Source organism: Amblyomma maculatum, chromosome 6 (genome assembly GCF_055883805.1).
Source record: "Amblyomma maculatum isolate TAMU_Amacu chromosome 6, ASM5588380v1, whole genome shotgun sequence".
NCBI classification, from domain to species: Eukaryota; Metazoa; Arthropoda; class Arachnida; order Ixodida; family Ixodidae; genus Amblyomma; species Amblyomma maculatum.
The window spans coordinates 154,466,114-154,610,292 of NC_139349.1; the positions used below are offsets into that span (position 1 = coordinate 154,466,114).

Genomic DNA, 144,179 nt, shown 5'->3' on the forward strand with positions numbered 1-144,179 from the left:
AAGAAACCCGGGAAGCTGACGAAAACGGTACAGGAGACGTCGCCTTCGCGCGCAGCGGCAAGCTGGTTCTCGCCCGACGCCAAGCAAACCACAACTATAATTGCGATAGGCAAAGTGCGGATGACGGGTTGTGTGACGTAACCCAAACGGCGGCGAATGAGCACACCATATCGCTGCGTGTATTTTGTTTTTTTTTTAGGACTCCAGGTCTGTTCTCCCTATCCTGCTACTTAACACCGCGGCTCCATTTATTCTGTTCGCGTCGGCACTCCATCAAAACTGAGCAGAGGGTCGCCGTTAAAGTGACGAATATTTTTTACAGATCGCACTCACAGTCACTCAGCTCAGTTCAACCACACTCAGCACCACTGATGTTTATTCACTCTAACTACACCTACACTCATAACTATTAATTGAAATTCATGTCCACTCACGCACAACCACTCCCTCAAACTCGCTCAGTCTACTCCCCCATACACAACGATACTAACTCATTTTCACGGACGATCATCCACTTGCATTAATGTACACTCCACTCACAACCACTCAGGCTCAGTCCACTCACATTCGCGTCCGCTCACTTGTACTCACACTAAATCCCCCTACACTTATGGCCACTAATTAAAACTCATGTTCATTCACACACACCACTCACTCGCACTCGCTCAGTCTACACCCCCAACATGCACAATCTTATGAACTCATTTCCACTCACGCTCATCCATTTGCACTCATGTACACACGCACTCACAACCACTCATTTTTACTCATGGGAACTAATCTACACTAGTAGCTGCTAAATAACATTCATGTCCATTCATGCCTAACCCCTCACTTGCACTCTCTCAGTATACGCCCCCAACATGCACAACCATACTAACTCATTTCCACTGACACTAATCCACTTGCACTCATGTACTCTCCACTCACAACCATTCAGTCTCAGTCCACCCACACCCACAACCAAGCATTTCTGCTCGCACTAACTCCATCTACTCTAATGGCCCCTAATAAAGCTCATGTCAATACAAACACACAATCACTCACTCGCCCTCGCTCAGTCTACACCCCCAACATACACAAGCATACGAACTCATGTCCGCTCACACTCATCCACTTGCACTCATGTACGCTCTCACTCACAACCATTCAGTCTCAGGCCACCCGCACTCAGAACCACTCATTTGTACTCACGCTAACTACACCTTCACTCATAAACACTAATAAAAATTCATGTTCATTTACGCACAACCACTCACTCGCACTCGCTCAGTCTACTCTCTTATGCACAACCATAAGAACTTATTTCCGCTTACTCTCACCCGCTTTGCCTCATGTATACGCTCCACTCACAGCCACTCAGGCTCAGTCCACCCACTCACAGCCAGTCAGTTGTACTCACACTAACACCACCTACATTATTAGCCACTAATAAAACTAATGCCATTAACACACAGCATCGCACTCGCTCAGCCTATCCCCCTTGCACAGCCTTATACGAACTCATTTCCGCTCACACTCATCCACTTGCATTCATGTACACTCCACTCACAACCACTCCGGCTCAGTTCACCCACACTCATGTCCGCTCACTTGTACTCGCACTAAATCCCCCTACACTCATGGCCACTAAATAAGACTCATGTTCATTCACAGACACCACTCACTCGCGCTCGCTCGGTCTACACACCCAACAGCACATGCATATGAATTCATTTCCGCTCACACCCATCCAGTTGCACTCATGTACGCTCGCACTTACAACCACTCAGGCTCAGTCCACTCACACTCACAACCACGCATATTTACTCATGGGAACTAATCTGCACCAGTAGCTACTAAATAAAATTCATGTCCATTCATGCCTAACCACTCACTCGCACTCTCTCAGTACACGCCCCCAACATGCACCACCATACTAACTCACTTCCACTGACACTCATCCACTTGCGCTCATGTACGCTCCACTAACAACCACTCAGGCTCAGTCCATCCGCACTCACAACCACTCACTTGCACTCGCACTAACTCCCATTCACTCATGGCCACTAATTAAAGCTCATATCCATACACACACAATCCCTCACTCGTCTTCGCTCAGTCTATAAACCACCCACATATACAAGTATACGAACTCATGTCTGCTCACACTCATCCACTTGCACTCATGTATGCTCTCACTCACAACCATTCAGTCTCAGTCCACCCACACCCACAACCAAGCATTTGTACTCGCACTAACTTCATCTACACTAATGGCCACTAATTAAATCTCATGTCCATACACACACAATCCCTCACTCACCCTCGCTCAGTCTACACACCCAACATACACAAGCATACGAACTCATGTCCGCTCACACTCATTCACTCGCACTCAGGTATGCTCTCACTCACAACCATTCAGTCTCAGACCCTCACACCCACAACCAAGAATATGTACTCGCACTAACTCCATCTACACTAATGGCCACTAATTAAAGCTCATGTCCATAACACACAATCACTCACTCGCCCTCGCTCAGTGTACACCCCCAACATACACAAGCATACCACCTCATGTCCGCTCACACTCATCCACATGCACTCTCTCACACAGAACCATTCAGTCTCAGTCCACCCACACTCACAGCCACTCATTTTTACTCATGCTAACTACACCTACACTCATACACACTAATAAAAATTCATGTTCATTTACGCACAACCAATCACTCTCATTCACTTAGTCTACTACCCCATACACAACCATAAGAACTCATTTCCGCTTACTATCACCCACTTTCTCTCATGTATGCGCTCCACTCACAGCCACTCTGACTCAGTCCACCCACTCACAACCAGTCAGTTGTGCTCACTCTAACACCACCTATATTCTTAGCCAGTAATAAAACGAATGCCATTAACACACAGCCTCGCATTCGCTCAGCCTATCCCCCTTACACAGCCTTACGAACTCATTTCCGCTCCCACTCATCCACTTGAACTCGTGTAGGCTCGCACTCACAACCACTCGGCTCAGTTCAACTACACTCAGAACCACTCATTTTTGCTCACTCTAACTACACCTACACTCATAGCTACTAATTAAAATTCATGTCCATTCACGCACAACCACTCACTCGAACTCGCTAAGTCTATTCCCCCATACACAACCATACTCATTTCTACTGACACTCATCCACTTGCACTCATGCACGCTCCACTCACAACCACTAAGGCTCAGTCCACCCACACTCACATCCAATCACTTGTACTCGCACTGACTCGCCCTACACACATGGACACTAATTAAAACTCATGTCCATTCACACACAACCACTCACTTACACTCGCTCAGTCTACACCCCCAACACGCACAACCATATATGAACTCATTTCCGCGCACACTTATCCACTTGGACATGCTTCAACTCAAAACCATTCAGTCTTAGTCCACCCACACTCACAACCACTCATTTGTACTCACGCTAACTACACCTACACATATAGACACTAATAAAAATTCATGTCCAAGTTACGCACAACCACTCACTCGCACTCGCTCCGACTACTCCTCCATACACAACCACGCACTCATTTCCGCTTGCTCCCATCCACTTTCCCTCATGTGCGCTCCACTCAGGCTAATAAAACTCATGCCAATAACACACAGCTTCGCACTCGCTCAGCCACACCCCCATACACAACCTTACGAACTCATTTCCGTTCACACTCATCCACTTGCACTCACGTACGCTCGCACTCACTTTTGAGTGTGGGTGGAGTATGGTTTTGAATGCGAGCTTACAAGTGGATGAGTGTGAGCGGAGATGAGTTGGCGAGTGAGTGGCTGTGTGTGAATGTACATTAGGTTTAAATAGTGGCTATGAGTGTCGGCGAAGTTAGTGTGAGTACAAATGAGTGGTTTTGAGTGTAGGTCTACTGAGCCTGAGTGGTTGTGGGTGCGAGCGTACATGACTGCAAGTGGACGAGTGTGGGTGGAAATGCATTCGTATGGTTTTGTATGTTAGAACTTGTGTCATTGATGAATAAAGCTAGTTGAGTGTCACATGACAGTCCTTTACGAAACCCATGTTGATTAGGATGAAAAAAGGCGATAGAAATTAACGCCACACAGCGAAGGAAGGCAAAGGTGAACTGCAGCGCAGTGCAGCCTCTCCAACGCACTGTTACATTGAAGGCAGCGGTGGCGTCCCACGTGGAGGTGCGCAGAACTAGAACCTGTTGACATAGGCAGCGTCATCACAATGTATGGCGCCGACTGAGGAGTGAGCCCACTACGCTCACTTTATCCGTGTGCATGCGCTACTGTCATCTGATATTGCAGGTCGCCAGGAAATTTTACCATGTGAGAGTAAAGCACATGCTCCATTAGTTTTGAAGAGACGCTTGTTAGTGAAATAGGACGATAACTAGAACATAAAGGTGGAGGACCTTTTTTCGGAATTGGAACAACCTTGCCTATTTTCCAGTCTTCCGGCACCACTCCTGGAGTCCTGATGACAACGATTGCTGAAAAATATGACATAAAATGACGCTGACAACCTTTTTGGTGTGTTTTAGTACTTTTGAGTTGATACCATCGACACCTGATGAAGATGTAAGTTTTAGCGAGTCTATAATTTTCGCGATACCGGAAGGATTGAAAATGATATCAGGCATGACTGCGTGATCATAGCTAGAGAAATCTGGTGAAGTGTTGGCGGGTTCTTGCGTAAATACGGATGTGAATGTGTGGTTAAGTTCTTCAGCTATTTTATTGCCAGGGATTGGACGGTTCTGCTGATCACAGAGTTGTAACGGTTGCGAGTGTTTGGGACAAATCGTATTCCAAAACTTTTTAGGGTTATTTTTTATCATTGTTGGCAAGACTGATGAATAAAAAGAGCGTTTAGTTTTGCTAACAAGTGATTCAAACTCCTTTTCCGCTGCGTAATATTTTTGCCATGAACATTGGTTGTTAGTTTTTTTAGCTGAGCGGAATAGCCTTTTCTTTTTGTTGTTAAGACGTTTCAACGTGATGTTAAATCATGGTGATGACTGTTTTTCTCTTATAGTAGTAGTTATAGTAGTAGTATGTGCGTTAGTATCAACTCATGTATTTTGTACTTAAAAAGTAACCAGTTAGTTTCTACAGAGCGTTTTGAAAAATCGTGAAGAAGCCAGATGCAAAATTCTTCTAGTGCTGCATTAATTTTCGATTAATTCCCTCAGTCGTATAGTGTTATTGTTTTCATTATTTTAGGCGTATGCGGAAGATGACAATGACAGGAACCGTGCAAAATTGAATGGTCACTAAGCCCTGGCAAATATGTGAGCGGAGATATATCATATCGGGCTCGGAAGCTAAAATCAGATCGAGTGTGTTTGATGAATTGCTACCGCGACGCGTCGGCTCTTTGACTGTTCGCGTTAGTCGAAACGTTAGGCAAGTGTTTACGAAGTCACTTTCGCTGCTGTTTTGTGATAGAACTGAGGCAAGATTTGACCAAGTTATCGCAGGGAAATTGAAGTCTCCGAAAAGCAGGATAGGCGATAGACGGTATGCGCTGGCTACTGAGAAGAGGACCTCGTGGAACTCGGCAACGAAAGAAATATCAGCATCAGGAGGGCGATAACAACCGCCAATTACTATAGGTGGATAAGAGGCGTTGCTAATAACAAATGTAATTTCTAAGGGGGAGGATGGTCCTAAATTCAGTGCACTGAAGGCTGCAGTGGGCGGCTATCAGTACACCACCACCACGTTTATTATATCGATCACGCCGGAAAACATTGAAATCTGAAGAAAGCGAAAGTACTTCGGAGTCTGAGATTGATGAATTGAGCCACGTTTCGGTAATAATGACCAGGTTAGATTCTGTTGTGTGAATTAAATTACGGAGAGCATCAAGCGTTGGCAAAAGGCTTCGAATATTAGTATATAAAAAAGAGATGTGTTAGGACGCGAATGATTTCCTTCTAAGAGTTTAAAGGGTGGGGAATAACCTGCTGAATGCTGTGGTCACATATGTAGGTTTTGTTTCTGATGATTAGTTTGTTGTGTCTAAGTTTATATTTTCCTTTCTGTGCTTTACCGAATTCCAGGAGGTGCTTTCTAGCGGAAAGCGTGTGCGGACAGTAATCTTCAGAAATACTATAACCTACAACTTTTAGTTTCTTGGCACATGAAAGTAGCTTTTCTTTTACCTTAAAGTGGACGAATTTAGCGATGATTGGTCGGTCACGGTCCGTTCTGAACTTTCGCAGCCTTTGAGCTCTTTCAGTATCAAGAGGAACTAGCGTAGTATCTAATAGCGTACTACAATGGCGCAACACACACAAAGAAACCCGGGAAGCCGACGAAAACGGTACAGGAGACGCCGCCTTCGCACGCAGCGGCAAGCTGGTTCTCGCCCGACGCCAAGCAAACCACAACTATAATTGCGATAGGCCAAGTGCGGATGACGGGTTGTGTGACGTAACCCAAACGGCGGCGAATGATCACACCATATCGCTGCGTGTATTTTGTTTTTTTTTAGGACTCCAGGTCTGTTCTCCCTATCCTGCTACTTAACACCGCGGCTCCATTTATTCTGTTGGCGTCGGCACTCCATCAAAACTGAGCAGAGGGTCGCCGTTAAAGTGAGGAATATTTTTTACAGTTCGCACTCACAATCACTCAGCTCAGTTCAACCACACTCAGAACCACTCATGTTTAATCACTCTAACTACACCTACACTCATAACTATATACTAATTAAAATTCATGTCCACTCACACACAACCACTCACTCAAACTCGCTCAGCCTATTCTCCCATATATACACAACGATACTAACTCATTTCCACTGACGATCATCCACTTGCATTCATGTACACTCCACTCACAACCACTCAGGCTCAGTCCACCCACATTCATGTCCGCTCACTTGTACTCGCACTAAATCCACTAAACTTATGACCACTAATTAAAATTCATGTTCATTCACACAGTCACTCGCACTCGCTCAGTCTACACCTCCAACATGCACAACCATATGAACTCATTTCCACTCATACTCATCCAGTTGCACTAATGTACACTCGCACTCACAACCACTCATTTTTACTCATGGGAACTAATCTACACTAGTAGCTACTAAGTAAAATTCATGTCCATTCATGCCTAACCACTCACTTGCACTCTTTCAGTCTACGCCCCCAACATGCACAACCATATGAACTCCTTTCCACTCATACTCATCCAGTTGCACACATGTACACTCGCACTCACAACCACTCATTTTTACTCATGGGAACTAATCTAAACTAGTAGCTACTAAGTAAAATTCATGTCCATTCATGCCTAACCACTCACTTGCACTCTTTCAGTCTACGTCCCCAGCATGCACAACCATACTAACTCATTTCCACTGACACTCATACACTTGCACTCATGTACGCTCCACTCACAACTACTCAGGCTCAGTCCACACACACTCACAACCACTCACTTGTATTCGCACTAACTCCCCTTACACTCATGGCCACAAATTAAAGCTCATATCCGTACACACACAATCCCTCACTCGCCCTCGCTCAGTCTATACAACCCCCACATACACAGGCATACGAACTCATGTCTGCTCACTCATCCACTTGCACTCATGTATGCTCTCACTCACAACCATTCAGTCTCAGTCCACCCACACCCCCAACCAAGCATTTCTCCTCATCTACACTAATGGCCCCTAATAAAGCTTATGTCAATACAAACACAATCACTCACTCGCCCTCGCTCAGTCTACACCCCCAACATACACAAGCATACGCACTCATGTCCGCTCACACTCATCCACTTGCACTCATGTACGATCTCACTCACAACCATTCAGTCTCAGGCCACCCACACTCACAACCACTCATTTGTACTCACGCTAACTACACCTGCACTCATAGGCACTAATAAAAATTCATGTCCGTTTACGCACAACCACTCACTCGCACTCGCTCAGTCTACTCTCCTATGCACAACCATAAGAACTGATTTTCGCTTACTCTCACCTGCTTTCCCTCATGTATACTCTCCACTCACAGCCACTCAGGCTCAGTCCACCCACTCACAATCAGTCAGTTGTACTGACACTAACACCACCTACATTCTTAGCCACAAATAAAACTAATGCCATTAACACACAGCATCGCACTCGGTCAGCCTATCCCTCTTGCACAGCCTTACGAACTCATTTCCGCTCACAATCATCCACTTGCATTCATGTAGGCTCGCACTCCCAACCACTCGGCTCAGTTCAACTACACTCAGAACCACTCATTTTAGCTCACTCTAAGTACACCTACACTCATAGCTACTAATTAAAATTCATGTCCATTCACGCACAACCACTCACTCGAACTCGCTCAGTCTATTCCCCATACACAACGATACTAACTCATTTCCACTGACGATCATCCGCTTGCATTCATGTACACTCTACTCCCAACCACTCCAGCTCAGTTCACCCACACTCATGTCCGCTCACTTGTACTCGCACTAAATCCCCCTACACTCATGGCCACTAATTAAAACTCATGTTCATTCACACACACCACTCACTCGCACTCGCTCAGTCTACACCCCCAACAGTACAAGCATATGAACTCATTTCCGCTCACACTCATCCAGTTTCACTCATGTACGCTCGCACTTACAACCACTCAGGCTCAGTCCACCCACACTCACAACCACGCATTTTTACTCATGGGAACTAATCTGCACCAGTAGCTACTAAATAAAATTCATGTCCATTCATGCATCACCACTCACTCGCACTCTCTCAGTACACGACCCCAACATGCACAACCATACTAACTGATTTCCTCTGACACTCATCCACTTGCACTCATGTACAATCCACTAACAACCACTCAGGCTGCAGTCGACCCACACACACAACCACTCACTTGCACTCGCACTAACTCCCATTATACTCATGGCCACTAATTAAAGCTCATATCCATACACACAATCTCTCACTCACCCTCGCTCAGTCTATACACCACCCACATATACAAGCATACGAACTCATGTCTGCTCACACTCATCCACTTGCACTCATGTATGCTCTCACTCACAACCATTCAGTCTCAGTCCACCCACACCCACAACCAAGCATTTGTACTCGCACTAACTTCATCTACACTAATGGCCACTAATTAAATCTCATGTCCATACACACACAATCCCTCACTCACCCTCGCTCAGTCTACACCCCCCACATACACAAGCATACAAACTCATGTCCGCTTACAATCATCCACTTGCACTCAGGTATGCTCTCACTCACAACCATTCAGTCTCAGTCCACCCACACCCACAACCAAGCATTTGTACTCGCACTAACTTCATCTACACTAATGGCCACTAATTAAATCTCATGTCCATACACACACAATCCCTCACTCACCCTCGCTCAGTCTACACCCCCCACATACACAAGCATACAAACTCATGTCCGCTTACAATCATCCACTTGCACTCAGGTATGCTCTCACTCACAACCATTCAGTCTCAGTCCACCCACACCCACAACCAAGCATTTGTACTCGCACTAACTTCATCTACACTAATGGCCACTAATTAAATCTCATGTCCATACACACACAATCCCTCACTCACCCTCGCTCAGTCTACACCCCCCACATACACAAGCATACAAACTCATGTCCGCTTACAATCATCCACTTGCACTCAGGTATGCTCTCACTCACAACCATTCAGTCTCAGTCCACCCACACCCACAACCAAGCATTTGTACTCGCACTAACTTCATCTACACTAATGGCCACTAATTAAATCTCATGTCCATACACACACAATCCCTCACTCACCCTCGCTCAGTCTACACACCCAACATACACAAGCATACGAACTCATGTCCGCTCACACTCATTCACTTGCACTCAGGTATGCTCTCACTCACAACCATTCAGTCTCAGACCCTCACTCCCACAACCAAGAATATGTACTCGCACTAACTCAATCTACACTAATGACCACTAATTAAAGCTCATGTCCATAACACACAATCACTCACTCGTCCTCGCTCAGTCTACACCCCCCACATACACAAGCATACAAACTCATGTCCGCTTACAATCATCCACTTGCACTCATATACGCTCTCACTCACAACCATTAAGTCTCAGTCCACCCACACTCACAACCACTCATTTGTACTCATGCTAACTACACCTACACTCTTAGACACTAATAAAAATTTATGTTCATTTACGCACAACCACTCACTCGCATTCGCTCCGACTACTCCCCCATACACCACCATAAGAACTAATTTCCGCTTACTATCACCCACTTTCCCTCATGTATGCGCTCCACTCACAGCCACTCTGACTCAGTCCACCCACTCACAACCAGTCAGTTGTGCTCACCCTAACACTATCTACATTCTTAGCCAGTAATAAAACGAATGCCATTAACACACAGCCTCCCACTCGCTCAGCCTATCCCCCTTGCACAGCCTTACGAACTCATTTCCGCTCACACTCATCCACTTGCATTCGTGTAGGCTCGCACTCACAACCACTCGGCTCAGTTCAACTACACTCAGAAACACTCATTTTTGCTCACTCTAACTCGCTAAGTCTATTCCCCCATACACAACCACACTAACTAATTTCCAATGACACTCATCCACGCACTCATGTACGCTCCACTCACAACCACTCAGGCTCAGTCCACCCATACTCACATCCAATCACTTGTACTCGCACTAACTCCCCCTACACACATGGACACTAATTAAAACTCATGTCCATTCACACACAACCACCCACTCACACTCGCTCAGTCTACACCCCCAACACGCACAACCATATGAACTCATTTCCGCGCACTTATCCACTTGCACATGCTTCAACTCAAAACCATTCAGTCTTAGTCCACCCACATTCACAACCACTCATTTGTACTCACGCTAACTACACCTACACTCATAGACACTAATAAAAATTCATGTCCATTTACGCACAACCACTCACTCGCACTCGCTCCGACTGCTCCCCCATACACAACCACGCACTCATTTCCGCTTGCTCTCATCCACTTTCCCTCATGTGCGCTCCACTCAGGCTCAGTTTACCCACACTCACAACCAGTCATTTGTACTCAAACTAACGCCACGCATATACTCATAGCCACTAATAAAACTCATGCCAATAACACACAGCCTCGCACTCGCTCAGCCACACCCCCATACACAACCTTACGAACTCATTTCCGTTCACACTCATCCACTTGCACTCACGTACGCTCGCACTCACTTTTGAGTGTGGGTTGAGTATGGTTTTGAATGCGAGCTTACAAGTGGATGAGTGTGAGCGGAGATGAGTTGGCGAGTGAGTGGCTGTGTGTGAATGTACATTAGGTTTAAATAGTGGCTATGAGTGTCGGCGAAGTTAGTGTGAGTACAAATGAGTGGTTTTGAGTGTAGGTCTACTGAGCCTGAGTGGTTGTGGGTGCGAGCGTACATGAGTGCAAGTGGACGAGTGTGTGTGGAAATGCGTAAGTATGGTTTTGTATGTGGGGTTGTAGACTGAGCTAGCGCGAGTGAGTGGTTGTGTTAATGGACAGGAGGTTGAATTAGTGGCTATGAATTTAGGTGGAGTTATAGGGAGTAGAAATGAGTGGTTGTGAGTGTGAGTGGACTGAGCCTGAGTGGTTATGAGTGCGAGTGTGCATGAGAGCAAGTGGATGATTGTGAGCGGAAATGAGTTCGTATGGTTGTGTATGTGGAAGTATAGACTGAGCGAGTGCGATTGACTGGGTGTGTCTGAATTGACAGGAGGTTGAATTAGTGGCTATGAGTGTAGGTGGAGTAGTACAAATGAGTGTTGTGAGTGTGGTGGACTGAACCTGATGGTTGTTAGTGCGAGCGCGCATGAGTGCAAGTAGATGAGTGTAGGGGCAAATGAGTTGGTATGGCTGTGTATGGGGAGAGCGTGGGGAGTGTGTATGGGGATGAGTGTGGTGGAAATGTGTTTGTATGGTTTTGTATGTGGGGGTGTAGATTGAGGGAGTGCGAGCGAGTGTAATGTACTGAATCACTTTTATAGTCTGGTAATTTAGTAATGCAATGAATTACATTTTGAGAATAATTTCGCAGCAAAGGTAATTAATTCTTTTCTCAAATTCTTTTGATAGATTCACCCCTGCTCTTTCGACAGACAACGTTGAGAGTGCCGCGAAAGCAGGAACGACGTGCGGTGAGCCTGGGCCAGCGTAACGAATCGGCAAAAGGAGAAATATTTTGAGAATTGTGTACTGTGTACTCATACTATCTGCACCTACACTCATACCCACTAATTAAAACTCATGTCCATTCACGCACAACCACTCACTCGCACCTGCCCGGAGTTCTGCCCCATACACAGCCATTTACAAACTCATTTGAGCTCAAACTCATGGACTTGAACTGCACTGCACTGTGAGTGCACGAATGAGTGGTTGTGTATAAATGGACCTGAGTTTTAATTAGTGGCTATGAGTAGGTGGAGTTAGTGCGAGTACAAATCAGTGGTTATGGGTGGACTGAACCAGAGCCGTTGTGAGTGTGAACGTACATGAGTGCAAGTGGATGAGTGTGACCGGAAATGAGTGCGTATGGTCGTATATGTATATGGGGTGTATTGAATGAGCGAGTGAGTGGTTATGTTTGGGTGAGTGGTTTTGTGTGCAGTTGAACTGAGCGCGATGTCATTAATGATTGTGAGTGAGTGGCACTGAGTGTGAGCCGACGAGAGTGCGTGTTTTTGAGGGTGAATCTTAGTAGCCATGGGTGAGAAGGGAGTCATTTTATAAGCTTATTCATACTCACACACATACACGATCTTACTTTTATGATATATGAATGTGAGCGGCTGTGTTTATCAGTAGCCACTTCTCATGGTTCCAAAATATGTTTTAGCAAATTTCGAGACTGTTTTTCTGTCATATTATGGATTGAAGTAATCCCCTACATAATTTCATTTCTAAACCAGTAAAGTATTTCATTACGTATGCCAATTATCAGAAGTGATTAAATTAATGTAATCGAACTACTGCTGTTTAGTTAGGTTCATGATTCAGTTATGCGTCTCAGTTAAGTGAATGGCACTCCTGAATTAATTCCGTCGCCATAAATGCGAAGATTGCCTTACGAAGACCGCTTTGCACATTTAATTCTTAATTTATGTTTCTTTAGTTCATTTCGCACAATGAATTCGTAATCAGGACCGGGTTAATTGGAGGAATATGGAAAATGCTTTCGATCTGGGGTAGGCATCGTCCGGCTGATACGGGAAAACCACTGGTGCGTTCGGCCAGTCGGAGCAACTTTTTATTTAAATAAAAATTTTTTTTATTTGAGTAGGTTGCTGTCCACCCAACACATAGGTGCCAAGCTCAAAGCAGCCCAGTTAGAATAATCATTTGTTGGAAGGTAGGAAGTTTCAGTCTGAGGCTATCGGCAGAGAAAGTACTTACGAAATTTGCCAAGGCGACCAATAAGCTTAATCTTACCAGTTTTATATTGCTGTTAGTCATTTCCGTCAGGAGTATCCCTGAACTACGGCAAAGTCCATACCGAGAGTTCCATAGCAGCGGTCCACGCCAAACGCCTGTAGCATCAAAAAGAGGCGGCAGGTGAAATGCGAACGCAGTTAAACCTGATTCTCAATAGAAAAGTACTATTGAAAGTGATGGAGACGAGCGAAAAGAAATACAGACGAATGGTGGCACACTTCTCCATGGCGGAACCCAAGGTAGGAGTACCCCTCCGGGTATCGGTGGAACGGTGTACAATACAATAGCATTTCCTTCAGAAAATCCGCGCAGTGTCCGCATGTTGCGACAACGGAAAATCGGCGGTGCCCGTGAAATTCCGGCTTGATTCGGCACGCGGCAACAAGCGCAAGGCACCCCGCGACGTGGCGCTTTCGGTAGATGGCGCATTTCTGCGTGCACCTCCGCTTTCGGCCGCAGCACGCAGATGAGCTTAAAGCGCAGTGAGAACGGTCCCTGGCTGCTGAGTTTGAAGCGCAGTGAAACGGTCCCTGGCTGCACGGCGTATCAGCGGTACCCGAGCGGCCTGGCTGCGTGCTCTCTCCCTCTCTTCTTGCGAGCCTCCGGGATGAGCGGCTCACCGATGGGTGCTAGAAACGTGGCGCAAAATTCGCGCGCTGGCGGGGGTCAGAAGTAGTCTGGAGAGGGAGGAGGGGGCGGTGCTCGCGTGCTGTACCGGAAGCGAGCACCTACGTCACGTGACGCAAAAGGCGGGGTAAGAGTGAGCCAATCGGAGCGCGTGTTGCGGAGAGGGCGTCCGCCGCAAGGAACGCGTCCCAGCTGAGCGACGAGACGCGACGATGCTGCGTCGTCGGTGGGTTCGTGACCGGGTCTCGGTGACCTGATGATGCGGGGCCCGGGTCCGGCCCGGCTCTGCGGCTTCTGCGCGCTGGTGGTGCTGCTCTGCGCGTCCGCGGCGCGCGGCTGCTCGCCGGGTCCCGGCGGGGGCCGACGGCGCAGTCCGCGCAAGTTGACGCCGCTGGTGTTCAAGCAGCACGTTCCGAATGTGCCAGAGAACATGCTGGCAGCGAGCGGACTGCCCGAGGGACGCGTGGACCGCAGCCACAAGAGGTTCCGAGACCTCGTGCCCAACTACAATGCGGATATCATATTCAAGGACGAAGAAGGCACCGGCGCCGACAGGCTCATGACGCAGGTGAGCATAGTTCACGGCCACATCGATGAAAGAGAAGTGCCATCCGCTGCTCCCTGCATCAAAATGCTGGTAGAGAAGAATACCATAAATGGTTTTGTTCGCGTCGATCTGATCTCGAAGGGAAACAATTGGCCGTGCTGCTTTCGGGATATTTATCTGCTTTTTTTTTTTTATCTACGTCAATCAGGCAAAGTTTGAGTGTTGTTTCTTCATTCGTCTTATATGTTTAATTAACCGGAATTAATCTTGTTTTGATTATGTTCCAACTTTGGGCAGCGTGTGAACAATTTTATCTATACTCGTATCTAAAACGGCGGTTCACAACCGGGTGTCTCAGCAGCATTGTGCGCGTATGCCAACCACGCAAGCATTCAATATATGGGGAGTACGAATGGGCACCCATCCCCCTCCCCTCGAAATCCAGCTACTCAACACCCCCCTTTGCTCTTGATAGGAATTGGCCCCCTTTTTCCCCTTCGTTTGGTACAGCACATGGCCTGCGCCGACCATCATTGCATGACTGGATTTTTTTCTCTCTTGTGTGTGGGTTTGGTGCTGTTCCAACGTCATGCCGAGGATCTCTGGTCGCGGATAGGTATAAGTTGCGACTGTAACAGGTTTTATCGCCCTAGCCGCTTTACTGCTACTTCTCTTTCATGACGGTTCAGAAAAACAAAAAGTGTCAAAGTTTACGCCAGTTGCGTATGTCTCAAATTTCAGTGTGAGCTACCTTACAAGCCCCCGCCACCCTTCATCCCCTCCTATTTCTTTTTTTGTCGATCTCTGGCCCCGTCCTGATATATACCGCAACGAACTGCATTCCTCCGCACTGCACCTTTCCTTATAACCGCTCATAATCTCTACATGAGGACCCGCATTATATGTGAAACTTCGGTAGAGCGACGGCGATCTCTGCGTCAACTCTGCAGTGCATGAATCAATAGTGAATTAAGCGCGATGTGTAGCCGGTTGTGGCGGTGTTATCCTGCTGAAGCATCACATTGTGCCGTCCTTCTGTGGCACAGCAGCTACGGATAAACAAAAAAGCTTTAGGTTTATAATCATGGACCTGCTGCTTAAGGATTGGCCGGGGACTGTCACTTCAAAGCGATGCTACCGTACGCAGTGTGTATTCAGACAGCACATGTTTTGACGACTGCGTGAATTTGCGTTTTGAACTCTGCGCGAGGTTCAGAGCCGACCGGGCAGAATTCGTTTGACATTCCGTGTTGCGCGAGACTACAGTGCATAGCGCCGCCAGCGCAGCTCAATGCTGGTCTGAACGATATCGGTTGCGCACGTGCTCGTGAGGAGCTCTGATTTCAGTACACATATGCGCTTAGCTAGGTTAAATGGGGACTCGAGACTGTCTCAAAGGTTGCGACTAAACGGAGGAAAGCGTCGGCCACGAGTCAGTTACGTGTGGTTTGCATATAAGATAGGACATGTTCGTTCATCCTCTCTCGTTTCGGTCATATATTGTCCTCAGCATTTGCTCTCGCATCGTTTCCAAGTTTTCGATTCGACCGTAAAAGGCCCTTGCGTTGCGCTGTAGGTCCCGCAGCTGTTCTAAATTGATGTTGTAACACATATTCATGTCTTCACAGTGTATTGATGTACCGACTAAAGAGCCCCACGCGCATTGGAGTGCGAATGCCCCTTCGCGTGGTCGTGGGGAAAAGTGACAATTCGACGTTCAGGGTAACTCTTCATCCATCCATGTCAGCACATGCATCTTCGACTGCTCTAGTTTCGGCATGCCCTTCTGCACTTCCTGGGGGTGTTTTTCCCCTATGTATGCGCCGTTTAGTGCTGGTGGCTGTTTGCGAGGCCGCACTCTTCATAAAGCGTTTATCGCCGGGTGCAAAGAGCCCCGTCGACACATCGTTCCGACTGTGCATCGATAAGGCACTGATCGAAGCCAGCGACACCCAGTAAACTCCTCTCGCCCTTCAAAGCGGAGAGGCCCGTGTAGTCGTAGAGGTTTCGCTCACCTTGACTTGCGTGGTAAAAGGAACATTGCCGTTTTGATGTAGCTCAGCGTATTGTCGGCGGCTCTGTAGCATTCACACGGTTGTCTCCAGATTTTCTCTCTTTTTTTTTTTTTTTTTTTTACCAGTAGTGACCATTCTGCTTGTCTCTCAACTCCACTCGGCCTGTATGCATACTGACACCGTCCAGTCGCGCCTCGGTGGTCCTGTGCTTTGATTGCTCGACTCTGCTAATATTGTGAAAGTGCTCAACCTATCCCGGTCGCGGCCTCCCCGTTTCGCTAGAGGCGCAACTCAAGACGCCCGCGTGATATGCGATGCGCCACTGTGTGTTATGGAGCGTCATCTACTAAACTGCATCTTTGAAATCTTGTGCACATACCCTTTCTTTTCTCTTATTAATATGAATGCATTGTAATTATGCAGCTGTGTTCTGGTGCTTCTTTATTTACGTTACTTGAATATTCTCTTCGATGGCCCGTCTTTGTTGGGCAGTCGGCGTGTAGTATCCTGTAAAGAAACAGAAATAAATGGCACATCTGTTGAAGGGAGTAAAACGGGTGAAAACACAAATTGTTCTTGTTCGGTTGAGCGAGCGCGGAACATCTCTCCCTTGCGCATGCCTGACTGTCGTCCTTAACGTATAGGGAAACGGAGGGAAGAAATGAAGCAGTGAAGCTTCAGTGAGTCTGTCGGATGAACAACAGATAGATTTTTTAACTCAGAGCGGAGAGGTGACTATATCAGCTCGAAACCATGGCCAGCATCTTTCCAGGATGCTGGCCAGGCGAATTATATTGCGAGTGCACATGTGCAAGATCATCGTTGTGACCTTCATATATGCAATCTTCACTCAAATGCATCATATCAACGCGTGTTTCGTCATGTGCTCATTCTATGTGTTCCTTCCACCGTGTTTTCATTGTGTGTTGCAGCGTATAGGAAATCGCGCAGCTATCCGCAATTTTAAATTTCCGATTTGGGCGCAACTCACTGGCATTTTTCCCCCACTTAGATTCAGGTTTAAGATAGCTGCTCGTCTGAATTGCCCGATTCTTCCCAACTTGCTTTAATCAAGCATGGCTGTAAAATTCATTATGTGCATATTAAGGAATACAGATAAGCGCGAAACTCCCGGCCGCAGTCACCGCTTTTCGCTGGAGGTGAAAAGCAAGGCGCTCACGTGCTGCGCGTTGTCAGTGCACGTTAACGAACCCCAGATGGCCGAAATTTCCGCCTTCCACTGCGGCGTCTCTCATTGCCTGAGTCGCTTTGGGACGTTAAACCCCATGAACCAAACCAGATAAGCGCAAAAAAGGCACGGATGTGTACATTTTATGCGCTTCTGTATATCCTATATATGCACGAATACTCCCAGCAACAAGTATACTTCTCGTTGTGTGCAGCTCGCGTATAATTCTTATCGGCCCTGCCCCCTTTTTGCAGTGTTATCAGGACCGAATAAAGAGAAGGTCCCTTTTCCATCGGGGTCACCGCGCGTGTGATTTTGGGACACCCAAATCGGTCACGCTAGTGCAGTTGCACAACACACTGCATGTATATGTAGAAGAGACGATTAGGACGACAGGAAATACATACGCGTAAAAATCCGCAACAATTCATTAAAATTTATGGTAATTTTTTTTTTAAGTTCCGGGCTATAACTCATACGACCGCAACTGTGTAACTCTTTTTATCAAAGTGGTTTGCTTCCGGTGTCTCACATGTTAATCCAGAGGCAACGCTATCCGCATTCCTTGATTTCCTAATTTTTTTCGAGATTGCCCTGAAGCCACACTTTAAATACTTACCCATACATGGCGAGACTTGGCGGAGTGGTACGATGCATGCTGTACAACTATGAAGAACCAAGTTGAACAAAACGATATAACCTTTATTCACAACTGAAATGCAGTGAGTTATTTTAGGAGTTATGTGATCAAATGAAAGCCGGCGAAGTTTAAAAATACCATGTGGGCTCCGTGTATCATGTAGACCTCGCGAATACAGGGCTCTCATCCGCGACTTGCTAAAACGGTGCCGAATTAACCCATTCTGCGCTGCTCACGACAGAGCTGCGCTTTGCTCTCGCGAGATAAGCTTGAATATCTGCTGACAGCATGCTTTCTCCGGCGCGTCGGCCAACGCCGCTGGGGGTTACCTCCGAGCTTTACTTTTATTATATATTTGTGGCATAATATAAAAATCTTCAATATTGTTATTTTACAATATTTTAAGATCTGCCACCTGTGCTTGTTTGTTAAAGTATTCATTTACGTTTATAATTATGTGCCTGTCATTCCTAAGGTCTTCTAAAAAGATGGAAATATTAGTAAACAAAAATACTAAATAGAATTAAGGAAATCGTAACTGGCGCTGTCCATCAAAATGATCCTGCGTTATCTGAAAGATTGGCTAAATAAAAGCCTTTTTTTTTTTTTAGTTTTCGGATTCTGTTCCTTATTTATTTAGACGTTTTCAAAGGCAATTTTACGACGTAAAGAGTTATATACATGCCGCAGAAATTTAGTAATGTATACCGCTCATAGCTCAAGGTTTGCTTTTAGGTGACCACCCTTCGAACTGGCACGTGCTGAACGCGCTAATTCTTAAAAATTGTCCTTGTGAATTCTGCTAGCGATCTATGAAGCACCCTTGAAGATGTATGCGTTGTAAACGGTGCCATTGTTGGACTTTTCTGGAGTGCAGAGTGACCCTAGTGTGACGTAACCGAGATGCGCCTTCGTCACGTCCACGTGCACGTAGCCGTGGCCAATGGGCACTCCCTCACAAAGGAGGATACGTTCCGCACAAGCGGGTCTGGGGGAACCACGCAGCACCTGCGTTATGGATGGGGCGGCCTGCCCGTCGCGCCCCGCTCGTGATTTATTCGCAGTGTCTCACCTCGACCGTGTGCGGCAAGTGTGTGCGCATTGAGCACGCGCCTGTTTTTTCCACCGAAAGAGATTTATTCTCAGCTTTACAGCTCGAGTGTGTTCTTTTTTTGCTTCCCGCATATTTGAAGCGTAAGCGTGCGTGAAATATACTCGAATTGAACGCGACTCCCTTTGGAGGCCGCAGCGGCAGTCAGAATGGAAAGCACGTGGGGTGCTGGTCACAATAAGTGAGCAAGCCAGTCAGACTTTTTTTCGATCTGTGTGGCTATTTATTCGCTCTATATTATTAACATAACCGCAAAAAATGTGCGTTGCTGTTTGACAACAAGTAATCGTAATTACAAATTGGTCGTACCCTTGTGCGTTCCAAAGGACAGCTGGCTGGCGATGGGCGCCCTCCACCCTTTATCCATGCGCCATAGGCTTGGCCCACAGAACATACACTGTTGCTAATAGTTTTTGCCGCAACGGCTATTGGATGGCTTGCATGTCTGTTTACTGACTGTTGACTGTAGAGCGCATCTTAGACAGCTTACCTGGCATGAAAAAGCCCACCGGGAAGCCGCACTCGTTGGCAGTGCTTTCAAGATTATTGTCGGACACCCCACAGTCTTACTATGCCATGCGTCATTTGCTGTGGACTTCCTCTCTCTTTCTGGAGGAGTCGCATTTTCCAGACATGTTAGTCAGCCGAGCTGTTTTCCTCGCGAAAGCTACACGCAGTCGGCGGCGATTTCCAGGTGTTCACTTCAGGCTTAAACCGTGGACACCGAACTGCTCTAGCGGGTTTATTTTTGCAAAAATCAATAGAAAGTTTGCAGTGTATATTCTCCCAACAATAAGGCCTTCTTATCATGTGCAGATTTGTGGCCGCACATTCTTACACTTTCCTGTATTCAAATTTAAGGCATTAGACGTTCTGTTATTAAATTACTGTCTATGTGTATATATATGGCTTACAGATTATTATGGATAAAAGGAAATGAAGAGAAATATTTGCGATTATTTGAGGATGATTGCATGGACTTCACAACTTTTTCTAAAATTCTCCCATATTCGCTCCCCTTTTCTCACTATGCTTCATGCTACACTTCTCCAATAAAGGGAAAAAGAGGGGGGCGTTCAAACTTAACTTTACGAGTCGAAGCGATAGCGCCTATCTTTGCGTGACATCTTTCACATTTTTTTGCCTAAGTTGGTTTTTGGAGAAATGGAGGCGCAATATATATCTTCTCACAATTTGGAGGGCACCTGCAATTGAAATTAACGGCGTTTCTTCCGTACGGACAAAAGTAAACGAAGCACACAATTTCCTTCTAAAATTTTTTATACGTTGCATAATTGAAACTGGCAGTCATGGTATGCACGAACCGGTAGTAGACGTCAGTGTCCTTTCACTTGGACAAACATTGCTTTCTTATCTCCGGTGCAGAAGCCGTGATTTTAATTTGAATTGAAAAGCATGCTTGGGTCCGCACCTGTACGCATGATGTCAGTTTGAATGCCTGTCCCAAATTAACCTCCTGAAAGGGTGTTAAATGGTATGACACCACCTTGAACGCTGCACAACTAACGGTTGCGACATAACTGTGATTACGAAATCACGTGCATATTTTCTCCGACACGTTTGGAACGATGCCAAATTTTTTCCAAGTACAGTGACGGCGTCGCCTTTCCGACGCAGTAGGCTGTATTCGCCTTCGCGTATAAAACAACTTAATTCGTGAGCGGCGTTTGGAAACTACTGTGCGGTCTAGGCAAGCGCCAGCGTACTTGGGAATCCTGGATTAGAATACTGTTTTCCCGCTCAGCAGTGATCTCGCGAAAACGACGGGAAATTGCATATTTTTTTTTTTTTATTAATCGGATAATGATGTCCTTGTTGCAGATCCAACGAAGCTAGGCTATGAACGAACACTAAATTTTTCATCTCCCTTTTAAGCACGGAAAACTGAATATCTTGCGCCTATTTCTTAACAATAGAAACATCTTTACTAGTCATATGCAAAAATCTTGCGTATTTTAATAACGCTGCTATCCATGTATTGTAACGGATGGTCAAGTAACAGCAACACTATGCTTGAAATCAGCATCTTGAACATGAAGGCTCTTGCGAGACCTTTTTAGAGCTATCGAAAAAAAAAAATTCCACAAAACATCCACGTTGTCACCATGTCTCCATTATTTAAACAGATTCCTTATGCGCATCCAGACGCGAATGGTTGACTCTTGTGTGCCATGCATCCCGTCTTCAGGGTCGTCGCCTGAACCTCACCTGTTCGTGTGTTTTACCTCTTATCGCAAATGTACGCCGGGAGTGGACCGGTGCCCCGCGTTCCCGAGAGGTACACAATTAGGGCCTCCGAAACGTGTGTGGGCCCTCCTCGCCCCCGGCTGCTAAGCAGAAGCAGGCGTCGCGTTTATCTCTGGAACGCAGATTCTGCGTCGGCGAGGCCTTTGTCGGAGGACGCGCAGTGCTGGCCGGGCTTGTTGTCGCGCGTGTTCTTCCCCGCGAAGGTCGTCGACTGAGCAGTGAGCGGGCGCACATCTGGTGCCACCGCCAGGGGCGCTGAATGCGACGTGCGCGCGGACCGCTCAGGTGGCGCCTCCTTGCAAGTTCGTTTCCTTGCCTAAATTGGAGTCACCTGCGCCGGTCGTCCTTTGTCCCGTAGCTGCCCAGATGAACGGTGTCTGGGCGACCGTCTGGTGCACGCTATACGAGCGCGGTTTTTTTTTCTCCTTTGGTTAAGGTAGACACAAAGGCGACGACTCTAAAAATGCTCGTGCTCACTTTTTACCGATGAAAAAATAGTCCAGCTGTTCCCAACGTTACCAGATACTCTAGTAACGTTCGCTGTTTTCCGAAGAGAAAGTCCCAGTGGATAGGGCTTCCTGTGAGCCATTCCGAAAACAGCGGCTCATAAATCAAGTGCGGGAAAACAAATCAGTTTTTATCGCGTGTACAGTCAACAGGCACATATGGCATGTACATGTGGTCAAAGCCGGGAACCTCATTACTTCAATCGGACACAGGAAACATAAAGATAGCGGAAATGAAATGATTGAATTTAATAATATTAAAGGCGATAATTTTTGGTTTAGGGTGCTCCGAGAGTTATAGTGCGCTCCTAGAATGTTTTAGTATATATAGTCGGCCCGTAAGGAAAGCCTAGAAAAAGTGCGGTGGTAAGTCACAACTAGGAAAGTAGAATATGGCCAAACTGGTCGATCAGAATTCAGCGACGGCTCAACAAGGGCCAGACACTCGCACTTTGTAACTGAATAACTGCACTTGGCGGCAGAAACAAGGCGGCTGGCAGACCATGTCATGGCCTGAACCTTAAAACTGCTATCGTTGGGCGAGCACAATGCCAGTCTCATATTCGCACGCATCTGTGCAAACTTTAGCCCGAGCCAACGGGGCGAAACTGGTTCATCTCGGTGGAGAGATGAGCAAGTATATCAGCGAAGAAAAAGCCTCCTCGTGACCGTGGCCCCATGTGAATAAATTGGAGGTTGGAGGACGGGAAATTCCGGCGATATTTTTGATGAATCGTCGAAAATATAATCTCTAGGCCAACAAAGCTGCGCACGCCTGTCAACGATTGAGGCATGGGAAAGACCGTCAACAACTATAGCAGGGTTTGAGAGCATCGGCCGCATGTGTCCGAGAACTGAGCGTTGGGAGCCCCGCATCGTCATTTCGACGAGTTCAGATGCGTGCATTCAGTTTTATAGAAAAGACGGAAAGAATGCCCACTGGTCTTCACAGGGGCTCGGCCAATGTGGACGAAATGTGGACTACAAAAAATTCTATAAGATCGTCGACGTAACGCAGAAATGTGGGCCATGAAAGCCGCGAAGCAGGGAGTCCGTGAATGGAACGATCGCTTGGTGGTCCCGGATTGTGTCGCTCGTGAGGAAGGCGAAAAAGCGAGCAATGTCGCGAGCGGAACATTCGCGCCGCGCCAGACCCGTGGCCATTATTAAATCAAGTCATCACAATCCGTCATATTCTGTCTTCATCGAATTGCTTGGCGCATCGATAGGAAAGCCGCAGTAATTCATGAAATGTCTGGAACGTAAATGTCGGACTTTTTTCCACAGTGGCAACTTCCGAGATCACCATGCTTGTCAGGCAGCGTGGTGAGGTGTACTAAATCTTGAAATCGCTCCAAGAATTATTAGTGGCTAGAGTTTCTACAATTCGGCAACTACGTCCAATTAATTTTATGCGCGCGCGCGCGCGCGCGCGCGTGTGTGTGTGTGTGTGTGTGTGTGTGTGTGTGTGTGTGTGTGTGTGTGTGTGTGTGTGTGTGTGTGTGTGTGTGTGTGTGTGTGTGTGTGTGTGTGTGTGTGTGTGTGTGTGTGTGTGTGTGTGTGTGTGTGTGTGTGTGTGTGTGTGTGTGTGCCGCCTTCTTTTGTGGTTGAATTTTTCTTTGCGCAACCTATATTTTCCCGCCCCCTTGAACTATAACTTGCGCAACTATCGTGCTGAATAGCCAAGTTTAGGACATTGCTCCGGATGCGCGCTTTTCAACAGCGCGGCGTCTTCTGGCCCAAGGTGGACTTTGTCTTGGGTCGCAGTGTTTAGAGTAATCGCACCATCGAATTTATAAACTGATGCGGCTTAAAATATCGGCTGTCTAAAAATCTGTAATCGAAACCACGGACCTTCCTGGAGTATATAGAAAGATAATTACCAGGTAGCAGTTAAGTTGCGTATTATTTAACATTATCACATGTTTCTAATATTCGCCGACACTCCGACTACTATAGTGCAGTGTTACGGGGAGTCCGCACGTTGCAGTATATTTGTAATGAGCCACTAATTATTCATTTGCATCCAGGTAATAGCGGTCATATGGCTTGAAAAGAAATGCGTAAAGCTTTCTCAAAATATTGCCACTTGATTAATATTCCCCAGAATCTCGGTTTCAGACCCCGACCCGGGACTAAATTATCTTGAGCGCTTTTCGAAAGCTGTAAATGTACACTTTACAGCTGCATTGGTTCTCTTGGGCGGAAAGAATTAAATGACCAGTCACCCTTATTTCTGATAGTACGCTGCAGAAGCCATATCGTCATCCTCACAAAGCCCATTTAAAAATAATTGTGGTTGTTAGAAAACTGGCAATGGTAGCATCACTTGTATTTATTTATTTTTTTTTTGTGGTTTTGTAGCCTATATAACAGCATTTCCAGTAAAAGCCGTCCTTTTTGCAGCGGGGCGCGTCAATTCATTGACGCACTCAATTTAATTTGGTTCTCAGTGACGCCATTGACGGTTGGTTCTCTTGGGCACTCACCACACCTGTGTGGCGGAGCAAGCTTTCGACAAAGTTCCGCGAGTGTCTCCCTTGTTGACCGCCGTTTGCGGACGTGTCACGCTCTGAGCACGCGGTGGCAAGCGGTGCGCATACATCGCCGCGCTACCGGATCTGCCACGGCCCGCCGCTAAGAGGCGCTCTTTTCGGCGGTGTTCAACGGCGCATTCGCCGGCCGCCTGTTTGCTAGTTCGGAGAAAATATTGTGTGCCCGTGTAGTGAAACACATGTAGCGACACCACTAGCAATATATCTTGGCGCAAGCACCGCTTGGGATGAATGTTGGCATGCGAAGAGAGCCAGCCCGGCGGCGAGTCGCGCGGAAGGTGGGTGGCGACGGTGGGTGACTACAGGTGCTAGGAGATTCCCGAAGATGGAAGAGGAGATTGCTGGCAGATAGGATATTAATTTTTACCTGTTAGTGCCCGGAAAATACCGAGGAAACTTCTTCAAGTGTTTCCAGGAGTGGAATCCCCTGCAAAAGCTTTTATACACGACGATGTATAATCGTTCATTCTACTATGGGCGTTGCGCAGAGTTGAGCATAAGAAGGCGATAACAAATGCAAATTAGACGACTCATTTGAAACAAAAATAAAAAATGAAATGATGAGATTGTTATGTTAAACTGCAATCAAAATAAGCCACCTCTAATTTAAATCGGTTGAAGCAACACAAATAAATTAAGTTTAACGTTCAATTGAATTAAAAGTAAACATCTTTTCATGGTGAGCAAAAAGCAATATTGCGAGAGAGAGAGAAATCATGGAAGCTTCAAAAGCTTAGCTCTGCCTTTATTTTATTTTATTTTTTTTTTTGCCATGCATTAGACAGATTAACATGTATATGTATGCGGCTAACGCAGCAAAAGTCGCTGACGAACACCATGCAGAGATGCTGAAAATTTCAGCTTTATTTAGCATTTAGTTCAGATTTGTCTTGCCTTGGTGTTAACGTGAAGGTATCGATTAGACTATTTATTTCATTTATTTATTTTACATGCCCTCAATCGCCGAAGCATTTAGAGGGGAGTGGAATATAGTGATGATACAAATAAAATAAGTATGTGGTGACATCTGCTATAGCATTGAACAGTTGACACAGAGCACATTATATGAATCAGTATTAATAACCTAACTACAACAATTTTTAAATAAACAATAATGAATCAATAAAAGCACATAATTATAGCCAAACACCTGAGTATGAGAATAAAAACTAAATAATATGCACAGTTCAGTTCGAACAAGCTTTAACAGGCACAAAATAGGAAATGGTACACAGCGAATGAAAAAGGAGTAACTTAGAAAACCATGGTATACATATGCAGATCGTTTTATGGCGTAGCAGAATTTGCAAGCAACACTAAACGTGATCATTTCGATCCAAAAGTATGAACACACACTATATCACTGAAATTCGTGACACTTCTCGAGCAAGCTAGCAAGATCAAGGTGCCCAAAAATTCGTAGCGAGACTGAGACAGGGACAAACAGAACACACGCACACAGCGCTGTAACTTGAAACAGTGGCATATGCTTGTAACTATGGGGGGGGGGGGGGGTGAATAGGCAAAGAAAAATAAAGAATGTAGGCACTGGGACTCTGATATGTACTATGTCAGAGCTTGGTTTGCGTCTTCACTTCTGAAATAGAATTTTTCTGCTGTTTTACCAGCTGAATCATTATACCAATTCACGCAACCAACATATCGAGTTCGTTACTTCGCAAATAAAACTGTAGCTTTCACTCGCCAATGTATCATACTCTGGCCGTCAGTGCATAAAAGGGACAAACTTTGTTAAATATCTGTCAGCTCTAAAGCCGCGGTTAAGATTACACAATTCTGCTTACAAAACAAAAAACGCCATTTTGAAGAATCACAAAACCTATTCTCCCCTTAAATCGCGGAGGACGAAAAAATCAGTTCTGGAAAACGTTTCTGTAAGCAACTTTTACTGGCTTCTGCGCTGATGATCAGGCTGATATTTTAACAGTATGCGCCGGGTTCGGGCCAATGCTATAGTCGCTGTCAACGTCGATAGTGCGATAACCGCGGAGATACGAGAAGAGAGAGAGAGAGAAAAAATTTTTTTAATGAGGAATGCAACAGTACACCAGCTGTATAGACTTCCGCCAAACGTTTTACTGGCAGGCACAATTGTTTTTAAAACCTACTGGAGAATGCATTCCCAGCATTCTGTGAAGAAGATGAAACATCGAGCGTCAACCAGCAATTGCAGAACTGAACCTGCCCACTACAAAAACTACTCAAAAGTTGAAAGCCTCATAATATAAGAAAAAAAAAAGCATGGCAGGATGGCGCTTAAGTCTGCGTAACAGCATAACTGGCGAAAACCACAGGACTGCCTCGTCCTTACTGCCTCGTCATTCACATCCGTACTATCATCACTATACTTCATTATCAAATAAATGCGCCCTCGTTGTCATCGCTACTATCATCATTACCGTTGTCAAGGACTCCATTTTCATTGTCATCGTTACTATTATCCTCGCGCACAATGAGAATACGATCGGCTTGTTACTAGCTCTAGCGTGCCCTTTGCGCGCTCGCTTGGGAATCGAATGATATTGGTTCGACTTCCGAAGGATACGGATTTTTTTCTGGTGTCAGTTTGTGCAAACACTTCCTGCTGACATTTCAATAACCCATGAGCTAAGAAATACCTTCGCCTTAAAATATATCGCATGGCTTTGTTAAATTTCCGAAGCTATATATGGAACACGCGTGAGCGTTCCATCAGTGTCAATACCTCCCCCCCCCCCCCCCCCCCCCCCCCCCGCTCCCGCTGAAAAAGAATAATGATAAATGGCCTACTTGGATGCAGAGAAGCATCAAATGCATGATAAATGTTCTTTCAACTGGGCAACATTCAATTGCGCAAAACTGAAGAAATGACGTGAGCTATATAACACTCAATAGCGGCTTGATGACTCGCTGCAAACGATGCTTTATGAGCATAAGAGTGGAAGGAAAGTACCACGTCATAGTAAGGATCATGCTACAGAGTTGAGCACCTAGCGTGATTATATAATCTTTTGATGGCGCCGCAACCAAAGTTCGGTTTCTGAAACCGAAACTGAAACTGCATTGGGTAAACATTCAATAGAAATTGTTTATGAAAGCAAGGAACTTGAACGTCCGACGCAGTTTGAGATACCGCACCATTCCGCAATAAAATGCGAAAAATGTACAAAAAAAAAAAACTGTTACTACAGTGATTGAGTATAGGGGCCGATGGAACGTGTGGGCTTTACGCGCTCTTGGCCATCATCTCCACCGCCATCAACGCCACTCTGCTCGTTACCGGCGGCCAACCCTCTCGACGGCTGCAGCCATGCATGAATGCTGCGTCGTCACGCATGAGTGCCCCGCAGGTGTGGCCCCGCGTATACAAGAGTAACAAGTGCGGCCACTATGTCGCATATCTCCGGGGCGTAACAGCCTGACATGTAAAACCCCGCGCATGGCTTAGAACGATAGAAATTAAACTGTTACCATATAGCGACACGTGAGAGACAAATCTAAAATAAAGGTGTGACATAGAAGGATGAAGTTGCCCTACTACATATAGGCGTCCAGTTAGATAATTTTTTTCCGATGCCTTCAACGTTATGCGACTATATCAGGGCCGTCACTCAACCTTAGAGATCAGTTATTGCGTAATGAATTCCCAAAATAATTCATCTGCATATCCTACATATCTCTTATATGAGCAGATGGTGAATAAAACGGGTGGGATGGTGTCTCCATGACTAGCACCTGGAGGGGTGGGCAATCTTAGCAGGCTTATCTCAACATTCACCAGAAAACGTCACCAAACATGGATCGAACAAAATATCGTTTCTGTCTGTGTGACTCTCTTGATACTCTTTTTTATTCTGGATAATTAGACAGTTGACTAGACTCAATTATGCATTTGTTATTCATATTGTGTTGGGGTAAAATGTTATCAGAGGTTAAGAAAATGTAAACAGAATTTCGTCTGCTGACGTATCCCCATGTGGTTCCAGTATTTTAAGAAATCAGTGAAATGGGAAAAAAAATGGCATGACGTCACTCTTGCGTGTGCTGCAGCGCTTCTAAAAGCGTCTTTAATCAACGTCATTAGCCTCTTTCTTTTCTTTTTTTTTTTTCGTGGTTTGCGGCCTTTTCTTCAAGTGCCAGCCATATAAGGGCCGGCGTATGCTACATTTATAGCAAAAACTGGATAGGTTGTTTCTTGACAGAGGAGATATTGAAAAAGGTGCGTCATTATTTTTGTTAACTATATAATTTCGGGCACTATGAGAATACTCTGACTAGCGCCACATAAAGGCAAACAATGTGAATTTAGCGCATCCATCAGGGTGCGCGCCGCTTTGTTTTTTTTTTTTTTTTTTTGTTTAAACCTTGTTGCTCAAGTTATCCGAACAGGCTGGACAGAGCCGCCATTATTGCCGTATAAGTATAGTTACAATGGGTGGCTAACAATTTTCCACCGATGGATTTTGATTACAAATTTTAGTGCATAACTAATTTACTGGCTTTTCGATTTTTTTTTCTTTTGTGGTTAAGCATCCGGCCTCAACCTGGAAATATGAAATTGGGGTGAGGCGGAGTGAGGTCGCTAGTATATTGCCTACAATACTGAGATGAGGTCGCCTCAGAAGACCGCAACTTCAGCTGGTAAGGTGGAGTGAGGTAATGAAATTTTGTTCAAAGTCAGCTAAGCTCAATGTCTAGAGGTCAAGTGCCCACCTCTGCTTGACATTCTTACAGATTCGAAGTGTGTCGCTTTCTTTGTGGAGCGCTGCGGCGCCTGTGCAGTCAATAGAGATATTTTTCAATAGCAAACTGATTACTTTCTTTCGTTGACCTCAGAAAGAATGGCAAAGAACGGAGCTGAAGATCCTCGTGCAAAACAGCTGGCACAAATGCTCGCAAGGTATATTTGCTGATCTTCATGTACCTATACCTAAAGGGGACATGCTCCTCGAAAACCTAGCTTTCGAGGGATAGCTCTACTGCTCCAGGTACGATTCCAGAAAACACCCCGGTCCGTCAGGCTGACCTTCATGCTCAGCGAAGGTCAAACTGGTACACAGCTTGCGGGGCGATAAGTCTATTTAGTATAGTGGAGCATGACCGCTTAACCTACTGACCATTTTACCATGACTACTGGCCGCGAGCTTTGAGATTGATCTTGACGACTCGCGTGATTCTGAATGAAAGCATTACTCACGTGAATACTCATGCGACGACATCAGTAAATCACGTGCTAAAAAGGGGTAAAAGGGACTTGGTTTAACCACATTAAACCACTGCAAATCATGGAACTAGTTACTGAGTTTTATATTCTCTTCCCAAACCCGTTTTCAGTCCTGCAGGGCCGGATTATTCAGTGTTCAAAGGTTTCTAATAAACCAGGCCCTCCGTTCTCACCGCCTCCCGACAGCTAAAAAAAAAAAAAAAAAAAAAAAAAAAAAAGCGTATTTTGATGTTTAGTCTCAAAAACAGTCACATCATCTTTTCTGATTTCCCATAGTTAAAATTAGAGCTTTGATTTGCAATTTCGAATGCTTTGAAAGGTGTTTGTCGCTTCGTATGCTTAATCCCAAAGTCAGTCTTAGTTGTATACAAAGCTCTGTACTCGCCTAAATAGACGAAAAAATTCTAAATGGTTTTAGCTGGTTCTGAATGGTTTCAGTTGGGTTTAGCTAATCCCAGCTGGTACTTAACAGGCATTAACTGGCTCAGAAGCCTACCAGCTCTAGCTGGCTTTTGAGTTGGGAGTCAGCTTGTAACAGCTGGCAAAACAATTGACCTCTGCAATTGTTGAGGTCAGTTGTGAACATTAATCTGAGCGTAAGCAATGAGATCTGTGTCAAAAGCAATAAATTATTAGTTAGAGATTGACTCCTCATAGCTGAAAGCCGCCTCAGCAGTTTTTTGCTGCCGAGAGTGAAGATGGATATTCAGGCGAGTCAACGTTAAAGACCTTATAAGAAACTCTGATCAAATTTCTCGAAAACACGTATAAAAACTTAGACCTTTCTTCACTTCTTTAAGAGTTAAATGAAAAAGAAAAAAAGCAGGCATGTAATATGAATACACGCAGCATTTAAAAATTAAATTCCTGTGAAACTTTTAAACTTGTGGTTTTTTCCCTGTCTACAGTGCAATGTTTCTGAAAAAAATTGGGAGGCCGAGCTCGGCCTTCCATTTTTTTTTTTTTTTTTTGAGCAGACGCAATAGCACGGCCTAAGTGTTCACCCTTTATTAAAGGAAAAGGGCACTTATGCGAAGGAGCAACCGCGGGGGGAGCCGGCAAATGGGGGCCATATTAAAGCTGTACCCTATACACACTTACTAGGCGGAGCTTAAACAGCCACCCTATTTCTCCCGCGAACCTCCATCGGCGGTGTATTCTCGACGGAACAAGCTGCAGACACTATCTCCTAAAATGTAAATTTATTCTGTAAACTGAAAGCATAAAATGTGCTTGATACTTGCAAAACTGCTTCTTTTGTTTTCAAATAGGAAATTAAGTGCACAATGAAAATATATAATCTTTTGAAATGTGGAATCTCTGTATATATGTAAATGTATACATTACTGGCTGTTTGAGCGCGTTAAAACTAATTTTTTGCCAGTTCAGTAACGACATTTTCTACATGCGCCGCCATTTCGAAAAGATTTAACTCTACGCATTTTAAAAACGTTTCTGGTGTGGTGCACAGCTTGTGTGTCGGAGCTGCTGCCTCTGACGTCACGTGGCTCCTCGCGCATGCGCAGCTTGGCACGCTGTGCCACGCGAAATTTCTCGACGACTAGCGTAGTGTTGCTTTCGAAAAAAAAAAAAAAAGAGAGAGAGAGAGAGAGAGAGAGAAACGGTTCGCTGCTTGTGCAGACCCTGAAAAGTGACATGGTGTAATCATGACAGACCATGCTGCAACGAGACATTTCGCTACCACTTGTGATTAGAACTGAGCAACTAATCCATTTCTTGCAGGATGCGCAATTTGGAGACAAATATAAATCCCATGCATCGCTTTCATTAGCTGATGCATGAATGTATAAAAAATATGGTGTCTTAAAATACTGCTGGTTGCATTAACACCTAGATAGCTGCATTATATATGTTAGACAGCTGTGCATGCTTGCGCGCGCGCCCATGGACCGCTGGCCATCGTGAAGCCCACAATTTGGCCTCTGTGCAATGCAAGAAAAGCAAGCTTCTGCCGGCGCCGAAAAGCTGGCTGCAATTGCGGCATGTAAATTCCAGAACCATGCTGCGCGATTGAATTTTTTTTCTTTTTATTAGTCATATACGTGGGGTACCACCAACCTGAAAGCGTGCACGAGCTAACCTTCCCGAACATCTACATCGCCGCAAAGTCGCTCGTCTCTCCCCCTTCCATAAATTACTGCACGAATCAGCTCAATATTATTGTATTTTACCTGAACGTCGCCAAATGGAAAACAAGACCGTATAATACCCACCCTCGGTACGTCAGTCAGCGAACGTTCATTTTTCAATGTGCGCAAGGACTACATGGAATGACCTTCCAGCTGATCATTCGAAATCCTGACCCTTTAAACCGTTTCATTGAAGACTTCTTTTGTAATTAATGATCACTTTCCAAAGAAAACACTTTCGCAGGTGCATTTCAGGTATTGAAAGTAAATAAACAAAAAAATAACGTTTAACTGCCTAAGCGACTCAGGCTATGGGGCGCCTTGCGGGGTGCTCTGGAAATTTCCACCACCTGAATTCCTTAACGTAAACGGCGAACGGAAACCTCACACGCAGCTTTGCTAGATCCTGAAGTAGTGCAGCATGCGTTCTACCTCTTCAGTGATTTTGGTATTGGAGTTGCCACGCTTGCCAGTTTTCCTAACAGGCTTGTTGACAAGCATGATTTGATTTTGATAATCTAGTTTTGACTGTAGGTTACTAGGCGTTACTAGTTACCAGTCGCCGAATAGCTTTCTGCCGTATTGTCCTTCAAATTCTTGCGCAACCGACACTCACCTATCAGTGCAGCACTCACAATCAGTTTGGAAACTGCCACGGTGTCGTTCGTTATAATCTAGCTACAGGGGCAAAAAAAAAAAAAAGTAATACCTGTGCAGTATGCACAAGCATTGAAAATAAAGTGTCGTTCACCCTGAAAGTGGTGACGTTTACTACCAGACGCGGCAGCTTAAGGGCGATTAAACTGAACCGTGCGCTTCGAAGAGCCTTAAGAGGCGCTTGATGGAAGCGCAGCTTTTGCCGTTTCGTCGTCGTTCACGGGTTACCTGAGGGATCCCCCCAAGCGCCGTCGCGTTCTCGCCGTAGCTCACCAGCCGTGCACCCAGAGCTCACCCAACGGCCGCCTCAGAGAAGGGTTGGCAGCAGAGGCCGTACTTCGCCGGGCGCGAACCGGAACAGGGCGGCCGGGGGAGGGAGAAAGAGAAAGGGCGGATGGGGGGGCGACGAAAGGCGTGGGTGCCGGCGCGCCTCGCCTAATGGCGCCAAATGATAGCCGGGCGCAACGGCGCGTTCCATTACCGGGGACCACCACGCCGGCTGCGACCGGGGTGGCCACTGCGCGTTGCGCCACCACTGGCGGCGGCAGGTATCCCGCTGCGGCACCTGACAAAGGGCGCCGCGCGCGGAGGGGGCGCCGTCTGTCGTCGGCTCTCCCGCGGCCCCATCAACAACGCGCCTCGAATCGGGACTCTGATCTTGTTTCGAGCCGGCCTGTACGCACGTGAGTAATGGCGCCGCGCGCATTTTGTAGCCGGGATAATTCTTTTCCCACTACGGCGTAATGCGATTAGGTGTGCGCTTCTGCCGCGGTTGTTGCCGCTCGAACGACACCGGTCGCTGCGGAGTCGTCTCGCGACTGCTGTTCGCGGCCGCGGTGAGTCGCCGGTGACGGCGCAAACCGTGCCCTTTCCTCACACCCCTCTGCCCGTTGATGGGGGCGTCCACACATCACCAAGGCGGTGCTAAGCACGCGTTTCCGCCGCCGGGCATGCGCAGACTCGTCCCTAGGCTCTTGGTACTGTACCATGTTGAAAGCTGTGGGAGAGTGTCGTTACTGCCTAATGCACTCAGCATGATGAAGGAAGACCGCGGTTAAATGCACCTGACCATTCGGAGAAAATCGCCCTCTTACTTCGTAGAGAATGACCTCAACAAAGACAGCTCACACAAGCAGAAAGGACGGAACAGGCTTGTGGGCCCTTTTCTTCACGTTTTTTTTTTTCAGCGCATGACCCGTCGGTCCTTTTTTTTTTTTTTTTTTTTTTTTGTCTGTGGTCGACGCGCTTTATCTTCCACAACCTGGGCGCCATAACTTGCCCCGCAGCATGTTTTATTGCCGTTTTATGCCTGTAAGTTACTGTAAGATACTTTCAGCAACCGCTAGAGATATATGCTTACAAGTCTGGCTTGCGGAGCTTGTAGTGTTGAAAGCGCTATGGTCGGTCTGCGAACAGCGGGATAGCTCATTTTACACCATAATAAAAGCACCCTTAAGGGTGCGTTTCCACATTTATAACACCCTCTCACACACTCAGAAACGTATGCAAAGTACGGCTGTCATCTTCATAAGCGGTGCGGGACCGGTACAGTTATTTCCTTTTTCTATTCCATAAAACCAAAATTAGTGCTGACCTTAGCTGGCATGTGGATCGAAAATGTCAGCGGAACACAACCAGACTGAAAGCGCTACTGCGAAGTGTGGGCTACGAAGATGTACTGGGCAGAGACGTGCGTTAGGTACTTTCAATTGGTGAGTTCACTTTCTCCGTTTATTTACAAGCAATTTGAGCGAGTCCCTATTAGAGGCGGGGGTAGGTAGCAGTATACAACGCAAACAATTCCGTTATATCTTCGAATATCATGCAGAAAACGCAGTCGTGTAGCTTCAGGTACCAAATCTGTAACTATTTAGTCTTTAATTTGAAAACTTAATACCATACATCATATTAAAAGCGTGCTTGATTGTCAAATGAAATGTTTTGAAGACGCCTGAGGCGGCAAATCCTCAAACACATTTACACCACATGAATTATTACACCCTTACACCCGTGCATCTTTCAAGGGTGTATATAACGGTGTTGACGGGCTAGCGCACCCCTTTCTAAAATGATAAAGTTATGGATGTGGGAAGGGCGCTCAGGTTACTGTTGCGCCTTTGCATCCCTGAAAAGTTATTTAACAAAACTAGAAAACGCGCACGAGCTATAGGCATCTATTTAGTCGCCAGAGCAACGCAAACATTTTTAACCCACCTCTATTAGCGCTGAAAATTTGCGCGTCCGAAAATGATGTTCCTCTTCTCCTGCTCAACCCAGCAAACGCCGGCGCGCAAAAAAAAAAAAAAAAGGATGTAAAAAAAAAAGACAGTCGCGACGGCACCCCATCCAAAGAGGGGGCGCGTCCAGCAAGCCCATGTGACGTCCCTTGTGAAGTTTGCGAACGCTGCGCGCGGGGATGTGTCGCCCCAGTCGGTCTCGAGCGGATAACAGGAGCACTTTTTTAAAATTATTTGTAGATTATATAGGCTCCACGCAAAGCTTTCGAATTTGATTCGAATACTCATAAGGACCATCTCTATGCATATCTAATAGAGTGCGATGGTGGGCTAGTTGGTAATGCATTATTGAAAAACTTAACCGCCAAAAGGACGGGACAAGAGAAAAACAAAGGAGAAACGCAGAGACTAATATGCGTTTGTCCTGCGTTCTTCTTCTCTTGTCCGGTCCTTTTGGCGCAGTTAAGTTTTTCTCTATGCATATCTTGCATTAGATTATTACCACAAGCCCCATTTCAGGGGCCTTAAGAGTACATTTTTACAGTAATGTGTGTGTGTGTGTGTGTGTGTGTGTGTGTGTGTGTGTGTGTGTGTGTGTGTGTGTGTGTGTGTGTGTGTGTGTGTGTGTGTGTGTGTGTGTGTGTGTGTGTGTGTGTGTGTGTGTGTGTGTGTGTGTGTGTGTGTGTGTGTGTGTGTGTGTGTGTGTGTGTGTGTGTGTGTGTGTGTGTGTGTGTGTGTGTGTGTGTGTGTGTGTGTGTGTGTGTGTGTGTGTGTGTGTGTGTGTGTGTGTGTGTGTGTGTGTGTGTGTGTGTGTGTGTGTGTGTGTGTGTGTGTGTGTGTGTGTGTGTGTGTGTGTGTGTGTGTGTGTGTGTGTGTGTGTGTGTGTGTGTGTGTGTGTGTGTGTGTGTGTGTGTGTGTGTGTGTGTGTGTGTGTGTGTGTGTGTGTGTGTGTGTGTGTGTGTGTGTGTGTGTGTGTGTGTGTGTGTGTGTGTGTGTGTGTGTGTGTGTGTGTGTGTGTGTGTGTGTGTGTGTGTGTGTGTGTGTGTGTGTGTGTGTGTGTGTGTGTGTGTGTGTAAGACGCAATATTGCCGGCGTTCTTGTAATCGTTTTAAGCTCTATTTCTAGATTGTATACAGTACACCATTCGAGGAATCATGGATTGTGCACTGTAAACAAAATAGTACTCTTAAAGCTGCATTTCATGTGTATCACTCATACACGTAATGTAACCTAATGGCCCCACCTGGACGAAATCAAAAACTTTCCTCTTTGGTCGACTAGATCGTGACGTCAGACGTATAGATAAGACAGCCTTCATAGGTATTGCATGGAATGGCGCGACGTCGTCCAAGGGCCGTAAAGTTTCCGAAACGCCATTACAAGGTGCCTGTCAAGCAATTACGTCGGTGCAAAATCATTTTAAAAGGAAAAATGGTCGAGTGAAGCATCGAGTGGAGGGAACCAGTCACGTCTGTTTCTACGAAGGGACGTTGTCTGTATATACTCTAAACAAAATCGCACCCTATATTTCGTGTCTGACACCCTCCATAAAGGGAGAACCGAGGTACTGCCGCACCCTTTTAATGGTTGCAGCGGGGCAGTACTGCTTGCTGTACTCATTAAAAGGGTGCATCAGTAGCTTCATCCCCACTTTCTGGAAGGTGCGAGTTATAGACACGGAAATGCACCTTTAAAAGGACGATTTTGATTATAGTTCGTAATTTTGTGAATCATTTTCCCTACTGCAAGCCAGGTCTCTGAATACTTCTCTAAAGCAACTTTGAGTTCAATTTTATTATCTTGAAATCTCTTTTCCCCTGGAATATTATATAAGGAGCGGTTTTTTATTGAGATAGACAAACAGCGATGATCGCTTATTATTGATGAGGATCGGGAGCATTGTGAAAATATAATGAAGTGGTGGGGCCGATCGCTACTTCCAATGCAGTGATTACATATACGCCATATATGATCACCATTTTCTGAATTTCATTCAATAATGGATTTATAAGCAATTCAATTTTTAGGCTGAGATGAAACGGAGATGGCGTTCGAGAAAACGGAGTGTTTTATTCGATGCTGAAGTTATGCTACTTATATGAGTGTACAGTGATGAACAAAAAGACAATATCGCTCGTCTAGAATCACTGTGAATTAGAGGTTCACTTCCTCATCTATAACCCTCACGCTACAGAAAAGGTACATTGAGGTACTATAATGCAATCTTTCTGGAGGGTGTGAGTTACAGACACGGAATATAGTGCGATTTTATCCAAAGTATACAGGATTTAATTGTGACCTTATCATTGAATATTGAAACTGGCAGACTGTGACAATGAGAGGACAGGGGTCACATTTAGTGGGATTAACGAAAGCTACATTTCTAATATCTAATAAATGCGCCGTTATAAGTGGCTCGAAGACTAGTTTGATCGCGGAAGGTAATGATATATGAGCTGTAAATAAGTCTTCACCGAATATTCGAATAGTGCAGGAGGCATGACAGATAAGTCGCTAATGTATACAATAAAAAGGTACCGAGGGCGTACCGTTGCCCAATGTGTGATGTGCAATGGCTTATCATGTGGCCCTCAACAATCACCGATAACAATTAGCTAGAAACCAATTCATTTCACTATGATAGGGCTTAGGATCAACGGCAGGTGTTTTGTAGATAGGAAATTTATCAAAGGCTTTTGCAATTCTCGAAATATGGCGCTGATTTGCGTATTATGGTATTTTGGGCCGATTTATAACTCAAATAATAAATAAAGCGCAGCACGGTGGCAACTACCACGACCCCGTTTCAAAAAGGACGTTCCTATAGCTTTCACTTATCAGTCAATCGGTCGGCGAAACTTTTTGGGGTTTGTGTTGCACGCCAGGTGACGCCCGATGGGGATTTTGCTCTTATTTTGTTGACCAAGCCGCGCCATCTTGAGCTGTAATATACTAAAAACACTATTGGTAGGTTCATGCTTCTTTCTATACTTCACTCGTGGCAAAATTTCGTTCATATATAGGCGAAGGTAAATGCCGGTGCCTCCAGTTGGGCTGATCAACACAATTTTAAGTTACTGCGCTAAGTTTGTAATTTTTATACACGTTGTCTCACACCGTAGTTCCATCCCTAACTAGATATCCGATGCTTGAAAATTTAGCAACGCAGTCTGTATCTGTTACATCAGCAAAAGCGATTAGGTTTTTAAATTGCTTATAACGAGAGTTATGTATGTCACTTTCAGGAAACAGCCCTTAGTATGACACAGCAATGAGCAAAGACTGTTGAACCACCACCAAGAATGTGACACGAAAAGAGATATAGGGGCTACAGTTTATAGTGTATACACTCCATTGTAGTGGTTCCTGCGTTAAACTGTCTTCTCCTTAATGCATCTTACATTGCCTTTTGAGAAGTGCGTATAATAGGCACTGACAAGATGAGCCCATATGATCCACTGCGACTTGTTTTCGAACAGATATTTAATTTTGACCACCGATATGTGTGCTGTAAGATTCCAATACTTCATGGATGCGTTTTCCTTGTAATGCGGACGGCAAGAGGGAATGGCGGTGACCTCTTATATGTATACGTGCGACAAATGAGCACGCGACATCGCGTGTCTATTTATAGAGCGTACAGGATACCCGAAAGCAGATTCATGTGTTCAGAGCACGACATGCTGCAGGAAAGGCCGCCGTGACAACCTGACCACGATGAAAAAATGAGCAGCAAAAACGCTGCAACGCTCATGTGAATGGCGTTCCTTGATTTTGGTTTCACATCACGGCACATGTGGGCAAGCTGCTACGAGTTAAGGAACGCAAGGTCTGTATCAAAAGGAAAGGAAAACATTAGTCATATAGTTAAATCAAGGGACATGTCAAAGTTTTACGACGTTCCAGTTGAACAGCGTGTTTAGCACGTTTTCGATCATGGTCAGCCTCCAGCCCGTTCTTCTTGTGTCACAGCAGCTCTATATACTGCTTCTCACGTTAGGATACAGTCCGTTGTAGTGATGCTGCGCGAGCAAGTGGCGCGAAGGAGGCGAGAAGTAGCCTCCTGGAAAAAGGCTGGCGTCGAAGTTGCTATGGAAACAACAACGTGGCTGAGTTCACACGTTCTGTCGCAACGGCTGTGCAAGCCGGCCGAGCCCGATCACACACAAGATGACCTTGAGTAGAGAGGCATGACTGCATGGGTCCTTTCGCCCTAAAATAAGATTTGTTACGCATTCAGCGCTTCACTATATTCCGGCTGGGGGATGAACGAAAGCATCAAAATTGGCGATGATGGAGGGAAGAGGTCGTGTACGACCGTTTCGAATGCGTATGGTCACTTGTGCTCATGACCTAGTCTTGAAAAGAAACGCGAACATCGTTCTCCCTGCACCCATTGCCATAGCCTGCCATTGCAGATATGTAGCCCCTGGAAAAGTCTTAAATACATACTCAAAAATAATAAAAAAAAACATTCCCTAAAAACGACAACGATTTGTATTATATGTGGTCACGAGTTCTTCAAATAAGAACAAAAATTGGCTGTAAGCATTTTCAAAATTGCTGCACGATAGTCTATCTGGATTAGGATAGTTATGCTCTCTCAAAGTAAAAAAAAAAAAAAAAAAAAGCAGACGACTCTATAGGTGACAGGGGTCACATGACGTGCACGACATAACCTCTAAAAAGTGTCTCCCATATGCCACGTTTATTGCTCAAGTCGTGGAGGAACAGCGCCAATTACGTTTCGCAAGGCATGCGGGCCCTTGGAAACCTATTTGCACTTATGCAGTGAAGGATGGTTATGCAGAGAAGGATAAAAGGAATGATTCGAACCTATAGAAAATCAAAATCGAAGAGGAGATGATACGTTCAGTGAGTTTGCAGGGCCCAGTATAGTGAAATATGCGATAATTATAGGACGAGTCTATTTAAGCTGGAAAGACCTTCGCCCTTTCCAATCAATTCAAATGATTCTATAGGAGAGCAACAGCGCAAATATCATTTATAATTGTACTGCACAAATCGGGATTGCAATTCATTTTTTTTGCAGATTTTCAATTAATTGAGGCAATGCTAGCTGATGATAATTTCCATATTATCAGATATATGATTGCAGTGCTTTTTGCAAAATGTGGTAGCTGATGTGAATGCTTGCATGTCGAAATATGGTAACTTAGGATGCAGATGAAGATCACAGGAGAATGCTGATGCGAATTTCTACTGTAACAGACAATCGTTTCTTCTCATTTATAGGAATTTTAGGGAGTTAGCAAATCACCACTTATTGCGATCAGTGGGGAAGATAATCTTCAGAATAGACAAATGAGTGACGCATTTTAATTAATTTTTGAATACAGACCAGTTTTTATCACTATCAAGAGCATTAAACGTGGATTTGTACTCGAGAAAAAAAAGTGTTAAGAGTTACTCCAATGCAGCACTTTTTATTGTAAAAACATATATTTTGGGCATGTGTGTGTTCGAGCGTGTGATGAACTAGGAAAGGGCATGTTTGACTATATATAGTCGCTGATTTGGCTGGTTTGTGAGGTTTAACGTCCCAAAGCAGCTCAGGCTATAGAGATGCCGTAGTGGAGGACTCCGGAAATTTCGACCACCCGGGGTTCTTTAACGTCCACTGACATTGCACAGCACACGGGCGCCTTGCTTTTCGCCTCCATGGTAAGGCGGCGGCCGAGGCCGGGATTCGATCCCGCATCTTTGGGCACAGTAAGCGAGCGCCCTAAACACCGCACTCGGCGGGGCCATTGTCTGTGATTTCTAAATCGGAATTATAGATTAAGGATATTCACAGCCTACTGCGCAACGCAGGTGCATGGGTTTTGAAACTCAAAGAAGTCAAAATTTAAACAAATATTAATGTTCTTGGTGACTGCATGAAACGTTAATGAGAAAATGTCATGGATTTATGAAGTCATCCGCAAGGAGAAGGCGCTCATTCGGCTACGTGACGGAAGTGTACGTTTTATGGCATCGTTCAGATGTCGACAGACGTCAGAATTGATCAGCAGATGCCATAATGATGTGATATTGGATGGGACGTTTACAGCATGGCGTATACGTCGGTGAACCTCAGTATTTCCATCAAGGAAAACATACTGCTGGGAGCGGTGCAGCCTTTCGATATATATATATATATATATATATATATATATATATATATATATATATATCAAACTATGGCTTCTATAAATTTTGTCGGACGCTTTCATTAAATTATTAACACTGCCAGAAAAAACTTAAGGGGTGCGCACTTGTCAATAAATAGCGAAAAACTACGAGCGTTCCCGGAAATGATCTGCGGATATACTGATTGCCATGCATGATGATGGCGACGGTACTACGGTAAAAATTTCGTTAAATATAAGTGATTTTACACTTATAGCACCTGTTTTTCACTAATAACCTACAATACATTTAGCCAGATGCGTTTTCGTGCACACGTTGGCAGTGACTATAGGTTAAAAGAGCTGTTCTGCAGGAGAATACCCTTAACGCAGGTCAGGTATATGTTTAAACAATAAGCATGTCTCAGTAATCAGTATGGCAGCAAAGGAATCTTTTGGTGAACGGAATGAGCGTGCTGTGTCGAGCGTATATTGGAACGTTGTTTTGTAGTTAATATTTTTATTAAAAAAATAAGAATTGAAACGGCAATATGATGTCTACTGTATCTGAATTCAATGCACCTTCCTTCTACTAAGTGCGCTTTTTGGCCAAACAGATCTAGAAAGTTCTAAAATGGAACCATTGGACATAATTTAATCAGTTATCGCAAGGAAACATTCTCCTTTCAGAGGCATCATTCCAAGAATTACTTTCATACTGTCTTTCTTAAAACACAGGTTCATGCCATGATGTTTTTTTTTTTATTTATTTGTTTGTTTGAAAAAAAAAATGGTTTCAAATGTGAAAATTTCTGCCAACGGTTTTTCTCATCTTTCATATGCTTCCGCTATCTATTTCTGTGCTATGTATTGCTCTGAATGTATTGCTTGTGTTATGTATTTATTTCCCGTATTTCGTAATCCAAAACAATGCATTTTATACATCAGGCAGTGTTGTGTTGTTGTTTTTTTCTTTTTCTCTTTTTTTTTTATTTCTGCCCGCTAATATTTATAAAAGATTAAATAATTGCTTCCCAAATGTTTTTAGCAACTATGATATGACTGTTGATGTACCATTGCCAAAGTGGGGAGCTTGAGGCTTTGTCAAGTTGCCGTAAGGCAGCTTTTACTCTATAGGCTCCCGCCATGATGTAAACGTTGAGGGTAAATAAAGTTATTAATATTATGGGGGTAATGATGGGGGTTTTAAGGTTGATGGTGCTAAGAAAAGGAGAAAGTTGGACAAGGTGGTTGTACTGGAGCGTTTGGGCTTATTGGTACATTTTATTAAGGAATAAGTAACGCGATAGTATGCGATACATACATACATAACACCGAAGCGTGGCCTTGTGGTAGAGCATTCGCCTCGTGTTCGGGAGGTACCAGGTTCGATCCTTGGTGCCGCCGGGTACCCACCGGCTGTTCAATGGGTACAAGCTTTCCCCGGTCTGCGTGCTCGGCTCTTTGGGGTGAAATGTTTGGGAAAGGGGTCATAGGTCCCAAATAGTTGCTCCGATGTGGCAGTGATCAGTTCCGACATCGGACAACAATAAGTCCGCCTTGTGCGGCAAAAGCCCAAGCATGTATGCGATAAGGGACAAGGCTGGCAACGTCATCACGAATATGGATAAGATAGTCAATGTAGCCGAGCAGTTCTACAAATCTCTACAGTAGCCAAAGTAGTCAGGACCGTAATGAGATTGGCGGTAGGGACAAACATTCAGACGTTCCACCAGTGACGAAGGACGAGGTCAAGAAAGCATTAGAAGGGGGAAATCAGCTGGAGAGGATCAGATAACTACGGATTTGCTGAAGGACGGGGGGGATATCGTGTTAGAAAAACTGGCCACCTTGTATACGCAGTGCCTGGTGTCATCGACGGTACCGGAACCATGGAAGAATGCAAACATTATCCTCATTCATAAGAAAGGGTCCTCTAAGGACCTTAAAAATTACAGACCAATCAGCTTACTGTCTGTTACGTATAAGGTATTTACTAAGGTAATCGCTAATAGAATCGGGACAACCTTAGACTTCAATTAAGCAAAGGATCAAGCAGGGAAATTTCGGAAACGGTACTCTATCGATCATATCCATACCATCAATCAGGTGATAGAAAAATGCTCGGAATATAACCAGCCCTTATACAAAGCATTCATTGATTACGAAAAAGCATTTGACTCAGTTGAAACCTCGGCGGTGATGCAGGCATTGCGAAATCAGGGGGTAGACGAGCCGTACGAGAAAGTGCTGGAAGATATATACAGTGGCTGCACAGCAACCATAGTTCTGCATAAAGAAAGTGACAAAATTCCCATAAAGAAAGGTGTTAGGCAAGGAGACACAATCTCCCCAGTACTATTCACAGCTTGCTTAGAGGAAGTATTCAGAGACTTGGAATGGGAGCAGTTAGTGATAAGGGTAGATGGAGAATACCTCAGTAATCTGCGATTTGCTGATGACATTGCCTTGCTAAACAACTCGGGAGATGAACTACAAATAATGATTGATGACCTAGACAGGAAAAGCAGAAAGGTGGGCTTGAAAATCAATATGCAGAAGACTAAGGTAATGTTCAACAACCTCGGGAAGGAACAGCAGTTTACATTAGGTTGCGAAGTACTGGAAGTAGTAGGCGAATATGTCTACTTAGGACAGGTAGTAACCGCAGATCCGGACCATGAAAAGGAAATAACAAGAAGAATAAGATTGGGATGGAGCGCATTTGGCAAGCACTCGCAGATTATGTCTAGCAGCTTACCGGTATCGCTAAAGAGGAAAGTATATAACAGTTGAATCTTACCTGTACTCACCTATGGCGCTGAAACGTGGAGGCTAACCAAGAGAGTTCTACTTAAGTTGAGGACAACCCAGAGGGCTATGGAACGAAAAATGGTAGGGGTAACATTAAGAGATAGGAAGCGTGCAGAGTGGGTCAGAGAAATAACTCAAGTTACCGACATTCTAGTGGACATTAAGAAGAAGAAATGGACATGGGCAGGACATGTAGTGCGAAGAGAGGATAACCGATGGTCGCTTAGGGTAACAAACTGGATTCCAAGGGTGGGGGGCGGCAGAAAGTTAGGTGGGCGGATGAGATTAAGAAGTTCGCAGGGGTCAAGTGGATGCAGCTAGCACAGAACCGGGTTAAGTGGAGAAATATGGGAGAGGCCTTCGCCCTGCAGTGGGTATAGTCAAGCTGATGATGATGATGATTATGAAGTAACGCGACAAACATGTGGACAGAGAGTGCATGGTACGCACAGGCTCTCCTTGGGTGTGCATGTATAGAGTGTCCTCGGCCTTGTCGCACTACATATTCCTTAATAATTCTAGCCGAGCTTTTGTGGGTAAGACAACTTTTCGACAAGATGACACGCCTTCGTAAGGGCTAGACGAAGAAAAGTCCCAAAGACATGTCCCCTCTCTTAACGCCGGCTTGCGGACTAAGACTCCGCGGCAACGGATGAATGGAATCGTACACCGACTATCAAAAATTCCAGACTGAAACATTATTCGAAACAGGACCATCCATAAACCGGAGAGAACCCAAATGAAACAACGAGCACTCGTTACAACAAATAATCATCTACTCAGAGTTGTTAGAAGTAAACTTATCGTTGGACTCCGAGTAAGGAGGGCAAGCATTCAAATTTCCTATCGGTCAACCTTTTAGAGGTCTAGCTGAAATTTCTTTTTTATTCGGGCCATGAGGGAGGCTTCAATTAGTTCGCGGACTATAACTGATCACAAAGCCTGAAAATAATATTCGTATCTCTCCAAAAAAAAAAAAAAAAGAAAGAAAAAAAAACGACGTGCTCACGCTTTTTTTGTTGTTTTTTTTTTTCTTCTTGCTATATATACCGCACGCGTAGTAGATGCTTCGGCGGGCTGTTAAGCGAGTGCCCCTGCCAGACTTTTGTGCATTTGAATAATGTATGCCAACCATCAGATGAAAACGATGACTTGTAGACTACCCCGACGCCACACGAAAGGGGCGGGGATGTGCGCTTGATACTGTGAGGATGAGGTAATATTAGAGTTCGTGAATTCGGCCTCTATACGCACAGTCATCATCAGTAACAGCTACGATGTTTTGAGGGGGTCAAAGGCCATTCGCCGCTAATATTGAAGTCTGATCAGAAAGTTTGTCGCCATGAATATAGCTAAGGTTGAATTTAAACATGTTTGCAGAAAAAAAAAAAAAAAGAGAAGTAAAGAAACTTGAAGTCGTCTTGCGCTTTTCCTGCTTATAAAACATTAATTCATCAGATCTGGCGGGAAGCAAGAGTCCATGCAAAGGAACCCCGACCGTAGCCAATGCCAAAAAAATATCATGTGAAAATATCAGCGAGACACTATATACTGGGACGTCTTTATGCAATGCAAGAAGAGCTTGAATAATGAAATTCATGCTAAGGCAAACTGCTTATTCTTTAATGATGAAGACGGTGTATAACAGCAATCAAAACACAATGCCGCCGGAAGTTTGGAGAAGAAGTCAATAACGGTGCAGCTGCGTCACGACAACTCATATGTCCGCAAATCTCAAGCTTGACTATTTCAGAATGTGGCTTTGTGGAAGTTATAGCATCCATTAATTCTGCAATTGATGCATCTCAGGCCCGAGGATTGCCTTCTCTTTATCAACCTGCAGTGATTCGCTGAAAATACAAGTAAAATAAGGGATAAAGGCGATACCATGGTTTCGTGAAGCATCAACAATCTCCTGCTGGGAAATTATCTCTATTAGAATGCAGGGCATCATATACAGAGGAGGCCCTGGCAGGAATGTACTGAAGAGGGTAAAGAGAATGAAAGAGCCGGCAGCGGCTAAAACTTTCTTTTTTAAGTTGCACACTGGAACTTTAAAGTGTTTTCGCAAGAAAAAGGTTTATTTCTTCCGTGGGGTGCAGATTGCTTAATTTGTAAACAGCCAGAAACGATAGATCATGTATTTCTTCACTGTTGGGAAGGGGTTTATTTTTGGGACGTACTTCAAAGAACCATAACGAAAGATCTACCTATTAATCCTCACGGAATACGGTACTTACCCACGCAAAATAAGGAGGGGGCTGCATATGATTCAATCATGCTAATGGGCCTCCACAGTATATGGCGTTCACGCATGGCAGGATATCACTGTGATCCTGATTGCGCGTCCTGCACGAATTTTTTTTCCGCGAAGCTCTCCATTGCTTTATCTAGATTGTGAAGTTTGTCGATGATAATCCTGAGTGGTTGCCAAAGGTAGAACCTTTGATGGATCTAAAGGAATTTTAGAACGACGAAGCCAGTTCTGGCAGGCTTATATCAATGTCTTGTGTGTGTTTGTGTTGTCTTGCAAAAGTCAGGCAATAAAGAAAAAAAAGCAAATATGTAGTATAAAGCTTTGGGTCAAGACGGACTACGTTAATGATTAGTAAGTTCAAATTATTCAGATGTTTGTTTTATTATTGAGGCCGACAGCTCATTGAACACTCGCTGTATTACCCAGTTATGAAAAAGCAAGAACTGCAGGCGCGTGCGTGCATGAGTTAAACGAACCAATTCGTCCGGGGCCCAGGACGAATTTTTCTTCAACTAAGAAGTTTCTGACAAAGCTGTAAGCTTTGTTTGCAGCCTTAAGAGATTCCCCTAAATGTTTGATCATGAAACAAAAAAAAACAAAAAAAAAACGTCGAAATTTTTTCTTTTCTGGTTCTAAATGCAGCATAGTTACTAATCGTTTAATTAAATTCGATGTTATTTAGCTGATCACTTTTAACGCAGAGCAATAAAGACCAGAGAACTTTGACTTCCCTGTCTTAAATGACACGTACTTTCTATAAGTTTCAAAGCCTAACACTTCCTGCTTTCTCTCCCAACGTTACAGAAGATGCCACAAGTATTGTTAGGAAGTATCGCGAGAAGTTCCTGTGCGGCAAAAAAAATTAATGTAAAAAAAAAAAAAAAAACTTTAGTTGTGGTTTAGCTCTGATTAAGCCGAGGGCTATAGCGAAAGCTAGGGAGCTATGGTTACGTTTGGAAATTGGCGGTGGCTTAGCTCAGATAGGCCAGAATATACGTAACCGAAGCGTGTGTGCCTAGCGCTGACCTGCCTACTCCTCTCCAATCCAATCTAATCCCATTCAATCCAGTGTAATCCAATTCAGTCTAATATAATCGAATCCAAACCAATCCAGTGTAATCCTTCCAGTCCAATCAAGTACAGTTCATTCCGGTAAAATGCAATCCAGTCCAATCCTGTCCAACTGAATCCAATCATGTCAAAATAAATGCAGTCCTGTCCAACTCAATCCAACCGTATCCAATTCAATCCAATCAATACCAATCCAATTCAATCCAATATAATGTAGTTCAATCCAATCGTGTCCAATGCCGAGTACACGCTCGCCCGAAATGCGCCGCTGACTCAGGTGATGCGTAATCCTCCGGTGCCCATGGATTGTATCCGTAAATCTCACAAAATTGTATCCGTAAATCTCAAAAGGGCGCGAATGTAAATTCGCTGTGTTAACGAGCTTAATGAACCTGTTTAGGCGCTACCGGTAGGTGGTGAAGGGTGGCTGTTTCTGGCCCTACGGGGCTGGGACGGGTATAGGTCAACGCCGCTTGCGGCGCAGGGTAGCCTGCCACTGAATTTTTATGTGGACGACGGCTGTTGCGACGCGCGTCTTTCTCTCCCTCTTCCTTTTCTTTGTCCTCTATTTTCTGTACTATCCGCACGAGGCAATGGGGGTGGCTCAGCAACAGAGCCTTTTCATTCTTCCTACAGCCGCAACAACAACAACCATTTTGCAAAGAAGAAATTAATGGCGTGGAAAGGGTGCCCTGGCTAGTTTTACGCTTCTTTAGGGTGCAATTTACTTACCGTGTAGCCTCAATGCGCCCAGTGACTTTCCACATAATACTCGCTATCCCCGAACAGCGCTTTGTACATGTCGGACTGAATTATAGAGTTTTAGCGTTAAACGATGTACGATTCAACTTCCAAAAGGGATCGTCCGAAGCATCCTCCGCTCCGTCACGTCTCACCGCCGCCTTGGTCAGTTTCCCGTAGTCGCTTGGGTGGCGGTCGGTCTCTTGGAACGAAGCGCCGCCAGCCGGAGAACTCGCGCGTGGCGGGGGCACGGGATATATGGAGGCCCCGAAGGATGAAAAGCCCTGCCGGCCGAGAGCGAGCAGTGGATTTCTCTGCTTTCTATGAGGGCTGGAGTCCAATTGGTGTAATCGTATCCGAAATGATGGCCAAATATTACACCACTGTGGCCTTCTCTTGCGGTGAGAGGGTTCATTGTCGGCTCTGGTATAGTTAAATCTAGGCCGCATCACATGCAGGTCCATCGACGTTCGAATTTCAACGAGATATGTTAAAAGCCCTCTTCTCCAGTAATTCCATCGTCCGCATTACGAGCACAAAATGTATGAGGGGGGAGGCACTTTGGCTCCGTCTTTAAAGACGACGCGGTAGCGAGGCCGCATATAAAACAACACTCTAATCAAGTGGTATGAATGTACTTACCTGTGTGGCATAGGGGTGATGTGGATACAAGGGTCCCGGCAGACTGATTCGTATATATCACTCTCCGATATGAGAGGACATATATTATGTTGAGGCATGCAAAAGGACAGTCTCGAGTTGGTAACTTCTGCCAAACGTAATATCACGCAATGCTACGTCCAGTCAGAGCTCGGCCATGCCAGCTGGCAGCTACCGCCTACCGTGCTCATGAATTTTCGTTCACAACGTCAACGCCGGCGGACGGCCGCCGACGCCGGATGTTCGATGAACGCGGCATTGAACGCTATCGCGTTACAAGGATCTCTGAAGTGGTAGTTCGCAGGTCAGACAATGATAGGCCGGCGGCCCTGCGACGTCACGTGACCAAATTATAAAGCCTAGTTGGTAGCAGCTTCCAGCTCGGACATCTCCTTTGCGATGAGAAGCGACTCCCTCCGTGGCAATTTCAACTAGTCGGCGTGCACGCAAGCGCGGTGTTGTACCACTTGCTGAAAGCGGTGCTTCATATATACCTTGTATGTTCATGAGTTTGACATAATAAAGGTCTGAATCAATCCATTAGTGATTAAGTGAGCAGCACGTAGACAAATTAGGAGATGCAAGGAGAGCGGCAGATGTCCCCTGCTGAATCCCGCTTTGATCTCCAGTCTCCAAGCAATGCGTTGAACATTCTCATCGTAATCGTTGCTTCTGGTGCAGGAGTCTGCAGTGCGGCGGTGTAAATTATTTTTATCCTTAGGTGCAGACTCCTTTAAAGTATACCGTAAACATGTATTACGGATGCCATGTGCGCAAGCACAATATGATGAGTGGCACCATGTGAGGCGGCATATGTAGATGCACAGATGGTATTCGCTACAAGTCTGTGCTGACGCGCATCCATTACGCAATAAAACTACCCGTTAGTAGCGAGATTTGCAACATGGGGACCGCACTGATTAAGGGGGCAAGGCGATTGCGGAGCAATAATGCGCTCCATTGCGCCCCGCTATTCCCTATAAGCCACATAGCTCTCCCTATACTAAATATGGCTATTTATAAAACACGCATACAGCCAGAGAAAAAATGTGCGTGCAGCCATGCCGTCCGCTTCTGTCTTGCTCCACGCAAGATTGGACCCAGTGGGGCCACCCTCTTTCTCGAGTGGGTGCTTGACTAATGCAGTGTTTGCCTCTTCTGAGGTTGCGATGAATGAGTGCGCGCATCGACAGCTCCGCGGTGCAGCCGCTCCGGCCGTGCGACCAGAGGTCCGTTTATTTCTTTGGAAAAGAGTAAATATTTTGAAGACGGCACAAAAAATAACGAGAGCAAAGGCAGATAAAACCGAGAGATCCGGCGTATTTATGCGACAAAAGGTTTCTTCAGCGGCTTTTTTAAGATACGTCGCTGCGAACCACCCAGCACACACACACACAAAACAAAACAAAAAGTGTTACCGGAGCGCGTCAGTTCAGTCGCTATGTCAGCGGCAAAGATTCCCACACGGCCTGACGTTTAGGCATATACAGCAGGGAGCTGCAGGCGACCCATGGAGGAGACATCCTGACCGTCCCATGAAGTCGCTGAGCAGCGTCTCCTGCTTCGGCTTCTGTGGCTGCCCTGCGGAGAACCCATTCCGATACACTATCGCCTCTTCCATCTTGCAGGGGCGCGACCTCCTGAGGCTCTGTGCGCGCATTTCTTAAGGGGCTCAGTTTTCTTTTGTGTTGCTGCGGTCACCGAAGCCCTCCCGCAGCCTTTTGGCGCTACTCTGGAAGTCACAATGGGCAGACTTTAAGTGGGAATATTCTCCCTCCTCTCACTGTCGTGCTGGCCGTAACTGAGCCCCGTCTGGCGGAAACCCAGTTGGTCGCCTGCTTTGTGTGTTCTTGGGGGAAACGGAACCCTTTGCTCATATTTACGCTCGTTGATCGCTGTGGCGTGAATTTTATACTCTCTGAGGTTGGCATGTACAGCAATGTCATGAAATTCCCGTTAGCATTGCTTCGCTGACGAAGCTCAGATAGTCACTGCATTAGCTTTTATGAGACAAGCCCCGAATCCCATGTCCTGTGTGCATCTCGTATATTACCCGTGCCGTGTAGACAGGCCTCGGAGCACGCCTCCCGGATGTCGCTTAGCCAGCATAAGCGGCAACTGCAGAGCGCGCAAGTGACGTGCCTGACTGTGGCCATCGCGGAGCCGTGCTTTTGCCGTTTTGTCGGCGATCGTGCGCCGCTTTTTCATAACTGCCGCAGACACCGGCGCGGATTCGGACGACGCCGTGCAAAGCGTGTAGCAATGCGGCGTGTGAGGGGGCCACGCAGCGCGGATCCCTTTCACCGCAGCCCAGTGCGCGCCGTCAAAGCGCTGCGGTTGTTCGCCCAGCAGAGCGGCGAACAACCTCGGCGGGTGGCCGCTGAGCGACCCCCCCCCCCCCCCCCCCCCCCCCTCCAGGGAGAAGGCGGCACATAATTGGCCGGAGGCACCCAGCGGCACCCCGCCGAGGGGCGCCTAACGAGGGCCGCATTCCGGCCGCCCAGGGGTGCCGGCGCAGGTGGGTGCCTTTGTCCGCAGCCGGTTGCGGCCGCCGCTTCTGCCCGCCGGCCGCCATTGTTGCACCGCCTCCCGGCTGTCAGCGGCACAGCCGTCGGAAGGACAGCTTGCGCCCTTCTTGGAACGTCTGCGTAAGGTCCGCGCGCTCCGTGCGGTGTGCGCTTCCGTTACGTGCTACGACACGGTGATTACCAGTTCAGAAGTTGTGGTTTATTTACATAGTTTACGCCAAGTATACAGTTTGCAAAATTCATTGGGCAGAAACTCTGTGATCATGTTATAGCATAACAAATATTTCAGGCAAATAAACAAAAACAAACCTCTTATTAGATTTCATCTTTGCTCTGATTGATGAGCAGCAAATGTACTCGCGTTTCATTACGAGTGGTTCGACTTTTAGCATTCCTGCTCCGATTGCACGGCCTATTCGTGTGCACGAACTGAATTCACTTACACCGTTGACAAAGTTTCGGCTATGATAAAGCATTCATATGCAAGTTACCCTATCTTTCAAACTTGTCTAACATGTTTTCCAGTTACTTCCGATTAGATATCATACTCATCAGTACTGCATTGTTTTTTTTTTTTTTACTCCTCTGACACTACGCAGCGTTCCAGTGGTTCGTAAAGGGATAACCCAGCCCCTGGTGACCGCAAGCCTGCTCTTACTTTTTGCATTTCCGTTTGCGAAGTTTACACGTGGGCGTAAATGCACAATTCGCTTTATCAACATGCGTAAAACGTATTTCTATCTCGCGTCTTGGTAGTTCTGAATGCAGGATGGTGGTAACTTTGCCCGCAATGGAACTCCCCCTTGCGAGTTCCCGCGTGTTCTCGCAATTCGAAGGCATTTGCTTCTCCGTTTCATTATTTCTCTTCTCAAGCTTCGAAACATCTAACGAAGGCACTTTTTTTTTTTTTTTTGAGATGCCAACATTATTTGAATGCTGCTGAATAACAGTGACTTATCCCTAACTGCTCCCATTCCAAGTCTCTGAGTACTTCCTCTAAGCAAGCTGTGAACGGTACTGGGGAAATCGTGTCTCCTTGCCTAACACCTTTCTTTATGGGAATTTTGTTACTTTCTTTATGCAGAACTATAGTTGCTGTGCAGCCACTATATATATCTTCCAGCACTTTCACGTACGGCTCGTCGAGCCCCTGATTTCGCAATGCCTGCATCACCGCCGAGGTTTCAACTGAGTCAAATGCTTTTTCGTAATCAATGAATGCTATGTATAAGGGCTGGTTATATTCCGAGCATTTTTCTATCACCTGATTGATGGTATGGATATGATCGATAGTACAGTATCCTTTCCGAAAACTTGCTTGATACTTTGCTTGATTGCAGTCTAAGGTTGTCCTGATTCTATTAGCGATTAGCTTAGTAAATACCTTATACGTAACAGACGTATTGTTTCTGAAAAGGAAGGCGCGATCGGTAAGCGGTAAGCTGCATTTTAAAAATATCTTCCTTGTGATCGCGGGGCTACTTCTGAGTCCTAATACGGGTCCCTGAAAAAAAATATATATATATATGCTTTTCTATGCTTCGCTGTCCGAATGGGGCTTTGCGCGTTTATTGCGCTTGCAGTTATGAGAGAGCACACCTTCTTATAGAGCCTGTAAATGAAGCTGTGTAAAAGAACAGTCAGCTGTAATATGGTTTTTGAAGGCGCTCTAGAATTTCTCAGCGGACACTTTTCGTTTATCGAGACGAAACTAAAAAACTGAAATGTTCGCTGATTAGTTTAATCAAATCACTGCAATCTATTGCAATCTATTGCAATCTATATGTGGATATAAGTGTTACTAAAGAAATAATTTCGAAGAGCGAAAAAAAACTCCACACGAGGTTATGTGACTTTCAATATCGCTCATTTGGCTTCATTGAGCAAGACAATATACGTCTCATTTTAAAAGCTACCTTAGGTTAAATCTTCATCGGGTACCAGTGTACCAGAGCATGGTATAATGGCACATATACACGTCCGATGCATGGCATTCTGGCAAGATTTAAAAATTGTTTTATCAGCACCAGTGAGAAAGCCCAAAACGCAGCACTGACTTCTGATATACGGTCGCGCCTCGAGAATCGTTACCTGTCATTATGGATGGCTCTAATTGTGCGCAATTTTTCTTGGAAGAAACCTTTTCAATATATGTCGCGAATATGGACACTCTCTATATATACCTGTGTATTTTTGTGTCTCACTATAGACGATCACGTGACCAAAATCTCTACTGCCCAAGCCAGATGTTCAATTTTCTTCATGCTAAGTGTAGATTTTTTTTTTTTTTTGCGTTACGGATGTCTCGTTTTATGCACACTTTTGGCCTGAACCAAGTTGTCCATATTAAGAGCAATGCTATGGACTTAACTCCAACATGAAAGGGAGCATCCAGAACGCTATAAATATTTATTTGAAGTCTATAATATGTTATGATTAGTACACTCTGGGAAGGAAATTTCGTGGAAATCTGATAGAACAGTGCCTGGCACTACCATTTGTGCAGCAATTTCTAAAAGGCCCGCGGCGTGTCTCTTTCATTACAGCAGGAACCTGTAAAAAGAATACGTCTATATGGTTCAGTGCTTATGGCGGTCGACTACACTCAGCTGGAGTATATCCATTCTTGATAGTGGGCTTCAAATTCCGCATACTGCTCTCGCCGCAAAGATTAATGGAGTTTAAAGGCTCGCGTTCAACACTTCAGGTCAAGAGGAACGAATGAGAAAAATGAGCAAAGAGTTCTTTTTACGCAACCAGCTGCTGATTCGGCGGAAGCGGTTTCCCGGTTGCAGCAAAGCCAACGCTGTGAATCGACTCTTGGCATTCCGCTCCACGCTGGCGCTGCCGGTTTTGCCGGCAGTTCTATTTTCTATCTTTTCGTCTTTTCATCTCTCCTATTCGGTCTGCACTGTGACTGGTGCAGGCCGCTTCTGACCGCGTCACACGAAAGTCGGTACTAACGGCGACGCGAGGGAAAACTTTACAAAACGCGGTGGTTGGCAAATGGTAAAAGAAGAGCAAGAAAGGAAAGAAAGCGCCGTTTTTTCGGCCAGCGGTCGTTTAGTTGCGGTTTGGGTGGACGCCATTGTTGCTGGGTACGCGACGCGCCTAATTCCGCGGTTGGCGAACGATGCTTATCGGACACCACGTGCAGGTGTGCCAGTGTGCGGAGCGCTAACAAGTGCAGGGTCCCGCTTCTAAGAACTCAGTCAGCCCGTGAGAGGCGCGGCGTGGTGAGGGGCACACTCTCTCTGGACAAGCCGTACTACTCCGGTAAGCGTGAAATGCATGGGTTGCGGAGCATCGCTGTACGGTCGCAGCCCGCATTAGCAGGTGATTAGTATGGACATCATCACCGTCCTTACTATACGTCCACTGCAGTCCTCTTAAATTAACCACAGACTTCACGATTTCATCTATCACGTGACTGTCCTTAATATATAGTGCAGGGTCACCGTGGCTTCATTTTTTTTTTCTTTAGAACCGCTTTACCTGATTCCTGTACAACTTCACGTATGCACTGGAGGCCATCCCTTACAGATGATTTGGGACTGTAAATCAGGATCTAAGCAGTCATCGGTATTCTTTTCCCGAGGCGCCCTTATCGCTACAGCTTTGCACCGGGTCCTGACTCCTCAGAGATCATGATTACCTAACGTTTGCTTTCACAAACAAAAGTTTTCAAAATTATTGCAGACATCGCCTTTGTTGCAGACATAATTAAAATATTGTGAGGATCTGTACTCGTGTAATTCGCAAAGTTGGGACCTTTGCCGGGAAAAACTGAAATATGAGGTTCCCCTTCGTCGCCATAACAGTCAAGTATTGAAAACTTTGCCATGAATGTTCCAAGGTGTCGGTGCACCCATGGTCCAATCACTTATCGATTTTCTATTAGCGAACTGTATAACTCTCACTCCGACGAGAATCGCTTGTATACCATTTTTTTTTTTTTTACCCTCCGACGCACTAGAAGTGGACTTGCCGTCATTTCTTTCCTAAAGGGTTCTTCTGTTCTTTTCCTTTTGTTTCATGGAGTGGTGTTCAGCGAAACCTGGTGCTAACACGCATTGGTAACGTGCGCGAGTTTGCGTCCGATAAATGACCGACCAAACCGTCGTGGTGCTGGTCTTACACATTGCCAAGGAGAGATGATGGGAAATCTGGGCTATTTAATGACTTTGTCATTCACTTTGCTGAGTATGCATGTTATTTGTGCTTGGTACTACGAAAGGGAAACCATGGTAACTTTTCCTGAAAAATGACTGTTATACATTACCGACGCTGGCTTTGCGTGCGCCTTAGATTTTACTGCAAGCATATGCTCACCATTTTCACGCCGTCACTTCCCAAGCCGGCTCTCATTACTTCAGAACCTTATGGAAATTTGATGTTACAACTTAAACTATAGAATACTGCTTGATTTGTTTCCACAAATGACCCTGCGGGGTTATTATTATTCCACGAACCTATATTGCCACTTACAGTGTTTACTAGCTATATGTCACAAAACATACAATTAAACTTCACTATAAAAGCGGGAGGACCTATCTTTAAAAAATATTACATAACGAGATTTTCACAAAATTGGATATATGTACAGACCTACTCTGGTATTGTTTATTTTTACTTAAGGGTAGTAGATATAAAGGATAATTATGCAAATGTCTACTTTTATGATGACCACAATCTCCTCTCTGGACCCCAGTTGGCTTTCATCATTATCATCATCATCGTCAGCCTGACGATGGAAGGGGAGCCACGGCCGCAGTTGATTTCGTTCACACAAACCGTTTGAGGGCACCGCATTCGTGGCATGCTAACTGATTTTGTTTGTATTTTGCGGGCTTTCTTTAGAGCTCGCGAAAAACAGTACACGTGAAACTTCATTTATGAAAATTAAGAGAAGGGTGATGCCCAAATTTGCAATTCACATGTATTTTCTCAAGTGATTATTTAGTAAATTATAAAATGTAACATAATTAAATAATTATTTATTTGCGAAACAGAAAAAAAAAATGCATGCGATGCGCAAGAAGACTGGAAGCTGTATGCAACTGCATGGTTGGTTTCTCTGGCGTATACCTCGAATATTTTTTTAACCATTAGCTTATTATCTATCTATATATATATATATATATATATATATATATATATATATATATATATATATATATATATATATATATATATATATATATATATATATATATATATACCAGGTGTACCAGAGAAATTGAAGCAAGGGTTAAAAATATTCTACTTAAGGTATGCCAGGGAAACCAGTTGCATACAACTTCCAGCCGCCTTGCGCACCACAGGCAACTTTTGTTTGGAAATTGCTTAATTGGCTAATCATGTTAATTTTTCTAATTTAATAAATATTGAATTTAGACCAAGCATGTGAATGGGAAAGTTGGAGAGCGCCTTCAGAAACCCTCGTTCCAGTAATTGCGATAACGAGAGCATCATGTATAGCTTTTTTTCCGGGCTCAGAAGAAAGCCCGCGAAATGCAAATAAAACCACGTGACTTGCCCAATCGCGCGCCACGATTGCGGTGCTCTCAGTCGTGATTTGAGTGAACTAAATCAGCTGCGGCTGTGTCTCCTCGGCCCCATTAAAGCGGCAGGCCGATATGCCTGCGCAAGTAGCAGCGAGCGCGGCCTTGTCAAGGTCTCGGCGAGACGGGCGAGCTCGAGCTCGCTCCAACCATCGCCAACATTTCAGCCTGCCGCTGCTAAGTATTATTTGTATTTCGCGGGCTTCTTTTGAGCCTGGAAAAAAAGCTACACGTGAGACTTTCTTTATTGCAATTAATAGAATGGGGGTTTCTGAAGGTGCTCTAAAACTTTCCGATTCACAGTTTTGGTTAAAGTCAATATTAATTAAATTAGAAAACTTAACATAATTAGCCAATTAAGCAATTTCAAAACAAAAATTGCCTGTGGGCGGCTGGAAGTTGTATGCAACTGGTTTCCCTGGCATACCTTAAATATATTATTATTTAACCCTTGGTTCAAGTTAGCTGGGACAGCCGGTATGTATGCAAATATATAAATATATATATATATATATATATATATATATATATATATATATATATATATATATATATATATATATATATATATATATATATATATATATATATATATATATATTTGCATACATATATATATATATATATATATATTGCGAGAACATATCGTACTTGGCCGCTTAAAAAAATTATAGAGCGAAGTGTACGCTTCATTTAAAAAAAAACATTTTATTGGACTCGACTTTTCGATCAGGATACCAATCTTTTTCAAAAGAGAGAGAGAGAGAAGACACACACACACATATATCTATGGGCGTCTTCAGAAAAAATGGTAATCAAAGTTCCATAAGCACTTTTGTTTTCAATTAAATTTTTATATTTGGTGGACACATGCCTCAACACAAAGGAATGAACCTTAGTTTTGGAAGATACTAAACAGCTTTCACGAAAAAACAAGCAAACAAAAAAAAACGTGGTATATCACTAGCGGTGCAAATTCCCGTTTTTGCCATTTCAAAAAGTTGCAAGTTTGCAGACCTGCTGCTTCTGTACTAAACATTTGTCATCTATTATTTTTACTCGTTTATGCAACTTATACATTTATAAAAGCTATTTGAAACTTGTTCAGATGTTGTAGTTCATTTAGTAAAAAACGCAAACTTGGCTTCAGGAGCACTGCGCTGGAAAAATGTTAATTTTCGACCTTACATAGTGACATGATTCATTAAGTTGTTTGCACCAAAACGTTTCCCTTTTGTTATGCCGATTATGTTCTTCATTCGACGGAAAATTTGGAAGTATACAGATCGCTAGGTATGTTCTCCACAACGCATCAAGTTCGCCGAAAACATTGAATTCAGTTTAAAAAATAACTTCGATTTTTTTAAAAACCCTCTCAAGAACCCTCAATATGTCAGAAAGGTTACGGATTCAAGAAGTTTGTATTATATTGTTTAAAATTAATACAATATATATGTATATAAAACTCAACGTTTGTCTTGAAAATTTTCGATTTTCAGCCCTACATTTCGACAAGACTAATTAAAACGTTGTGATAAAAGCATTTTGTCTGTATTATCTAGGCCTTGTTTTCTATTTGCGGAAAAATATCAAGCCCTACACGTCTCTGTTCTTTCGCCATATTATTTTGAATTCAGCCAAAATTCAGAAATACAATGAATCGGACAAATTTGATTAGAATTTAAAAAAACTGCACCCGGCTTAGATTTTACCGAGACCGCCTAAAGACCACCCTAACACTTTATTAAATATCAGGCACTAAAAAGTATTGCATTAGGTATGCAAAATGAAATATAAAAACAAATATAAAACTGAACGCATTTTTTTTTTTTTAATATATACGAGTGCTTATGGTTTCCCCTTAAGGAACAGGCATCGTAACTTCGATTTATTATTTGCTAGATTTAACTACAGCTTATCTTATGCAATACTCAAAGCTTTCTCAATGCTTATAAACTCTTTTTGTGCTTGTTAACATGGTTGAGGATAGCTTATTATGAAATAAATTCGCTATTTCTTGGAATTTCCTGGGAGAACGCAGACGTTTGAACTTTTTCTCTTTCCTGTAATCTCTTTTCTTGCGGAGTTCAGTGCTATATTCGATCCAGATCTAATAATAATATTTTATTTCTCGGTTATGACAAAAATTTACAATACAACATTTTTGAAGACAATTTTTGTAATGTGCACTTGAGTATACCGTCATAAGCACAAAGCTTGGCAGCATTATAGTTTCGTTAGAATTAAATATATGATTTATGGAATCAGCACGAATGAGTTGATATGTTGATATTTTTCTCGACGTATCTATCTAGCCATGAAAAAAAAAAAAAAAAAGGCGAGCCAGCACGATGCGAACCTACCGTCCATAATCTGCAAAGCGCAACCTCCAGTTTAGATGGAGGCCAGGTTCGCTCCATGTTGGCTCGCGTTTTCTCGGAGCTAGATAGCTCAATCGACAAGAATACTCGTCATCTCGGCTCATTCGTGCTGCTGTAGAAGAAATATAAAACTCCACCGAAACTATCATGCTGTAGAGCACTTTGTTTATGATTGTAGTTTTGTGCACTTTAGAAAAATGGTCTTCAAAAATAGAGTATTGCTAATTTTTTTTATAACCGAGAAATGAAAGAAAAAAACTAAATTGAACACCATTGCACCTCGCAATGAAAAAAAAAAAAAACAAAACAAAAAGCAGAGGATAGTGAAAAAGTTCAACCGTCACTTGAGTTACCCCGTGATTTTGCCAGAAATAGCGAATTTATTCCGTTTTAAACTATCCCCTGTCAACAAGCACAATACTATATAAGCATTGAGAAGGCTTTGGATATTGCATAATATAACATATAGCTAAATCTAGCGAATAATAAATCGATGTTTTGACGCCTACTCCTTAAGGGGAAGCCATATGAACTCTATATCCATGGCCATGAGCCTTCCCATTCAATAAAGGACATTCAATCAATCAACTGTTTAGATTAAAAATGTATTGTTATATTTCATTTTACATAATGCAATACTTTCTACTGCCTGGTAATTACAAAGCAGTTAGGAATGATTTTAAGAGATTTCGATAAAAATGGAAGTAGGGGTGGTTTTTAAATTTAAATCAAAGTGGTCCATTTTTTATATTTTTCAATTTTGACCGATTTCAAAATAATATGGAGAAAAAACGGAGGAGTCGAAAGCTTCAAATTTTCCAAAAATAAAAAAAGCACCTAGATGAAATAGACAAAAAGTTTCAGTGGCAACATTTTATTTCGTCGGAATGTAGGGCTGAATATCGGCAATATTGAAGACAAGCGTTCAGTTTTATATTCATATTTATAATTTTAAACAATTAATGCACTTTTTTAGTTCTTAATATTTTTTTTTTTTGAGGTACTGGGGGTCTTGAGAGAGATGTTAAAAATAAATTGAAGATAGTGTGTTTGTTTTTAACTAAAATCATTTTCCTCTTTTTTTGCTGTTTTCAAATTTCGGGCGATTTTGATGCGTTGAGGACAACACACCCAGCGATCTAGAGTCATAAAATATGTGTGAAGTCAAAAACTTAACCAGCATAATAAAGGGGAAAAGGTTTAGTGCGAACAACTAAAGGCTCCATGTCAGTACGTAAGGTTGAAAATTAACATTTTTGCAGCGCGCTTCTCCTGAAGCATAGTTGCGATTTTTTACTGAATGAAATAAGACTTCAAAACAAGGTTCTAATAACTTTGATGAAAGTAAAAGTAGCATTGAGTGAGTAAAAATAATAAATTATGAAATTTTAGTACGGAAGCAGCAGGCCTCCAAACTTTGTGTCGAGACATTTGCGCACCAAATGTAAAAATTTAATTGAGAACAAATTTGGTCATGGGACCTCGATCGATATATATATATATATATATATATATATATATATATATATATATATATATATATATATATATATACACATATATATCTCGATCGAGGTCCCATGACCAAATTTGTTCTCAATTAAATTTTATATATATATATATATATATATATATATATATATATATATAGAGAGAGAGAGAGAGAGAGAGTCCCTTTGGGGCGTTAAACCCCACAAACCAACCTTATATATATGGAATGCGAAAATTCGTGAGCTTTCTTACCCTCTGTATATAACTTCATACTTATGACATAAACGCATGGGTCACTTTCAAATCTACACTCTAAGAAAAAAAAAAGTGTAAAAGGAGGGTAACTACGGGATTTAGGCTATCTGAATCTGTATGGCTTAAATATACCCTCCGCTATCGCAAGCACAGAAAACGTTAGTCTCTTTCGCATGACGTTACACTATTTCGTCCCAGTAGCGCAAGCAAAAAAAAAAAAAAAAAAGTTTGTCGCTTATTTTTTTACCATGGTAACCGGTTCCAAGCTGAGTGCGGCTCCTTTCATGAACTAGCACAAAAGGACCCTTTTTTCCCTTAGGAGGGGGGAGCGGGTCGAAAGTTGGGAGCACCTTATCTTCATACAAAAAGCGGTGCCTCCCCATCCCCCCCACACACACTGACTTTTACGCGAGCTTGATCAAATCTTGATGGAAACATCATTGTGTGAACCGCACTTTCAGCGTGGAAACGTGAAGGAGCTCGCGTCGCTGAAAATCCGACCTCATCGACGTTGGACTTGAGCGAAAAATCCTTAACTTCAGACGGAGCCCTGACGTTAAAACTGCATCATGTAGCGCGGGAGTTAGAAACAATTTACGGCTTTCGCGTCAAACGTGATGGCACGCATACAATTCAGGTGATTAAAACAAGAAATGTGATACGACTTAAAGGCTGTTTTCTTAAAGGATATTCCTAGGTTACAGGTGGGATTTGAGCACACGGCCTTTTAGTTTTCGAGCCAGCATCCGACCAGACCACTGATGCAAATAGGGACGCTTGCAGGGCATTGGGATCGTACGGAAGGTTTGCATGCGTAGTCTTTCACTTGAAGTGATTCCTTATGAGCGCATTGTAACGAATGGGTGGTAATTAGAGCATCACAGGCCATTTTCGCTTCATATCCTTGAGGCGGGGCTTAATTGCCCTATTGCATATTTTTTTTCCTTTTGCAAACATTACGAATAATGCTGCAAATGCCGAATCGAATGCAACTATATATCAGTTGTAGAACGTAATCAAATATGAATCAAATATTTGTAATGTTATATTCGTGTAAAACGAGTAATGATGAGGTACGTCGAAACGCTAGTAGCAACTTTGCCACACGATGCAATAGTTTATTCAGTTGTAAGCTCTAGCTGTGAAAACAGAAAACGCTAGTCTTCACGAAGGGTTTGAAACACAAAGTCAATATATTAACTTCATGAGCGTCAGATTAAGGGCACAGGATAACAACGTTTCACTATTACGAAATACGAAATAAAATAAACAGCACCTTTCAGGGCATGAAACAGACATGAGCTGCGTGTGGGTCAAATATATACTCCAAACTCGGCTAGGGCTTGGTTGTCTGCACACATGGCCAAATTACTTTTGAAAAAAATAACTTGGAAATTACTAAATCCAAAAAGTAACGGCGTTTTACAACCACTTCTTGAGAGTAATACAACTACTCACAATAATTTTCTGGCTTATCATTATATAGAAAACTCAGTAAATCCAGTAAATAAAGCAGCAACCTATTTCCAGACGCGATGCACACGTTCTTTCGTCTTCGCGCCAAATTCCGTCCCCGACAACTATTCCGTCTCTCTTTCCTAAAGGTTAGACAACGGCGACAGATGAAACGAAAATGGAGGCACGGGCGAACACTCGTCACTTCTATTCGGCTCCAGGCAGAAACGCCTTTCTTTCTCTATTCTATGAAGCCTCCGTCCCGCCTTGAGACTTTCCAATATAGAACAAAGAAGAATGGATGGCTACAGAGCACCCCATGTGGTCTATGCGTACTCCACTCATTACTCCCCCCCCCCCCCTTTTTTTTTTTCTTAAATTAAGTTTTCTCTCTCTCTCTCTTTCTATGCAGGTTACTTATGAGGAAGCTCCTGCTGCAAAATAAATTATACAAAAACTGCCTTTAACATCTCTATCATTTCCTTCATAGGCGATCATAACGTAATTACGTAGCACGCCATAGTACGATAATACGCTCATCGCCTGTGTGCCCCATGAATCTCAATGGTCATCTGTTAATTTATTTTTTTCTTTCTTCGATTTTGCACCCCCACAAGCTTATGCAAATCACAAATGCGTATACATTTGATTTTATACTTTTTGCCGGTGTTTCACAACATACAGAGGGGACCGCTTTTCTTGGGGACGTCTTCCGGAAACAGCATATGAGCAGGTTTCGGGCTCCTTTTAAGGTGAAGATACGATACTGAACTTGTTTGTTCATTGCGCAAAGAGGAATAAGAAGTCACTATCAAAACGTTAAAAACATCCAGCTTGAGGGTGGAGAGGTGGAGACGGTCGTCGACACGCGCTTTGAAGAAAAATTAAAATCTTCAACGTCTGCAGTGTAGAAATTTGTGCACCGTGTGGACGTCAGAACATCATGTCGGCGCGTGTGTTTGCCTTCCTGCCGTCGCTTTATGCGGGCTGATTTGTTTTTTTTTTCTTTTTTTTTGTCATGAAGTAACTATAGCCAAAATTGCAACTCACCAGTTCACCTTGAAGCGTACTTGTTTTGGTAGCATTTAGCAATCCTTAGAATGAAGTAGCGATTCTCGATTTGTCATGGTGTTTTGCTGTAAAGCATCCAGTGACCGCGAAAGAGGAGCCGCTTCCGGAAAATATTATTTTTATCACATCGTGTCCTTAAAGGCGCGGGGCTTAAGTGTACCCCATTTTTTTTTTTTATCCTTCCCTTAATCTTCATATAATGCTGTCTGTTTCTATCGCTTCTCAAAGAGGCCGAACTACTACGATTTCGAAAGTCATCAATCAGTCTGTGCGTCAAAACCTAGCCGTCCCAGTGCTTGACTCGCGCACGGTTTGTGGAATCTATACGTGCTTTTCAGACAGACGACACGTTTTCGACACTTATAAGCTGCAGTGTCTCGGATATTCTTCTTTATTGCCGCGTCCAGTAAGCACCGCGTATCTTGTATCTGGCAACGCAGCATCACGGCGTATAGAGCATGAATGCCTCGTTCTCGGAGGTCATGTTACGAATCTAACGACTGTTTTTGTTTGTCACCTTCAATTCCTTGCCTGCTTGCAGATCCCTGCACATAAAAAAAAAAGCAGGGGTGGAGAAGAAGCACAATGAACGAGAAAGTAACGGGAGAACAATACACCACTGTACAGCACATAACAGTCATAGCGTTAATGAAATTCCACTCGCTAATCGCGCACAGAAAGAAGGCTTCTCCCTATGCCTCCCATTTATCCGGTCTTGTGCTGGCGGCATCCACTTGGGCCCCGGAAACTCCTTAATCTCATCCGTTCATCGAATTTTCTGGCTTCCTGCCATGCTTGACTTGGCTTCCTGCCATGCTTGACTTGCATTAGAATCAATTTTGTTACGCTTAACGACCATCGGTTACATGTCTCTTCGCATTATATTTCTGGCCCATGCTCATTTCTTATTCTTGATTTCAGCTTGAACGGAGTACAGCTGATTCGATCCCGACCGCCGGCGGCTGCGTTTCGATGGAGGCGAAACGGAGTGGCATCCGTGTGCTATACGATGTCAGCGCTCGTTAAAGAATCCCAAGTGGTCGAAATTACTCCGGAGCCCTCCACTACGGAATCTGTCATAGCCTGAGTCGCTTTGGGACGTTGAACCATACAAGCCATCATCAACACTCGTTTGTTCGTTGACTCATCTGTACGCTTGCTCTCTCTTAACGGTATAAATTTCGAACGGGGCCAAATTTCGGATGTCCAGAGGGCCTAAACTTGGAGGAGATCACTGAACTGCCTATACTTAAATTAGGATGGACACAAATTTTGGACAAATTAGGCATTTCGGGAGTCCAGAGGGCCAGGTCGGGGGGGGGGGGGGGGGGTTGGACAGACACTTTCTTGGACAAATGCTGTCGTGCAAGTGCTTAGAGAGCTGGGAACCCGTATAGATAATTTGTTTATGTCCAGGTGTTCCTTTTTATGTTCACTGATGGGTGTAAATTTGGTTCGATGTCACCTCAAGGTCGTCGAAAATGGGAGCTAAAAGCTTCTCATGCTTAAAATGAGCAGTGCTCTGTGGGACTTTCGGCATACCTTGGTGACTGGTGATCCCACCTGGTTCTACAGTACTGCGGCATATATGAGGGCGGCGCGTCCGGTTTTGCTGCGGCGCGCAACACGATCCTCGGATGACGGGTATCCAAGCCTGTCAATAGCGTACCTTCGCCTGCGGGTCAGTGCGCGTTAGCCAAGTGCGCCATGCCAGCAGCGCGATAGCATACAGCGATAACATCGCACGGCCGGGACAGAACGTGGAACAGGTGGGCACCTCCTCCGCCATCTGGCTGCCACTGCTTGCGCGTTCTTCCTCCGCCCGATGGCCCGCGACGCTTTCCCTTCAGAGGTATACTCGGAGTAGTTGTTTTGGACTCATAGTTGGAGTCATAGTTTTGGTTTCATAGTTAGTGCCAATCACCCATTTGCGTCTTGCGCTTTTTCAGCACCTAATACTGCATCTACTCTCGCGAGGAAACGGCACAGTTGGAGTTGCTATAGCATTCCAGATAGCGTAGTATTGTCCACGCAAGGTGCTCGTGAATGCCTTCTTAGAGAGAAACGAACTGCCGGGGTTGCCCTGGTCAGCGTGTGCCTTCCACTCTCTTCATCCCTGAATGCGGGCTGCACGCGAGGCGAGAAGGTGGGCGGAAAGGAGGCGCACTCATGGTACGTCTCTCTTTCTCGTTGCCAGTCCTTTGTGCTGTTTCGAATAAGGCACCCGCTACGGTCGCTTAATGGAAGAGCCACCGCGTTAGAACCCGTTGTTGGAACCGCGTTCATCGGTCGTGACTCGTTCGTGTCATATAGTTGCCATTTCATCTAATCTGTGATGCCCTTTTCGCCTGTGGCGCTTCGCTTCCTTTTAAGGCATCACTAGCGTATATATATATATGTCCATAAAGCGCCAGACTTATCCTCTTTCGTATAAAAATTATTACGTAATCGTTCTTCGTGCAGCGTTCCGAATGGTGTCATACCATTTCGCTGCCTAATTGGCGTGCATCTGCTATAGTCTAATTCTGTGAGAGGGATTCGAACCGACTCATGTGCCTCACTATGTATGCGACGTGATCTATATTGCAGCGGTATAGCCTTCGCATCGGGCGTCACTGCGAGACCGAGCTGTGCATTTCATGTATATAATTGTGTTAACCAACTTCTTCGGCACCTGACGCCTTTCGCCGAACAACTCATCTTCATACATTGCATGGACGCAAGAGCCTTATCATCGCTCTCTTGAACTTTATTTGAACAGCCAACCTTTTTTCTTTCATTTAATACCCCCTTTAATGTTTTGACATATTCCATTATGCCCTGAGGCAATAAACAACGTTATTAAAAAAAAAAAAAAAGAAACTTCCATTGGTGCTCGGTGGATACAGTAACTACCGCTGTCGCATTGCACTCTTATAAGGTGCATGCCCGGCGTCGCAAAAGCGCTCCATGTATCCCAGCATTAACGTGGCTTTCGAATGTGCTTTCACGCGAAATATCTATGCTTTGGTTGGCGGAGCCAAACCGCCTCTCATTTTCTTTTAGTTTCTCCTTTCATTCTCATCTTCTTCCTTGTGCCCACGGCGTAGTCAGGTGTCGGCTGAGAATTGAAGCAGTTTTTTTTTTTTTTAGTCGATATTTATTGCCTCAGGACATCAGTAGGATATGAGATGAAGGATGAATGAATGATTAAATGAATGGAAAAAGGTTGGCTGACTTTATGAAGTCCAGAAGTGAGCGATGATGAGGTCCCTGCGTCTAAGTGACGTATGAAGCAGGATTGGTTGCTGAAAGGCCAGCTATGCTCAGGTGCCGAATCCGTGTTGGTTTGAGTGCTGGGCAGTCCCACAGCAAGTGGTGGATGGCGGCCTCGACATCTTCGTTTTTATAGTTTGCAGTTAGTGCGCCCTTCACTTCCTTGAAAACCAACTTTCGAATACGACCGTGTACAGTTTAGCAACAAAACTTCGTGCAATTGTGATGCAAGAATTAAAATGAGACTACGGAATTCTTGGTAAAAGAGCGAAACCCCATCCCACAGGAAGCTTTACAATGAAATTAAACTTTAATTGATTACAGAAAATAGAATGCATGTATGCTATACATATATTTACAGACGAGGGCCTCAAAGTCACATACTCCACTGGCACCCTCAGTAAATTATTCCACGAGTGTCAGATAAAACGCCGAACATTTGCAAAAGAGAACAATACAGTCATCAGGCAACAGAACGCATATGCATGAGTTTCACACAAGGATAAAGCCCATGCACAAGGTAGGAAAAAACAATAAAAATAATACAAAATCACATTGATGGAAACAATAAATATATCCTTGTGCTTACATGGTCTGTAGTCACCGATGCGCCCTGCCACAAATGTGATTCTTCTGAGAACACGCTTTGCGAAATTTAATATATACAGTGCTTTTGCACTTGGATCCGAATTTGTTTGTCATGCCGTGTTGTGAGCTGCTACTATGTGCATGGCTAATAATGTCGGATTCGAATAATTTTTTGCTTTTTCAAAGAATTTGAGGTGCAAAAGTTGTTAATAAAAGAAGTTTTATGGCATTTAGGTGGAAGTTAGGAACTAACATAGTCCTTTAATTTTTGATAGAAATTTCACGCTACTTTAAGCGAAAACCTACTCGGAAAAGCGATTTTTTGATCTGTACTTGGGCAAATTTTCAGCTTGTGCTTGCAACGTGACAGCGTTTTACATTGTTGTCCTTGCTTGCGGGGGGCATTGTGTTCCTCACAATAGAGCCTTCCTGATAGGGAAATTGAATTTAATCCGCACACTGCAGCCATTCTAAGACGCTCACCACCGCCAAAAAATACGGGAATATATGAATATGGATTTGCGTGTCCACCAGAACGTAGACCGCGCAGCTGACGGCGTGTATTCGTGACACGAGCCGCCGAGGCGGGCTGAGAGTCACTTTGCCGCCATTGCCCTCACCGGCCCGTGACCTCGCCGTCAGAGCAAAGACAATGGCGGCGTCGGCGGCCGATTGGCGTGGGCGCTGGTCGGCAAACCCTTCGTGGAAACTGTTGACACGCACCCTATCAGCGGGCGTTTTTCTGTCGAAACCCGGCGCTGCCGCCGGAAGCGGAGAGCCTCGTAAAGATATGGTGCCGCACCACGACGCCGTGGATGCGTTCGCTGTCCGCAGGCGCCCGAGTTTCTCGCAGAGCACCGCATCCCTCTTCTTCTCCATGCCACCACCACGGATCTATGGCTGTCGCTGTTCGAAGTTCCCAGCATGCCTAGGTGTCACCTTTGTAGTACGCAATTGCGAAGCCGTTATAAGTGGTAAATGAAATGCAATCCTGGCGATATCGCGGAACAGCGCTCCGAAAGAACAGAATAAAAAAAAAAGAAAAAAAAAATCTCAACTATTCAAAGCGCCCAGATCACACACACACACACACACACACACACATATATATATATATATATATATATATATATATATATATATATATATATATATATATATATATATATATATATATATATATATATATATATATATATATATATATATATATATATATATATATATATATATATTGTTACGGTGCAATAAGCAAGGGGGTGCTTTTTTACAGTGCTGTAGCAGCCGGACTATATATAGGTGAAGCCTGCTAGCCCCAGAAACCACCGCTTCTTCCTCTTCCTTCTTCCCTCCTCCGTGCTCTGCTTGAGACCAAGTCCGCAACAATATATATATATATATATATATATATATATATATATATATATATATATATATATATATATATATATACATATATATATATATATACATATATATATATGTGTGTGTGTGTGTGTGTGTGTGTGTGTGTGTGTGTGTGTGTGTGTGTGTGTGTGTGTGTGTGTGTGTGTGTGTGTGTGTGTGTGTGTGTGTGTGTGTGTGTGTGTGTGTGTGTGTGTGTGTGTGTGTGTGTGTGTGTCGCGTATCGGCTTCTCATCGCGGCATTTTCGACGGTGGCCGATCCGGTGCATTTCATGATTGACAGCAACTCCGGCGGACCAGGATGCCGTTACCGAGGAATGCCGGCGGAGCATCGCCGCGGGCGTAAAAGCGCGCTTCTGTTGCGCACTGCTACTTTTACGATCCTGTTCGCTCGGGATGCCTTATAAAATTTCGGCGGGGTCACGCCACGCGTGTTGGGCACTATGCCTGTAAAGCGCGCAGTAAAGGACCTTTACGAGCGCCTAAATAAGGAGAGCGTCTATTAGGCTATTCATATATGCGGAACGGCCGACCCGCGCAGTGGTGCTTCTCACGCCCTGGAATCCGGGGACCCCGAGTGTCGCTTGGAATGATGCCCCGCATTCTGCCCCGCAGCACTCCGTGCAGTAAGTTCGACCCATCGGCAATCATGCACTGGCCAGCATGCTCAGTTTAAACCACGCATCGCAAATTTAGTTTCTTCGTGGTTCCTTCTCTCCACGCCAGCGAATTTTAAAGGGTCGCCGCATGTCTGACGTCACCTTTGTGGTGCCTCGTCTCTGTTTTCGCAAAGGAGTCATTATTAGTGTGGACTCAAAATCCTACGTACCTTGCGCAGCCATGTTCAACGATTCGATCAGCTTCATACGAATACTGAGAAAATGTGAAAAAATAAACGAGGCACCTTATCTAAGCAAATTTCCTGTAAAAAGTTGGTGCTCGTTGTTCTGGAAACGCTTTTTTTATTTATTTAATAATGCTGCCAATTCCTTCAGGCATTTTTACAGGAGTGAGTTTGCTTTTGGCTGCAGACATGCAGTCGACAAGGCATAACATTGTGTCAAAAATATAAGGAGAACACTGGATTGTGGATTGTGGACTGAACAAAAATATACTGCGGCGTGTGCTTCAAACGGTACTTCGGAGGCTATAGACCAACGCCGATCTGTGACGTAAGCGCGATGCGGTGGCGCTTCTGTCGCCAGGGTGGGCCGGTTGGGGGGGGGGGGGGGTGAAAACTAGGCTTAGCGCCTGTTATGGCAGGCGTCGTTTGCGGTCGCACATGGTCCGCGTGTCTATTCCACAGCGTTCCGTCTTCAAGCTCTACCTGAATAGACGAAGAACTTGTGGGACAATTGACGGTACCGGAAAACCAAGATGGGCCTGGTCGGAAGTTCCGAACAAAGACGCGCTCTCCTGCTGGAGGCAAAGTGCTTCTCCGTGCGTTTCTGTCGGAGCGCACCTTTTGCCCTAACTGCTTGAATTCCATGCGTGCTCTCATGTCGGGATGCACTCGTTGAATGGGAGTTTGCAGCTGCCTGCCCATAAGAAGCTCTGCAGGAGGGGATCCTGTAAACGCGTGTGGCGTGGTTCTGTATGAAAGTAGGATCCTGTCAATGTTTGTCTGGAAGTCTCCAGGAGCCGCTTTTTTCAATTTCCCCTTAATTGTTTGTACAACACGTTCCGCTGCACCGTTGGACGCTGGATGGTATGGTGGGATCAGGATACGTCGAATGCCGTTCTTGCTTAAGAAGTCAGCGTATTTCTCGCTGGTGAATGCGGTGCCGTTGTCAGAGACAATGATGTCTGGAAGTCCATGAGTTGCAAATATGTTTCTCAGGCATCGGATCGTGGCGTCCGCTGAAGGCGTACGAACAGGAACCACCTCTACCCATTTAGAGTAGGCGTCGACTAAGACGAAGAAGTAGTGGCCTTGAAATGGACCACCGAAGTCCACATGCAGTCTCGACCATGGTTTCTTCGGAAATGGCCAAGGATTCGACTGTGCTTTCCGTCCCATTCTCTGATGTTCTTGACAGGTTTTGCAGAGTTGCACCTTCTTTGTGATGCTGCTGTCGAGTCCATCCCACCAGACATGGCTTCTTGCAACTGCTTTCATTTTCTCCACGCCTGGGTGGGTTTCATGAAGTAGGTCGAGAACTTCTGCTTGTAGTTGCTTGGGAACGACGACGCGTGTTCCTCGTAGAATGCAGTTTTCGTGCACGCTAAACTCTGTGCGGTTCTTCTGAAATATCGCCCACTCACTTCCTTTTGGCAGCTCATCCCCAGTAAGTAGCGCACGACGTAAATTTGATAACACAGGATCACGATCTGTGGCTTTGGCAATGGCGGATGGCGAAAGAAGTCGTGGATACGCATTTTCAAGCATGAAAATCTCAGCAGGCTTGGGCACTGCGCCGGGCTCCGTAGGAAGCGGTAAACGGCTCAGCGCGTCGGTGTTGCTGATGCAGGTGCCAGGGCGGTACACAAGCTTGTACTTGTACGCTGACAGAGTAATTGCCCAGCGTATCATTCTGGGTGATGATCTATCAGGAATAGGCTTGTCTTGCCCAAGGAGTCCCAGAAGAGGTTTGTGATCAGTTATCACTTCGAAATCTTGACCCCATAGGTACTGATGGAATTTTGTGACACCGAAAATCATGGCAAGGGCTTCTTTGTCCAGTTGACTATAATTCTTCTCTGCTGGAAGAAGGCTTCTCGATGCAAATGCAATGGGATGTTCCCCAGTTTCATCTCGATGTGCGAGGACTGCTCCAATTCCGTACGGTGAGGCGTCGCAACTGAGAACAATTTGTCTTGAGGAATCAAAGTGTTGTAGTACCTGCGCAGAGGTCAGTAGTTCTTTACTTTTTCTGAATGCTTGTTCCTCTACGCTTGTCCACTTCCATGCAGTTTCTTTTTTAAGCAGGAGGTTCAAAGGGTGAAGCACTGTCGAGAGGTTAGGCAGAAAACGCCTGTAAAAATTAATTAGTCCGAGGTAGCTTTGAAGTTGCTTGATGTCCTTCGGACTCGGAGCATTAACGACAGCTTCTACTTTCTTTGGTGTCGGCCTTAGACCATTTGCATTTATGACATGGCCAAGATACTCAACTTCTTGAGCTAAGAATGAACACTTTGCAAGCTTGAGTTTGAGACCTGCTTCTTGTAGGCGCTGTAGCACACTGGCAACGTTCTTTAAGTGATCTGCCTTGTCTAGACCCGTTACTAAGATATCGTCAAAGTACACAGTGACGTGCCGCATGCCATGTAACAAATTTTCCATTTCTCTCTGGAAAATGGCTGGCGCTGAAGCTACTCCGAAAGGCAGTCTAGTGTATTGAAAAAGGCCTTGAGGTGTGTTGATTGTCACAAGCCTCTGTGAGTCGATATCAAGCTCTACCTGCTGGTAAGCATCTTTCAAATCTAGCCTTGTGAACTGTTGGCCTCCTGAAAGCTTCGCCCACAGGTCCTCGACTCTCGGCACAGGGTACTTTTCCAGCACTGTTGCAGAATTGATTGTTACTTTGAAATCGCCACATATGCGCACGCGGCCGTCTTGCTTGAGCACAGGAACAATAGGGGCTGCCCAATCTGACGTCCTGACGGGAGTAATGACTCCCTCTCGTTGCATTCTTTGCAACTCTTCTGCGACTTTATCTTGAAGCGCGAAAGGAATTGTTCGCGGCTTGAAAAACTTGGGGACTGCATCTGCCTTGACAACAATTTTCGCTTTCACGCCTTTCATTGTTCCAAGTCCCTCTGAAAATACCTCTTTGTATCCAGCGAGGAGCTTATCAATATTTGTAAGGGATTCCACAGCTCTGACGTCATTTAAGTCAAGTTGTAGCGCGCTGATCCAGTTTCTCCCGAGAAGAGTCGGACAGTGATCAGGAGCTATAAACAATGGCAATGTAGCCTCTCTCCGTCCGAATTGGACTGGCACGATGACCTTGCCCCTAACGGGTGTAAGTCTTCCGCAGTAACTTTTCAGTATCACGTCTGAAGGCTCTACTGGGAGATTGGGAAATCGCTCTTGAAATGCAGTTTCACCCATTACGGAAACGCTGGCCCCCGTGTCCAGCTCCATTCGGAGAGACCTGCTTGCAACTTGCAAAACTGCAATGAAGGGTGGAATTGTTTGCTCGCCGTTCATTTGCCACGTCTCGTAGACCTGCGGCTTGGGAGCAGAAACATTCTCACTGCTTCCAAGACTATGCACGGGCTGCTTTTGTTGCCTTTGTTTGCCGTACTTATTCGACACGTTCTTCGGCGTCGTGTCTTTATTCTTCGTAGAGCGGCATACTCTTGCTAAGTGCCCTATCTTGCTGCAAGCGTTGCACCTGGATTTGGCATGCTGGCATGCTGTCGCGTAATGTGGTTCTCCACAGCGATAGCAGCTTATTGTCTGCTTCATCTGAGCTCGCATTGCAGTGTGAACTGTTTGAGCTTCGGCCCTCTCCTGCGCTTGCATCAGCATGCTTGAGTCAGTTTTGGCAGTCTCCATTGCAACAAGGATTTGTACTGCTGACTCGAACGTCAGGTTTGGCTCTTCAAGCAGGCGCCGCTGCATTGGCGCATCGTTAATGCCGCAAACGAGTTTGTCCCGCAGCATGTCGGAAAGGAAGGTGCCGTACTCACAGTTCGCCGACAGCTTTTTTAGTGATGCCGTGTAGTCGTTGACGGACTCATCTGGCTGGCGTTGGCGACTGTTGAACTTGAAGCGGCACACCACCACTGAAGGCTTTGGAATGAAGTGGCTGGTGAGTACGCTGAATATCTCGTCGATGGAGACTTGGTCGGGCGTCTTGGGCGTCACTAGGCTCCGCAGCAAGGAGTATGTGTTGGGTCCGCAGCACGTCAGGAACACAGACCTTTGCTTTTCCCCGGGAACGCTGTTGGCGTCGAAAAACAGCTTCACACGCTCCAGGTACTCGGTCCAGGCTGCTCCTTCCCCATGAAACGGCTCCAAAACTCCGTAGGTAGGCATGGTTGCAGAAATTGTAATGCAATGCCTTAAGAACTTTTACCTCGTCGCCAGAATTGTTATGGCAGGCGTCGTTTGCGGTCGCACATGGTCCGCGTGTCTATTCCACAGCGCCCATAGGAATACATGGAAGCGAAATATTCCAAAGCAGTTTTATAATTTCACGGGTCATCTGTGATGTAGTTATTCGGTACAGAGCAACCATGAACGCCCTGGAACAGATTGAGGAAGTGTGAAGTCTCATTGCCGAGGCGAAGTATATTTAAAACACCGCGAAACGTATCAGGGTGCGAGTTGAGAGGGCGATCCCATAGAAACACATGTAAACACAACTTACCGCTTCATTTTGCTCGGTTCAGCAACCTTGAACCCTTCTCATTTTTTGGCGAACGTCTTGTACGACGCCCTGACGTCATGTTGCATGACACACCACATTCTCTTGCAAGTAATGCAAGTCCGACGACTTGCGAGACCGTTCACAACACGATAAACTGACCGCGTACAGTTGCAGACGAACATGCACCACCGGCGCTAGCTGTCGCTAGCAGATGCTCTGGAGCTGGAGGCGGCCGCGGTGGGTATCGCCAGCTGTGCTGTCTTCTGCTTCAATTCGCGAATCTCGTTCGGTCCATATTGTTGTATGGCGTTTGACAACTGCTTTTTAAATGTAATTCTGTCCAGGACGTATCACCGGAGCGACAGTATCATCAAGCTTATTTACCCTATGCGGCAGCATATCAGACTGCAGCAGAACTGCGCGATTCGCTACACCCAGCTTGCCTTTCGGCGGTGTCTGGATTCATAACACAAGTTATTCGGGAAGGTTTAAAAGTAGACTGCCTCCGTAAGGACTCACCATAATTTAACACACACTTCTTCAAAGCGCTGGTTAACGTTTAACGACCGACCACCACTTGTGATACTCTGCGAAATGAGAAAAATGTTCCGGTAAGTTGTGTTTACGTGTATTTCTACGGGTCGCCCTCCCAACTCGCATTCCCACATGTTTCGCAGTATTTTAGAAATACTTTGCCTCGGTAATGCGATTTTATATTTTCGCTATCTGTTCTAGTGTGTTCATGGTTGCTCTGTATCGAATAACGACATCATAAATGCCTCGTGAAAAGAAAAAACTGCTTTGAAATCTTTCGGTTCCATGTATTGCTATGGGCGCTAACCCTACTTTTCACCCCCAGTCAGCTGCGGCCCCCTTTTGTATGTAAACATGGTTTTGGTCTATACCGTGTGATTATCTTTTATGTTAGCAGAGTTTTGTTTTTAAACTTGCAAGAAATACTTCGGTGCGTTTTGTGTATGGGGGATAATGTAGATAAAAGCGTATGTTATTTTTACCATAATCATTAGAGAATTAACTGCTCAACTCTTTGACAGCTTTATGGGCAGTATTATATTTCAAAATTACTGGCCGGCTACATTAAACGTGAGTCCCCTCTTAAATTTTCTTAATCAGCAATGTGGCTCGAAATGTCGGAAGTTAAAATTCCTCTCTGAAAGTTCGTCGAGTTGGCTTTCACGCATTGCACATGTGTAACTGGCATCGCCGCGCGTTGTACTATCGCAAAAATCCCGTTAACTTCTGTACATCATGATATACACAAATGGCACTTGTATTTTGCGGATAAAAATGCCCCCGATGCTATTTTATACATGTGAAATGCGTGAAAGCCAACTTGCCATGCGTATTTTTTGTTTAGTATTTAGAACCACGTTGCGGATTAAGGAAATATAAAAAGAAGGGCGAACTACTGTTCTTGAACATCTTCAATGGCGTGATATAATAGTGGCCCTGAAAATTAGAAGTAAAAATAAGATTCACTGTTCCAGCTAATTAACTGTCTCATTTCATCAGTAAGCTCACCGGACTCCACAACCGAACTGTACAGTCTGCACGGAAGTACCTCCTATACAGGGCCGGATAAAAAAAAGAAAATGGAGATCCTGGGCTGAACCTCCCCCTCCCCCTTGTTAGTCATTCTTCACTACACTTCTGCAATATGGCCCATTGTTTTATAACTGAATATATACGACACTAAGAAAGATCACTGCGATTAGTGCGAGAGTGATTCGTCAGTCTTGCAGCACACAGAACACAAGCGCAGCCATTAACAATCAGACGCAGAGATAACAAATAAAGGACTACGAGACTCACTCTAACGCGGCTTGGTTTCCTCCCTTAAAGCGGTAGAAAAGAACTGATAGAACTATTTGTGAGATGTGGGGCGATAGAGATGGTGGCGGTGGAAAAAAGATTCTCCTTCTTATTTCATCTATTGTTCCAATTACATTTTTTCGATGTTGTCCACCACCTTAGGATGGAGGGATTGACAGGATATCATAAAAACTTTTCTGCGATCCCATAAGCACGTGCAGATCACCTCACATGGAAGGGACATCCTAGAATGATGGGGAATTCCTCTTTTTGCAGCTCAAGAAGGTCTACCCAACTCCTAAACAATTAAGTCCGATTAGGCGGGGTCACGTGGGACGGGGCCCATATCTCCTCGTTGTTTCTTTTTTGACTTCATACCTGTTGCTCATAAGTTCCGTTAATTGTGGTTCCATATATGAAGCAGGTTAGAATAAAAGGGCCAGGCCTGTTCCTATCCTCGGAGACGAGGCACAGGATATCCGTCCCCTTAGCCGCCACCTTACTCCAGCTCTGCTCCCATAGGGTTTAAAACACGAATCTGTAAATGTTAAAGGAGTAGATGAAACAAATTTTCATTGCGTATGTTGTGCGTGGAACGATTCGCAGCACAACACTTCACATGAATCCCAACTTGGATTGCGCCGCTAAAGAGAAGCAAACAATTTGTAATTCAATTTTTTCCCTCATGCAGTTTCAGTTTCGGTTCCCAACGATAGCTGTGATATGCCATAGGTATACGGTATACAGTCAACTGAGTGATGCAAAAGGAGTTTGGTCGCTGCTCTGATTCACTTTATATCACAACAACTCATATGCAAGCCTTTCCCAAAGTTAAAATTGCAAAAATTAATGATCAGCGATTCTATACAGCTTCTTTTATTTTTTCGTGTCTCACGTGACCACAGCACGCCTATGACATCACAGTTATCACTCGGCGGCTGGAGCCAAGCCGAAGCTTCCCGATAAAAAATTTCATCACCAATTATTTAGTTGATGCAGGTGAAATCTGCATCGTGATTCACGTGCACTCTTGCACACTATTCGAAAGATAGACGTGTATACAAAAAATTTGCCATCTCTCATCACCATTTATACATTACCGGACGCGCGCTGTCACTCTGTGGCTGTGTGTGTCATTGCCCTTACATAAATGTTTAATGGTGATTAAATGTCCGTTATTTTAAGTTTTCTCTTTATGCTCAGCAAAGTTTCTGTGTATGGTTTTTTGCAATGTGTTTCTTCATGAGTTCGTTATAACTGCCATTAGCGATTTGGATACCGTGAAGCTTCATGTGAGTTTTTATTGCGTCAATTACCATTAAGTTCATGTTTACGTCATAACGGGCACTTAGTTGGTTCTCTTTAGTATGTTCGTTAAGGGCTGCCTCTGTGCCTGCTGTGGAGTGATGCCTACGACCTTATAGATATCGGAAATACAGTAGAACTCTTTGAAATGATTCTGATTTTCAAGATAGCAGCTTGCAGCCGCTTCAAAACATTATTTGATCTCGCGGCACCATATGTGAGAGGCTGTTATTGTTTTATCTGACCCATTGGCGTGTCGAAATTCACGCGACTGTACCCTCAAAGTCGATTTGCAATGGTGACGAGTTAAATTGCAGGCTCATAAATGAAGACAAGCCATTGTGTGTCTAAATGCTTTATATCCCGAGCATGTCTATATGTTGCCAATAAGCACTCTCCCAACCGACCCAACCGAAGTAAAAAAAAAAAAAAAAAAAACCGAAATCAACCGAAAAAAATATTCCTGGTGCCTGAAATTTATGTTCGTCTGATTTTTTTTTTGTCCCGATTTTAGCTAATCAGATAAGTTCATGCAAGAACTAATTAGGAAATATTGATGTCACTTTTATGCCAACAAGGTAGTGTGAAAAATCAAGAATTTAAGATGTGATTGTTATGTCAGAAGGCAAAAGAAAAGATCATTTTATGATGGCAGTATGCTGGAAAATGCTTAAAATTCAGCAAGTATTTATAAAAGCAGCACGATGGTGGAAGTGACGGCGGAACCGGTTTACAGCAGCTCAGAGCGAAGGATCCTCCTCGCCAGATGAAAATGTCTATACGGCTGTAAGAAAATGTAAACGTTTTCGGGTGCGCCTCCTACCTGTAACTCGCACTGCTTCAGATCCTATACATTGGGTGCGAAGTGTGGGTGTCACACTGGGAGTGGTGTTTTATAGTCAAGTAATCCCACAAGTCCCGTTAAAAAGAAAGAGCCCCAAGAAGTTATATCTTTATTAGTTGTTGAGCCTTCTCCTCCACTGCCTGTTGTATATGCTTTCGCAAGTCCTCATTCCCTCACATGCCTTTCCACAGGTACCGACTGCTTTAAAAGAAAAGGACCGTTTTCGCAGTGCATGCGTTATTAGAGCGAAGGTGAACAGTCCCTGAAGGCAAAACATATTTTAGATTCGGATAAGTCTAGACTCGGTCTTAAGACTGGACTTATACCCTCACGTTCGTGCAAGCGGGCCCAGGACTTTTAAAACGTGCCCTAAATAATGCTAAATCGTTCAGGGTGCATTTTTGCACCGTGAGATTCGATCGGCACATCGCGGCACAAAACCATACTTTTACCGCACCTTGTTTGCCGCAAGGCGTGCTGCACACAGCAATCATTCGCTTCAGCATGCAACTCCGAGCAGCTAGTAGCAATAGGATGGGATTTAAGGCTTTGTTTTAAGCCTGCCAAAGGACGCGTGCATAAATTATTGTTCGACCGATCTTTCTTCGATGTCACTCTAATAGAGTTTTCGTATCTATATTGAGAGGTCACCAACACACACACACACACACACACACGCACGCACACACACACACACACACACACACACACACACACACACACACACACACACACACACACACACACACACACACACACACACACACACACACACACACACACACACACACACACACACACACACACACACACACACACACACACACACACACACACACACACACACACACACACACACACACACACACACACACACACACACACACACACACACACACACACACACACACACACACACACACACACACACACACACACACACACACACACACACACACACACACACACACACACACACACACACACACACACACACACACACACACACACACACACACACACACACACACACGCACGCACGCACGCACGCACGCACGCACGCACGCACGCACACACACACACACACACACACACACACACACACACACACACACACACACACACACACACACACACACACACACACACACACACACACACACACACACACACACACACACACACACACACACACACACACACACACACACACACACACACACACACACACACACACACACACACACACACACACACACACACACACACACACACACACACACACACACACACACACACACACACACACACACACACACACACACACACACACACACACACACACACACACACACACACACACACACACACACACACACACACACACAAAACGAGCGCGCAACATATTAGTCAGCTTATTACGATGGACTACAAATCACACAGAAACAGTGTATACAGATAGATTCTAACCACCAGGCATTTTCTTGGCACTTACCAATATTGCACTCTTCAGAAACTGGAGAAGTAATTTTTGGGGGGTTAGTTGGCTCATAGCTAAAGTTGATTCGGTTTACAGCGTGAAAGGGACAAGAACAAGGAAGCCTCGTTGCTTTCTTGTTCCTTCCTTGTATTTGTCATTTTCGAGCCTTCCTCAGAATCAGGCATCAGCAACTGGGCTGCAAATGTGTGTCTTGAAGTTTGTCCATCAACACATATATATGGCTGCTTTTGCGTAATGATGACTAAAGGCCCGATCACACTTGCGACTAGCAGCGGTCGCGCGACCATTTTGGTCGAAAAGCGACAGTCGCAAATGGTCGCATCGGTCGAAAAGCGACTGCCGCGGGCCGATCGGACCCTGCTCGAATTTTAAGTCGCGCGACTACTATGTCGCAAACCATTTCACCAATCAGCGAGGTCCCGGAGTACTCGATCGAGCACCTTCCCAATGCAATTAAAGAATACCCCTACCTTTTCAACAAACGGCACCCGGAATTCAAAGGCAGGGAGAAGGATATGGCCTGGGAGGAGATTGGAAAGATATTCGGACTATCCGGTAAGTATAATGAACGTTTGAGAAATGGGTTTTTGACGCAGGCGCAACATTTTATATTGACACCGAGGTGATTGACACCATCTATTCGTCGTCGGTGTTCTCGCCTGAGAAAGCTGAAGTGTCTGGCAAGCGGCTGCTACCGACGTTCGCTGTCATCGCCCTGCAGCTCTCCTACTCCCAACTCGTTTTTCGAGAAGGCGACAGTCGCAAGTGTGAACATCGGTAGTGGCGAGCTCCTCTCCTCTGGTCGCGCGACTGGTAGTCGCGCGACCTCATCTAGTCTCAAGTGTAAATAGACCTTAAGGCGGCCACCACTCAAAAGTACTGGTCGCGTGAGCCATGAATCAATAAGCTATCGAACCGAAGATGTATGATCAAGAGTTGATAGGACGTGTATACGTGTCGATCAATAGCTGTATGCCTCACAAGCAGCTGCTAACACTGAGATATAGGCGTCCAAAATGTAGAGCGATGGCAGCTCACATTGTTAACAAAGGTTGCACCCTTAGGTGTGCAACACTAACGAGGGCATCCTTTCCGCACTCATATTCTTAATTCTTCTTTAAATGGTGCGCTTAGTACGCGAACACCTTTAATGTATATTCATGCACCCTCTAAAAGTGCATAGGGGCAATAAACTCCAACGGGATTAAGGGTGCTTGAGGATTCTCGAGTCACTTAAGATTCTTTGAAAACTTTTTAGATGTAATTGAAGCTGCGAACGTTAACTCGCTGTGGGCAAGTATATATATAGGCATCGTATTTGTGATGCGTTTAGTGTTCGTAACCAACACTTTCATGTGACGCTTTAGACCTGGTTGCGTTGCTCTAACACTTTCGTGACATATGCGGGTTAAGGTTAGCTCTTTTTATTTTTGAGCAGAGAAAAAGAGTGTAACTGTACCTTCCACACCCCACTGTACAGAGGTGACATACCTTGCGCACATGCTGGAGGGTGCAAGAAGGGTGAGTTGTGAAGACATAACGCACCCTTCAGGGTGCGTTTTTTTTAGTGTGCCATGGCTAATTTCTATATCTCGAGTTTGTGTTTCTGTATTGGAGTAAAAAGGCAAAAACTAGCGCCCCTTTCTTCGGATGCCTGATTTTTCTCTTCTTTTTTTTTTACAACGCTACAATTTTCCCATCTTAGTTCATTGTGTGTGGACGTGTGTCTGCGTTGAAGGTGCACATATGTCTCTAAACTCTCGCGCAAGGCAGTGAAGATTTTATGTGTTGTCTATAGGACACTTTATTTCTTGCGTTCTTTTTTTATTTGTATTTTTTTTTTATCGTGTGCACCCTTAATCAACGTGGATTTGAGGGTGGGATTGCTTACAGTCGTTGCGGAAAATATGTCATTTATTTGCTGTTATCCTCAAAGCGGAAGCATTACCGTGGAGAGTCAGTTAATTATAAAAATATTCACAGCAAGAAACATCCAGAGAAGCGACAGGTACGCGACATTTAAGGTCTCATTGTGCATAGCAGTACTCCTTGTTGCGCACATATATGTTCAAGCAAAAAGAAATGATAACACAGAGCATGATTCTATACAATCCTGGTCATACAAAAGTTATGAGAAAGAAGAGCCAAATAGCGCATCCCTGAAAAAGCCACGCATGCTCAGTTGGAGCGCTGCTGGAGGCTATGCCCATGAAAGAGCGCTCCAAATTCACGCGGCTAGTGGTGGCGGAGATGGCCGCCATCAGCCCCCCCGTCCGTTTTCCTGACGCATCGTTAAGGCAGGGTGCGAACGCGTAGAAGGCGCTGCGGCGTCCGGTTTTCGACGGCCCTTCTTCCCACCTGCGCATGCGTGGAGTGCAGGTGTCTCATGCGCCCGACCCCACCCCGAGCATTCGTCCGTTTTTCTTCCTGCTTGGGGGCCTCCACGAAGTCACGTACCAGGAAGGGACCCAGCATGACTCCCTGCGATCGCCGCCGTCCAGGAGAGGGCGCAGCGGCGTTCCGGCGGCGCAGACTAAGTAAATAATAACCGCCGATCGAGACAAGCGGCGTCGGGGGCCGGCGGCAGCGCAGGGGAGAGAGAAACTCAATTTTCCGCCAATCACGACCGGCGTGGCCTTTTCTTTCCCGGGCCGTTCAGCCGAGGCGAAATATCTGTCGGCTGGGCCCTACAGCACCGCCCATGCGTCGACGGGGCCGCCGCCACCGCGATGATCGCCGCCTTCGCGGCCCCATTGTGCCGTGGCCGCAGAGAAGGCTGTTGAGGGGGTACCCCGTGGGCTTGAGGGTGCTCCCCCCCATCCCCGAGGGCGCTTCACTTTGCTGCATTGCTCAGCACCCTTCGTTGCATTACTCAGCAAATGCTGGGTTTAAACGCATGCCGCCGGTGATGCTACGGCGCGCTCAGCCTGCACTTCCAATACGCAGTGGTCGTTTCTTGAGGTGCTCAGCCTAAAAAAAAGTGACGCTAATCAAAACGCGGGCCAATGAAAATCGTACGACTAGCCCCGTCTTTGCTGCCACTTGAGTATAGTGCGGGTAAATGCGCGGTTGTTTGAGTTGCCGAGGTTCACTCGTCATCCATGTGTACTCTTTGAGAGTACATGCTTGTTTCTCGCGCAGGTGGCCCTTTTGATGGGCTATTCTTGTTTGAACTTCTGTCGATTCGAGCTGCTTCATGTTTATGGAATCACTCAGACATTTTATGGAGGCATGCACAGCAAAGTGCAATGTGTATGTTCACGGCTGTCGCCTTTATATGAGAATACTACTCCAGGAATGAGCCTATGCTTTTAAATGACAACTGAGCAGAATTTCGAACGTTTTGAGTTGGTATATAGTGTAGCATTTAGAGTTCTGTGTCTTCGCCAGAACAAGCGCATAAATACCGACGGGAGCCATTGACCCACGGTAAACAAAATCGAAACCATGTCCGTGATAGCTCAAGGAGGCTGCTAAATGTGACGATTCGATGACGTCACAAAAACAATCCACTAGTTCACAGAATTCTTCCGCGAGAAAAAGTAATCCCTTTTCTTTTTTTGGAGCTTTTTCTGGCACATAAATAAATGGTTTGGTTTATGGGATTCTACGCCAGTGGGATTTTATATCAGTGCAAGTTACAGAACCCCAGGTGGCCGAAATTTCTGGACACCTCCATTACGGCGTCTCTCATAGCGTAAGTCGCTTTGGGACGTTAAAGCCCACAAACCAAACCAACCCACTGCAGAGTTAAGGCCTCTCCCATATTGCTCCAATTAACCCGGTCCTGTGCTAGCTGCATCCACTGGACCCTTGCGAACTTCTTAACCTCATCCGCCCACCTAGCTTTCTGCCACCCCCCGCTACGCTTTCCTTTCTTTGGAATCCAGTTTGTTACTCTAAGCGACCACCTGTTATCCTCTCTTCGCACTGTATATATTCTGCCCATGTCCTTTTCTTCTTCTTGATTTTCGCTATAGAATATCAGTAACTTGAGTTATTTCTCTGCCCCACTCTGCACGCTTCCTATCTCTTAACGTTACAAACCAAACCAAACCAAACCATACTTTTGTAAGCGGTCACATTGTTTTTAAGTCCATATAGCGTAAATGCCTTAGTTCTGACTTGGAATGCATTCCTTTCTCTCCCTATAGCGTCTACAAGGCGAAGCCCGAGTTGGCACTTCATGCTGTCTTTGCTTTACACATCGAGTCCTGTTCTTTATTCGCCACCTCCTGCACCTTAGTTTCGTAGCCGTAAGATGAGAAAAACTTCTGTTCATCTAACGTGAGAGTGCCGGCCAAATAAACTGCTCCCCTTGCCTTCTGGTTTTTCGTAAAAGTGACTCCAGGAAAAGTGACTACTTCTCACAGCTGCTGGCAATGTGTCGCGCTGCATGACGCGGTGTCTACGCTTCCTCGCAGCGCTGCAAGAGCAAGCTGAACACGCTGGCCGTGTCGGTGATGAACCAGTGGCCCGGTGTGCGGCTGCGCGTCACCGAGGGCTGGGACGAGGAGGGCCACCACGCGCCGCACTCGCTCCACTATGAGGGCCGTGCCGTGGACGTGACGACGAGTGACCGGGAACGCTCGAAGTACGGCATGTTGGCGCGGCTGGCCGTCGAGGCCGGCTTCGACTGGGTCTACTACGAGTCGCGCACCCACATACACCTGTCCGTCAAGTCTGGTAAGTGGCAAATGCGCGCGCCCTTCTTCGCACTGTGCACGATAGCCGGCAGGCCGTGCCCCGCGTTCATTGGCCTGTGACCATCTCTTCGAGATTCGTGCGTCTTTCATCAGCCGCCCTCTCGCCCGCTTACCTGCAGCCGCCGCAGATGCTCGCACCAGCGCTGCTTCAGGTCACGCTTCAGCGGCAACCCACATTAAGCGCCGCAGATAGGCGCAAAAATACTAGCCGCAAAAATAACACGCCCCTGGACGTGCGCACACTTGCTTGGATGGTTGTATGTTTGACGGCTCTTCTCTCTGAAGAGAGGGCTCTTTTGTTTTTATACTCTCCCCGTCGTTGTATAAATGTATGTGCTATAGCATTACAGATCCCGTTCTCAGGAGAGGCCGGTGGCATCACGATATTCTCATTGGCCAAAAGGACCGTGACGTCATCAGGACCAATTTCTCTGGAAAGGAAATGGCGGATCGAGCGGGGAATCGAAAATCTGTCCTTTCGATTGCGAGCTGTGCGGTTAAATGTACCCTAACTGAATAACGTTCGTCTAGAGCGATAGCTTAGAGGTTATATGCAGCCACCTCATACGGCCGGAAGCAGCAGTACTTTAAGCAGCCTTTAGTTAATTAGTGTATCAATTACTCGCTTTCCTTTAAAAGTAATGCCGCTGCACTGTGCTCTTAGCGAGTGCAGATAAGCAGTTTTTTGGCATGTTTTCTTCGATGCTTAACAGATTAGTGTCACCAATCGCCACTCCATCCATGTCAGCTGAAGAATTTATAATCAGTTTTTCTGTGACAGGTTTTAGTATCGGTTTCAAAAGCTGAGCGATGGCTATTACGTCAATGCTCTGCGTAGTTCACGTGGGGTATGAAAAGTTAAGGGGAAGCTCAACCACTTCGAGCATATAGATGCGATAGCGGCTCTTACAGCACCGTTTCATTTCGGTATACATTTGAATATATCCTTAAGTTAATTATTGTGAAAAGGAAAGCGCAATTTCTTGATTCTCGGTAGACACCTGCACTTACAATTTACGCCATACAGGTGGAGGTACATATGTCGGCTGTTCGAATCCCTAATGCTAGCTAGCCTTAAACTTCGGAATACAAGCACAAAATGCAGTATAAAATATACATAAGCTAGAATGAGAAACGCTCTCCTCAAGCCGAATGTAATTGCATGCACTTGAAATTGATATTTCAGATGTATATAACAACAAGACCGGCATTACCAGAGTAACTTATTTAAAAAAAGAAACATCATTAATCTTATCATCAAAAGAATGGAATCAATTACCACCTAGAATTGCCACGATAACAGAATCATCTTTTTTTCATGCAGCATTACTAACTTACTTGAGTCATCACACTTTCAGTAAATATATTGGATCACTATGCCGATTCATTTCCTGCTACTGTATTCCTTCTTTCGCTCGCGTGTCACCGCGAGTGGATTGTGCTTATTTTATTGTGCGGTGATATCTCTGGGCGTGTTGTTAATGAGTGCGACTTCACCGTAAGCATTGTTTTTTGTTTAACAAAAGATTGTATACTGGCTCTCCCCCACATGTAATGCCTCCAGTGCTCCAAATGGTATCTGAATAAATAAATAAATAAATAAATAAATAAATAAATAAATAAATAAATAAATAAATAAATAAATAAATAAATAAATAAATAAATAAATAAATAAATAAATAAATAAATAAATAAATAAATAAAAGGAAATAAACTTGAACTTGACTTTAAAATGTAAGAATATCGGAGTAGAACAAGTCCTTATGGTAATATCTTTTTGCGAGAATGTAACAAACTGGAATCGTTTGTCTTCCAAACATAGGTGAGCTGCAGTATACCTAACGAAACTTTGTTTTTATCGAACATGTAACTCCTTTAAATGCCGCTGTTGATGCTTCTCAAATTGATATAGAAGTTACCAGCGGCTAGAAAGTCCCGTTGTATGTGCCTGCAATCATCATCATCAGCCAGACTATACCCACTTCAGAACGAAAGCATTTCCCATATTACTCCTACTAATCTGGTCCTGTGTTAGCTGCATCCACTTGACCCCTGCTAACTTCTCAACCTGATCCACCCACATAACTTCTGTCGTCCCCTGCTTTTGTATATATACGCTTTCGTTCCATCGGAATGCAATTTGTTAGTCCTAGCGATCCTTGGTATCCTGTTTTCGTACTACATGCCCTGTCCATGCCCATTTCTTCTTGATTTCTAGTTCAATGTCATTTCCTCGAGTAATTTCTCTGACCCGCTTTGCATGCTTATCTCTTAATGTTACTTACACCTACCATTTTCTGGTCCATAGCTCACTCCATTGTACTCAGCTTAACTTAAACCCTTTTGTCTAGCCTTCAAGTTTCACCCAATAGGTAGGTACATGAGGTACGATAGCTATTATTTCTTCTTGAGTGATACCGGTAAACTGCTAATCTTAATCTGCGCGTACTTGCCGAGTGCGCTCCACCTTAATCTTATTCTCTTATTTATTTCCCTTTCATGGTCTGGATCTGCGGTTACTATACGGTAGATATATCCGCCTACCACTTCCAGTGCTTCGGTACTAAATTTAAATGGCTGTTCTTTGCCCAGGCTATTGAATGTCACCTTAGTTTTCTGTGTATTAATTTCTAGGCCTGCCTTCGTGCTTTTCTGGTCTAGGTCATCGATCATTCTTTGAAATTCACCCCTTGAGTCACCTAGCAAGGCAACGTCATCACTGAATTGCAGATTACTGAGGAATTCCCCGTCAACCCTTATCCATAACCGCCCCCATTCCAAGCCCCCAAATACTTCCTCTTATCAAGCTGTAAACAGTACTGGCGAGGTAGCCACCTTGCCTAAGACTTTTCCTTAGGGGAATTTTATTACTTTTATTTCTACCCAGGACTATGGATAGCTGTGCAGCCACTATAGATATCTTTCAGTCATTTCCTATATTCATCATATACACCCAGATTTCACAATGTCTGTGTGACTTAGTCGCATGCTTCTTCGCAATCAATGAACACTATGTATAGGAACTTGTCATATTCAGATCATCATTGCTATCACACTATCCGAAAACCGGATTGATCCTTTGATTGATCGAAGACTAAGGTCGTCCTGATTATTTTAGGGAAGGTTACGATTACTTTAGTAAAATCTTGTATGTAACGGATAGTAAACTGATTGGTCTGATTTTTCAATCCCTTAGTGTTCCTTTTCTTATAAATTAAGATAATGTTAGCGTTCTTTCGTGATTCTGATACCGTAGATGTCACCAGATATTGTGTATACAGGGTGGCCAGCTTTTGCAGAAAGATATCCCCCCGTATTTCAGCAAATCTGTAGTTACCTGAGCTCCCCTATATATCTGCTTTCTCCCTTTTCATAGCTTCTAAAGTTTCCTTAAGCTCGCCCTTCGTTAAAGGCGGAACGTCTCACTATCCGGTGCCGGGAAACACCTCCGGAAACGCACTCCCTCACCAAAACAGATTTTGGCCACTATGGTGTAGTAATTGACCGTAATCCCCTATGGTTACTCATATAAATCCCCGGCCCTCAATACGCAGTTATACCCTTAACTAGTGCCAACTATCTTAATTGTTCTGACTACTCATATAGGTACGCCAGTATAGAACTCCTTGGCTACTTTGACTATCTTGTCCACATTAGTGATGACATTGCCCGCCTTGTTTCTTTCCTCTTTAGCGCTTTAAGGCTGCCACCGTTCTTTAGAGCATGCGCGATTTTCTCCATGTTATACTTTCTTATGTCGGACACTTTTGCACCTATTACTCTGCCAGTTCTCATCTCTTTGGTTGGAGGCTTTCATACTTTGGCAATTATCAAAACTTTCGTTTGCGTATATAACTTGCCGGTATCCTCCCTATCTACCCTACCGCCTATACTTCTACTACGCACTCGTAACCCATGGTGCCCTTATACACTAACTTCTTTCTCGGTTAAAGCTGAATAGGTTTTCTGTAGAGACATCCTGCAATTATTTACCTTCCCTCTCACCGCTAAATCGTTGATGGGCTTCTTCCTTACTAATTTGTTTTGTTCTCTCTTCAAATCTAGACTAATTCGAGACATTACCATCCTGTGTTACTGCATCGCACCTTTCCAGTTACCAAGCTTAATGCCACGGTTGGAATACAGTGATATCAATTTCACTTTCAGTGGGCCGTTAAGACTTTTAACTGTCCATTTCCGGTTTTTACGTTTCTTACGTATGCTTAATCATCCCTCTCTTCAAACTTAACTAATAATTCCCCCTGCTATTCCTAGAAGCAATGGCGTAGTCACCCACTGCCTGGTCTCCAGCCTGCTTTTTGCCTACGTTGGCATTGAAGTCGCCCACTAAGTATAATATATACTGCGTTTTTACTTTTCCCGCTATACCGATTCTACATTTCCGTAGAAGTTTTCGACTGTCTGGTCGTCATGACTGCTCGTAGGCCAGTAAGGCCTTCAGTTTATACCGCTAGTTACGATGCCTGCCACGCTCTCATTAATGCTATAGAATTCGTATATGTTGCCAGCTATATGCTTATTGACAAGGAACCTAATCTTAGTTCTCGTTACTCCGGTAAACCTTGATAACACACACAATACATGGCCGCCCTTCAGTACCGTATAATATGCCTTATTTGGCGTCCTAACCTCGCTACGCACTATGATATCCTATTTCATGCCCGATGGTTCCTCAAACTTTACTGCTAAATTAGCCTCACTAACCATCAGTTTCCAATGGCGGCCTGTCCGGAGCCAGACATTATAGCACCCTCCGCTGCGTTAAAGGTCTGACCGCCGCCGCGGCGGACTGAGGGCCTGGTGTTTATATGAGCAATCGTAGGAGGTTGCGGCTAATTCCTACACCATAGTGGCCAAATTCAGTTCTGATGAGGGAGTGCGTTTCCGGAGGTGTCAACCGGCACACCCCGAACCTTTCCAGCGACTATCGACACGCGGAGTTTTTCCCCGCTATTTCTTTTATTGGTTGGTTTGTGGGGTTTAACGTCCCAAAGCGACTCAGGCTATGAGAGACGCCGTAGTGGAGGACTCCGGAAATTTCGACCACCTGGGGTTCTTTAACATGCACTGACGTCGCACAGTACACGGAAACCAACCAACCATTTCTTTTGTTATCCGATGGAGAATTACACGGCACCGGGAATCAAACCACTGCCCTCTTGCATGCGAGGTGGATGCCCTACCTCCACCGATGCAGAATGATATATGGAAGCCTGCAATGACCTGGCGGATATGCTGATTACGAGCGCATACGGGCATTATTTGCATTTATGACGCGGGACACTTTAATGCAATCAAGCGAGAAACGTCGGCGCTATTTTGAAGCCTGCTGTTCATTCTTGGCTTTTTCATGAAATTGTGCCCAACAAAGTGACAATTAATTAATCTCGCGTTTTTGTTTCTTATTAGAGTGCCGGCTTTTAGAGACCTTATTTTTGCTCCAGATCTTGGGATCTTTATACGCAACCTGCATGGTGATACGTGAAAGGGGCCAACAGTTATGGACGCAAAGGAAATAATAGTGGCATTTTTACGAATGTGTAGCAGTAATTAATTGTGGAAGTAACTGGTTTGAAGGTAGAAGACACGACAACCACATGCAACCGACAAGATCCGAAGTCACACCTCAGAGTTTTGCGTCCGGTGCTCTATCGCTGAGCTTCGGGGATGGCTCTTCAATCTTGTACTTAGGTATTTATGTTACGTGTAACTAATTCTTGGGAGTGTTCGTCAGCACCACCCTCATTGCGGCGGACGTCAAACGTCCTATGATACCGCGGATTTGTTTGCTCCATCATCTTCTCAGCATTTGTTTGCTGCATGGTAATAGCTATCCACTGGTTACTTCGCAGAGTCCTACGGGTCGGCGCGGACGGGCGGCTGCTTCCACGGTGACTCCCTGGTCCGTACTCCTGCAGGAGCGAAGCGGCTTGCTGACCTGTTGCTCGGCGACCGCGTGCTGGCGCTGGGCGCCGACGGCCGGACAGCAGTGTTTAGTGAAGTGATCGCGTTTCTGGACCGGCAAAGTGACGCTGAGCGCCTCTTCTACACCGTCACGACGGAGTCGGGAGGCCACGTGACGCTCACACCTGGCCACTTGCTGTTCTACGCGGCTGACAGTGGCGACCAGCTGCAGCCCACATTCGCTGCTCGTGTCACGCCGGGCGGTTTCGTGCTCGTCCACTACAAAAACGCGTCGAATGACACTGATATGTGGCGTCACCTACCGAGTGATTTAAGAACTAGAGACTTGAGGCGAGAGCGCGTTCTTGACGTCCGCGCAGAGTGGCTTACGGGAGTGTACGCGCCACTGACGAGAGAGGGCACTGTGATCGTTGACGAAGTGGTGGCGTCGTGCTACGCGGGCGTGCAGAACCAGGCGCTGGCGCACTGGGCTTTCGCGCCGCTGCGCCTGTGGCGCAGCCTGGTGGCATCAAGCGAACCTACACCGTGCAGTCTGCAAGGAGTGCACGGTTACGCGGACACTCTGTACAGACTCTTCTACCAGCTACTCCCGAGCGCGTACTTGCTGGAATGAATGTCCTCGTGTCTACGAAAGAACTGTCTAACTTATTTTTCACGCCGCCGTAAAGTGCAGGTCGTCGCAAGGCTTGAGCTGCGCATTTTAGTCAGGAGAGTTGACGAACTAACGCTTCGCGCTGACAACAATCAACCTAAAAATGACCTGATCGCGTACACAGAAAGACAAAAAGGCCATTACTGTGTGTGTGGGAAGAGGGCCCGAACGAACACTTTCATCCGGTTTTTCTTTTCCCCCAACCTGTGACTTCCCTACGTGTACAGTACTCGCTCTGTAGCTTTAGGCTGTGAAAGCCAGATATGGGAAGGTTAGGTGTAGAAAGACGATAAGAGTGACAGCGTTGCAAGGAGAGATGGCTGAACGTGTGATCGCGAGCACAAAGCCTGTGGTGTAAGCCATGGTCTCACCAAAAACAAAATGGCAGAAATGAAAGGTTTGATAACCTCTTGTATCTTCACGCGTTAACACGAATATTTTAACACTGAGAGTGAGACGTATCGCGTTAAGGTTTGGCTCCCATTACGCCACAATTTTCAGTGCATGAATGGATATGTGTGCTGCATGCTCCTGACAAAGCATTGCAACAGCCGCGCTCATTCAATTGTCTCGAGCTACAGTGACCTAATTGAGAAAGCCTGTGCCGAATTTACCGTATTCGCAACGAAAGCCAACAGCTGCAGAAAAAAATGGTGTTTTAGTCAGCGTCCTTTTACTTGTGAAATAACGATGAAGAATGTTGTTGAATAAACAAGAATCGTTTTCAATGCGTTCTAGTCATTGAGACACGCGCTATTAGCGTGTAATCCACATCCCTCCTTCTGCCCAGCGGTTTTGTGTGAAAGCGGAAGGATTGAACTGCTTTACCTGCCGCGAATGGCATCGACTCTTGATGGCAGTTAATTCCTGCTTTCGCCATTGGGAGCCTATTCGTTACACTAAATGGTTGGCGGCCAGGTGGTATGCCAACTCACGGTGGCAGGAAAGCAGCGTGCCTGAAATAAAACCATCCACTGCTTACCTGGATACAATGTTAATCGAGCCTGCGTGTGATCCAAGATTGGGCTCTGGTCAGGCTCTCAGGACACGCTTCTCGGAAACATGAAATTTTCCATCCGATTGGCATGCAGCAAAAAGCACAAGCCTGTAGAGAAGCCTCAAGCTCAATTCGAAAAACTAGCAGTTTAAACAGGGTAGCCCTATTTAATCATGGTTTAGACTACTCTTGTAATTTATCTTAGATTGTGTTTATCTTTCTTTTGTTAGTTCTGTTTCCAGTGATACAGCAGTGGCGCAGGGGGAGGCCAATCTCTGTAGGCACCATCTCACTGTCTGTTAGTTAAGTGCTTCCACATATGCTTGGCAGCAGTAGCATAGGGAAAGATTGGTGAAGAGCGGACACTCCTGTATGGCCCAGCGGCCCATTTGACTGTAGCGCACCAAGCGGCCGGCGGCAACTACTTCCGGTGTGGTGAAAGGCGCGCGATTTGAATGCTAGCATGAGCTGTGCCCTGCCTTTTTGGCGCATTATTGTGGTTTTACATGGTCCGCTAGTGTTTGTATTTATTTTCAGCATGCATAACAACATGAAAAATAGATTCCCAGTGCTCTAAACTGACCATCAGCGCAGCTGCGCCACAGCCTTTGCATAACAGTGTTGCATGAAAGATGCCAAGTGCTTTGCGAAATGAACATTTATTTCGCTGCATATAAAACACATAAACGATGCAACATATGTGGACGGAGACATTGACAGAACTTTGCACACGTTAGGCGATGTGCACAGTACAGGAAAAAAAAATACACAAGACGAGAAACAACACTTAGGTAGAGACAAAAATAGCATGACTTTGATTTCCGAATTATGGCAAATGCTATGTAGGAAAACAGGCATTATACATAAACTACACAATCACAGTCGCGGCTACCTTTGCAAGAGTAACTCGTATTGTTCGGAGCAGAGAAGAGTACTGATGCTTGGGGGTAGGCCACACCGTTCACTCGTCGCATATGCCGTGCTTCGGCTGTAGTCCATGGGTTCACGCAGTGCTGTTGGAAAAGGAATGAACATGATTCAGAAGGTTGCAATGAACTGTAAGGCCACTGCACCGCGCAACCATCTCTGCATGTGGATGCGTACTGAAGCTTGGTGAGCAGCAGTTATGGTCCAGAACAGGAAAGCTGTCATTCGTAAAATTGTTACATTAGCTACTCTTGCAACGTACAGGTCAGAAAATGCAGGCTAATCGAACCTGTCTGAAAATTCATTTCTGCAATGAGTGAAATAACAGCCATTAAACTAACAATGTTCCTCAAAAGCACTGAACAGCTGAAGCAATGAGGTTTGCAGCGCAATAAAATATTTCTCACTTTAGCGTTGTCCCGTTAAATGCACCACGACACCACGCAAAACCGCGTCAGGTGTGGCCAACGCGGCCGGCGAGCACGCCATGTTGGCTTGCCCTTCACACGCGGCTTTGTGAAGCGCAGACCACTGTGCTGAGCTAAACTGCCTGAAATGCTGCGCAGTTTGACAAGAATGAAACTTTTCTCACCTTACCGTAGCCCTGCTAAACGCGACACTAATCAAAACTAGCCGTTTAGCAAGCCGCGTCAGGTCTGGCCGCACCGGCCGGCGAACACGCCATTATGGTGGCCATGTTGGCGCAATGGCGTGCCTTGGTGCCTTCACATGCCACTTTGTCTAGCGTGCTGAGCTAAACTGTTCGAAATGCAAGCCAGTTTCGCAGGAATACAACATATTACACCTTGCTGTGGTTGGAAACAGCCGGAGCGTCACGAACTGCGCCTAAACAGCCGGCTGGCCACAAGGCGAGCGCACGCGCCTCTTCACGAGCTGCGACATTTAATTGGCACCACCGGTGCGGTCAGCCTAAACTGCTTGAAATGCAGCCTAGTTCAGCAAAAAACGCTGCTCAACTTGCCGTCGTTCCAAAACGCAGTCCTTCCGCGTAGCAGCCCAAGAGAGATAAAAATATGCGGTCTGCACCGCACAGGCTGGGCACGCGCACAGCCAGCCCCGTCGACAACTTTCTGTCTTCTGCTCCGGCGGGCTGCCACCATAGAGAAACATACTTCTGCCACTGCAGCGGGTGCCGCAACGCGCTCGTCCGCGCTGGTGGCGCCATTCATCAATCGGCGGTAGCCCACCAAGTCGAGCGTCATTTCCTGAGGCCAGTTCTCGCTGTGTCCGCTCTTTACCAATCTCTTTCTCTATGGCAGTAGTGCTGCCCCCGTGCAGTGGAGCATAAATGAGGGCAGCTTACAGAGCAGCACATTGCACACAAATGTGACCATGGGACTTAGGCGATCTGATGGGCTACTGAGTGCAAAGAGCGGGTGCGTGTTACATACCGTGATGCTAGGAAAATTGCCATTTTAATTGTTATGCATATCTGAAGAAAGTGTATCTAGCCGTTTTGATGCGGTAATGATATATCTATCTAAAACCTGTTATATGGGCTTTTTGCAAAGCATGTGCTGTTTTGTTAGAGGTCCTTGTTCCTTCTTCCGAGGCCGATACTCCCTGCATTTTAAGGATACTGCGAACCTTTTGTGAGCTTCTACGTTATTCGTGAAATGAGAGTCACTGGAACTGTGTGCAGGTGATTTCTAAAAGCGGTTCGCCACTATTTATATGCCTAGTCTGAGCCGGGTAAAGCTGGTAGAAGGGGGCAGAATGTCTCCTTTATTTACAGTCTCTGAAATACTTAGTTTTGCTCTTATTTAAATGGATACAGCGGTTAGCATCCCAAAGCCACTCGGGCTGCGATGCACGCCGTAGTGGAGGGCTCCGGATATTTCGGCCACATGGGGGTCTTCAGCACGCAGTAACAGTACATTGGTGCGTTGCACTTTGCCTCCATCGAAACATGGCCGCCGCGGCTGGAATTGAACACGAGTCTCCCTTCTTATTGTGCACACTTAAAATCCTCTTATTTTGCAGCACTTGCACGTCGTATAAAATTACTTTAGGGCTATATTATATTTCAGATTCATTTTATGCATACATAGTGACCACCTTTAGAGCTACAGAGGAAGAGGAAATGCGGTGCTAAAAAAAAAAAGAACAGGTACACACATTGCCGGTATGCTGAGGCACGGCTGGACTCATGCGGCGGCGGCGCGCGCTTTCTTAGGGCTTGCGCATTGTCCGCGTATACTATGGGAGCTCTTCTAAATGAGTTGCGCTCTATTCCACCGCAATGGGTACGCAGAATGTAACGCCCTAGTTTAATCTCATAATTCATCGATGTTCATTGCAACAATTTCGGGGTCATCCGAAGCAGCTTCTCGTAGCCGGCGAAGATGCGGCGAGCAGTACACGCGCTCACCGTCAACTTCTTCACTCATGGAGCACCCCATTAGCAAAGAGCATACCCTCATGACTTTTTTTTCTTTTATTAACATGCCTTCCTTCTGCCCTCCTTTTCTCCTCCTTCTCGTGACGTTTAGTAGGACAAGATGCGTAGCCGTGCACGCACAGCTGTGAGACACCTGTGGAACGATGTATCTGGTAGTAAAGACGCATGTTCGGCGGTGAGGCGTGATGTTATGTGTTGGCCTAGCGGTAGAGACCGGCGCGGCGAAGCGGCGGAACACCCGCGCAGCGGCGCAGTTGTTTTAAATGGTTGCCATAGTGACTGCAAAATGTGTTCGGATAATAACAGAGTTGAAGACACTTTGACATCGAATATTACCAGCTTTTAGATAGGCGAGATTTCATAATAACCGTTTTATTTATACATTTTTATAAGATTTCACAATGCACTATATGTAAAGGCTTCGTTTGAGCAGATATTGAAACAGCTACCTAAGCAGTTATGGACACCAACATTTTCCATGCATGTTTTCTCCTTTGAAACAATGCATTATGCATTTGTTTCCACGACTAACTTCCTTACATTAATGTGGTACCAACAAACAATTTGTAATTACATTTCGTTTCGATGTTTCGTCGCTTTCAAGGGCAAACTAAGGCTCAAGTGAAAGCTGGGTTCAGGTCATGAGACATGTCAAGAAACTCTATGATAACTGGCAATGCATATTTTTCATTCATCAAATGCTTTAGCCAACCTGCTTAAATATCCAAAATGATAACATATAATATTTCGGTGATCCTATTTTATTTTGTCTGCGTGCCATATGTGGCTTAAAGATAGAAGTACGGCTGACTGGGCGAGTTGGTAACGCATGATGAACAGTAATATTTTCACGCTACTGACGACGAGGAAGGATTGTGCTGGTGCGGCAGAAGATGAAGAAGCTTTGGTGTCTGGGGCTAGTAGGCTTCACCTTGTCCCGCTGCGTAGCACTGTAAATAAACACCTCCCTTTTTTTTTTTTTTTTTTTTTTTTCAAGGAACTTTATTGACAAAACCAAATAAAATGTACAAACACTGTTTGGACCGATAGCTCAGTAGGCTAGTGGCCGGTCCAAATACAAATATTACTATCAGGTTCAGCCATAGAGGATCAATGATTGAAAGGAACAGTAATGATATAAACGCAACATTACTGCTACAGTTGCGTACATAGACAAGAATACAGCAAACAGCAAGTAAAATAAAATACCCACATAATTATGAGTACCAAATAAAATCGATAAGCATAATAGTACTACAATGAAGAAAAGAAAAATTAGAAAGAATGTGATTACAAAGTACAATAAAGTGCAAGCGAACTACACCATACACTCACAAAAATTATTGCGCACACGCTATTGCATCTACGCAACAACAAATACAAGTGTAAAGCATGTTTCAAGAACTAGGATACATATGGGAATTTCACTAAGAAAGAAATTCAGACAGAATTTGATTAGACTGGTAATATAGTTTACATGTCAATTTAAAATTTCTGGCGGCTTTTACCTCGATCGGCAATTCATTCCATATTTTAACACCATTGAACTCCATCAGTCGTTCACCATACACATTTCTACATTTGGGAAGGTTAAAATTACAGTTAGATGCCTGCCTAGTATTACGCGAAGGCTGGACAAATAGACTTAATGGAAGCGGGGAGTTAGTGCTAATTATATTGTTGATCACAAGCGCAACTTTGTAGTTACGCAAGGTTAGGTACGATAGTATATTGTTGGCATCAAAAATGTTGCTGCTGGATTGATCAAAATTACTAGTTGTTATTGCATTCAATGCCCGCTTTTGAAGACGATGTAAAGGCGACAAATATGTTTTATATGTTTGACCCCAAGATTCACAGCAGTAACTGATATGTGAATGGAAAAACGAGAAGTAGAGGGAACGTAGTATATCGTAAGGAAAATAGTATCTCGCCTTAATGAGCGTATGGCACCCAAATGCTAATTTTTTGCATACGTTGTTAATTTGTTCTTTCCAGTGTAAATGGCAATCAAATATAACCCCTAAATATTTAAAAGAAGAAACTGGTTCTATTAACGAGTTACCTAGAGTAAGTGTAAATGTATTGTTAATAGTCTTGTGTCTAGAGTGAAAGATTATATACTTAGTTTTGGCAATGTTCAGCGTTAAGCGATTGTTGAGGAACCAGGAAGACAGCATTGTCAGCTCATTCATTATGATCGTCTGAATTGCCTGAAGAGATTCCCCAGTAACCACAAGAGCGGTGTCGTCTGCGTACAGTAGTACTTGAGAAAAGCGGAGCACTTGCGGGAGATCGTTGAGATAAAGTGAGAACAACATGGGACCCAAAACAGAACCCTGTGGCACACCACAGGTTACATCGTTGACATCTGATATAAAATTATTAATAAGTACTCTTTGCTTACGGTTAGATAGATAGCTGTGAAAAAATTTGGACGAGTTATCGAGAAAACCGTAACTTTCCAATTTCTGCAACAATATAGGATGACATACCGTATCAAATGCCTTTTGAATATCTAAAAAAAACAACAACAGCTATTTTGTTCTCATGCAGGGCAGAATTAATAGCTTGTGATAAAGTTAACACTGCTGTGGAAGTTGACCTATTTTCGACAAATCCATGTTGCTGAGGTGTAATGATATTATTGTTGTCAAGAAATGTTTTTACTTGTTTTGCAATTAGTTTTTCGAAAAGTGTATTAATCACACTTAGTACAGATATCGGCCTGTAACTACCTGGCTGGTTACGATCTCCTGCTTTATATATTGGAACTATTTTAGCAACTTTCAGTGTATCAGGATAGCGATTATTTTCTAGGGAACGATTGAACAAGTGGCAAAGGTAAGGGCAGAGGATATCTATGTTATCTTTGACTACCCTTGATTGAATGCCGTCAAGACCGGTTGCTTTGTTTACTGCCATCTTACTTACAACAGCTTTTATGTCTTCAGTGGTAATAGCGCGAAAATGAAAATGTTCGCATACAGTTGTTGGTACAGATGAACTAGATAGCGATAGTGGGGATTGGCTAGAAAGGCTATTACTAATGTTAGTGAAGTATTCGTTGAAATCATTAGCAACTTGAAGAGAAATGCTATTGGGGGTGACCTCTTTGTGTTTATCTATACCAGTTACATTTCTAACTATCTTCTATAGTTGTTTCGTGTCCCCTTTGTTTTGACTAACCAGTTTGGTATAATACAGTTTTCTCGATTTTCTGATCATGGCTACTGACTTATTCCTGTAATATTTAAACTGCGTTCGGTAATAGTCATTTACTTTGTTTTTCTTCCATTTATTGTACCATGAATCCTTTCTCTTCAGGACGTCAAGTATATCCCGAGTTATCCATGGGCATACAGGATCTTTGTAGTTGCGTTTGACACACTCCCGTGTTGATTGGCAGATTGCATTTTTGATGTACGAGAGAAAATTTTCAAATTCAATATTTACGTCGTCATCATTACATATAGTACTGAAAGTAATGCTCTTAAGTATATTTCTAACTCGCGTGTAATCAATACGGAAAGATCGCTTTGGATGATTTTGACTAGACGGTGACATATAGGATCGGGGCAAGAACATAAATGTCGGACAATGATCAGCAATCAGAACATCACACACACCTGCCCGAAAATTCATATCAAGGTTACACAACATATGGTCGATGAGGGATGCAGTTTGACTGGTTATCCGAGTTGCAGAGTTGATGACATTTTTAAAATTGAATGATTGAAGAAGAAAAACGTAGTCACTGCAGTTGTCTGATAATAGGTCAATGTTGAAGTCGCCACAGATAACAATGGGATTTTTTACACTCGCATATGACATCAAAATAGTTTCCATGTCAGAAATGAATTGTGGTATTTTAGAATTCGGAGGACGGTAAACCACGCCAATTACGGGGCCACACTGAAGTTTAATGAAAAGAGCTTCAATTGCTTCGTTGCTGTATTTCTTAATATCGGAGCTACAATAATGTAATGCAGTTTTGACAAAAAGGGCTACACCACCGCCACGTGAACTGCCAGACCTTGATAGTGACAGCATTTTGCAGCCTGGAATAAAAACGGATTCGGCCTCTCTTAACCACGTCTCTGTGATAGCAATCACGTCATATGTGAATGAAAACTGTGACAGGTACGCTAAAAGATTGTCAGAATTTTTGCGAATGCTTCGTACGTTGCAATTTAAGATAGATAAGTCATCGTGCGCAAGCCTGGCTTGCTCTATCTGGGAAATATTGTATGCCATCTGTTTAGACAACTCTGCTCAGATCTTCGACGCATGTCACATGAAGTACCTTTGTTTTGTCTGCTTTTCGCATGAGGATTTTGCCGTCGGATACCCAAGTATACTTCCATTTTTTTTCTCGTTTTGCTGCAAGAGCTTTTCCGAGGAGCAGTTTATTCGCCGGACAAAGGTGTTCATTAATGAAGATGGGGTCGGGATCATCAAAACCTAACACAGACGTATTTAGCCGGCATTTCTTAGCCGCTCTCAGGACACTGTCCCGGACTTTCTGGGAAGTAAACTTCACAATGATATTTGACTTGCTTTTGTCTTTCGTTGGGACGCGATGTATAACTTCTATGTCTGTTTCTTGAATATCTGATTTCAATGAAGTGCAAATGGTTTCCATGGTCTGAAAGAGGTCTTCCTCCTGTTCTAAGGGAATGCCCTTTACCTCCAAGTTTTTCTTTCGACTGTATTGTTGGAGGTCAATAACCTCGCTCCTTAACTCCTTCAATTCTTTACCAAGACGGTTATTTTCCTGTTTGAGCTCGTGATTTTCATCCTTTACAGAAGCAAGTTCTGTTTTCAGCGTAATCATCTCAGTCCTGAATTCTTCAAACTTTTCGTTCATGAACTGCACCGACTGTTTCACACTTTCCAGTTCTGTCTCGATTATTTCTTTCAAGGCCTCTTTCAACCTTTCTTCTTTGCCGTCGAAACGAGCTTCGAAGTCTGCGAATGCCTTGGCCAACTCTTTTATAGTCGTAGGTGGCTTGTCGCTCATTTTGTTAGCAAAGTAAACACTAATGACTAGTAACACTAAAAACCAGCACAAAAATCAAACACACTTAAAACACCCCCACTTGGAGCAGACCAGGAGCTAAAAATTCAATCGCTAGGGAGACAACATACCTGCGTAAAACGTAGAAAGCAGATAAGTCGCTGTGCTATCCTGCAGGCTGCCTGGTCTGCTCCGGAGTGATGATCCGTCCAGGCCGGTGTGGCTTTATATATGGGCCATGTCACGTGGTGTCAGTGTCCTTTCACGAGTCGCGCAGGCGCGGCTTGCGGCATATCCGAGGGGCTCGTAGTCGCATGTGTGAAGTACGGCAGTATCCCGGCTGGATGGGCGATGCACTGGTCGTCGGCGCCGATGATCAATTCGTCGTAAACCTGGCCGGAGGCGGCTGCGTAAAACGTAGAAAGCAGATAAGCAGATCCCTTATTTAGCCGTAAAAACTTGGTGGAAGGTGCTTCGTTCGATCCCTACCTACAGCGCAGCAAGACCAACTGGAGCTTCGACTGTTTTTCACCGAGAAAAAACAGCGTTTTGGGGACTCTGTACCGAGCAAAAAGCGAGCTGAGCAGACCCTTACTCAAAGAGCTCAATTGCCCGATGAAACTTGTACCACTTATACAGAAGACATCCTCAGATTGTGCAAATGTGTCAATTCCAACATGCCCGAGGAAGACAGAGTCGGCCACAGTTTGAAGGGCATCTCGGCAGACGTGTACAACTTTTTAATCGCCAAAGACAATCTTGAAACTGTCTCCGATGTTATTAAACACATCCGCGCTTTTCAAGCTCTCAAAACGCGTCGTATTGCGCCGAAATTTGGGCGGCTGGCCAACGTGCCTACCGTGGCCAGCCTTGATGACCATGCCCAACTAGATCTTCCGTCGACTATCCGGCAAATTGTGCGGGAAGAACTTCTACGGCTCAACCCACTTCCCCTGCTAGAACCGGCTGAGGTCTCTCTCCAGAGGGAATCTAGACGGCCGGCATCACCACCACAAGCGATTGCAGTGCAGCCTTTCGCACAAGCTACTGAAGTTGCAGCTTCTGTTGACTATCCGCCTATGCATTTCGCCAACCGGAATGCGTCGATGCTTGACGCCCCAAAGTATGACGTCGCCTCAAGTGCACCTAGAGCTTCAATTCGATCTACCAGCATTCTTGAGCAGTATGAGCATTCAACTAGACCTACGACGCGCCCAGCTGTTCCTGGCTCTTAACTACAACAGCATTTTCTACCTTCCCCACCGATATGCTACCGCTGCGGCGTCGAAGGTCACATCGCCAGGTACTGCCGCAGTAGGTTCCTGCCTCGCTATAACCGCCCGGCGCCTCCAACAGTGTCCAACAATCGGCAATACAGCTCCATCTTTCAGCAATCAAATACTCAGTGGGGGTATTACCGCAACATCCATAACGAGAATCTCCGCGACCATTCACCTGCATCTGATAGAAGTGTTACTCCTCCATCCGCCTTCCGTGTGCGTCGTTCTCCATCACCGCGCCGGCGCTCCATGTCGCCTCGGCAGGAAAACTAATCAGCGCGACCTATGGGGGTGAGGCCGCTAGAAATGTGCTGTGTGCCAACATCCCACCAACTATAAGGCTCAAAAACAAAATTCGTGTGTTCATTGATGGTGTGTGTACATTAGCTTTGGTGGATACGGGTGCGACTGTGTCTGTGATGAGTAATCAGTTTAGGCGCTTGTTGGGACGCAAAGTGATGTTTGAATATGACCGGGCTTCAACGTTTTGTGGTGTTAGTGGAGAGGCGTTGCGGCCACTGGGTGCGTGTAGTGCGCAAGTGTCTGTGGGTGGTTCAAATTTTCAAACCGAATTCGTTGTCTTACCCCAAGCTACGCATGAAATCATTTTATTAATGAACTTCTTGAAGTTTTGTGGCGCTACCGTGGACTGCCAAAGTCAAGAGATTCATTTTGACGGCTCGCATCTGCCGACTCTTTTTGAAAGTGCCGTAACGAAGAAAGAGTTTTTAGTATTACCGAAGACACAGTAGTTCCACCTTTGTCTGCCATGTTCGTCCCCGTGTCCGCTCCACTTCTTGACCAGGTTTCATTTCAGGCCGTGGTGCACCCAGTTCACTCAGCATGCCTGAGGATTGAAGCTTGCCTTCTGTGGACCCGATGCGCCCCGCGTCGTTACTTTGGTCACAGATGCTACGAGTGCCACCGTATACCTCTGGCTGCTGATGAAACTTCGGCCTTCCGCATGATCAGCGCCGATCTCAGCGCACCTCAACGCCGTACTCTTGTGGATATTCTTCTACCCTTTTCGCTTATGTTTGAATTTTCTCAAACAGATGGACCAACCTCTCGCCCTGCAAATCAGACCTATCATACCATCGACACTGGTTCGGCTCGTCCCATCCGTCAAAAGCCATATCGCGTGTCCCCGTCTGAGCGCAAAGTCATTCATGAGCAAGTGGAGGACATGCTACGGAATAAGGTGATACAGGAGTCATCTAGCCCCTGGGCTGCCCCTGTTATTTTTGTACGCAAGAAAGACGGTTCGTGGTGATTTTGCGTCGATATTCGGCGTCTAAATTCTGTTACGAAAAAGGACGTCTATCCTCTTCCTCGCATAGACGATGCCCTCGACTGCCTCTTTGGTGCGTCCTATTTTTCTTGTCTTGATCTCAGATCTGGCTGCTGGCAAATTCCAATGGACCCTGCGGATAAAAAGAAAAAAAAAAAACAGCCTTCGTAACACCAGATGGCCTTTATGAATTTAATGTTATGCCATTCGGGCTGTGCAATGCGCCTTTCACATTTCAACGCCTTATGGACACAGTTTTGCGTGGCTTAAAATGGAAAATTTGTCTTCGCTATCTGGACGATGTCGTCATATTTGGGAAGTCCTTCCAAGAACACAATGACCGTTTAGTACGCGTCTTGAATTGTCTGCACAACGCCGCCCTATTTCTAAACTCAAAAAAGTGCCGCTTTGGATAGCGCCATGGTGTAATGCCGGATCCCCAGAAAACTGCCGCTCTTGAGTCTTTTAAACCCCCACAGACAGTGAAGGAGTTGCGCATTTTTCTAGGGTTGTGTTCGTATTTTAGACGCTTTATACATCGCTTTGCTGACGTTGCTTACCCATTGACGGGCCTTCTTCACAAAAACTCTACTTTTGACTGGACACCAGACTGCGACGCGTCATTCCGTCAACTGAAGTTTATTTTAATATCGAAACCCATTTTACGTCACTTCGATCCTGCTGCAGTGACAGAGGTTCACACGGACGCTAGTGGAATCGGTCTCGGGGCAGTCCTTGTCCAACGGCACAATGAACGAGAGCATGTTATCGCGTACGCACGTCGTACCCTGAGCAAGCCGGAGCGACAGTACACAGTCACCGAACAGGAATTCCTGGCTGTAGTTTTCGCTGTGCAGCGTTTTCGTTCATATTTGTACGGACAGTCGTTTACTATCGTAATTGACAATCATTCACTGGCTGCGGAACCTTCAAGACCCATGTGGTCGCCTCGCACGCTGGGCCCTCCGGTTACAGGAATATGACTTTGACGTGGTGTACAAAAGCGGGAGGCGTCATGCAGATGCAGATTGTCTTTCTAGGATGCCAATGGCAACGACCGGACCTGACAGCGACGATTTCGACAATTGTGTATCGACCCTCGAGCCAGCGTTCCCCGACACGTATGTTTTCAAAACGGAACAGCAAAGTGATAGCAGTCTGCAGCCTCTCTTTGCCGCCGCCCAAGCCAGCTCAGCTACAAGCCGTTTTTGTGTGGGTGATGGCCTCCTATGGGAAAAGAGTTATTCGCCTGTCGGCCAGCGATACCTACTCGTAGTTCCCAAGACGCTTTGCTCGGACGTATTGCGTGTCATGCATAATGATCCAACTTGAGGGCATTTGGGATCAGTTCGAACACTCCACCGTGCTCAAGAAAGGTTTTACTGGCCCAGAATGCGCTCAACGATTGAAGAATACGTTGCCAGTTGCAAGCAATGTCAACGCCACAAACGTCCAACTGCAACTCCATCTGGCTTGCTGCACCCTGTGAAGACCCCGACAGCTTCGTTTGATCAAGTAGGTATTGACCTCGTGGGTCATTTTCCGAAGTCCGTGGATGGAAATCGCCGGATTGTAATCTGCATGGACTATCTCACACGTTACTGTGAAACCGCCGCTATTCCATCTGCTACGGCGCACCAGGTGTCGCTTTTCTTGCTGCACTCAGTCATCTTACGACACGGGCTGCCACGAATTGTTATCACTGATCGGGACCGACAATTCACTGCTGATGTTGTTGAAGAGCTAACGCGCTTATGCGCCGTAACTTCCCGACACTCGACGCCATACCATCCCCAGACAAATGGCTTGACTGAGCGCGTCAATAGAACGCTTATCAACATGCTAGCCCTGTATGTGGATGCAGGGCATAAGAACTGGGACACCATACTACCCTTCATCACGTATGCGTTTAATACCGCCACGCATGAGACGACTGGGTACAGTCCATTCTTCCTGCTGTATGCCAGACCACCACGCTACCCCTGGATACTATCCATGCCCTTCTCAAGCCGTGAAGACTGCTGCCTGGCTGAGACCCCCTGTCTCGCCGAAGAAGCTCGGAGAATCGCCCGATTACGGTCTGGTGCTTCACAAGAACGTTTTAAAGTACGATACGATGCCAGTCACCGGCGGGTCACGTACTCTATAGGCGATTTAGTCTTGCTGTAGCGGCCAATTCGGCACCGTGGCCTACATAAAAAACTCTTGCCTCACTATGACGGCCCATATGTGGTTGTCAAACGCATCGATTTAACTTATGCAATGGCCCGCCTGACAGCATCTGGTCGTCGGTCTGCCAGAACCGAGGTATGTCATGTTGCCCGCTTGAAGCCGTATCAGCCTCGCACGACTCACGAACACGCCCGTAGGGCTTAGGCTGAGTAGGGGGGCAATGTCACGCTACTGACGACGAGGAAGGGTTGTGGTGGTGCCGCAGAAGAAGAGGAAGAAGCTTTGGTGTCTGGGGCTAGTAGGCTTCACCTTGTCCCGCGGCATAGCATTGCAAATAAACACCCCGTTTCTTATTTAAGCGTAACAATATATGAGCGCAACACAGAGGGACGAAGAGAAGGGACAACACGGCGCTTAATGTACAACTGATTTATTCAAAGAAAGGAAGTCAATATATACATACGAGTTGTTTTACCACAACATCAAAGTTGACTATGCGCATGTGCTTCCACCACGTGTATGTAATATTGACTTCCTTTCTTTGAATAACTCAGTTGTAAGTTCAGCGCCGTGTTGTCCCCTCTCCTCTTTGTCCCGTTGTGTTGTGCTCTTATATAACTGACCTTAAGCTACCTTGAACCACCATTATTCCAGCCACTATTCAGTTGACCATTCAGTTAACGCAACCGAAACAAGACAGCAGAAGAATTTTAATTGTAAATTATTTAGCAGTCGTAGGCTAATATTACACGGCGGTCAATGTATACTTAGCCCTGTGCATCACTGCAGAAAAAAACATGCAACTAAAGTAATATGGTTATTGTCCTTGCATTTAGATTCCCGAAAACAAATATTGTAAACAACATAGTTTTTGGGAATGTTCATTTTTCGCAAATTACAAGCAGCTCGCAAAAAGTGGGTGCCTATAATCTGGACAAAGAATGCAACTCTGCTCCCCCAAATTTAGCAGTTTGGAAATACCCATAAAATGAAAACTTTAGTTGAATTTGCCAGCTGCTGCTGTATGTTGCTAATAGGGTCATTTTTAACCTACATCAGCTACAGTAGTGTAGAAAAACTCCAATATCTCCAATAGGTTTTTTGAAAGACAAGTGTAGCTTTTGAAAGTAAATAAAATGGCCCTAGTAAATATGCTGTTTATGACTTCCGCTTTCAAACATCTGGGACATAAAGAGGGGATAGGTTCTGGCAATTATTTCCCCCTATTCAAGAAGCATGCTGCACAGACTGGCGTCTCACTAACCGAGATAGGCAATTTTTAAATGACCACCCTTTGTTATGGGTGCCGTGGTCACATCCAGGGCCGAATTATCCAGGGCTCAAAGGGTTCAGATGAACTGGGCCCTCCTTGAATTCCGTGAAGAGTGAATTTGGAGGTTCGGTCTCAAAAATAGTCAAATCATAATCTTCCTGATTATCCATGAATAAATTTAGTTTATGTTGTGTAATGCCAAATGTTTCAAACCTTGTTTGCCTCACAGCCTGCTTAACCCCAAAGCCACTTCATATTTCGCCTGTCAAAATAAAAAATTTGTAGCCGCCCAATAAGGTGAAAAAAATCCGAATATTTCTGCTGGGTCGAACCTGTTTCAGTTGGTTTTAGCTGGTGCCAGCTGGTACTCAACTGGTGTTAACAGGTTCCTGACGCGTACCAGCTGGAAGTAAGCGGGTCCCAGTTGACGTCAAGTTCAATCAACGGGTTCTGATTGCTTTCAGTTTGGCGTCATCTCGTGCCTTCAAAAACTGAAATCTATCATTACTGCTGGTGAGGTAAGGTTTTTGTATTGTTAATATTAACAAGCAGTGAAAGCTGTGAGAAAAGCCATAAATTATTATACAGGCTTTGCCAGAGTTGCGCGAAGGTACCGTACAAGCAACCAAGTTGTGCAGTGAAGCCGTGCGTCTTCCTTCCAGGAGCCAATCAGCCAGACTGGCAATCAGCCGAGAAGGAATTACTTTGGCTATCCTAATCAAAATAGTAATCGTCCCGACAGCCTGCACACCGTGAGGCACGCCATACTCCCGTCGGATGATGCAATGCAGCCGGGATGCCCGTAGGGTTGGCTTCACGGCACTACATGATTGTTTAGCGGCGAAAGAAAAGGTTTGGCAAACCAAACCAAGAAAAGGAACGCGGAACTCTGGCAATGCATACATAGTAACTCTAGATCCAACTAGAGAGCTTATCTCCTCGTCGTACCCAGAGCTCTGCGAGAAGAAATCCTTTCTGCATGCCACGATGAACCCTCTTCTGGCCACTTGGGAGACTCTCCCACGTTTGCACGAATACGGCAGACGTTCTACTGGCGCGACCTTAACACTGTTGTTAAGCGCTATGTCCAGAGCTGTCGGCAATGTCAGCGTCGGAAGGTCCCGTCCATTCAAGCCTGCCGGCCTCTTCAAACTCATTGCACCACCAGGTACACTTTTTGATCAAGTCGGCATGTACCTTCTCGGCCCTTTCCCTTTTTAATCAGTGAGAACCGCTGGATAATCAATCACTCGCTACGCCGAGACCAAAAAGTAGCCTTGTTGCATAGCGTCTGAGGAGGAGGAGGAGGAAACAACTTTATTCAATGCATTACTAAGCGTCAAGAATGTCCTGGGCCAGGGTCACTAAGGCCAACTGATCATTCAGCTGGTCAGATGCTAACCAAGCCCGCCACATATTGGGGGAGGAGGGTGTGGAAAGTGGGTGATTGAATTGCGACAGGGCATGAAAACAAGCAATGTTCTAAATCTGCATAGTATTCGGAAGAATTTGGGCATGCGGGGGGATGTCTGATTCAGTATGGAAACGATCTGGAAGGAGTAAGCAGTGTATTTAGTTGTATGCGTATTTGCGTGGTCGTGAGAGATTTATCAGGAAGAGGAAATGTACGAAGAGTTTCTCTAATGTTGTCATAGTGAATGCTGATTTCTTTTTTGTTGTGAAAAGTAGTGTCCCGCGTGAGTGGATAAGGCCAGGGAATCCCAGGCGCCCGGAGTTGAGGTTCGCGGGCAAGGCGATACGCTACCTCATTGCTTGGGATTCTAGCGTGACCAGGAATTCACCTCAATATGACAGTGTTGGGACGTAGTTTGATAAGAGCTCTGTGGAGATCATTCTGCAGTTCTTCAGGAATGCGACTCTATGAATGGCGCGTATAGCCTGTATTAAACAGTGTATATGACATATCCTGAAGGGTTAGGGGGTGCTTGTACGAGGTCTTGAATACTGGCGACTATTGGCAGGGTCTCGAGAGTTGCTGCAGGAGGAGGATCTATGTAAGGACTAAGGGTATGCGTCACTACATCGCTACAGCTCTCAATTGGGTAAGCAGCCGCTCCGACGTTAGTTCGCGATGCATCTGTGTAGACGATCGTGGAATGTGTAGGATGAACATGATTGGCAACGCGAGCGGAACGTCTGTCTCGGTTAGTATCGGGTGCCACGTTTTTTGGAATGGAGGTTATTTTGAGGTTATCCGGGAGCGAAGAAGGAGGGGTAATTATAGGGAGGTTGATAGGTTTGAGTGCAACCTGCTGTAGTATCCAATGTCCTTGTTTGGTGCTAGAAAGACGTGCCGTTGTCCGGTCTCGATGTTGTTGTATGAGGTCTCCCAGGGCAAGAACAGCCCCGTAGAGTATAGGCGCTCCGTGGGCGTATGCATGTATAGGGACGTTAAGTGCAGCCTTGTACAATGTATGAAGCGCAACCTCAATCTTACGTCTTTGGCGACAGGTTAAAGTAAGATAAGGAATGGTATATAAAATTTTGCTAAGTGCTAATGCGTGGACAAGCTGCCTGACTTGACCCTCACGGAGTCCGGCGTGCTTATTGACTATGCAGCGAACTAGATGCGTAAGCTGATTGCAAACTTTAACGGCTGTAGATACATTGGCCTGATTAGTTTACTCATGGATATGAAGTCCAAGGATCCGGTAGGACGATACACGAGGAATGAGGTGACCTGCCATTGTGAGTTTGATTAGCTGACTATGTTGGCGTTGATAGCGAGTTTTTGCAATCAGCAGCAATTCGGATTTTCCAGGTGCTGGAAATAGCCCTACGTTATCACGATAACTAACGACTGCATCGATACCTTGCTGTAGGGTCTCCTCTACTGCTCCAGGAGACACAGAAGTGCACCAAAGAGTAAGGTTATCTGCATAAAATGTATGTTTTAGGCTTGGGATAGACGCTAGAATGCGAGATAGGGGAGATAAGGGTAAAAAGGGTGGGTGACAGAATAGCGCCCTTAGGAGCAGAGGTGGGCAACCTCATGAGGTTTCGACCTCATGAGGTCAACCTCAACCTCAAAATGACCTCAACCTCACGGAGTGAGGTGAGGTTGAGGTGAGGTCGTCAACATCTGAAATATTTTTGAGTGAGGTCAGCAAATGAGACCTCAACCTCATGCGTGAGTTTGAGGTTGAGTGAGGTCGTAACTTAGTGAGGTCGGCTTGTGAGGTTGAAATATTGTTTCCCACAGCGATAAAATAGCCGGAAAAACACCTTTAATAATGCCTGTCGTGTACACTCTTTTGGCTACCAACGCGCACGTAACGAACCGTTTGCGTCTGTGCGTTTGCGTTCGACACGAAAAAAAGAGAGGGGGGGGGGGGCGTAAAGCGCAGCGCGGCAAACGAGTGGGGTTGGACGACGGCTGCAGACTCGAAAGAAGGTGAAACAAGATCCCGCCACCAATCCGAGTGAGTTTGGGAAGTGAAGAAAGTCTGCGCAAACTCGAAGGATTTCCAGACCTACGTGGGTATGTCGACTTCTCGGAAAAAAAACCTAGAATAGTAGAAAAGAGGGAAGCGCAAGGTCCAGCAACCAAGGAATTGCTTGGGGAGGATGGCACGAGAGAGGAGGTTTCAGAGAGGCATATGGAAAGAACAAGGATGCAGAAGAGACGAGAGATAAATGGCTTGACGAGAAGTCACCCCACGAAGACTGTATTTTAGTAAATAAAATCTGCTTTTGCTATTGTATATGGTACGAGTTAAAACGAAAGAAAGCAGTAAGACGGTAGATCATAGTTGTATCAGTGCAATCCACTCTTTTATTATTATTATTATTATTATTATTATTATTATTATTAGTCACTAGACATTAAATTAACCCTTACATAAAAGTATAAATTTAATGTGCCCTTCTCGAAGAATCATTGAAGAACAGACAGGTGACTGACGACTGCTTGCAGTCATTCTCATACCCTACGTGAGCTTGCGCCTTTTTCATTTACATGTTTGTTTATCGAGGGCCTCCCCTCCGTTTTACAGCTTGCAGCCAGAGTGGCGGGCGCGCCTTTTGTTCGTAAGCTGGCTTCTGCTCCTTCGGCTCCGCAGCCGGTGTCCGATCTCAATTAGCGGACAAAGCGCGGACCCGGGAACCCCTCGGCATTTCTTGGAAAGTAAGCCACTGCACATACGCGCGCCTCTGGGAGTTTGTGAGTTTTAGGTATTTTTAAGTGCATTTCTTTCAACGGGGCCGAGAGTTACAAGGGCAGTGGCAGTGTGGGCGAGAGAGCGAGTTGTGTGCGCGGTGCTAGAGCGTGTGAATGCGCGAGTGAAGATCTGCGTCTCCTCTCCTCTTTAGTTTTTCAGTACACTTGCACCACCCCTATTTTTCCTCAATTCTTGTTTTCGTTTTGTGTGGTCACTTACCAGTGCCCCCTCTCGCGTTTGTGCACCCGCGTTTACTCACAACCGGCCGCTTTTCTGCGGTACGGCCAGTCGTCACCCTTCCCCCCCCCCCTCCTCCTAAGAAAAAAACAACAAAAAAAAAATCAGAAAAGACAATTCTCAGATTCTTTCTCTCGCAACATCCTTTTCTTTTTTTTTTTTTGCTTCTTTAGCTTTTGGTTGTGCGCTATACCTCCGACTGGCGTATTCCTGTTGGTCTAAATAAATATAAAGACAGGCCCTTCTCGCTTCTCGGAACGCCGCGGCAGCTGCGCGGACTTCTGTCGCTTGTCGACCATACAGGCATCTCATCGTTTCGCAGGAGGGAAACGCTAGTCAGTGTTCAAACTCAGCTCTTCCTCCCTGTAGACGCGTTGCCACCCTGCTCACCACCCGCTAGTCTTCCTTTCTTGACGAATATTGTGCAGTCGAAGAAAACCGAAACAACTCCCGTAGCATGGGTTAAGTGTTCGCGCTTCCTTCTCCCAGTGGGCGTGGTTCTCTCGTCGCGACTAGAAGCTGGTGTCTTAGCCCCACGTTCTCATCGACACCAATCGTTCCTGGAACGTCTGCTTGGAAGTCGCCCCCAAACGGCGTCGGTGAGCCGCCCAAAATCAGCAAAAAGAAAAAGGCAGCATCTAAACGACATGCTGTGTTCTTCGCCATTTACCGTGGCCGTCTTTTTCAAGCGAAGACACGCATCCATGCCGTGGTCGGCGACTTGCTATAATTTATGACGGAAATTTCCGCCCTTTCCAGCTGAGGTCTGCCCTTCTTCTTCGAGGTCTATCGCATTGTTGCGTTCGGCGTCGAGGGTGCATGACATGGTTGCGGTTATGGCATGTGTGGTTATGGCAGATATAGCGAAAAAATCTAAATATACCGACGATGATGTGCGCGCGCGCAGTTGTCGAATTGAGCTAACATCGAAGGCCATTTCCGTTAGAATAGCCACGCAAAAGAAACGAAAAGCACTGTAAACTTGGAATGCATTCACTGCGACAAGAAACTGTGTGGACAAGGAAACCAGCTTTTGAGATTCTCTCGGCATCTCAAGGTAATGTGCGAATTATCCCTAATCCAACGTATTATTTCTTTAACTTACATCAATGATAAAAGGAATGTTTTGGCGCTGCAAATTCACCGTTAGTTATTATAAGTAGAAGGGAGGGTAATCTTTCCAATAATTTGTCACGGCGTTTGTTCTATACAGCACAACCCACTCGTCAGGATTATCGAAAGTAGCGCAATGTCAAAAGTCAAGCACACTTTACCTTTTCGTAACTAAGCGTCTCTGCATATGACAACATTTTGTTCTGTCCGCCTCTTGTGATAAGTCCCACGTCAGAAGTCAGTTTGATAAAAGAATGTTATAGTACTACAACTTCCATATATACGCAAGTGGTTGATCTACATTTTTTTTTGTAACAGAGACGTTACACTGAAGAAACATTAGATTGTTTGTGATTTTGTCATCCGATTCAATTTCAAATCGCAGGAAAATGTCTTCGAGAAATTATGACTTGCTTGTCATGAGGAAACACTATTTGACGGTCACAGATATGTGCGACGTTTCACTGCAGACCTTCGGGAGTTCGCATCCAACAGCACCAAGGACACATAAGCATTACAGTGGGAATTAGGTCAAAAGTCACCATATCAAAACAAATAAAAATAAAATTTGAAGAGTTGAAACTGACCAATTATACTGCCGTTATTAGGTAAGCCTGCTATGAATCAGTAGCCCCGCTGGCAAATGTTCATTTAAATTTTTTTGCTTTACAAGTAAGCCTCATCATATTCAATGGTGTTTAAAATTTATGTCGTCATTCTGGCGTGTCCCCGCACAGGACTTGAGCCATGACGTTTCATAGTTAGTGTTCTCAAGTCAAAAACCTTTTATTTATTTATTTTTTTGAGGTCGAGCGACCTACCTCAAACTCACAGTTTGAGTTTGAGGTGAGGTTGAGTGAGGTCGGTGGTGGCATCAGAAAAATTGAGGTGAGGTCACCTGGTCAAACCTCAACCTCAAAGCGTGAGGTTGAGGTTGAGTGAGGTCAGGAAATTTTTATTGAGGTTGAGGTGAGGTTGCACTTTTTGAGGTCAAATGCCCACCTCTGCTTAGGAGTACCACATGTGAGGGAGAAAGGATCAGATATGAAATCGAGGAGACGGAACTGGGCCGTGCGGTCACGGAGAAATGCCGTGAGGTAGCCGTACATCTTCAGACCACAGTCAGTAGAAGCAAGGATGTTAATTAGAGGATCGTGGGCAAGGTTATCAAAAGCCTTACGCACATCAAGGGCCACTATGGCTTGGATCTGGTAAGAGGGCGGAGGGTCAAATTCGTGCATGAGGAGAAAAAAGAGGTTCTGAGTAGACACACCTTTTCGGAAGCCAATTTGTTGGGGGGGAAAGAAATCTGTGGATTCAAGATGAGCCTCGAGCCGATTGAGCACCATCCGTTCCATGGTCTTTCCTAGACATGATGAAACTGGGCGGAGGTTTTCAATCGCAGTTTTTTTTTTGCCTGGCTTTAGAAGTAGGGTTATAAGTGATTGTTTCCAAGATGCTGGGAGTGTGCTTTCTTCCCACTGTAAGTTTATATTGCTCAGAAAATGTTCTTTGTCCTTGTCAGAGAGATTCCGAATGACTGCGTACGTAATCTGGTCTTCACCTGGGACTGACTTTCGCTTTAGCTGTTCTAGCGCCCAGTCAAGATCCCAGAGGTTAAACAGCTCATCGAGTTCTGCTATGTTTGTGCACTCGTTATGTTTGTGTGCCGGTGTCAGTGTCCAGCATCGACGTGGAATTTGAGTGGCTCCGCGCGATCCATCGGCGGGCTGAAAGGAAGTGCCGAAGAACGAAATCCGCGCAAGATCTCGCACTTTCTCGCCGAGCTAAACGACAAGTTTTGCGCCACCTGGAGAGGTTAGGACGACAACGTTGGAGACAGTTCTGCTCATCACTGGATTCCCGTAAGCCCCTGTCGCATATCTGGCATGTTGCGAGAAGCTTGCGCACACCTCCGCGAGAAAGGCACCCTTTTCGTGCCCTGGCCCTTTATCAACGCCGCAATGAAGTTGACGTAGCTAAGATTTTTGTAAAATGGTTGTGAGCACAAACCAGGCACAGTTATCAATTTCAGAGGTTTTTGCACCACCTTCGCCGAATGATCAATACGACGTGCCCTTTACAATAGCTGAATTAGACGCCGCTCTTGCTTCTTGTCGGCATTCATCTGCACCTGGTCCTGACGGGAATACTTATTCAACCTTATCACACCTAGGCAAGGATGGTAGAACTGCACTAAATTATTTCAATGATATATGGGCTTCTAGTACTGTTCCTGAACACTGGAAAATTAGCCGCCTGGTTGCTCCTTTGAAGCCTGGAAAGCCTCCTCTCGAACTTACCTCATACCGGCCAGTTGCCCTAGCAAGCGGTTTTGGAAAAGTTATGGAGCGCATGGTGCTGGCAAGACTTGAGTGGTATCTAGAGAGTAATGATCTTTATCCGAATATGATGACTGGATTTCGCCGTGGACGCTCTTCCATTGACAGCGTCATCAACCTTGTGGCGACAGTAGAACACGAAAAGCGTCACCGTCGACTAGTAGCTGCTGCATTTTTAGATATAAAGGGAGCTTACGACAACGTCCTCCATGAAGCTATTCTTGATGGACTTGACGACGTGAGAGTTGGTGGCCGGCTGTACTTGTGGATTGTAAGCTATCTCAGCGGCCGCTCTGTTTACATGACTACGCCTGAAGGAGATACTACCCGCTTTCAGGTCGGTCGTGGAGTTCCACAGGGAGGAGTTCGCAGCCCAACTTTATTTACCGTTGCGCTAATTGGCCTGGTGAGTGAACCGCCAACTAACATCCACATAAGTGCATATGCTGACAACATCTGCATCTGGGCCTCTGGTTCGACGCGCCCACAACTAGTGCGAGACTGCAACGAGCTGTGTCATCAATGTCGATGTACTTACGGCGTCAAGGTTTATTTTTAGCGGCAGAAAAGTGTGCAGTGATCGCGTTTACGGGAAAATGTGTCAGCCGCTACCCGATTACCCTTCATGGAGTCGTAACACCATACGTCTTTAGGCACAGATGCTTGGAAGTAATTATTGACCACCTACTATCTTGGTCGAAACATATTGCTATGGTGAAGAAAAAGCTAATTAATTTTTGCCATGTACTTCGTTACATAGCTGGCATCAAATGGGGTCCAAATGAGCGCTCCTTAATACGGCTTTACGAGGCTCTGATTATTGGCTACATCCGGTACAGTCTCCCAGTACTCTCTAGTATGAGCATTTCCTGCTTGCGGACTTTAGAGAGCGTGCAAGCGCAGGCACTGAAAATATGCCTTGGACTGCCCAAATGCACCTCTAAATAAGACACAATTGAAGAGGCACATGCTCGCCCAATGTCCATGTACTTGTCACACGAACCACTTCGTGTACAATTACGAGCACTTAGAAGACACCGTTTTCACCCACTCAGCAAGATTCTGGATGAGAGGCCGGACTGCAGTTTTACAAGTGCACTCCGCTGCCATCAGTCGCAAGTACCGACAGAATATGCCCTCCCATATCGTCCCACCCAACCACCATGGACGATGGATAAACCTTTGGTGCACCTTCGTGTTTCCGGAATACTAAAGAAATCAATGGTACCAATTAGTGGACCCAAACAACCTACTCTGGCACACATCTGGTCAGAATATCCCAATTATATTCACGTATACACCGATGGATCTGTGTCAGCACAGGCATCCGCTGCAGCTGTGGTCATACCAGCTCAGAAAACGACTGCTTTTCCTTTTGGGACATACCTCTACATCAACCGCTGCCGAACTTGTAGCCATTCGGGAATCTATTCGCTACATATGTGGGGAACCACCTCAAAAATGGTGTATATTCACGGACTCGAAGACTGCATTACAAATTTTGGAAAACTTCTTACGCCACACTGCCTATCAGTCCCTGGCACTAAACATTATGGAGCTCATCACATCCGCCCAGCTGCAAGGTCACATGATAATGTTTCAATGGATCCCTGCCAACTGCGGCCTCCATGGGAATGAGCAGGCCGATGTTGAAGCGAAAAGCGCACTCATCAATGGCTTCCAAACAGCTTTGCCTTTTTCAAGAGCGGATGCGACGTGTCTTCTAAAGAGTTGTATGAATATTGCTAGAGCAGCTTACTGGGCTCAACCAGACGCCCGACACATCCGTCTAAGAAGGCTCGATCGAACATTTAAATTTAATATTCCGCGTGATATTCCGCGTCATCAGGCATGCTTGATACATAGACTTCGTTTAAACGTGGCTTTCACGCCCAAGTACTTACATTTAATTGGACAGATGGACTCCCCGTAATGTTCAACTTGTGGCACCCCAGAGACTGTGGACCATGTATTATTGGTGTGTCCAGCGTATGCGAACGAAAGAAATGTGCTAGCTGCTTCCTTGAAGCGTTTGGACAAGAGGCCTCTGTCGGAGGAACTGCTGCTGGGCGCTTGGCAGGACAAGGGGAAGGGCGTCCAGGCAGTGCGTGCTCTTTGCCGTTATTTGTGCGCCAGCGGACTTGATTCGCGCTTGTAAAGCAAGCTGCTGTATCTGTATATATATTTCAAATGCCTTCTCCAACATCTTCACCCATCTTGCCCTTCTTTCTTATCTCCTTCCCCTTCCTCAGTGCAGAGTAGCAGGCCAGATTTGAATTATTCGGGCCAACCTCTCTGCCTTTTTCTTTCAATAAATCCAGCTATCTATGAGTTCTGTATTGGAAGCACCAGTGTACGGAGAATAAATACTAGGTAGGGGAGGAGGAATGTAGAGATCGCGGAGTTGGGCTGTTAAGACATCTACGCCTAGTTGTGAATAGAGCTTCTCGAGAGTAGGAACAGGAGCCGGTTGAGGCCCGAGGAGTTCTCTGAGTAAGCTAGTGCCAGGTTTTTTTTGATTTAGTGTGCCGTTTATGGTGTTATAAATTTTGTTCCATTGACTCGTGTCAAGTCTAACGCAGTGTTCTTTAACCTGTCCCATCCATTTGGTGACACGCTCATACAGGCGAGAATTGTTGGGCTGAGTGCGAAGGGTGCGCAAAGTCGTTTTCACCTCTTCCAGATGCGTACAAGGTAAGGGTCCGGGTTGTCTGACGGGGCTGAAGTGGAAGTCTCCTGCGCAGCTTGTTTCTGGGCATGCTTGAGTGCTTTTGTCCAGCTCTGAAGACTGCAAGTAGTGTGCAAGGTGTCACGAATAGTGCGAAAGGTATTCCAGTTTGTGTGAGAAATTTTACGCTTATGCGGACGGGTACGGCTAGGGATAGTGATTTGAATAATGTAATGGTCGCTGAGAAGATTTGCATCTGTAACCTGCCAGGTGACATCTCGCAGTCCGCGGCCCACTGTGAGTTCTGCATGGTGGATGGTTGGGGCCTGTAACCTTCCCGAGTAATGGAGTTCGGGGTATTATAAACAGTTATTTGAGCTCCGTTTAATGCGTCGTTGAGTATGCGACCAGGATGGAAGGTGTGTGGGTGACCCCAGATAACGTGCGGAACATTAAAGTCCCCACCTATCAAGAAGTCGGAGTCTCGAAACAACTTGAAGTAAACTGCATGACCGGTTTGAAAAGCGTGTACTTTCTGGGTGGGTTATAAAAATTGAGAATGATAAAGGGCGAGATTGAGTGATCAGAATACAGAGTAAATTCTATGAGGTGACGTTCAAGACGAGAGGGGACGTCAATGGCCTCAAATCGGAGGTACCGACGAATATAAGTGCTCACTAATGGGGCACACTCGCTGACATGCGCTGCACACAGGGCACGATAACCCTGAATACCGTTGAAGCACGCAATTCTTGAATGAGAATGACGTGAGGCTGTGTGGGTAAAGTCAGGAGCCATTGTATAAAGAGTGTTCAATTGTTACCCAGGTTTCTGCTATTCCCCTGTACAATGTGTATTATTGTTCACAGCCATTCTTAAGCTACGTTAGCACGCTTCTCGGGAGGGACGGGAGAGGATGCAGCAGTTGCTTCTGTGAATGTAGATGAATGGGGCCGTTTGAGAGAATGAGTTAGAAATTCCATGCGTTCGTCATCCTGAAGGAGATTGCTAATTAGGGTATGCATTAGTTCAACTGCTTGGCGAATGGCGGAAATTTCTTCTGCAAGGTACCAGATAGCAGGGTCATTCCGATCTTTTATGTGGCGCATATAATTCTCAGATGAGATAACTGGTGTGGATTCTGGAGATGTATAAAAGAACGGTTTGGGAGGGGAAATGGGAAGTGGCGGCTCGGCTTACCCGGTGATGGGAGCGTAGCTGGCTTGAGAAGCGGACGTGGGACAGCTGGCTCTTCCTGAACTTCTCGATGCCAGACATTGGTCCGAAAGGGTCGTGCAGTCTCCTGATTTACCGGTGATAGAGGGGGGAAGTCCTCGCGACATGGAGGATGATGGGGTTGCGTATTCTTTTTGCCAGGGGGACTAGACAATGTTTGTCGCGTAGTCAATAGTCGCTTTGTAGTGAGATGCCGGGAATTAAATGGCTTTTGTTGTTCTTGGTCTGAAGGGTCCAGCTGTTCCCTCAGACTCTTCCTTCGGTCATGTGCAGCTTTGTGGCTCTTTTGGTCTTGTTGTTTCTGTACAGGCAGGTGTCGTCAAAAGTTGGGTGGGTTCCACCGCAGTGGAAGCAATAGGCGGATCAACGATTTGGTTCATCTTGTTGGTTGAGCTGGGCTGAGAGGTGGGGCAGCGTTGATATGTCGGAGGGTGAGGGCAGTTCAGCAGCCGATGTCCATATTCCCGGCACCTGCTGCACTTCAATGCATTGGGTCTTTCAGGCTTGCATCTGTATAAGACGCGACGGAAAAGAATTTGTAGAGGTACATGGGGCCTTCAAAAGTTATTAGAACTGACTCAGTCTTTCCCATCATACGAGCGGACAGGATCGTCGCATGCCACGATTCAAGGCTTTCTAAACGTTCGGCTTCTGAAAGACCTTTCTTGATTCCATGAATTACTCCCCGGCGCGAAGCCACCGAGGCCGTCACGTGAGACTGGACGTTATGAGATTTGGCTTGGATGGATAACGAGTTAAGTGCTGTTACCTTTCATGCGGTGAATTCGTGTGTGGCCTTCAGAAGGATGGCATTTTGGTGGTACTTAATTTGCAGAGTCAGAGCCTGTCACTCATGTGGCGCCAAGTCTGCTGCTGAGGCAATGTCTTGAAGAATTTCGTAGCGTTTAACCTGGGAGATATTGAGCGTACTTGGCGCCCTGATTACGACGGTTTTCAACGTTGAGAAAAGTGTAGCCGGAATCTTTTGTTTGCCTTTCCTCTTTGGGGTAATCCAATCAGACACATCGAAGTCTTCAGAGGTATGAGCGCGTGCTTTGCTGGTGTCGGAGGCATGGGCGCGTGTATCGGCAGCGTGGGCATGGGTTTCTCCAGGAAATTCATCGGTGGCATGTGGCGGCGGCGGTGCCGTTGCCATAGTAACAGAGTCAAAGTCCGTGGCAAGGCTTAGCGAGCCTCGGGCATCATCAGAACCTACAAATGGTCGGTTCTTAGCAAAAAAGCGATCAAATTCGTCACACGAGGAGTCAAAATGATCATGGTCACTTGCCGAATAACGTGATATGGGCAATTTAGGTCGCAGGATTGATGATCTGGCACAAAGACGATATATTCCGGAGCTCGGTGTCCCGACGTCTTTCCTAGGTGACGCCACCTGGCGGTCCCCCCTGAAGTTGCCCATTCCTTTATACACGACATCGTACTTTGGTACGGAGCCCCTACTTACGTTATTACTGATAGAAGAGACTGCCTTTACTTCGCAAATGATGGCAGAAATTTTTCAACTCAGTGGTACGACCCATAGCAAAGCTACTGCTTACCATTCGGAGAGAAAAGGACTGACAGATTTTGGTTTAATATGACCGTGACGGACATGCTGGCGACGAGTGTCGATGCCAAGTACAAGGCTTAGGATGTTATATTAGCGTACGTGACGTATAATACGGCTGCCCAAGTAACCACCCGTTTCACGCCGTTTCGCCTCCTCAATGGAAGGGAAGTTCTGACGATGTTTGACGTAATGCTCCCTTGTGAACCGGATAGCCGGAGTTCTTCTGACGCTGAACAGTTTGCCCACGATGCCGAGAAAGCACGTCAGCTAGTACGCTTCCACATCGCCCAGCAACAAGACAAAGATTCACGGCGGTACAACGTATACGCCACAGACACGTCTCCTACAACCCCGGCGATCAGGTTTGGGTGTGGGCTCCAGTTCAAAGCTGAGGATTGTCCGAAATGCTTATTTTCCGCTATTTCGGTCCATATAAAATACTGCGGCACCTCAGCGACGTCACCTACGAGGTGCTCTCAGACGGCCCCGAGCAGAGACGCCGCCGACTATCCATGTGCTACGCATGAAGCCGTTTTTTCCGCGGTAACCCATGTGCTACTCATGACGTCATTTTTCCCGTCGCGGTAACCGAATACTGCATTCTCAAACTTAATTTTTTGTTTCTTTATTTGTGAGCGCCCATATAGGCCCGTGTACCTGTGCGCCATCCCCTTAAGAAGGAATGCCAGGGGCAGCTCCGACAAAGAAAGAAGTCGTGGAAGTGAGTCAGCTCTGATCTCGGCAGGACGCGCTGACAACTGGTGCTTTCGCTGACTGCTTACTGTGCCCGCGCCTCATCTACTTGTCATCAACGCCGTGACAATAGAAACTTAAATGCCTTCGTTCACTTGCTGCATAGTGGAATTAAAATTAGCTGTGGTGAGCTTGTGGTTAAACCTGGAGTTAAACGAGAGCTATCTGCATGGCTACGCTTAGGTTGGACTTGAACGTCCTCCAGAGGCCGACACTCGCCAGAGGCCAACACATCTTGTGAAAAAGGTGGATTTCCAAAGCAAGGTGCGTAGGCGCCACAAAAGCAGGCAGCTTAGCAAAAGTTTCTGCCATATCTGTGGATACCAAATTAGCCAGTACAAAGCGAAAGCTTACTCCAGGGGATGCTCTGTACTTGTACTTCAGTCTGCCAGACATTTAGAGCAATAGTGAGGATGAGGACAATGAATGTCCTTGGCTCCAAAGTAGTACACGAAGTGAATTGTTTGCAGTTAGCAAAATTACATGCAACTCAAACCTTCTCAAATTCATGCTTTAAAACATTATAGAGACATATGACTGAATTTTGTTCGCTGTCAATGCATATTCAGTTGTAAACTGAGTGCTTAGTAGGTTTCACAGAAATTTGGCACCTTATAAAAGCAGTGCCGCAGCCGTACCAGAGGACGCTTTGCGTGAACCGCATAAACCGAAACTATGATGCATTATCAAATTCAAGTTGTGTCCTATGAGAACTGCACAAAGCAAACTTTTTGGGTCTGCACTGTGTGAAAACAATGGCTTTGCCGAATGAGTACATTTCTCATATCTTCCAAATGAGTACATTTCTCATATCTTCCAAAGGTTAAACACTTGACCTTTTCGGCACAACAAAAAACATACCTCTGAGGTACTTATTCCATCAAAGTTTTGTTAGAAACTCCGCAGAAAAGTTCTTATCAAGAATATTTCTATTGGTAGATGCTATTATTTGTTTTTATTATTTTTGTAAGCCGAAAACTATGATCAATGAACCGTGCTATGGTCTTTCCAGTTGTGATGTATGGATGCGAGAGTTGGACTGTGAAAAAGGCTGACCGCCGAAGAATTAGGATAGTAAGTTTACAGTTTAAACCCAATATTTTCCTGTTTTTGTACACCAAAAATACTTCGTCAATATGCCGTCAAATCTAATGATCGCCTGAAAATTCTCTATATCAACGTTGTCGTCTTCGCTGGAGAAAGTTCGGCTCATCACTGGATCCCCGTAAGCCACCGTCGCGTATCTGGCATGTTGCGAGAAGCTTGCGCTCACCTCCGCAAGAAAGGCGCCCTTTTCGTGCCCTGGCCTGGCCCTTCATCAACGCCGCAATGAAGTTGACGTAGCTGAAGATTTCTGTGCACTGGTTGTGAGTACTAACCAAGCACAGTCACCAATATCAGCGGTTTTTGCGCCGCCTTCGCTGAATGATCAGTACAACTTGCCCTTTTCAATACCTGAATTAGACGCCGTCTTTCGTCTTGTCGACATTCATCTGCACGTGGTCCTGACGGGATTAATTTTAAACTTTATCAAACCTAAGGAAGGATAGTTGAACTGCGCTACTTAATTACTTCAATGATATATGGGCATAGTACTGTTCCTGAACACTGGAAGATTAACCACCTGGTTGCTCTTTTGATGCCTGAAAAGCCGCCTCTCAAATACCTCATACCGGCCAGTTGTCCTAGTGAGCTGTGCTGGGAACGTTATAGAATGAATTGTCCTGGCAAGACTTGAGTGATTTCTAGAAAGTAGTGATCATTATCTGAATATGCTGACTGGATTTCGTCGGAGACGTTCTTCCACCGACAAAGTCATCGACCTTGTGTCGACAGTATAAAACGAAAAGCGTCACCGTCGTCTAGTAGCTGCTGTCTTTTTAGATATAAAGGGGGCTAAACGAAAACCTCCTCCATGATGCTATTCTTGATGGACTTGACAACTTGGGAGTGCTGCCCGCTGTACCTGTGGATTGTGAGCTGTCTCAACGGCCGCTCTTTTTACATGGCTACGCCTGATGGAGATACTATCCGCTACCAGGTCGATCGTATAGAGTTCCACAAGGAGGAGCCCTCAGTCCAACTTAATTTAACGTGTGTTAATTGTCCTGATGAGTGAATTATCAACTAATATCCACATAAGTGCATATGCTGACGACATCTGCATTTGGGCCTCTGGTTCGGCGCGCCCACAACTACATGACAGATTGCAATGAGCGGTGTCATCGGCATCGATGTACTACGGCGGCAAGATTTGCCTTTAGCGGGAGAAAAGTGTGCAGTGATCGCATTTACGGAAAAATGTGTTTGCCGTTACCCGATTACTCTTCATGGAGTTGTGATACCGTATGTCTCCAATCACATATTTTTGGCATGAGAGTTTGTTAGAGTGGTATATTCTTGTCAATGCTAGGTTTGCCCATTTTATCATCGAGAAGTAAAGTCGGCGTCACCCTTGTGTGAAGTGCTCGAGCAAGACATCATTATCATCATCATCATCATCATCATCATCATCATCATCATCATCATCATCATCATCATCGGCCTGACTATACCCACTGCAGGGTGAAGGCCTCTCCCATATTTCTCCAATTAACCCGCTTCTGTGCTAGCTGCATCCATTTGGCGCCTGCGAACTCCTTAACCTCATTCGCCCATCTAACTTTCTGCCGCCTCGTGCTACGCTTTCCTTCCCCTGGAATCCAGTTTGTTACCCTAAGCGACCATCGGTTATCCTCCCTTCGCACTACATGTCCTGCCCATGGCCACGTCTTCTGAATTTCAACTAGAATGTCAGTAACTTGAGGTATTTCTCTGACCCACTATGCACGCTACCTATCCCTTAATGTTACCCCTACCATTTTTCGTTCCATAGCCCTCTGAGTTGTCATCAACTTAAGTAGAACCCTCTTGGTCAGCCTCCACGTTTCAGCCCCATAGGTGAGTAGAGGGAAGATGCAACTGTTGTGTACTTTCCTCCTGAAGCGATACCGGTAAGCTGCTAGTCATAATATGCGATTGCTTGCCAAATGCGCTCCATCCCAATGTTATTTTTCTTGTTATTTTCTTTTCACAGGGTCCGGATCTGCGGTTACTACCTCTCTGAAGTAGACATATTCGCCTACTACTTCCAGTGCTTCGCTACCTAACGTAAACTGCTGTTCCTTCCCGAGGCTGTCGAACAATACCCTAGTCTTCTGCATATTGATTTTCAAGCCTACCTTTCTATTTTTCTTGTCTAGGTTTGAAGTTTGAAGTTTATTGTATTTCAAAGGTTAACAAAACATGAATACAGAAGGAGGTCCCAAAGTCAAGGACTGCGGAACGGGACCTCCTATAATGATTATTGAAAAGAAATACATATTGAGCAGTTGCAGAAATTATACAATATTTCGCATCAGCGGGTTGGGGCGAATGAAACATGAATTAGTACAGGCACTATTGATGCAATAACAAAGAATAAACACCTAATCACATAAATAAAACATAGGAAACAATTCATAAAAAGATATAAAGGATAACACTGGAACAGATTACCTTGAAAATACGATAAGTGTGATAACAAAAACTGACGAAGAACGGATTTAAAGGCAAAAATAGTTAATGATTGTTTGATAGTTGAAGGCAATGAATTCCAAAGAGCGGTAGCAGAGAATCGGACTGATTGTTTCCCATAATTAGTGTTAGGTTTAGGCAGCAAGAAGTTGTTGTTGTTGGCGAAACGTGTGTCCGTACGACGCGGAATTTGATCATTGGTGGTTAGTGAGAATGGAAGTAGCTCTCTAACAGATCTGTACATTAGGATACATAAACTGTAGTCGATTATTTTCTTCACAGAAAGAATATTGTGTGATTGGAGCAAACGAAGGGCCTTTTCTGAGCGGTGACTACAAGTAATAATGCGTATAGCTTGATTTTTGATAATTTGCAGGGAAGATAAGTGCAAAGGGTATGTGTTTCCCCAAGATGAAATGCAGCACTGAATGTGAGTGTGGATGAACGAGTAATATAGAGAAATGAGCGTGAGAATATCAAAATACGGCCGAACTTTAATTAGCACTCTAATGCCATAAGCCATTTTACGAGAAATAGATGTGATGTGAGTCCGAAATTTTAGATGTTTATCAAGTTCCACACCTAAAAATGACACATGATCAGAAGCAAAGATAGAGTTAGAGCCGATGTTAACAGACGGGGTTTCACAGATAATTTTATGGGATGAGCTGAAAACTATAAAACTAGATTTGGATGCATTAATGGACAGCATATTATCCCGGCACCAGCTTAATACATTGTCTGCATTAGCATTCCGTTTTTCAACCACCATGTTTATGTGTGAACCTGAGGTTAAGATGGTGGTGTCATCTGCATCAAGAAAACAGAATTATTAAGGCGCATAGGGAGGTCATTAATGTACAATAAAAATAAGAGAGGACCAAGAAGTGAACCTTGAGGAACTCCAATGTTTGTGGTCTCGTATTTTGAATATGTCTCTGATATGAATACCGCTTGTTTTCTTTCGAATAAATAGCTTTTGATTAGAGTAAGGGCAGGCCCAGTTATTCCTATAGCGTCAAGCTTATTGAATAGAATAGTATGGTTAAGGGAATCAAATGCTTTGGAGAGATCGATGAATAATGCACCAGCGATGTTACCCGCATCAATGACGGATTTAATTTGATCAGTGAGAGCGATCACAGCTAATTCAGTAGAGAAGCCTAATCTAAAACCAAATTGGTTAGGCGAGAGAATGTCAGATTTAGATAAATAGCTATTTAGTCGGACAACAATGGCTTTTTCGATGATTTTACTAAAAAATGACAGAATAGCTATAGGGCGGTAATTGGAAATGTTATGCTTATCTCCCTTTTTGAAGATAGGAATGAGCTTAGTCTTTTTCAACGCAGTAGGAAAAATTCCGGATTTGAGCACCAGGTTAATAATGTGAGCGAGGATATCGCAAATGAGATGAGCAATCATCTTTATGTGAGAAGAATGCATATTATCCAGACCTGGACTGGTGTCCTTCAGATTGTGTATTATTTTGCAGATCTCGTCAGGTGACACAGGAAAAAGAAAAATGCTATGGGGAGATCGTTGTAATGTATTACTTGTAGCAATGCTAGAATTATCTGATGGTAAATCAAATGAGTCACTAAACGCTTCAGCAATGTCTACCGTTTTGCTAAATGTTTTCTCGCCTGAAGAAATTGCAGAAATGGGAACTTTTCTGGTGGTTCTGTTTAGGAATGCTTTAATAATTTTCCACTTCTTGTTAGCGTCATTTCCGGCTAGATTTAACTCTCTTTCATAGTATTTTTTCTTAGCTGTTGTGAGGAGCATGCTTAATACATTAGAATAATTCTTATAGCGTGCTAGAAGTCTCATGTTGAATGGTTGTTTTTTGCTCTTTTTATAGAGGTTATCTTTTTTCCTTAAACTGTTTAATAGGCTGGAAGACATCCAGAGATTAATCGGAGCTGAATATTTTTATTGCGCGTAGATACAGTGGAGCATTGATTCACAGCATTAGAGATAATAAGAAAGAACTGGTTAAATGCATTATCAGCGTCTTCAATGGCCTTGATTACTGACCAGTCAACACTGGCAATCCGTTCAAGGAATAATGCAGCACTCAGTGTTTTTTAAATGTGGAGTGTATGTCTAGCCTGGTTAACACAGTTATCCAGCTGAATAAAAATAGGGCAGTGATCAGTTAAATCAGCCTCTATGACACCTGCGTCTGGGGCGGTGATTAGGTTGGATAAGGCGTGATTTATAAGTGAGCTTGAACCACTCGCCGAAACGCGTGTCGGAATGGTAATAAGATTTTCAAAACCATGAATGTTTAAAACATCCAAGCAATCTTTATGTGAAGGGAAGTTGGGGTCTAATGTGTTAATGTTGATGTCACCCATTATAATTACATTTTTGCGTTCCATAGATAACGCGCTTAAGACTGAGTGTAAAGCTGAAAAGAAATATTTGACAGGAGACGAGGGTGATCGGTATACGCAACCAATGCTTAAATTTTTTTTATCTTGTGAAAAGAAAGATTCATCCGGTTCAATCCATACAGATTCACACTTTATCACTGCAAGAGCTAGATCAAGTCGGCGACGATAATGATAGCTAGAGGAAATAAAGATTGCTGTGCCACCATGAGCGCTATTGTTACGATGGCAGTATTCTGCGCTGTAAGAAGGTAACGAGTATAGTTCTTTATCTGTTTCGGACAGCCAAGTCTCGCTGACGCAGATAACGGAGAACTGGTGTTGAGTAGCAGATAATAAGTTAGCAATGTCTTCCGAATGTTTTCTTAGACTTCGTGTATTAAAATGAATTAAAGATCTACGGTCATCGATCGTTGAGGTACGATCGGTCATCGATCGTAAAGGTCATCGATCATTATTTGCAGTTCATCCCCCGAGTTACTTAGCAAGACAATGTCATCAGCTAATCGCAGATTACTGAGGTATTCTCCATCTACCCTTATCCATAACTGCTCCCATTCCAAGTCTCTGAATACTTCCTCTAAGCAAGCTGTGAATAGTACTGGGGAGATCGTGTCTCCTTACCTAACACCTTTCTTTATGGAAATTTTGTTATCTTCTTTGTGCAGAACTATGGTTGCTGTGCAGCCACTACATATATCTTCCAGCACTTTCACGTACGGCTCGTCTATCCCCTGATTTCACAATGCCTGCATCAGCGCCGGAGTTTCAATTGAGTCAAATGCTTTTTCTTGATCAATGAATGCTATGTATAAGGGCTGGTTATATTTCGAGCATTTTTCTATCACCTGGTTGATGGTATGGATATGATCGATAGTAGAGTACCGTTTCCAAAAACCTGCTTGATTCTTTGCTTGATTGCAGTCTAAGGTTGTCCTGATTCTATTAGAGATTACCTTAGTAAATACCTTATACGTAACAGACAGTAAGCTGATTGGTCTGTAATTTGTCAAGTCCAGACACTGTGTATACAGGGTGGCCAGTTTTTCTAGCACTATATCCCCCCGTCCTTTAACAAATCTGTAGTAACCTGATCCTCTCCAGTTGATTTGCATCTTTTCATAGTTTGTAATGCTTTCTTGGCCTCGTCCTTTGTCACTGGTGGAGCGTCTGACTGCTTTCCCCTACCGCCAGTCTCATTACGGTCCTGACTACTTTGGCTACTGTAGAGATCTGTATAGACCTCCTCGGCTACTTTGACTATCTTGTCCATATTCGTGGTGACGTTGCCCGCCTTGTCCCTTATCGCATACATCTGGTTTTTGCCTATGCCCAATTTCTTCTTTACCGCTTTAAGGCTTCCATAGTTCTTTACAGCATGTTCAATTTTCTCCACGTTATACTTCCTTATATCGGCCACCTTGCGCTTATTGATTAGCTTTGATATCTCGGCCAATTCTATCTGGTCTGTTGGATTGGAAGCTTTCATACTCTGGCGTTTCTTAATCAAATCTTTGGTCTCCTTAGACAGCTTACCGGTATCCTCTCTAACTATCCCACCGCCTACTTCTACAGCGCACTCAGTAATGATATTTCTGGAATTATTGTTCATTGCTTCTAGGGTAATGTCGCCATCCTCGGTTAGAGCTGAAAATGTATTCTGTAGCGAGATCCTGAACTCTCGTGCCGGCGGTGAGGGGGCGGGCAGAAGAGTCCAGAGCGCTTAGGAATCATGAATACCTTCTTCAGCAAACGAAAGAACCGGAAATGGGCACGGAAAAGTCCTAACGGGGAGACTAAAAATGAAATTGAGTTCATACTGTGTTCAACCCGCGCCATTATGCAAGATGTAGAGATAGTCGGGAAAGTGCGATGCAGTGACCACAGGATGGTGAGGTCCCGAATTAGCTCTAAATCTGAAGAAGGAACGCAACAGATTAGTGAGAAAGAAACGGGTTTCTTCTCACTGCATAATGGCGGGGGTTGAACACAGTATGAACTCAATTTCATTTTTAGTCTCCCCGTTAGTACTTTTCCGTGTTCATTTCCGGTTCTTTGGTTTGCTGAAGAAGGTATTCATGATTTCTAAGTTATAGCGCTCTGCAAACTCAACTAGTTACTCCCCCCTGCTATTCCTAGAACCAATGCCATAGTCACCTACTGCCTGGTCTCCTGCCTGCTTTTTCCCTACCTTGGCATCGAAGTCGCCCATTAGTACAGTATACTGCGTCTTTACTTATCGCATTGCCGAGCAAGACATATCGGGCTACAAAAGCCGAAAATAGACTCCGGCTCCAGACTTCTGGGCTAGGCGCTAGTGCCTACCTTGGTTGCGGCAATCTGTGGCACAACTTTCACTCGAGTGTTACCGCAAGAACCTACCAGCTGCGGCGATGTCTGGCCTTATTCGCACGGACGTGTGTCTCCCGAGCGCTCTACACAAGGGTGACGTCGACTGTACTTGCTATGAGTGTTACGGCCGATAGTTTAAGGGAGCGGACACTACCCAATTACCGCAATGTTGAGCATGGATTTCCTAACATGACGGGTTTGGCAAAGCACCTGTGGTGTGAGAGATTTCCGCTGTACATCAAGAATATTCACATCTATGAAACAAACTACAATGGTTAACAATATTATTCATCAGCGCAGCTGTTAAAGTAAAAAAAGTGATTGGCTACATTATAAGAACAGCACCCATTGCCGGAAAAAAATCAAGGTGGCTGCATTATTCCTAGAACCAAATAATTGGAAGCTGCAAAGCCAGATTAGTGCTTCCTTAGCTCTAGCTTCTCGATACTTTCGGAGTGAAACTTTGTGGGTATGCTGTACCAGCAGCAATGGTCGCTTGCAGCGCAGGCGGCACCATCTGCCAATGACACCAAAATGCAGTCTAATTGAGGTCTTGCCTTTTGCCCCTGCCTCACGCCATTTAGTTCTGACTGGCTAAAAGGTTTGCGGGCCAGCCTCATTATGGTTGGTGCAACAGATTGATGCTGTGTTAGCTGAAGCTTTCTAGTATCTTCTAAGTGGAACTTTTCTTGACCTGAAGTACTCATGAGTGAAGAATCACGCCGAAGAAACCTTGAAAAATGCTTCATGTCTGATGGTTTTGAAGGCCGGATAAACTAAAATTCATGGCGAGGCACTCATAAATTTGGTCGTGACTGCATAAACCAAAGTATTAACCAATTTATCAGTCGAAACTGGAAATGATCCCACTACGATGTAGTGGTTTGTGTTGCTGGTGAGGTGCTTTAAGTGACTGAAACGCTCAGAAGCAATGTGGTAGTGGCGTTAATCACAGCATCGCCAGCAGCATAGGATCAGCCTATTGTATTGTTGGAAGCACATTGATCATATCACAAGCTTTGGATATGTGGCTCATGACCTAAACTTGCTAATGAATGATCTGATAAAGCTTGTCATTATTCCTAATCATGCTGTTTAGCAAATAATTTCATGCTGTTTCTGTCTTGTGTTTCCAAAATTTTTAAGTTGGTAAGAAGAACTTGGAAAAAAGCTTTTTTTAAGCCATAAAAATTCCCGGATATTTAGCATCTCTAGTTCGGATCTCTGCAAAGGCATGTGATTGTCCTTTGTTTCAATAAATATCTCTTTTATTTCTCAGGTTGACAATAATTGCACTGCTAACTTCTCAGTGAACAACACAATGAATTCATAACGAATTTTTCTAGTGTTTATATAAAACTACAGTGCAGTTGAGTACCTTAGATGTATATTTTCAGTTTTGTTCGAAAGAGTTATTAAACTTTCTAAGCTACAAGAAATGTACACACTCTGCAAAGGAAGTGTTTTCACATTGGCTTTGTACGTGCATTGCAGACACACAAAATTTTTCCTTCCTGCAGTTATCATAAGACATAAATTAGATTGGAGAACGCGTCATATGGACAGTTATATAACTGGCAGAAAGTGGGAGAGGGTATGTCCTATAATATGGCTATGAGTACTGCTTTTATAAAACACAAAATTTCTGCCACCCTAAGTTCATATTTTATGAGAACTGAATTTGCATTGCCAACAAAAAGAAACAACAATCATGATCTTTTGTTTTATAGCATGTCTTGTGGCTAGGTTGTTTCAGCATGTAATTTGATTACTTCGAGAAATTTCGTTTGTGCACTACTTTGAATCCGAAGAATTTCCTGGTCCTTACCCTCACCACCGCTCTCAAAGTCTGCCAGACAGAAATACAAAATATGATAAGTAAAGGTGAAAACTCAATTATCAGCCCCATCGCTTATTGAAATAAAAGTCAGGGCTCTGAACACACATACAGTTTGGATCTTAGAGAAATATCATACTCAGGATAACCGCAGTGCATGATAAATAGTGCGTCAAACGCCAAGTGTGTATGGTTTAATGTCCAACTCACATGAACGGTGAATAAAAGCAGCTGTTCTGATGTTTGCATGCTGAAGGTGATCAGAATGTCTGTCTAGCAGTCAACAGGGCAGTTGTCCTGTTCATAAAAGGATAACTGTAGCTATGACTAAACGCATCAGAAATATGCCAAAAAGCTACATTCTCTCCCGCAACACTGGCCGGTAACACTCTTGATGAAGGCTCAGTACAACTATTGGCTACCAATGATCGCGACAGACAAGCTTTAATAATAGTACAGGGGCCTATTTCCAGCTCAGCCCCATACGTGCCAATGCACTCACAAGCAAGGCGCCCGTGTGCTGTGCGATGTCAGTGCACGTTAAAGAACCCCAGGTGGTCGAAATTTCCGGAGTCCTCCACTACGGCGTCTCTCATAGCCTGAGTCGCTTTGGGACGTTAAACCCCACAAACCAACCAGATGTATACGAAGAAAAAAGTTTTGCCCTATATTTTGCAAAGGCATCAGTGCTGCAAGAAAAATAGAGCCAGTCTATTTCTTTCCTTGGAAGCTTTCCCGTCACCAAATGTCACTTTAAGAAGCATTCTGGTCTATAGTTTGTTGCAAGATATGCAAGATAGCTTACAGAAGTTCAGGAAGCACGAAAAGTCTCATAGTCATTTAACCATGTTGGCTGTGGGGCTTCGTTAAAACTATGGGGGCCACATGTGACAGCGAATATATTTACGAAGCTATGTATTTAAAGGCCACTCAGAATAAAATATCCAGAAAGGCTGCGTTAAACATATCTGGTTCAATTTTTACACCCTTGTACTTCAAGATGGCAGACATGCAGTATGACATAAATCGACAATATGATGAAGGTTATTGTCTGCCAGCTTGAGCATCGTAAGCATTTGTACCTTTTTTTCCGCTTTACTGAACCCAATAATTTACAATTTTTTCAGTGATAGTGACAGTGTAGGGTACTGTTATTTCTATCCAGAAATGAAGGCACCAGAGCCTAATGATTCTTGCTTGATGCGTCTGAAGAAATGAAACAAGAATAACTTCTTGACAGAGTTTTATATTTTAAAGCATGAAATTGCTCATGGAACTTCTTCTTAATCTGAAAAATGGAGGTCAATTTAATGAAGCAATGAAACTGAGTTGAAAATGAAAAATAAGATATGTATAATCAAAGAAAAAGAGTAAAACAAGTAAAAAGGTAAAGCTCGGAAGCCCACAATCTTCACTGAGGCCATTAAAAAATCTGTCTCTTCTGGAAGATGACACGGCTTAATTGTTTCCATCAACCCTCTGGCCATTTGGGTCAAGTGAACACCATACTGCAATCTTTTGAACTGGGAAATAAATATTACTGTTGTCTATGTCTATGGAAAAAGTTTCTCTTCTTCGCTTCTCGTCTTCCAACGTATTATAGAATGGAGCTGAAAGAAACTACACTTAAAATAAAGTTGGGATTGAGCTTCTCTCACTTTTTGACGTGGGTTTCGCTGGTGACAGTATGGTACTGCAAATAGGGCTCCTGTGCACTCCACTCCACTGATATAGCAGTGTTTATTTCCTTCAAATTTAATTTATCCTGAGTAAGTAGCCAGAAGGTAAGTGGCAAAAGGTCGGTGCTGCCAGGCGCATGATGCAAACCAGCAAATTTCTCTTGATATACTAGAAGTGAAAGTGTGCTGCTAGGGAGAAAGACTACACACCCGAGGAAGAACAACAGCCAAATATTATTGTGACTGTGCAATCATGGTATATGCAGCAACCCTTGCCAGCATTCTAGATCATCGGGAAAGTTTGCCCATATGGTAACAGTAGCAAATAGTGCAGTTCCCTCATGGCTGCATGGGCAGCAATAGCACCACTGTGCCACAAGGGAGCACGTTATCAAAGTTAAAACACGCGAAAGTTACTATCTTTCTTGCTTCGTGAACACTGGCTACAAACGAATCACTATTCCTACATGTGAACACAGTCATTGACTTTGTTTCATGCATTTTGCCTCTCTTAACTAATCGGTATTAGATATCTTGTATTGATTGGTGGGTACATGCCTTCACCAGAAATTGCACTTCAGGCTGGTGGCGCAGATAAATGTACTGATATATTGCAGCAATAAAATATTATTAAACTCTACGACTTACATTGTTTGTAAAACACATTTTTTTTGCAAATCCGTGCAACATACAAGGCTGTTTTTGTCGATGACCATATAGCATCGACGCGGTTAAAATAGCATAGCAAGTGTTTACCAGAGAATAAAGGGATATATACTCTGGGCCTGTACCTGTACTCACCTATGGGGCTGAAACGTGGAGGCTAACCAATAGGGTTCTACTTAAGTTGGGGACAACACAGAGGGCTATGGAACGAAAAAAGGTAGGCGTAGCGTTATGAGATAGAAATCGTGCAGAGTGGGATCAGAAGAATAACTCAAGTTACTGACATTCTAGTGGAAATCAAGAAAAAGAAATGAGCATGGGCAGGACATGTAGTGTGAAGAGAGGATAACCGATGGTCGCTTAGGGTAACAAACTGGATTCCAGGGGAAGGAAAGCGTAGCAGGGGGCGGCAGAAAGTTAGGTGGGCGGATGCGGTTAAGAAGTTCGCAGGGGTCACGTGGATGCAGCTAGCACAGAACCGGGTTAAGTGGAGAAATATGGGAGAGGCCTTCGCCCTGAAGTGGGTATAGTCAGGCTGATGATGATGATGATGATACTCAGGGCTTGTGCTGGGGTTGGTTTCTTCTGCTGTCTGCAATCAACAAACTAGATTTCTAGGGATTGCACTTTCAAAAGAAAATGACTGCACTTATATTAAGAGATGAAAGCTAGGCCGATGACAGGTTCAGTTGCAGCCGTAGTGGTCGTCGCATATCAATAAACGTGACATGCAAGACACACTTGCAACGCATGTGCACATTAAGAGCCTCAAATGGATGGTATTATTCCAGAGCTTTTCACGATGACGTCTCATATGGCCAGTATGTTGCTTATGAAGGTTAAACCCCTTGTACCACACCAAAAGAGCAACAAAACTGTTTACTGACCAAGCTAATGAAACAAAAATCGTGACTGCAGTCAGAGGCAGCATACGGTGACGACAGTCTCCACCTGGACATAAATATTACCCTGCCAAACTAAGAACAGACGCAAACAAGATTGCTTTAAAAAATGCCACATCGCTGCATTGTGTCGGAAAATACCAAAACAGCAAGTTTGCATACTGTGTTAGTCTTGGAACAGCCTCACGGGCTGTTAAAAGCCGCAGGTCACTTACCCAGCTTTGATGATATGGCCCACATAATGTGGGCATTAATCTCCGAAGTTTGGAATTGGTTGGCAAGGCCAAAAAAGAGGGCATGCAGGTCACTCACGAAATAAGACGAGTAAAAAACTTTTTACTTTGGATATAATAAACGATCACGGATGCTTCAATCAGAATTCCAACAAGGGTTCAGAACCCACTTTCAAGCTTGCGCAAGCCGCACAACATTACTGTCCTACTTCCTAGTAGACCAAAACATGCCATCCCGAAAGCAGCCAACTGCATTTATTAAACTCTGCACTTTCATTTTTCTGTTGCCTTGCGAAATGTACAAAACTCTCGATTGCATGCAATTAGGGTGAAGCCCGGAGCTTGTAACAGCCAGCCGGCAGCCTTTTCTCGCCCTATATCTTCTGGTTTTCCTCTCAGTCGCAGCCGTTTGGTGGGATCCGCAATACGCCTCCGCGTATCGCTACGGACGAAGACGACGAAGAAGCGAGCCGCTAGAGCTAGGCCTGCCGGCTGCTGAAGGTCAGGTAGGTAGGTGAAAACCTTATTGATGAGCCTTAAAAGAGGTGTTTCATCCTAAGTCCAAATGCACAAGTTGATAACCTTAGGAGTTGTAATTTGAAGAGTAGAGCTATGCTCAAATGGGAGCGATATTAATCAAGTGACTGGGACTGTGCAGGCTGGGAGGTCACACTGTCAAGTGTAATCAGATAGTATTGTATGGAGGTTTATTGTGATTATGTCGTGGCTGAATACCATCATAGTGAGTTACGGCTATCGATATATGCTCACAATCAAGAAACTAAACATCATTGCCGATTTCAGAGCTGCCGTGAAATGAAGAGGTGTTGCGTTTGAGAAGAATTAAATGTGTTTAATAATCCAATATGGATGGAAGGTTATGAAAAATGTTTTTTCAGGAAGCACTAGTTTAAGCTAGTCGACGTGCAGCTCCAACGTAAGCAGCCTCATGGAGTCAACGAAGAGCAGAGAAGTAAGAGTTATTTCTTTTCTTATACAGGGCATCCCAGTCATTAGGGACCTAGACGTAGAAAAAAAAATGAATGAAAAGCAGAAAAAAACCGGGTCGGAGGCAGGTGATGATACAGGGCGTTCTGTGATTCTTTTTAATAATTATTACTATTAATATATTATCTTTCACGCTCATCCTGAAGGCCCGGTGAGACCTTGTAAAATAATGCATTTGCATTGAAAGACAAACTGTCTCATTGCTACGCTATGACGTGCACAGTATTTTTGAGGAACCTCTAGAGAACGAAATCCCTTAAGCGCAATTTTACCTAGAAGAAATGACTCCATTAAGTTTAAAAAGTTATTCACCACGCAAAAGTACTGTGTGTGTTGTGTTAGCTGTTTTTTTTTGCATTGGTGCCCCTCTTGATATTACTTTTCGAATCTGTTATGTTATTGCAAGAAAATTGTTAACCACAATTGTCTTGCATTCTTGTATACAATATTGTCATGACTTAAGCCACGACTCAAGCCACAGGGAGCCGTGCAGGTACATGGTACCGTGAAGGTATAAGACCCGAGAGTCAGGCTTGCTTCTAGCTGCGATGATTGTGTCCAGCACCAGCGTGCCTCTCGAGCCAACCACCGCTTCGTCGTCGTCGGCACCAAGCACGGCGGCCGCGCGGCGCTAGGCACGTGGCATTATTCCCCCCCCCCCCCTCCCCCCCACCCCCCGCGAAAGGGAAACCTCATACCGATGTCAAGGTGAGAAGATAAAAAAAATTAGGGGTGAGGTGAACTGTACAATAAGTAAAGGTCTCACTTGCAGCGTCAAGGATACAAAACGCGACGTTGACACAGCGCTCAGTCATGTGAAAACTACGGCTTTAAGCGTACCACGTGATCAATTTCATGTCACTGATGCCGAACACTGACGGTCACACTTCCATCTGGAACAACTTCTTAGTTAACGCTGTTAACGCAGGACTTTATCGGGTCCGAAATACCGGTGTATCCTTTTTTCACACAAGCCTTTGTGGCGCACGGGGGTCCACACCCACACTTGGTGCCGTGGTTCGAAGTGTACTTCCCTGTGCTGGGGGTTATAGTATCAAGCGTCGGTGGCATGCTGCTCCTTGATGTGCAAGCGGGCCAGTTGACGGGCTTGCTCGGCCTGTTGCGCAAAATGGGCGGCATCGGGTTCGACCGCTTCTTCCCCGCACGGGAGCATCACGTCCAACATCGTGCGGGCCTCGCTGCCATATACGAGACGGAATGGTGTAAACTACGTGGTTTCCCGCAACGCCGTGTTGTAGGCGAAGGTGACATACGGCAGGATCTCGTCTCACATTTTATGTTCAACGTCAAAGGACATTGAAAGCATGTCCGCCAACGTTCTGTGGAGTCATTCCGTTAGGCCATTTGTTTGTGTGTGATAGGCTGTTGTCGTGCGATGCTCGGTATTGCTGAGAGTTAAGGTGTCTCGCAGTAGCCTAGCTGTAAACGCCTTTCATCAATCAGTAATGATGGTCGACGGTGCATCGTGTCTGAGCACAATGTCGTTCATAAAGAATCGAGTAACTTCGCCGGCAGTATCTCGGGCAAGGACCTTTGTTTCAGCGTAGCGTGTCAGGTAGTCTGTGGCGACTACAATCCACTTATTTCCATTCGAGGATAAAGGAAATGGGCCTAAAAGGTCCATGCCCACTTGCTAGAATGGGGTAAGCGGTGGTTCAATAGATTGCAACATGCCGGATGGCTTGATCGCGGGTTTGTTTCGCCGCTGGCATTGCACGATGAACCGGAGTGGTCACGAGACCCGGCCACGTCGGGTCGTCCGCAGGAGAAGGGATCTTCAATGACACCTCCACCAGTGTCACGACGTAAGCCACGACTCAAGACAGGAAGCCGTGAACATACACGGTACCGTGAAGGTAAGACCCGAGAGTCAGGTTTGCTTCTAGCTCCGATGACAGTGTCGAGCGCCAGCGCGCCCCTCGAGCCAACAACCGCTTCGTCGTCGTCGGCACCAAGTACGTCGGCCGCGCGGCGCTAGGCCCATGGCACTATGCATTGTAGTACATTTTATTGTTGTGAATTGCTCTTCCTCTAGTAATGTACTCTGTAGCCTGATGGTAAAATAAAGGAACAAATATATAAATAAGACTTACCTCATGCTAAAAAATCCTAAGCGTTCACGTAGTTGAAATCATACGAGTGTATTAGCTTTCATGTAAATTACTCATTGATGATTTCTTTGTTCCGCCTGTTTTAATAGTTAGTCGACAATACCTAATTAACTTTTTAATATCGGTCGAAGGCTTAACTGTGAATGGGAAAGCTTAGCGCCACGGAAATGTTACCAACCAAAACGCGAGAGCGGTGCAGAACTGAGTGGGCCTAAAACGTGGTCCGTCAGGCATGAAAGCGAGCTGCGAGTTGACCTGAATACATGCTTAGATCACCTGCTGCTATCGCGTCAATATAGCTTTTGGGGATCGTTTGACCAGCTCTGCATGGCCCAGTTTTCAAACTGGGCTAGAAACGTTAAGGTTAGGGTGCCCCGCTTATTCGACAAGAATGTACAACAGGATGCGAGGCTTAAAATGTGTAGTTGGTTAAGCATGACTTTAACCTAGTGATATAGCGAAAGCTTTGTGTGTTGTAGTGATAGTCTTGTAGCGCCCTCTTGGGCGGCGCTGGGAACCCGGATATCGCACGCCGCCCAGCGAAGAAAATAACGACGGCGCCTGGTCGTGACTTCTGCAGCCTCTGCAGGCAGTCTTGTTCTGGTGCCAATCAGCAGCAGTATTTTCGCTCGCTCCTGAGGCGTTAGGCCTTCATCTGGTGACCTAGGACAAAAATGACCGATCCCGCAGCCTCCACGGAACAGGACTCAAGTCCGCAGGACATCTCGTTTCTGGCCCCAGAACCCGCAAGTTTGGTTCCCCCAGATTGGGGCGAAATTTTGTCTTGCCCGCATCAGCTCGGAGACGACACGATACTACTATGTCGACTAGAGCCTTCCTTCCAACGTTGCCGGCGAGCTCTCTGAGGTTCTCTCCGCCCCCTGTACACTGCATTCCCACATTATGTGCATGGGCATTCGTCGCTGAATGGGGATTCTGAATGGGACCATGAGCATTCTGAGTGGGGCCACGGTCATTCGTCTCTGAATGTGGTGGGATTGGTTTGGTTTGGTAAAACTTTATTTCCCACAGTAGGGGTCCTGGAGGACACTCGGCTAGGCGCCAGGTGTAGAGGCCAGCTCCCACGTCGGCACAGAGAGCCCGAAGCTCTCCGCCGCCGCGCGGGCCTCCTAGACAGCCCGAAGCTGATCATGTAGGGAAGCACTTTTTAAAACTTTGTCCCAACGTTCCTTGTTCTTGGCGTAGGCGTCGCTCGATGCACAACCACACAGCATATGGTTTAAGTCTACACGATCACTGCACCGTTCACACACATGTCCGTCGCAGTCTGGGTCGCATCATGTGTAATATGTGTAAATTAATGAAGGTGTCCATATGTAGCCGCCTCAGATCTGTGGCCTCCTCGTTGCTGAGATTTTTATGTGGCTCCGGATACACTTTCCTCAAGCCTCTGTAGTGCTGTAGTATTATGGTGTAGTCGGGGTAAAGCAGAATCATGTCCTCACGAGACTTTTGGGCGCACGGTAGGTTGTATGTCCCTGGACTACCCTGTCTGCGTACAAATTCCCCGTGATCCCTGCGTCCCCCGGAATCCACACTAGTGTTTGAGTGTATGGCTTTGTTGGCTAACTTGTGGGAGTCAGGATTTGGTGTGCTGTCTTAGATATCTTGCCCCGCTGAAATTTTCCGCATGCGGATTGAGAATCCGACAGTATCGTCACTTCCCATGTTTCTCTTACCTGCCTAATGGCCAGTGCGATAGCCACTTCTGCCTCGGTGACCGTACAGTTTTGGATCAAGGCGCTAACTACCTCGCGGCTCTCGCAGTCCTTGACTGTGGCTAGCGTCCTCTTTGCGTTGTTTTCGTAGTCCGCGTATCACCAAATTCCGATCGAAACCATCGACATACCTAAGACCGCGAATACGACGCCCTTTGGTTTGTTTGGGTATGTGCGGATGCCTTTGGACTACGCAATTCGGCTCAAACCTTCCAGCGGTTCATGGCTGAGGTCACGCGGGGCCTGCCGCATGTCTTCGCGTACCTGGATGATTGATTGATTTATAGGAAGGGAAAGGCGCGGAAACTGTCTCACTTGTTTTATGTAGACTGATTGATTGATTTATAGGAAGGGAAAGGCGCGGTAACAGCCTCACTTGCTTTCTGTGGACACCTCAGCCACGCCGTAAGGGAAGGGAGTAAGGTGGGAGTGAAAGTGGAAAGAGAGAAATAGGAGCCGTAGTGAAGGGCTACGGAGTAATTTCGACCACCTGTGGATCTTTAACGTGCGCTGACATCGCACAGCACACGACGCCTCTTCGTTACGGCGCTCGACTACTGTTCCCAAAGACGCGGGATCGAATCCCGGCCTCGGCGGCAGCTTTTCGATGGAGGCGAAAAGCAAGGCGCCCGTGTGCTGCGCGATGTCAGTGCACGTTAAAGAACCCCAGGTGGTCGAAATTTCCGGAGTCCTCCACTACGGCGTCTCTCATAGCCTGAGTCGCTTTGAGACGTTAAACCCCACAAACCAAACCAAACCTTCGTTTCGCCTCCATCGAAACGCAGCCGCCGAGGTCGGGATCGAACCCGGGTACTCCGGCACAGTAGTCGGGCGTCTTACCACTGCACCACCCCGGCGGGGCTTTTTGTAGACACCTCAGCCGTAAGGGAAGGGAGGAAGGTGGGAGTGAAAGTGGCGATAGAGAAAGAGGAGCCGTAGTGGAGGGCTACGGATTAAATTTCGACCACCTGGGAATCTTTAACATGCGCTGACATCGCACAGCACACAGACACCTCTTCGTTTCGCCTCCACCGAAACGCAGCCGCCGAGGTCGGGTTCGAACACGGGTAGTCCGACATAGTAGTCGGGCGTCCTACCACTGCATCACCCCGGCGGGGCTCGCGTACCTGGATGATGTCTTCATCACCAGCCCTACGCCCGAAGATTATGAGCAACACCTACGGGCTCTGTTCAAGCGTCTACAGCAGTACGGCCAGGCTGGGAACGTCTCTAAGTGTGTTTTTGGTGCCTCTGTTGATGTTGTTGTGGGTGTAGGGAGAAGGAAAAGAAAATTCACGGGCCTGCAACTGGCTCTGCTGAGCCACTTCCGCTGCCTCGTGCGGACAGAAGAGAAAATAGAGAAGAAAGAAAAAGAAGTGGGAGAGAAAGACGCGCGCCGCAACAACAGCCGTCGTCCACCACCAAAGCAGTGGCGGGTGCTATGACGGCCTACAACAGATAAAATTCGATGGCTGGCTAGTCTCCGCCGCAAGCGGCGTTGACTAACCGTCCCAGCCTCGTAGGGCCAGGAACTGCCACCCTTCACCCCCTTTTGTGTCTGGTGCCTCTGAGCTTGAGTTATTGTGTCATCAAATATCCTCGGAGGGCATCCGCCCTCTCGCGTCCACCGTTCAGAAAAAATTATCCCCAGGCACTATACCCCAGCCTACAACACTACGCCACTTACGGCAATTCCTGGGTATGTCTAGCCACCATATCCTGGGGCTGGTAAAGTTTTCCAGGCGCTTTATCCCACACTGTGCAGAGCTGCGTCATTCGCTTACTGACCTCCTCCTGTCAACCGCTGGCCTCTCCGTCGCCATTTATTGGTCATAAGAAGCCCGAGCCGCCTTTACTGCCGCAAAGCAAGCAGTCGCGAACGCCGTGCTTCTGGTCCATCCGCGCAGCAACGCCCCTACGAGATTGATGGTGGATGCCTCCTGTGGGAAGGTGGCTGAGACCTTCCACATGGTCTGGGCGAGCCAAGCCCCCAACCCCAATCCAACAAGACAGGGCTGGGAGGCGGCCCTGCTCGGCTGTCAAGATCTCAAGGCTCAAAAGGCCTTGGTTCAACGGACGCGGGTGGCATTGCTTGCCAATGGGGCCCCGGAATAGGGGCTCCACCTAGTATTGTGAGGTTGTGAGGGGAGGAGGCCAATATCTCTAATCCGAACACCTCTCTAACAATGTAATGGTAATGAATGTTTTCATCACCGCCAGTGGCGTAGCCAGAAATTTTGTTCGGGGGGGGGGGGGGGGGGGGGGGGCTCACGTTGCAGCGCGTCCTCCTCCATATAGAATTTGTCGATGGATCAAATATGATAATTCCAGCCAACAGCCAATAGCCATTGTGTATTAGGTGCTGCAAACGAATTCTTGAATGCCACGCAGTACGCACTGCCAAGATAAATGTAAAATATTAACTTTATTATAAAAGAACATATATGTATGTGACAAACATTGTGACAGAAATAACTGACATCAATGCTTCCCTGATTCTGTCTGTTGAATAAGTACAGAAATTATTAAACGAAATCTAGAACTATATCAGTTCGAAACCAGCAAAGCAGTGCATACCGCTGATATGAAAACGTAAAGGCCAAGAAATGAACACTTTAACGGGAATGCTTTATTGAATCTGTCATCCAAGACGCTTGTTTACATTTTTGTACACGTCCAACGGCCAATGACGCTGTCCTTTTTTCCATTTATTGCACAGGAACACCTGTCACCGGTCGTATGCTGTGGGTAATTAAATGAAATTATAGTCGCAACAGAGAGCGCACAGAAAAAGCAGGAGTTCCGAAACATATGTACATACAAATGCGAAGATGTAATGGAATATTATAAACGAGATGATACAACTTGATAAGGGCAAAAAATTACCGCTGGAAACAAACTTCACTATATGTATGCACAAAACCTCGCAACATGACATTTAAATATACGTACAAGTCTCCAATATATCTATGCAACTAAGCAAAGTCACTGCATATGATGCGTCAAACAAGGCACATAAACATGTTGCGCAATCACAGATAGTAAAGTTTAAGCACAGAAAGACAGACGATCTAGGCAAGAACAAAGCTATGATCGCCACGCTTCGGTCGCGACAGCACCATATGGGTAGAATAATAGAGGAAGAATGGAAAAATTCCTCAGCATTTTCTGATGTAACGCTCCCACGATCCTACTGTCGGACACCGGCTCGTCGGGTGGTGATTTCAACATACATTTTTTTTTTGCCAGTTCCTGCACTTGCGCAAAGATTTTTGAAAAAGAAACATTCGAATTCTTGCGGTCATTTTCGATCGCTTCGATCGCGTGCTGCACCACATCTATGTCGTCAATGGCGGCGCTCATGTCGATGTTCCTGGTCTGCAGCTTCTTTGACAAAGGCAGGGTCATCGGTAGCACATGCTCCGCCACACGCAGGCTCACAAGGAATGCCGATGACAAAAGTGCCAATGCCAAACTATTCAGACTTTCGCCGTTGCCGTTTAATTTTATCTCCTCTAGTGCCGCGATCACCGGTTCAAACAGATTCACAAATGAAAGAACTGCATCATGCTTTTCCACCCAGCGCTTTTCACATAATCCCATAAGTCGCTGCCTTCTGGACTCAGGACAAATCAAACTTATCATTTCTCGTAAAACGTGCGAGCGGTTAGGAGATTTGCGGAAAAAGTTCGACGCTGCCTTTAGCGTTCCAAAACAGTTTCGGATATCTGTGATGGAGCACGCCGCACAGAGAACTAGGTTGAGGGAGTGGCTGGCGCAATGGGTGTATACTGCGGCTCGATATTTCTCACGAACGACAGCTTGCACACCATTCGCTTTACCAGCCATCGAGCTGGCACCGTCATAACCTTGGCCACGAAGATTATGCATATTAATTCCAAGGTCTAGCAGAAATTTTATAATGGTGTCTGCGACGGCCCTACCACTTTGGTCCTGAATTGGCACAAAACCTAAAAACACTTCTTCGATATCGTTGGCATCCTTGTTTAGGTACCTTGCGCAAACAGTTAGCGGTTAGATTCCAGCAATATCTGCCGTTTCGTCAGCAAGTACGGAGAAGCAGCCTGCAGCGTTTATTTTTACAACTAGGCTTTCTTTGATAATTTCCCCACAAGTTTCTATGATTTGGTTTTGCACATCTGGACTTAAATACGATGCATTACTTAAATACGATGCAAATACGATGCATCCCATGACAACGGAAACTCGTTGTGAAAATGCACGCGTGAGCAAGATTGGACGCAGCAGCAGCTACCTTCGTGCTGCAACTCGAACGGCCATAGCCAGAAAGCATTCAAAGGCAGAATTCACTCGGTCAGAGAAAACGAACGCGCACCGAAATGCGCCGCGTGATGGTGGGGGCAACACAAGAAAAACGCATGCGCTCTGGCTGACCTTGTCAGCCCCCTGGTAGCAAGAACAAGTCTCAATGTGTCGTCTTGCATAGAAGTCAAAGTAGAAAAAATAACTAAGAACGTAGTTACCTTTAGTAGTGCCTTGACATGGACGCTTTGGCGAAGGTGAAAAAAACGTTGAAATTCTTTTTTTATTTTTTATTTTATTTTATTTATTTATTCCTCAAAGGTCTCTGATGAGACATTACATGAGGGAGTGGGTGTGACATGGCGACAGTGACCACGGTGATTCACTTCAATAGACCTCGCTGCGTGCTGGGGGCGCCCTTGGTTCGCCTGAGATGTCTCTCGCCTGGCCGATGTTCCCGGGTCCTGGCTCGGAAGCCGAGAAGAAGGAGAAGGAGCAGGAGCAGCCAGGGAGTAGAAGTGAAGAAGAAACGTTTTATACAACTTTTTAAATGATCTTAAATACACTTTTTAAAACTATTATGGAAGATACTTGCACCCAAGACTTGTCCACAAGTCTCGAAAAAAAAAAAAAAAATTAAGGACGCTATGGAGCGTGCAACCTGTACCTTTAACCCTGTCGCAAGCTACACAGGTTTTGACTTTGAACTACAGCGACTACGATCGCTTCGGCGCAGTGCGGAACGTAGATACCGGCGCACAAAGTCTCGCCTAGACCTCACATACGCAAGGCCCATACAGAAAAAGATCCAGCGCAAAATTCAATCCCTGGAGTCGAACCGCTGGAGGACGTTTTGTGAAACTCTCGA

At 45.2% G+C, this 144,179-nt stretch overlaps 2 protein-coding genes across 2 annotated transcripts; one reads left to right on the forward strand and one right to left on the reverse strand.

The window, feature by feature from the left end:
• Positions 1–19,371: 19,371 nt before the first annotated feature.
• On the reverse strand, positions 19,372–73,922 carry LOC146187101 (uncharacterized). Its single transcript, XM_084608178.1, has 2 exons — positions 73,465–73,922; positions 19,372–19,549 (listed from the first exon to the last, which is right to left on the reverse strand). Exons 1-2 carry the CDS (start codon positions 73,920–73,922, stop codon positions 19,372–19,374), a joined length of 636 nt encoding a protein of 211 aa, XP_084464304.1.
• A 7,317-nt stretch (positions 73,923–81,239) lies between these two features.
• On the forward strand, positions 81,240–91,708 carry hh (hedgehog signaling protein). The gene is made up of 3 exons (XM_084608179.1): positions 81,240–81,260; positions 84,164–84,425; positions 90,319–91,708. The coding sequence occupies exons 1-3, from the start codon at positions 81,240–81,242 to the stop codon at positions 91,002–91,004; spliced, it is 969 nt and encodes a 322-aa protein (XP_084464305.1). The 3' UTR covers positions 91,005–91,708.
• Positions 91,709–144,179: the final 52,471 nt, after the last annotated feature.

What these genes read in the sequence shown, in the direction of transcription:
- LOC146187101 (XM_084608178.1), bottom strand. Translation starts at nt 73,922, where the DNA reads ATGCCTACCTACGGAGTTTTGGAGCCGTTTCATGGGGAAGGAGCAGCC. An exon ending in GAGCCAAACCTGACGTTCGA is followed by an intron (nt 19,550 to 73,464) that starts GTCAGCAGTACA and finishes TGGTTCCCCCAG; the next exon opens with ACCCGCTTGTGCGGAACGTA.
- hh (XM_084608179.1), top strand. Translation starts at nt 81,240, where the DNA reads ATGCTGGAGGGTGCAAGAAGG. An exon ending in TGCTGGAGGGTGCAAGAAGG is followed by an intron (nt 81,261 to 84,163) that starts GTGAGTTGTGAA and finishes GCTTCCTCGCAG; the next exon opens with CGCTGCAAGAGCAAGCTGAA. An exon ending in ACACCTGTCCGTCAAGTCTG is followed by an intron (nt 84,426 to 90,318) that starts GTAAGTGGCAAA and finishes GTTACTTCGCAG; the next exon opens with AGTCCTACGGGTCGGCGCGG.